The sequence below is a fragment of the Pipistrellus kuhlii genome, unplaced genomic scaffold (genome assembly GCF_014108245.1).
Source record: "Pipistrellus kuhlii isolate mPipKuh1 unplaced genomic scaffold, mPipKuh1.p scaffold_m20_p_11, whole genome shotgun sequence".
In the NCBI taxonomy this organism is placed as follows: Eukaryota; Metazoa; Chordata; class Mammalia; order Chiroptera; family Vespertilionidae; genus Pipistrellus; species Pipistrellus kuhlii.
In genome coordinates, this window is record NW_023425416.1 from 22,790,150 (window position 1) to 22,929,341 (window position 139,192).

General features: G+C 57.4%; 2 protein-coding genes across 12 annotated transcripts in view; one reads left to right on the forward strand and one right to left on the reverse strand.

Annotated features, from left to right (window-relative positions):
- Positions 1-783: 783 nt before the first annotated feature.
- On the forward strand, positions 784-74,413 carry GRIP2 (glutamate receptor interacting protein 2). Of its 4 annotated transcripts, XM_036431228.2 has the most exons (24): positions 40,773-40,838; positions 50,161-50,241; positions 50,520-50,655; positions 51,486-51,631; positions 52,583-52,669; positions 53,183-53,258; positions 54,971-55,116; positions 55,989-56,136; positions 56,239-56,408; positions 57,748-57,876; positions 58,138-58,287; positions 58,508-58,694; positions 59,478-59,623; positions 60,391-60,471; positions 62,567-62,633; positions 62,741-62,886; positions 64,050-64,194; positions 66,299-66,438; positions 67,094-67,273; positions 68,718-68,913; positions 70,463-70,568; positions 71,520-71,663; positions 72,596-72,742; positions 73,878-74,413. In XM_036431228.2, the coding sequence occupies exons 1-24, from the start codon at positions 40,799-40,801 to the stop codon at positions 74,010-74,012; spliced, it is 3,129 nt and encodes a 1,042-aa protein (XP_036287121.1). In that variant the 5' UTR covers positions 40,773-40,798; the 3' UTR covers positions 74,013-74,413. The 4 variants fall into 4 exon arrangements, with proteins under 4 accessions (XP_045435172.1, XP_045435173.1, XP_036287121.1 ...); XM_045579216.1 differs by lacking the exons at positions 40,773-40,838; positions 70,463-70,568; positions 71,520-71,663; positions 72,596-72,742; positions 73,878-74,413 and adding exons at positions 784-1,061; positions 70,187-70,374; XM_045579217.1 differs by lacking the exons at positions 40,773-40,838; positions 70,463-70,568; positions 71,520-71,663; positions 72,596-72,742; positions 73,878-74,413 and adding exons at positions 25,641-25,774; positions 70,187-70,374.
- Positions 74,414-82,330: 7,917 nt separating this feature from the next.
- SLC6A6 (solute carrier family 6 member 6) overlaps positions 82,331-139,192 on the reverse strand; it is a 76,979-nt gene continuing 20,117 nt past the window's right edge. For 2 of the 8 annotated variants that reach the window (XM_036431230.2, XM_045579219.1), the window contains exons 3-15: positions 118,721-118,963; positions 116,621-116,755; positions 115,374-115,608; positions 105,964-106,096; positions 99,830-99,964; positions 98,390-98,493; positions 98,133-98,257; positions 94,638-94,750; positions 89,439-89,576; positions 88,152-88,254; positions 87,486-87,586; positions 84,924-85,094; positions 82,331-82,669 (exon numbers count right to left, since the gene is read on the reverse strand). In XM_036431230.2, coding sequence (XP_036287123.1) covers positions 82,529-82,669; positions 84,924-85,094; positions 87,486-87,586; positions 88,152-88,254; positions 89,439-89,576; positions 94,638-94,750; positions 98,133-98,257; positions 98,390-98,493; positions 99,830-99,964; positions 105,964-106,096; positions 115,374-115,608; positions 116,621-116,755; positions 118,721-118,949 — 1,863 coding nt within the window. In that variant the 5' untranslated portion in view covers positions 118,950-118,963 and the 3' untranslated portion in view covers positions 82,331-82,528. Of the gene's footprint in view, positions 82,670-84,923; positions 85,095-87,485; positions 87,587-88,151; positions 88,255-89,438; positions 89,577-94,637; positions 94,751-98,132; positions 98,258-98,389; positions 98,494-99,829; positions 99,965-105,963; positions 106,097-115,369; positions 115,609-116,620; positions 116,756-118,720; positions 118,967-128,230; positions 128,249-139,192 lie in introns of those variants that run through there. The other 6 variants (XM_036431232.2, XM_036431231.2, XM_045579220.1 and 3 more) reach the window with 6 other exon arrangements.

Below are 139,192 nucleotides of genomic sequence, written 5' to 3' on the forward strand. Positions count from 1 at the left end.
ATTCCCACAAGGAAAAAGCAAGTCTGATTTCTGAGGATAGCACCCCCCACATCCTTCCCTTGCTGTTCTTCCTCAGCCTCTGAGATCCAGTGAGCTCAATGGCTGTCTATCAGGAGAGGAACAGGGATTGGGTGCAGAAGACAAAGCCTGCAGACAGACAGACAGACCTCCTCCTCACTATCCTTCACCTGTGCTGTGTGGGTAAGGACGGGGACCACCCTCTCTGAGTCACCTTTGCTTCCTCTTCAAGATGCAACCCAAGGCCTCCCTCCCAGGGAAGGGGTGAGGGCGCCTGTGGAGAGTCTTTTGCCTCTTGCAGGCCTGAGGCCAGGAGGCACTCACTCATTCATTGATTCACCAATTCATTAATGCATCAGTCACTTATTTACATATTTCTTCACCTTTCATTTACTCATTAATTTACTCACTCATCAACTCACTAATTCATTCATCCACTTAGTTATTAATTATCTTATCCTCATCATTCATTCATTCATTCATTTACTTACTTATTCACCCGTTATTCATGCATTCACTGACTCATTCATTCATTGACTAACTGGCGGTGATTAGCGTCACTTGAATGAGAATTGGAGGGCGGGGGTGGGGGAGACTGGCGATGTGGGGGCTGTTGGAGGTTACTGACTGATGGGGGGGGGGGGGGAAAGGGGTAGGGGGTGATACGCCTCTGGCCCAGTCGGGCCCCTCTCCAGCCTCTCTCTCCGCTCCCGCCCGAGTCCGCCGCCCCGCCCCCGCGCCGCCAAAGTGCGCGTTCTCGGAGAGCGGCGCTGCTCAGCCTCCGGTTCGGGAGCCGAGCGGAGCGCCCGGCGGCCGCCCCCACACTCCCCCGGCCCTCCCCGGCCGCCCATGCCCACCGCGCCCCGGGCCCGCGGCCCTGCCCAGCGCTGCTCTGCGCCTCCGGGCCCGGCGGGGGCGGGGGCGGGGCCGGGGCCGGGGCCGCGGCCGGGCTGGACAGACCCCGCCGGGCCGCAGGGCGGCCGCCGGGATGCGGAGCTGGCGGCGGAGCCTCGCGCTCTGCCTGCAGCGGCTGCCGGACGAAGGTAGGACGCGGCGGCGGTCCAGGCCGGGAGCGCGGGGCGGGGCGGGGCGGGCGGACCAGCGCGGAGCTGGCCAGAAGCGGGCACGCGGGGGGCGCCAGTTGAGGGTCCCCCGAGGAGGGTCCCCGGGGAGGGTCGCCGCAGGGGCCGCCTCTGAGCAGCGGGAGGGGAGCGCACCTGAAGCCGGCAGCCGGAAGGGGTCACCGCAGGACAGCCGGTGCGGAGCGCAGCCCGGCCCGCGGACAGCGTGCAGCGGGGAGCTCAGCGGGGCGTCCCGAGATGGGACCCGGAACCGGGCGACCCTCTCAGGGGCTGGCGCGCAGGCTCCGAGCCCTCGAGGGCGCATTTCCCGAGCGGCCCGCGAGGCCGGTTCCTGGAGCTGCCGGAGCCGGCGCGGCGGCCACGTGCCTCCGGGCTGCCCCGAGTTAGCAGGGATCGGGATGTGCGGGCGCGCGCGGGGGGGACGAGGGGCGGGGGCTCTGGGTCCCGGGGCTGCGGTCGCTGGGACCCAACTTTGCTTCAGGGGGTTCTCCCGGACCCAGACACTGCAGTTCCTCAAAGTTGCACCGAGGCCGAATGCGGGGAGTGGTTTGGGGGCCCCCTTCCCCGGGCCGCCGTGCCGCAGCGCTGCGGCGGGGCCCCCTGCTCCCCGGGACCTGTTGTCAGAACCGGATGCAGTGGAGGGAGGAGGGAGACGGACCCGCGTCTAGTGACTGTAACCCTGGAAAGTTGGGGTTCGGCGCTAACAGAGAATGGCCAGGCTGCGAGTTGGGGGCGGGGGGCGGCGGGAGGACGGCCGGCCGCCCACCTCCGCGCACTTAGGGGTCACCATGGTGGACTGGCAGGCCCCGCGTCCCGAGTCCCGGAGTCTCGCATCTGCCTCGGGGTTTAACCTTCACAGCCTCCCGCTCAGGGGGGGGCGCTATTCTTTTCTCCACTTCACAGGTGAGGACACTGAGCCTCCGCGAGAGCAAGCCTCTTGCCCAAGGTCACACGGCCAGTAGGGGGTAAAGCTGAGATGCAACTGCAAGATGTTGGGGGTGTCTAACCCCCCCACCCCTACCTCCTCCCTGGCTGCTCCCCCAAATGGGGCCTGGCGCCATGAGAAAGGGTGCCTTTGCAACGCAGACCAGAAATTCCTGTGTGGGGCTTGGGGGTGGGATGGATTGGGACTTGGTCCCTGCCCCTCCTGTCCTGTCAGGTCTGTCACCCCTGCCCCTCCTCCCCCCACACTGTGGCCCTAGGTTTGAGGGCATGAAGCAGAGCCTGAGGAGGGTCCTGCTTCCATCCCCATCAGCCTAAGCCCCTAGCAGGCCTGCAGCTCTGCCCAACCCAGGGGGCTGACTCTCATTTCTCCTCCCACCCGAGCTGGTGCTGCTGATGGCACAGCGCTAAGCGCCCAGGTTTTCTTCCCCGGGGTCAAGGGAGGAGGCAGACGAGTACGGTTGCTCATAAGGAGGGGATCGTGGAGGAGTGCCCCTCCTCAATGAAACTGCCCCCAAAGAGCGGAGTAAATTAGGAAGGAAACCTTACAGAGCCTGGTGCTCACCACCAACCTTCAATCTGAGCTCACTTCTTCAGAAATTGGGGCAGCTCAGCCACAAGCAGGCTCTGATCTTAGACAGTCATGCCCTCTCCCCCAGGCTCACTTTCTGTGACTCTAGCTTCTGTAAGAGGAGGGCCTCACCCCTGCCCTGCAGGGTTTCTGGGGAGTTGCTCTCTAGTTCCCAATCCTCCCCCTACTCTGTGCATGTGGGGGGGTGTGTGTACACAGTATATGCATATGTGTGTGTGTGTGTGTGGTGTGTGTGTATACACAGTATATGCATATATGTGTGTGGCATGGGTGAGGCATGTGGATGGTGTGCGTGTGAGTTGTGTGTGAAGGCATATGGGTGATGCATTTGAGATGTGTGCGTGAGGTTCACATGTCACATGTATGAGGCATGCAGTCTTGTGATACTGATGGCTATTTTGCCTGCCCACCGGCCACATCTCTTGAGAGGAGGCCACTTCTCCCTTCCTCAAGGCCAGAAGGTACCCAGCATTTGAGTTTTCCATGGAAAATCTTACTTGAGATCGATCCTTGGGCTCAGCACTAAATCAGAGGGCGGCCGCGCCAGCAGGAAATTACTCTTTTAAAGAGACAAGTCCCTGGCTGTCTCTGGGCCACAGGAAAATTGGTTCCTGCAGACTGGGTCTCAGATGAGAGGTTCAGGGGTGTGGTCCAGCTTGACGAGAGACTCGTGGTAGGTCAGCCAAGCCCAAGAGTAAGAGAGATGAAGAAATAGGCCCTTACACCTGGCATCTTCGGAGAAGAGCTTTAGCCAGCGGGAGGGACACTTTGAACAAGACCAGCGTATCTTCTTGTTCTGCGTTGTAATGGAAGGTTCTGGGGAAAGCAGAGTGGGCTTGGAGACCAGACTCATGTCCCAAACTTGGGCCCCTCCTCTGGCCAGCTCTGTGATCTTGGGGATGCTAATTAATTCTTCTGAGTGTCTGTTGTTTTGTGTGTGTTTTTGGGTTTTGTTTTGTTTTTCACCCATAAAGCAGAAAGGGTAACCTTGCAGGGTGCTCTTGAAGAGTCCGTGTTAGCATATCCTAGCTCAGAGCCTGGCGCATAGTAGGTGCTTTGATAAATACTAATCCTGCCCTTCCTTTCCTGATCTTTATACATCCATTGTAATTTCAGATTTAGGGAAATGATCGGGTGCATGGATCAGTGGAGAACAGGACTAGGTGGATTTCTGGGTTGTGAGCGGCCAGCTTGAGGCTCTCCACTCCTAGGGTTTGGGGGACCCATGGCTGCATCTACCAAGTGGCTATTTGAATGTATCACCTAGCCTTGCCCAATGAGGCTGACCCAAAGCTTGGGTCATGTGCATGGCACACTTACACAGCACATGTGCCAGGGTCACTCTGCAGCGTTTAGATCTTAAAGTAGTAGCCATATCCCTTGAAGAGAGACGCATGCAGCCAGCCACTGGGATTGGGAACTCTGTGACTCTAGCTTCATGATGCTTTTGAGACATGTGTGTGTGTGTGTGTGTTTGTGTTTGTGTGTGTGTGTGTGTGTGTGTGTGTGAGAGAGAGAGAGAGAGAGAGAGAGAGACTTGTGTTCTAATGAACTCCACCTTGACATTTACTGTCCTATAGACAACAACATTTTCTTCTATTCACCACAGTAATTGCTTCAGGAGAACCACTCTCCCTTCCCCTACTCCCCGGCATTTGATGATCTCTGTGCAGGAAGCCAGTCCTCAGCTTCCAGTTGTCCCCAGTCCCTCCGATAACAAAAGTTCAAGGTGCCCAGGGCTTGGGGAATGTGAAGTGGAAGCAGCAGCCAATTCCTTTCAGGGCGGCCGCTCAGAGGAGAAGAGCACTGTGACCCAGCCGAGGTCAGACTCCTACCCAGGAGCAGAGCTCTCACGTGGTGCAGCCTAGTTAATTTCCCTCCTGCTGCCAGTCTTCTCTGCTCTCTAATGGACACTTAGAATATTAGCCAGGAGGGTTAATAGAAGTCATCACGTCCAACCCTCTTATTAGAGAGAGATGGGGACACACAGAAGCCGTGAGGAGGAAGTGACTTTTTAGCCAGTCGATAAATATTTATTGAGCCCTGTGTTGGGGGCTGGGGATAGGGCCATGGACAAAGACAAAGGCCCTGCTGTAATGGAGTTTACATCCTGGGAGAAGGTAAGACAGAGACAAATAAACAGGGATGGGATAGTTTCAGAGTCATCAGTGAGATGGAGACCACACAGGAGCAGAGGGTGATGTCGTGGTGAGTTCCATGGGGGGGTGGTGTTAGGGTTAGGGTTGGTCTGGGGTGATCAGAGAAGGCCTCTCGAGAAAGTGACTGCTGAGCCGAGACTAAAGAACAAGTAGGTGCGGCCATGCTAAGAGCAGGAGGAAGAGCCATGAAGGCAGAGGGAGCAGCAAGTACCAAGAAAAGCTCTGGTCAGCTGAGGGTCATAGGGGGAGGACCAGTCTGACCTGTTGGAGGAGCCAAAAGAAGGAATGAGGAAGAGGGAGAGCGATAAGCAATGAGGTTGGAGGAGCTAGATCAGTGCACTGGGAGAAGTGCGGATTCTATTCCTAGGGGAGCCATCGGAAGTCTTGATCAAGGACTTGTGCTGGCTCTGAAGACAAGCAAGATTTTGATCAATAGAGATGGCAGTGGGGAGAGGCATGCCAGGCAGAGGAATGGCATGAGTAAGGGAGCAGAAGTGGGAAAGCTGTAGGAGATGAGGCTGCCAGACAGGCAGGAACCAAAGGCCCTGAATGCCACCCTGGAGAGCTGTCCAGGGTTCTGACAGGTGCATCCAGTGCCTGCAATTGATGGACTGTTAGGGGAGTGTGTGTGTGTGTGTGTGTGTGTGTGTGTGTGTGTGTGTGTGTGTGTATGTGTGTGGTAGTACCTAGCTAACTAATGTGTCCCTGTGTTGGTTACCTAGGAGACAATGGAAAGACGATGGGGCAGGATCTGATTGGCTATTCAGTCCCACTGCTCATCTCTCTGTCAGGACTGCAGGCAGAGGTTACAAATGGTCCATGTGGGCATGCCAAGTGCCGGAAGGGGAGCTGTGAATGCTCACTGCCCCAAGCCCTGTGTGTACGTATGTGTGGCTGCCAGTGCGTGCGTGGGCATGTCTTGAACAAAGTGGTGACATCTGGAGCTAATGCGCTTCCTGCTGTGAAACATCTGCTCGTTGCCTTAAATCAGGTAGTGGGGCCCAGATAAATTTCAGGAGAACTAGCCAGACCTTGGAAAGGATCTCATGTTTGCTTTTAATAACTGCAGTGTCAACATTGGAGCTGGTTTTAAATGTCGTCCTGTACCTTCAAAAATGCAAATAAACCTTTGAGTGATGGAAGTTATGTATGTTCCACAATGTGGACTGTGATGTTAGGATGTAAAATCACCCTCCCCTCCCACCAAACCCCAACTGAGAAGGATGGCATAAGACTGTAGATCTGCTTTTTTTCTCCTCTCTCCTTTAAAACCAATAGTGTTTCTTTTTATTTTCTACCTTGTGGGTAAATGGACAGGGAATCTACACTTTTTGGGATGGGGAAACAAACAAACAAAACCATCAAAGTGTTTCCTTTGTAGTTGACTTTCTAAAGCAGCAGCTCAGGTAGACTTGGAAAACAACAAAAACACAGCACCCCAACAGCTCCAGGCTGCAGAAGATTTAGCATTCTCACACTGCTCCCTCCTCCCTTCCTCCTCCCCTCCCCCTCCTCACTTCCCCTTGGCAGATGACACAGCTGGTGAGAAAGGAAACGGATTTCCCTGCTCCCACTCCTGGCTTCTCTGGCTTAAGTTTTAAGGTGCCACAGCAGTGTTCCCCAAACTTTTGACATATGTGTACCCCTTCTATAATTTTCGTAACGCTGAGTACCCCTCATACTCATGAGAACGTAGAATTAGGCACAGCTAAGCACGGTGCAGTGCATATCCCCACCAAACTCCAGTGCAACCCATACCCCCACCAAACCCTTCCCGTACCCCTGGGGGTACACGTACCACACTTTGGGAAACACTGTATTAGAGGAACCTTCTCTGCCTCTTCCCTGTCATCCTAATAAAGATTCCCCACCACCACCACCACCAGAGGGGAAAAATTATGGAATAATTTTATGAAATTTTTCCATCTTTCCAGCACTGGTCAGAGGTATTTTCTAAAACATACATCTGGGGGTGGTTTTCCCCCTGTTTATACATTACCCATTTGTGCACCATAACTTACAGTGGGGGAGGGGGAGAGGAAGGGAGGGAGAGGAGGCTGCACTTAAATGCCCAATAGGACAACCCAAGTGACCCAGAAGACGAATAAAGGAGGCCCAGGGCCTTTGCACTTGCTGTTCCCTCTGCTGGATCCATCTTCTGCCTTACATAGGGGCGGGCAAAAGTAGATTTACAGTTGTGAGTATGCAACGTGGAGTTTATTCTTGCATTATTTATTTATGTATTCTTGTGTTATTGTTTCATTTTCCACACAAACAACTGTAAACCTCCTTTTGCCCCAGACTGTGTGCATATGGACCGCTCTCTTGATTTAGATCCCTGCAAAATCCTCCTCAAAGAGGCCCCCCCCACCATCCTATCTAAAATAGCAGCCCTTAGCCCCATAACTTTCTTTTTCTTCCCAGCCTTTTGCACTGCCTGACTTTGTTATGTACTGTGTGTCACGTTTATTACCTTTCTCCTCCACTGGTACGTAAATGCCACGAGAGTCATGGCTGTGTCACTTTATTTTCCACGGCATTCCCAGTAACTAGCACATGGTCTGACACGCAGCAGTTGCTCAGTAAATATCTGTGAACTGAGGGAGTGAAATGCGCCGAGGGGATAATGCTGACCCAGAAAGTAGGCCTTGTGGGAGTCCTGGCTCAGCCTGCCAGATCTTCTTATTTTTCTAGGGAAGCTAAAAATCCAGAGTTTTACATACTGTCTCCCAACTCTAAAGGTTAAACACCAACTCAAACAAAGATTCCGAGGGCCAAGCCACACCCCCTTTGGAGGTGGAGGCCTCCGGTGCTGCAGGTCCTTCGCCATCTGGCGGCAGTAACCTTTCTTCCCTCCTTCCCACGCACAGATGACCCCCGAGCCTTTGCTCAGGCTGCCACCTCTGCCTGGAGTGCCTCTTCCCCAACCTCTTCCTCACCCAGCAAATTCCTTTTTCCTCTAGTCCCCACCCCAAGGCCAAGCCAAGGTGCAACTCCTGTTACCCCCACCCCCACCCCCAATAGGACAGAATGAGTCTCTCCCACCACATTTCTGTCCTGGCTCCTCTCGTTTAGGAGGGTAACTGTTTGCTCATCTGTCTCATCCACTGGACAGAGAGCTCCAGGGGCGGGAACCCCATCAGATCTGCAGGTCTGCAGTGCCAGCAACGAGACCGACAGACATCCTGCAGGTGCTCATTGAGGGAGTGGTGAACACAATGGAGGAAGGGAGCGGGGAGCCACCAGCCTTTGTTGGGCAGCTCCTGGGAGCCATGCCCTGGGTTGACCACATTCACATCCTTTCCTTCATGGCCTGGTGACCGGCGTGGGGAGGTGCAGAGGGGACCTGATTAGGTCTGAGCTCCTGGTGTCAAGGAGCTCCTCGTGGCGCTGAAAAGCCGCTCCCCGGCTGGTGTGCAGCTGCCATCCCATTACATTCATCAGACTAACCTCTGTCTCAGGTCACACAGGGCTGGCTTCCAGCCCAGCCCAGCTGCTCCCAAACCGTATGACCGTGTATGAGTCCCTTTGCCTTCCTGGGCCTCACTTTCTCTTCTCTGTAAAATAGAAGTGCTACCGCCACAGGAGTTATTGTGACGACAGGTGGAGAGGACTTGGCCAGCCATAGAGTGGGGTGCAACCATGGAATGCTGACTGGCCCCAAGACGGGAGTGCCCAGATACTGGGCGGCAGAACTGGGCCTCCGCCTCTGTGTTCAGCTTGCTTTGCGGATGTGACCCCCTCAGGGCCACGCAAAGTAGCCACCACACAGGGATGCCCGTGGCCGGATGGGTGTCGCAGGGTGCCCTGGGCTGGAAGCGGAAACCTGGGACCTGCCTTGATTCTGTGAACAATTCTCGTGGGACTTGCCTGATCTATCTGGGCCTCAGTTCCCTCCTCAGGAAAATCAGGAAACAATCCTGCTCCAAGGGGATGCAAAGAAATAAAATGGAAGAGAAAGTGTGCAGGCTGCTTTGTACAAGCGGAAGCCCCTGAGGAAATGGGGAGGGAGATGATGCAGGCTGATGATAACCACAGCGTGGAATTGCAGGAGGGGCTTTGGGCCCGGGCACAGGCACACTCACCCCTCTCGATAGAGGCCCCGATCCTACACCAGCAATGGGAGGAAAGGATGGTTAGCCCACTTCCCTACCAGGAGACTCAGGGGCTGAGAGAGAAGTGATTTGCCCCACTTCATGCCTGAGCTGGGACTGGTCTCTCAGCCTTCCTGTTGACCAGTGTCATGTTTTGAATTTTTAAAACTGTATAAAATGTTTGTTGGGCTTTTAAACTATTTTAAATAATTAAACATAGCAATATCAGTTTTTTTTTAAGATATTGCAATGTCCCACCTTCACACACAGCACTAATATGTACACATTTCCTGGCCTCTTGCTATTATTAAAAAAAAAAAAGTATCCTTTAAATAACATTCTCTCTGATTAAGCATGTAATTATTGTTAAATATAGGCCCTTTTGGAAAGAAAGACCAGGTGAAAATTAAAGTTGTCTTCCATCTACCCAACATCCAGGGCCTCTCTGGTAGGTTTCCTTCCAATATTTTTTCCACTATCTATTTCTGTTGAAATCATACTACATTTGCTGATTTGTGTTTTGCTTTTTCCTTCGCATAGACTTATGGGGTCAGCATTTTCCTGGCTTATTCTAGCTGCCGACTGCTTCATGGAGTGGCTGCTCCAGGCACAGTTGATTTCCCTACCCCAACGTCCCTGCCCCCCCACCCCCCACAGTTGGATAACAAGGTTGTTTCCAGCATTTAGCTGTTAATAACGAAGGCCGCAGTAAGAACCAGCTGTGCTGTGGTTATCATCAGCCTGTAATGCAACTCTGCATGGCCTTTCCTCCCTGCAGGTGTTATTTCTTACGCTTGTCCTTGTTAATGGCCACATAATCTCCCCGAGTGTTGCTATTCCTCATGGTCGAGGCCATATCTCCCTGCCCATATCCCATGAGGCCTCTCCACTCCCTCTAGAAAGCCAGTCCCTCCCTCCAGCACCTTGGACTTGGCGAACACACCTGCAGTGGGGAGGGAAGAGCTGTCATCATCTTGCCCAAACCCCAGGCATATGCTGTCTTCCTCCTGTCCGTGTCCTGGCCCGGGCTGAACTCAGACCCTGTGCAGGTTGGTTCTCTTGGTCCTCCTTTCATTCATTTTCCAGTTGTTGAACTATGATCTGCCATATGGCAGCCTCTGCTCTAAATTGCTGGCATAGAGTCGTAAACTAGACAGCCTTTGTACGTAGGCAGCATGGGAGACAGGGCACAAACAGGTGGAGCAATAAATAAGAATTCACAGGTGGAAGGTGCTGCTCCGAAGCCAAGGAAACGGGAGGATATAAAGGAGGGCGACGGAGCAGTCAGAGAGGGCTTTCTGGAGGAGGTGGCATCTGTGCTGCAGCCAGCCAAGGGAAGGTTCAGGGGAGGAGCGGTTCCAGGTGGAAGGGACAGCAGGGCAGAGACCCTGGGGCAAGAGTGGGTCTGGAGGAATTGGAGGAATGGAGGCCAGTGTGGCTGCAGGAGAGTTGAGCGGTGTGAAGCCAGCAGGGCCCCTGCAGGCCAGAGGGAGGAATTTAGGTGTCTTTGGAGATTCCTGGGAAACATTAGGTACCCGATTGGGACAGCTAGCTGCTGTTACTGTTAGGACAGTGATCGGCAAACTCATTAGTCAACAGAACCAAATATCAAAAGTACAACGGTTGAAATTTCTTTTGAGAGCCACATTTTTAAAACTTAAACTATATAGGTAGGTACATTGTTATTAGCTTAATGAGGGTACTCGGCCTTTGCTAAAAACTCAAGGGGCCAAAGAGCCGCATGTGGCTCTCAAGCCGCAGTTTGTCAACCACTGTGTTAGGAGATGAGACTTGCTTGCTGCGTAGAGTGCATTGGGGATGCTGTCTGGCCTCCTTGAAATCTGACCCGCCTCCTTGCTGCAGCTCCCACCTGTTCCCTCCCGGAGCTGCCTTGGGGCACGCTGGGTCTGCAGATCAGCAGTTCCCCTGACTCCCTTCCTCCAGAATGAGAGCCCAGGGGGCTGTGTTTGCCCTAAGCTGTCCCTCTGTGTGAAATGGGCCGATTCTGCCTCCTGGAGCTCCTGGGAGTCTGTGCTGGCACCTATGGGGGCTCACAAACAACAGTTCCAAAGATACTAAATCAAACATTTCTAAAACTAATATTTTACCTAGAAAAATCTTATCTAGAAATCTCTATAGTGTTCCTTTGAGGGCGTGTGTGAGTGCCCTGTAGGTACCCTGGAGGGAGGTGGCAGGTGGCCCTCAGGGAAAACCAAAAGCAATTACATTGGATTCCACACTTAATTTAACCTAAAGACCCTGCAGGGAGGCGAGGCAGGGAGGCAGGGCTTGAAGGCTGTGGGCAAAAGTGATTCGTGGGAGATGTATAGGACCTCGTGAAAGATTCGGGTCCAGGCCGAGCTTGGATGGGGCGGGGCTCGGTGCCTTGGGCTTTGCCTCCACAGCCCTGGAGGCAGGTGGTCTGAGACTCCTGATGGCCGTGACGGCTTTGTGACTCTGGGCGAGTCACAGCCCCTCTCCGGACTCTGTAGCACCATAAGGCATTCTGGGTTCTCCTCCTCCTCTGGGTCCTGGCCCCAGCCGGCCCCCCATCTCCCACCAGACCTGCGCTTCACAAACCTTTCCATACCTTTAAGGCCCTCTTCCTCCCAGCCCGAGCCCTCCCCTGTCCAGTTGCTTTTTCATTTTGTAGAGGAGAACACAGATTCCAAGAGGCTCATTGATAGGCTCAGAGTCCACAGTGAGGCTGGGCAGGGTGTGAAGCTGTCTTGGCCCACTTCAAGGAGGAGGAGTGATGGTGGCGGGAGGGAAGGGGCAGTGGCAGGAGCCTCTGGGGTTGTCTTGAAGGCCACTCAGGATTCAGACGGGTGGTGATTTGATTCTTCACCCAGCCCCCTACTGGATTATGTCCTGTGGCATTTTCTCTTCACATTGAACAAAGAAGGGCCGGGAGAGTTCAAGGACCAGACAGAAACCCAGAGCAACTAGTTCCGGAGCGGGAATGTGGTCCCTCCTGGTCCAGCCTTTCTCCCCAGCACATCGCCAAGTCTTTGGACCTCCCCTACCATGAGCCTAGCGTCTCCACTCACCTGACCTCCCTGAGCTTCCGTGTCTGAATCTATAAAACGAGAATGATGATATGCCCACCTCCCAGGCTTGCTAGGACGAACGGCTGTTGATGAATGGCCTAGAATCGTACCTGGTATCCATTTCCTCTCAGAAAAAAACCCCTGTAACTCTAGGGCCACTCAAACCCTGGGGAAAATCTTTCTAGGAAAGGAGCCCCTTCTTTCCCAGGACCCGAGCTTAGCTGGCACGGCCCCCCCTCCCATTAGGAGGAGGGAGGGAACTTGTCAAAGGCTGGTGGTTGCAGATGGCAGGCAGCTAATTTATTTACCTCCTCCTAATAAATATGTACGACGCATAAATAAAACATCTCACTTGTACCATTGCGGTCGGGTGCAGGCAGGCAGTGACAGTCAGCAGCATAGCTCTGAAGCAGACTCTCTGTGCATGTGGAGTCTGGCAAGGGGGTTAATGAGCTGATTATTCCTCCCTTAACCCAATTTCTTGTCACAAATCCAGCAGCGCGAAGAATTCCCAAGTCAGGAGGCACTGGGCTTTCTCTCCAGGCCTCCCAGCCAAGGCCAGGTTGAGGAAGGCCCCAGCACCCTTGGCTGGGCTCTGGGCAAGATGGAACTGGACGGCCCCGGGAGGTGGTGAGCTCCCATCAAGGCTGCAGCCAAAGGACTTCCTGTTCTGAATGGGGTTTGGACATCTTGGGCCATCTCCTGAGATGGTTTGACCACTGTGGTGAGCCTCGTTTTTGCAAACTTGACCTGTTTCAAGTTCATGCACAGGCCTCTTGGCAGGTTCCCAGCCTCCACACAATCCCCCCCTGCATTTGTTCTTCCCTGCTCCTCTCCCCCAGCTCATCAGGGAGCCAGGAAACCCAGTTATAAGGCAAGGTAACAACCCATGGGGCTGCTGGAAGAACCTTAGAGTGGGGAAAAGGAGCAGAGGCAAACAAAACAGGTCACGTTTGCAATGAATGGAGAGTCTGAGCTCTGATGTCATCCTTTGGGCCCCTGGATTCAGCCCTTCCTGAAGGGGATGTGAGCTTTTCAGGTCTCCTCCTCACATGGGCCAGTTGGGGTTGGGTTTATGTCATTGATCAGTAAGAGCTTCTTGCCTGGAATCACCTCCTCCGGGAAGTTTAAGAAAGGGCAGGTGGTCCTGGCTCAGCGGAGAGGGCCCGCATTCTGTTTTGGACACTGGCATGTGCAAGCATGGGAGCAGAGCTGACACACAGAGTGATGGAGGAAAGGCTGGGAAGGGAAGGAGAAGGGACCCAGCACCAGGACTGCCAGGAGGACAGGCTGGGGGAGAGGAGGCTGACCAGGTGAACTTGACTCTGTATAGCTTTGTTGGTGTGATATAAGCTATACTCTCACCCCCAGTGCATGGAAGTCCCAAACTCACAAATGTTTCAACTTCTTATGGATTTCCTAAGAAACACAGCCCATTGGGCTCCAACCCAGTCCATCCCAAACTGAAATAATCAACACAACATAAAACCGACATCGGCTGGAACTGTGCACGGTAAAAAATAGTTGTTGATCTACACATTGACAGAACAATCCCATTTCCACGCCAAATTAAGATCTGCACACATCCGACCCGAGAGAATGGCAGTTGACAGAAATCACGGCCAGAGTGGGGAGTCCCACGGAGGCAGAAGTTGCCTCCAATCGGTAGTCTGTGCTGTGGGCAGAGAAGCTGATTGATGAGCCAGGTCTTCGTTACAAATCTTAATTAGGAAAGGCTCCATCTCAGTGAGGCTGACCTCAATAAAGCAAAAAAAACGGCAACGGAGAAACGGGGAAGTGGCTTAACTGCGGCGTGTAGAGGATTCATCAAAGGTTTAGAGGGCTCTTTGGGGCTTGTGCCGGAAAGGGCTTCCTCCTGTTCGCCAAAGTTGGGGAAATCGGTTCCCTTGTATTTGAGATTTGTCCTTGTCTAGTGGGTGGGCGGGGGTGGGGCTGTCAGAACGGACGGCACCTTCCGGAGAGAAGGTTGTGCTGCCATGCGGGGCTCCGTCCGTGCGGAAGGAGGAGGTGTCTGTGGATGGTCCAGGGTGGCTATACCCAAACATCCAAATAAAACATGTATTTGATACCGTCCCGTCCCCCTCCCTTCCGTGGCTCCCCACCGCTGCCAAGATCAGGTGCGCGTCCTCCCGTGTGGCCCGGCGCTGCTGCCCTCCCCGCCCGCTCTCTCGAGGCTGTCCTCCGATGTCTTTGGGCTCCGGCCACACCAGCCTCTTTCCATGCTTGGGGGGAAAACAAGCCCAGTGAGAGGCAGGGTAGCACAGGGGTTTCAAATGTAGTCTCTGCTACTGATGGAGTTGTGTGGCCTTGTGCCGGTCACTTAACCTCTCTGGGACCCAGTTTCTTCATCTGTAAAATGGGAATACTAGCACCCACGTCAGAGTGTAGTCCTGAGGGTGAACTGAGTTAAGGCAGGAAAGCCCCGGAGCCGTGTCCGCTGTGTGAGAGCACTGATGTGTGTGTGTGTGTGTGTGTGTGTGTGTGTTCATTCTTACTCCCACCCTAAGGCCCTGGCCCATGCTGTTCTCCCTGCCTGGGGTGGGATGGGGGAGGGCTTGTTCTCTGGTCTCTAATCTTGCAGCACTCACCCCAAGCACCTCTTCTTTTTTCTTGTTTTTTTTTAATTTTTTAAAATTTTTATTTATTTTTATTTATATTTAATGAGAGAGGGGGGAGGGAGGGAAGGAAGGAGGGGGAGAGAGACAGACAGAGATAGAGAGACAGAAAGAGAAGCATCCATTTGTTGTTCCACTTATTTATTTATCCATTCATTGGTGGTTCCTTGTATGTGCCCTGACCAGAGATGAAACCCACAACCTTGATGTATCAGGATGATGCTCTTAACCAACAGGCTTCCTGGCCAGGGCCTACTCCCAGCACCTTTTCTGAAGAAAAGCCTCCTGGTGCTCCTTGTTATACCCTCTCCCAGCGCCATCCTGAGCTCTGCAACGCTCACCGCGTTTTATGACAGTTACCCATGAGCCCCGTGGCTGTGGGTCCCAGCTGCCCTCCTCCTCTCCTCAGCACTGCCCTGGGGCTCGGCTCTTACCAGGCGATCAACCAATCAGGGGCTGTTGGTGGGTAGCCCACTTCCTCCTGCGGGTTCAGGTTCGTCCTGGCTGATAAGACTCACACCTTCCATGGCTTCTCACACCTTCAGTGGGCCTGCAGGTTCCCCAGGCAGGTGCTTCCCCTCCCCACCTGGGCTCTGGGCAGATCACAGCCTCAGCAGATTCCCCAGCGGACAGCTGCCAGCTGCCTCCTAATGACAGCCCTTAATTGCTTCCTCCCCATCCATTTAGTTTTCCTTAAAGGGCTGTCAGCCCAGCCTGGCCACACCAGGCTGCCAGCACGGGTGGACTCCGTGCCACCCTCCCTTCCAGAATTCCTTGCATTCAGAGTGGCCCCCTAGAAATTCCCTCCTTAAGCCCAGGAGAGCAGCCCACGGGGCCATTCTGTTGGGCACTGCCTCGGCAGGACGTTCCGAGGGCTGGCCTCTGTGCTGGTGGACGCCTGGCTCTTACTTGGTCTACTCATCACTCAGAACTAGCGATGGCCCAGCTTGCTCTGGAGGCGGGACCTACCACCTGGGGGGCTGGCTTTCTGGGCTCCTCACATTGGCATGTGCTCAGCATATGTCTTAGACCCTGGCATGGCCCCAGGACCTTGGGAATCGGAATCTCCTGGGCGAGGAGCATGTTTAAAATGCTCCTCCTCGCCCTGACCAGTTTGGCTCAGTGGATAGAGCGTCGGTCTGCGGATTCAAGGGTCCCAGGTTCAATTCTGGTCAAGGGCATGTACCTTGGTTGTGGGCACATCCGCAGTAGGGGTGTGCAGGAGGCAGCTGATCGATGTTTCTAACTCTCTCTCTCCCTTCCTCCCTGTAAAAAAAAATCAATAAAATGTATTTTATAAATAAATAAATAAATAAATAAATAAATAAATAAATAAATAAATAAATAAAAAAATAAAATGTTCATCCTCTGACCCCAACCCAAACCTGAGGAATCAGCACTGCTTGGAGTCAGACAGAAAACACTTCTTCCACCTTTTATTTAAAATCATAAAATGTGCACATGGGTATAACAGAGAGGTGTGGTGGAAAGAATAATGACAACGAACACCGTTGTAACCACCCTGGTTAAGAAGTAGGACATTGCCAGCCCCATAGGAGTTCCCGTGGGTTCATCTCACAGTGCGTCCCCTCCGTCCTCCTACCCAGAGGTAGCCGCCTCCTTGATATCTTGAGTGATCACTCTTTTGGTTTTCTTTACGTTATTCCCACCTTCTATAGATAACTACACATTAAAGTTTGTTTTCACCTGTTCTTTCTCTATATATATTTTTTAATTGATTTTTTTACAGAGAGGAAGAGAAAGGGATAGAGAGTTAGAAACATTGATGAGAGAAAATCATTGATCAGCTGCCTCTTGCACACCCCCCACCGGGGATGTGCCCACAACCAAAGTACATGCCCTTGACTGGAATCGAACCTGGGACCTTTCAGCCCGCAGGCTGATGCTCTACCCACTGAGTCAAACCGGTTTCAGCTTCACCTGTTCTTGAACTTCACATAAATGGAATCTTACCGTGTGCACTCTTCTCTGTCTAGCTTTTCTCGCTCAAGGTCATACTTTTGAGGTCTATCCATGGTGTTGTGTGCAGCAGCAGTGCATTCTTTTTCGCTGCTGTGTAGAATTCAATTGCGTGAATACACCACCGTTTTCACGCACCTGTTCTACTCTTGGTGGGCTTCTAGGTCGTTTCCAGTTTTTACTCTTGGGAATAATACTGCCGCAAATATTCTTGGACATGCCTTCTGGTACCCATTTCTCTTGGGTACATTCCTTCAAGTGCAATGGCTGGGCTGTAGGATATGCATATTTTAACAGCTTTATTGAGGTATATTTTAGGATACGCATATTTTAAAATTTCAGCAGATACTGTCAAGTTCCTTTCCAAAGTAGTACCATTTTACATTGCCACTAGCAGTGTGTGAGAGCTCCAGTTACTCCACATCCTCACCAATACTCGGTATTGTCAGACCTTTCTTTTTCCCCTCCCCATGAGTCTATATTTTTATCAAGCTTCCCCGGGGACTCTGATGCACTCAGAGGAAGGTCTCTCCTCTTGCTGTGCATGGATAACACCGGGTGAGCTTTAAAAAGCCAGAGCCTGGGGCCCTGCCAGGTCGTTCTGAATCATCCCCCACGGTTGGAGGGCGGCTATCTGTGGTTTGAACAAACTGAGCACTTCCTGATGGCGCCCATTAGGAGCTTCTGCTCCACCAGCCCCACGGCCAGCTGGCCTTCCAGCTCCTCTCAACCACAACCTTTGTTCTTCAGGCACCACGTCCCTTGCCTCTGGCTGGGGTCCCTGGGTTCTGTCCAGCGGCTGATCTTGCCTACGGCTCTTCACTCTGGGAGTTGGGGTGGGAGGCATTGAAGGCAGTGTCACCTCTGTGTAGACTGGAGCTCTGAGGGTTCCTTGGTTCCCATGGTGACCTTCTTAGAATGGTCCTCAGTAGTGGTTGCACCTCTAACATGAGCCAACTTTAGAGATGGGAGACCTGACAGGCACCCCTTAAGAGTAACGGCTGACACCAGAGGTTGCAAAGTCAGATGCCCACAGGGGCCAGGCAGGCTGGCCATGTGAGTGAGGAAGATGGGCAGGGATGAAACACATATGCATGCACTCACACACCAATACACACACACACACACACACACATACACACACTCTGAACATCTAAGCCAGCACTGGGGGTGATTTTGCCCTCTATGAAAAACATTTGGCAATGTCTGGAGACATTCTTGGTTTTCACAGCTGGGGAGGGGTGTGCTGGCATCTAGTGGCAGAGGCCGTGGGTGCTGCTGAATATCCCAGGGTGTGCAGGATGGCCCTTCACAACTAAGAATTATCTGGTCTAAAATGCCACCAGTGCTGGAGGTTGAGAAACCCTGATCTTAAAACAAAACAAAACAAAAACCAACGTACTACCATTTCAGCACGCATAAAAGTTGCGTGTCATTTTGAAAGCTGAACTTTTATTTTACAGCTTTATTTTAAATTGAATCGGGCTGGGGGCCAGCTCGTCACTGGTTAGTTCCTCTAAAGCAGTGCTTCTCAGACTCTCGGGTGAAGGACTAGTATTTTCTTCTTATTTTCAATCTATCGGAGACCGATGCATGTGAAAAATACACTAGTAATGAATGATTGAGAAATGAAATAAAACAACAAAGGCCTGGCCCAACTGGCGTGGCTCAGTGGTTGAGCATCCAACCTGTGAACCGAAAGGTCACAGTTCGGTTCCTGTCAGGGCACAATGCCTGGATCGACGGGATTACACATAGGAAGGACAGCAGCACAGAGCCTGTCCCTGGGAAGGAGATCCAGGTGTGAAAATTCGAAAATTCTTCCCAGATTCTCCTCCCCGCCATGTCTCTCTGTGAGGACTCCCTCAGGACCCCCTGGGTCTCTCATGATCCAGCACCCAGAGGGTTTGTGTGGCTCCGCAGGCCCTTGGCCATACTTTCTGGTCCCCATGACTACCTTGCCTGGATCCCCTAAACCCCAGGCAACAGGATGGGGGTGGGGGGGTGGGGAGTGGGTAGCTAGGGATCTGGTGGCTCAGAAAGTGTCCACACACCAGGGTCTGCCTGAGGCTCAGGCAGCAGAAGCATTGAGAGCATGCCCCTCCCTCTGTGGCCTCAGTTTCCCCATCTGGTGAAATGGGAGGGGTGCAGTTGTGGACCAGAAGCTTTCTCTGGCACAGCATGGTGGCTGAGATCCCAGCTCTCAGCCACCGTGTCATTTGGTGAATCTCCTGGTTTCAGAAGGAATGTTAATCTTCTCCTTGCCCTGCAGTTGGACTTCCAGGCAAGCAGGCCCACATGGGTCACGGCTGTCACTCGGGAATTAATGGAGGGAGGCCCTGGGTCCGCAGCAGAAGATGGACGTAGAGTGTGAGGCAGCACCCTGCAGGCAGGGCGGCAGGGACAGAGTGAGGGGCCTTTGCTGCCTCCCCTGCCCATGCCCCTGGTGGCCCTGCTCCCTCCTATCACTAAATATACCACGGCCTGCCATCTGCTATGCCAGCCCGTGCTATTTGTTCACCCCCACAAATGCCCCGTTTGGCAGGTGAGGAAACCGAGGCACAGAGAGAGTGAATGAGGAGCCGAAGGTCATACCGCTAGTGCACCCGGCTCTCCACTGCCTCCTCACAGGGATGTTTGCCGATTGCTCCCTGTGTCCAACCCACTTCCCGAGCACCCAGGAAGCTGGGACTAGGTCCCCAGCCACCTCCTCTCTCACTCTCACCTGTCCCACCTCTCCCTGCCTCCTACACGAAGGTTCCTCTGGTCCCCTCTCCAGCTTCACTTTGTAGCTGAATCAAGGGCTAGTGGTGGGATGGGGAAGCGCCCTTTCTGACCTCATACCCTGAACCTCGTACGCCAGGAGACTCTCCTGACAAGAGAGCACAGGTTTTGGAGCCCGATGGTCTAGGTTCTGATCTCAGCTCTGATACTTCCTTATGCGTGGCCCTGGACAAGTGATGTAACCTCTCAGTTTTCTCTTCTGTGAAGTAGATGTACTTCTCCCAGCCTCCTAGGGCTGTGTGCCTCTGTAGAGTCACCACTTTTCTTCAAAACATGCCCTGAACTGCTCCTGGCCCAAGCCCCCAGCACCTCTTGCTTGTATGGTTTCAGTAGCCTCCTCACCGGTCCCCTCTCCTTCATCCTCACTCCCCACAGTCTGTTCTTCCCCAGAAGCCAGAGGGGTCCTGTCACATCCCTCCGACACATCCCATCTCCCTCAGCAGAAAAGCTAAAGCCCTCACTACAGCCAACTCAGCCCGCTGTGGTCTGCCCCTGTGACCTCCCTGACATCCTCTGAGATGTCTACCCTGCCACTCACTCAGCTCCAGCCACACTGGCTTCCTTGCAGATCCTCAGGCACAGTCCTGCCTCAGGGCCTTTGCACGGTTTGTGTCCTCTTCCTGGCTCAGAGATCTGCACGCTGGGTCCCCCACTTCCTTCATTTGTGTAAAGACTTGATCACAGGGATACCTCACACACACAGTCCTCTCACCTCTCTTTATCTTCCTTCAGCATGCTTATGTCAGCCTACCTTGTAGTGCACATGTGTCAAACACAAGGCCCGCGGGCCAAATCCGTCCCGCCAGGCCTTGCAATGTGGCCCGCACCGCGCTGTCATCACTGCACTCCGCTGCGTTTCCATCACAATGACAGTTTATGACTGTTCAGTAAACCATTCGGCCCGCGATTTAGGCTGGATTTTAGATTTTGGCCCCTTCTCTGATTGAGTTCGACACCCCTATTGTAGTGCATATTTGTTCTGTGTGTTGTCTGTCTTCCCTGCTGGAATGCAAGTGCTGCAGGTTGTATTCACCGCTGGAGCATAAAAGCTGCTCAGCAACTATTTCGTGAGTGAGTGAATAAACGATGGGGTGGGTAAGGATGAACGCACGGGGCTTGGAATAAATGGTACTGGATTGTCACTGTGGTCATCATCATCATTTTTCTCTCTCAACAAGGAGGATCTGACGGGTTTGCACATAGGAGGGACCCAGCCTCAGGCAGACCCCGGTTTGCAGACAAAAGAGCCCCCTGCGAATGGTGACCTCACTCTGACCCCAGGCTTTCCTTACCTCTGGAGTGGCATCAGCCTGGACTTCTTGCTGTCTCTCCTGATTCCTGGGATGTCATGTGACCCTGCAGCCCAGAGGCACGCAGGTCCCCGTGGAAGGCCCTGGCACTTAATAGCCTCATTAAGTTTAGCCTTGATGGATGGCTGGCCTCACTCCGCTGCTCCCCACAGGGTGGCAAAGAACTTTGAATGACTTGTGGCTGGGCTTCCTCTCAGGGGGCCTCTCCTCCTCCTCCTTCTCCTCTTCCTCCTCTTCAAGGGGCATGGGAGATGAATAGGATAAAGCAGTGATCAGACTTCAGGAGAGTTCCTCACTCATTCATTTCTTCCCCATTCACTCACTCATTCATTCAAGTGCTGTCCTTTGGGAGCCACAGGAGGTTGTAGAGAGGGAGAAAAGAGTGACGTAATCATTTCACAGGGTATTGGAGGCGAACTAACCCTCAGAAAGGGCCAACCCCCTACTTTTACAGTGGGGAAACTGAGGCCCAGAGCAGGCAGGGACTTGTCCCAGGTCCTGCGGTGGCCATGTGACTGCCTCTCTCGGCCAAGGCCTTGGGAAGGGGAGTTTGGCGGGATTGAGGGTCAGGGTGGAGGAGTCAGGGGCTGTGGAAAGGACTTTTGGGAGATCCCAAGCTGCATGGCAAGAACCAGCGACTTATACTGTCCCTTTGGACAAGGTCTTGGGTCCCTCAATGCCCATCCCCCTGCCCGGTCCTCACCCTGGATCTGATGGTTGTGGCTTGGGTCCACTCGCCACGGTGGTTTCCCATGCCTGTAATCCTGGCACGCTCCACGCTATTCTGATGGCCTGTGGTCGGAGCCCAGTGTGGTGTGGACACATCATGATGAATGCTCTGTGGTCTGGATCCATCACCCTGGGGCTGGAGAGGCTGCATGGTTTCAATCTTGTGTGCCCTGCAGGCTGTCCGCCAGTTCCCAGATGGGGGCCAAGGGAAGAGGGTGGGGTGGGCATGATGCCAACTCCCACCTTTGACCCTGGAGAACCTTCCCGGCCACCTGAAACACCAGCTGGCTGTCCCCGTGGTGCCGATGGGGAAGGGGTGGCCCCGCGGTCACACAGCCGGCCAGAGCCCAGGAGGGCCTCTCAGGACAGGGCGCCTTTGCTGTCCAGCCCGTGGGGAGGGCCCCGCAGCAGCACACCAGGTGGAGGGACCCGGAGACCAGCAGTGCTGGATGTGGAGCTGCTGTGCCTTCGCCGCTCATCCTGCCACGTTTGCTGTGTTTAATCACACCCGCCCACACTCTCCCGGGGAGACCACAACAGAGGCGTCTGTGTTCAGGAAGCACAGCAGAGTGGGTGCACAGCGGGGCTGGGAGCCAGCCGGCTGGGGTTCAGGCTCAGAGCCTGGGACCGTGGCCTTTGGCTTGTGCTCCTGGTTCCTTGGTCTCCACCTGGGGCTCATCGTAGACGTCCCCTCGGGGGGGGGGTGTGTGTGTGTGTGACAGAGAGGGTTCGTGTGTGCAAAGTCTGGGAATGTCTAGAGCAGAGTCATGCTTTTTAAAAAATATATATATATATTATTGATTTTTCACTGAGAGGAAAGGAGAGAGATAGAGAGCTAGAAGCATCAATGAGAGAGATACATCTACCAGCTGCCTCCTGCACACCCCCCACCAGGGATGTGCCCGCAACCAAGATACATGCCCTTGACTGGAATCGAACCTGAGACCTTTCAGTCCGCAGACTGACGCTCTATCTACTGAGCCAAACCGGTTTTGGCCAGAGTCGTGCTTGATAAAAGTTAGTTATATCGGAGGTGGATCAGCATTCTGGAATCACGTGCCTGGCACATGGTTAGAAGAGAGGTCCTTCTCACAGGGCCCTGCCTTGGTCCCCACCCCCTGCCGTCCCTTCTCCCTCCAGCAGCCAGAGGATGGTGGTAAGTCGCAGGTCAGACCATGTCTCTTCTCTGCTCAGATGCTGCACGTCTTCCCTCCTGTCTCAGGCGGAGTGCTCAGGAAGTCCTCTGTTACACCCCCACCTGCTCCCCTCACAGTCCCCCTCCTCGGACACCCAGACCTGCTCTGCCCCCTCCCTGCAGGACACCCCCCTCCCATGGCTCTCTCCCTCTTTTCAGCCTTTCTTCAAATGTCACCCTCTCAGTGAGTCCTTTCAGAACTCCCATGCTTCTTTTTATTTTATACTTCAAATTTTTATTTACTTCTAACTGGTACACACAACACAGGGTTACCCCTGAGGCGTTTTAAGGGCAAATCTTGAACTTTTTGTGTTTCATCTGTATCTCCAACAGATTTTTTTAAAAAAATATAATTACAATAGCATCAGCCCAAAGAATTAACCATAATTCCTTAATATCATCTGTAGTGGCAATCCTTGTGCCGTTTCTGAGTCTTATCTCCCCAATGTCTTCACACTTGGTTTATTCAAGTCAGGATCCAGCTAAGGTCCTCATATTGTATTGGGTTGATGGGTCTCTTAAGTCTCTTTTAATCTATAACCGTCCCTTCTTCCTCTTTTTTTCTTTTTTCTTTCTTTTTTTTTTTTTTCTTTTTCGCCCTCTAATTACTTGTTGGCGAAACCAGGTCATTTGTCCTGTGGAATGTCCTTGTGGTACCATGTAACACATTCTCTGTCCCTTGTACTTTCTGTCCACTGGTCTTTGGGTCTAAACCTGAATTTGGTTCAGGTTTACGTCTGTAGGCAAGAATACACCATGGATGGTACCATGGTCTTCCTTCCACATCCTACCAGAGGCACGTGTGCCAGAATGTTCCACTTTTGGTGATGCTTAGACGGGTCCGCAGACTCAAGGGCTACTTGCCTGGTGCCTCTGTCCCTCAGTCCCTTTCAGCCTGGCGTTGATGGCCAGAGCCTAAATTTCATTAGGGCTGCAAAAAGGTGGCTTTTCAATTCCACTCTTTTCTTTGCACTTACTTGCTGTGGTTCTTCTGTAGAGAATGACTTTCTCTTATTATGTTCTAAAATACTGTTCCTACAGGAAGACAGGATAAGTGTTTCATTCTTTGCCTTCATTTTCTGTTTACAGAATAATGAGGTTGTGCCTTCGCTACCTCCAAAGGGACCTGTGCGATTTTTTTTCTTCTTTTGAGAATCATGAACACATGGATTTTTACAGTTTTGCAGTCATTATTCTTTTTGATGCTCAAGTTGCCCCAGATATTGGCCAATGGGAGCCCCACAAGCTGGCCTCTGTGTCCTTTCGACTTCCTGGTGCCGCAAGATGTCCCAGGCTCTTGTCCTGGCATCAGCCGTTTCTCTGAGGAGCCCCGGGGGCCCCTTAGCGTGGGAAGAGGCCATAAGACCACAGTGTGGGTCCTGGGGAGACTACCCCCTTTATAAATCATCTCCCTCTGTGCTCCCAGCCCCTCTCCCTGCTCCGTTCAGTGCTCATGTGTTTCGCCTCTAACATACTGTAACCGTTATCCCGTCATTACAGCCGTCATTTCTTCTCTGTCTTCCCCGCTAGAAGGTCAGCTCTGTGAGGGCTTGGTTTTGTTCATGGCGGTGCCTCTCACACGGAAGGTGCTTAGTAAACATTTGTTGAGTACTGTGAATAGATGGGTGGATGGTCTTCCTCCTCTGCCTCCCCCAGCCTGGAGGAGGAGTTAAGAGGGGCCTGCCTCTCACCTCCCTTCTCTAAAGCTTAGAGGCCTCTGTCTCTTTTACATCAAAAGAGCTAGGAGGCAGCAATGTCACCACTTGGGCTGGGGGAAGAAAGGGCCTGGAGAAGATGAAAGGCATTTCTGATGAGATGTTAATTTGTTTCTAGAAGCCGGTGGGGGGTGTCAGCCACTGGGACCTCGGAGGCTCTGTGAGGCCCAGGCAGGAATGGGAAAAGCGGAATGGAGGGGTGGAGGCTGGCCTGGGTCCTTTGTGGGCCGACCCACATCTCTGCCCATGTGTGGAGCCAGCCCCGAGGGTGTCCTCACTTGCGGAGCTTGGCACATTTACCGAGCATCCTCCAGGGCAAAAGGGGACAGGAAACCCTCCGAGGCCAGGCCTCTGGGTCTCCCCCACCCCGGGTGCCTCAGCACCCATCTTCCCGTGCAGCCTTCTTTCTTGCTGCACGTCCCTCATGTCACTGGGCCCTGGGTCTTCTCGTCACAGACCGTGAACAAGAGCCTCCTCCGCCTTGCCACGTGGCCCAGTGGTTGAGCGTCGACCTGTGAACCAGGAGGTCACAGTTCGATTCCCAGTCAGGGCACCTGCCCAGGTTGCAGGCTCCATCCCAGTAGGGGGCGTGCAGAAGGCAGCCAAGCGGTGATTCTCTCTCATCGTGGATGTTTCTGTATCCCCCTCCCTCTCCCTTCCTCTCTGAAATCAATAAAAATACATTTAAAACGAAAGCAAGAAGAGGTGGCTCCCTCTGGGCCAGAGCTCCTGCTCTGGATTCAGACGGTCTGGGCTCCCTTCTCAGCCGTGAAGGGGTCTGTCTCTTCATTACGCCGATGACCCCATCACATGCCTGGGCTGACCACAGGGACAGACACAGGACCAGTGGGCCCGGTCCGGGTCATTGGGAACTTGTGGTCTTGGGGGTGAACAGATAATCCCAACCGCGTGTGGAAAGCATAGCTGAGACCAGCAGGCAAGGACGCCAGCAAACAGGGATCTCAGAACACTGAGCACACATTCCCAGGAGCTGAATGGAGCCAGAGAGGAGGGGATTCCAGCTGGAGGACCTGCAAGTGCAGAGCCTGGGGGCTCCCGACGGTCTAGCTTTGGGAAAGAGGGAGTGGGGCTGGCGGATTGGGGCCAGCCCAGGGGTGAGTGCTTTGGGAGGGAGAGGGCTTGCGGGGTGGGGCCTGGAAGTTTGCCGCAGGGTGCAGGTTCCGAAGCACCCCAGGCTGTCGTGGAGGAAGGGCCTTACAACCGCTGGCCCCAGGGAGGATTCTCTATTTTAGCAACTCGGGGAGGGCGGGGGCAGGGAGCTCCCAGCCTCTGCCGGGAGCGCAGGCAGCTGGGCGCGCGGAGGAGCGGAGGAGCGGAGAGCAGAGCGCGGGCTCCGGAGCGCGGACCGCGGGCAGGTCCGGTCCCGGCCCCGCGCCCCCAGCGCACCCCAGGGCCCCCCAGGCCGGAGGGCGATGCTGGCCGTGTCTCTCAGGTGGCGTCTGGGCGTGGTGAGGCGGCGGCCCAAAGGTACCGAGCGGAGCGGGAGGGAGGGGACCGGGACGGGGACGGATTGCGGGCAGATCCCGCTGCCTGCCCAGGGGCTGGGCGGCGGGACCCGGGTCTGGATGGAGGGCGAGGCTGAGCGGCCCCAGGGGGACCTCCGCCCGGGCTCCCCTCCCTGCCCTGTCTCCTCCTGCTTCACCTTGACCCGATGTCTTCTGGTGCTTTGGGGTTTCTCTTCCATACTCTTTGTGTCTGAGTCTCTCTAACTCTGTTTCTCTTTCTGCCTGTCTCTCCCTCTCTTACTGTCTCTCCTGTCTGTCCACCTCCCTCCCTTCACTCTCCCCCGGATCCCCACCCTCACCCACCCCGGTCTATCCCATGGCCTCTCTCCAGGTGTGCCTCCCTCCCTCCCTCTCTACTTTCCTGTGCACAGCCTCCTTCCTCGCCCCCTCACATGGCATGTCCCTGATGGTCTTTTCTTTCCTCCCTGTTGGGGGGTGAGGCTCTCTATGTCTGGGCTGGCAGGGTGGTGTGTGCGTGTGTGTGTGCGTGTGCGTGTGTGTGTGCGTGTGTGAGTGTGCGTGTGTGAGTGTGTGTGTGAGTGAGTGTGTGTGTGAGTGTGTGTGTGTGCGTGTGTGAGTGTGCGTGTGTGAGTGTGTGTGTGTGTGCGTGCGTGTGTGCGTGTGTGTCTGTGTGTGTGTGTGAGTGTGTGTGTGTGTGTGAGTGTGTGTGTGTGAGTGTGTGTGTGTGTGAGTGTGTGTGTGAGTGTGTGTGTGTGTGTGTGTGTGTGTGTGTGAGTGTGTGTGTGTGTGTGTGTGTGTGTGTGTGTGTAGGGGGGTTGCTTGGGGGGCATGGGGAGTGGGAGGAGACAGGGGCTCTGTGAGGGGAGTGTGGGGGGTGGGGGTGGAGTCAAAGGCAGGTCTTGGCCCGGAATGAAACTTGAGTCTGTGCTGAGTCCCAGCCTGTGCAGGGCCCCACCCTGGACAGGTGTCCAGCGCCTTAGTGAGTCCCAGGAGGGGCCCATGGTGGAGGATAGGCTGGGGTGGGAGTGGGGCTGGGAGAAGTGTCTGGAGCTGGAAGTCAGCTCCCCCTACCACCACTCCCCTCCCTGTGCTGCCATTTCTCCATCTACAGCTTGGAGGGGAGGGAGAGGAGGTGGGATCGCAGTCTCTGTCTCAGGCCTCGGAACTAAGAATAATCACACCGCTAAATGAGAACAACAGTGGCTGTCGTTAACTCAGTGCCATGTGCACCAGGCAATGCATTAACTCGTTAGCGCCTCTCCCAACAGCCCTGCAAGGCTGGCCCCCTCCTGATCCTCGCGGTGCAAAGGGAGAAGCTGAGGCACAGAGAGGGTCAGTAACTTGCCCAGGGCCACACAGCGGACACACAGAGGCCCTCTCGAGGCAGCTCTCATAACTGCCACGAGCATTTTCCAGGCTCAAGGGAGACCCACGTGGGGAGGGGCTGCCTCGGGAGTCATCACGGGTAGCAGGGGCCACGGGGGGGGAGGGGGGGGAGACATAGGACTCGAGGTTCTGCACTGGCCCCCAGCAGCCAGTGGTCTGATATCCTAGAGGTCCCTAAGCCCCATCCACAGGGACCGAACAGCCAAAGCCTGCAGCGCTTCAGGGACAGGGTTTCCCTCGGTTGGAACCTCCCCACGGGAGAAACCCTTCTCCCAATTCAGGGCCACAGACCCTGAGCACCCATTGCCCCTCTGACACGCCTGGGAGGTCTGGGGTAGGGCCCTGCCCAGAGCCCCCAGCCATAGGGGGGTCCCCCTAGGCTGGAGGGATAGACATACATCCAGGGCTGCTCTGGACTGGAAGCCCACTAACCGCTGTGGATCAGGGTCTGCCCCCTGCGGAGAAGCAGGAAGTGCTCCTGGCTCCCAGCAGACCTGGATTCAGTCTTACTTCCAGAGTGGCCCACTCACAACCCCAGTCAGTTTCCTCACCAGTGAAATGGACCCAAGGAGAGCCATCCTCCCCAGACTGCAGAGATGATTTGGGAAGATGGGAGCCGGGCCTGGCCCACAATAGACACCTGGTAACCTTTTTTTTAAAAATATATTTTTATTGATTTTTTACAGAGAGGAAGAGAGAGGGATAGAGAGTTAGAAACATCGATGAGAGAGAATCATCGATCAGCTGCCTCTTGCACACCCCCTACTGAGGATGTGCCCGCAACCAAGGTACATGTCCTTGACCGGAATCGAACCCGGGACCTTTCAGTCTGCAGGCTGACGCTCTATCCACTGAGCCAAACCGGTTTCGGTGACACCTGGTAACTTTTCATTCAATCTTCCCACCCGAGTCCAGCCAGGTTGCTTCCTCTTCCCCCTCACTGCTTGCCCCCACCCCTGCCCCATACAGACACCAGCAAACCCCTGACAAGGAGGGAGGGTGCCCTGCCTGACTGACTGTGTCTCCCTCATTCCTTTATGGGGGCCCTACAGGAGGCACTCACACTGGTTTGCCCAGACAGTAAACCCCGCCATCGTTTGTGAAGATGAAAGATCAAGGGAGAAGGATTTAAGAACACAGAGGTGTTTTCTCTTCCAAAATACTTTTTTAAAAATATATATTTTTATTGATTTTTCGCAGAGAGGAAGGGAGAGAGATAGAGAGCCAGAAACAATGATGAGAGAGAAACATTGACCAGCTGCCTCCTCCACACCTCCTACTGGGGATGTGCCTGCAACCAAGGTACATGCCCTTGACCGGAATCGAACCCGGGACCCTTCAGTCTGCAGGCTGACGCTCCATCCACTGAGCCAAACCGGTTTCGACCAAAATACTTTTTTAAATGTCTGAGAACATGCCTCCCCACATCTAGCATGTGTGTGTGTGTGTGTGTGTGTGTGTGTGTGTGTTTAATATTTTATTGATATTTAGATAGAAGGGAAGGGAGAGGGAGGAAGAAAGAGAAACATCAGTGTGAGAGCAAAACCTTGATCTGCTGCCTCCTACATGCCCCTACGAGGGATGGAACCTGCAGCCTGGCACGTGCCCCGCCTGGGAAAGGAACTGGCACCCTTTTGGTGCTCGGGACAGCGCCCAGCCAATTGAGGCACACTGACCAGGCCCAGCCCATATAGTTTTAAAAAATACATATTTTATTGATTTTTTTACAAAGAGGAAGGGAGAGGGATAGAGAGCTAGAAACATCGACCAGCTGCCTCCTGCACACTCCCCACTGGGGATGCGCCTACAACCAAGGTACATGCCTTGACCGGAATCGAACCTGGGACCCCTGAGTCCGCAGGCCGACGCTCTATGCACTGAGCCAAACTGGTTGGGACTCAGCCCATATGTTTCACAGGCCTTTCTGTTTCCCATCTTATGTGGTAGGACCCTGAAGTTCCTCTCCTTGTGATTGCTTGAGGTGGGGTCCCTGGGCCACATGGTCAGCTGAGCCCCATTTGGTGTCCCCCAGACTGGGATTGGAAGCTTTGCTTAAATTCAGAAGCAGCCCTTCCTGCCTGGGCGGGACTGGGGGGAGGAGGTGCTCGGTCCTGGCTCAGCTTCCCTGATTTCAGTCCCCGAGGGAGCACCCCTGGTGTCCATCCCGGGCTGACCTCAGATGGTCCCGGCAATGTCATTTGTCCTCTGCATCTGGACAGGGAGGAAATGGAGGCTGAGGAGGGGAGGGCCTGCTATGCTGGACCTCAGTGCCTGCAGAGGACACACTCTCCCGGGTCCCTCTTCCTCCACAGCTTAGACGTCATGACAGCGCCTCCCTAAAGGGTGGAATGGAGGATTCTGGGAGATCAGATCCATTCAGTGAGGTTTCCCATGGGGCTGTGCTTTGGCCTCTGAGGCCACAGAATGGTCACATTCAATTCAAAGAGAGAGGGATTTGCTTTCGTGTGTCAGGGGGACAAACACAGGAAGGCAGGCTCTGGGCAGGGGCCTACCCCAGACCTTCCGGCCAGGGTGGGCAGGCAGAGTGATGGATTAGAGGGCATAACAAGGTCATTAAGGATAGTAACCGCTTCTTCTGGCTGCACGGGGCCTCCTGGGCACAGGAAGTGCTGTGCTGTGCCCGCCCTCCCAGCTCTGTCCATCCACCCCCTCCATGGGCACGTCTGTGATGAATTATTCACTCCTTCCTCTCCTCCCTAATGAGGCTCCCCTCTGTCTCCAACACGCCTCCACATCCGGCTCCTGGCATTTTCCACACTGCAGCAGCCGCGAGGGAGTCTCAGATCTGACCCCCGAGGTGGGAGGCATCCCCTCCCCCGGTGCCAGAGCAGCACCCCGCTCCCAGGCCTCTGCCCCCTCGATGCGTGGGCCCCCGAAGTTCAGGTCAGCCGTGGTGTCTCAGACCATGGGGTTCCTGTCTTTACCAAGGAGCCCGGGATAGACTCATCCTCGGAAAATTGCTCCCGGAATGCAGGCAGCCTGGGGTGAGCCTCTGGACCGTGCTTTGTTCCTCGATCACCGACTGAGCACTCGCTGCACGCCGGGCCAGGCCCCGTGCTAAGTACTTGACACGGATGTTCTCACCCTCACAGTGGCCCTGCGAGCCGTGAGCTAAATTGCCCCGTGTTGCAGGGGAAGAAACTAAAAGGCGGAAGGGCCTTTCCAAGGTCAGCTGGGAGGGAGATGGCGCCGTCGGGGCCTCCGAGCCGAGCCTGCTGACTTCAGAGCCCAAATGGCTCCCCAGCAGGCATTGCTCAGTGGTCAGCTATCCTGTCTCCCCCACCGGGAGCAGGGGACCCCTCTGTTGCATTCCAAGTGTGTGGCTACTGGTTCGTCTTCTCCTGGGTCCCCCGAGGTTCTCTGTCCTCCCTCTGCCCCCTCTGCCCCAGGACAGCCCTGCAGAGAGGGATAGGGCCCGCTTCTCAGGATCTTACACCCTCCCCACCTGGTCACCACCTCTGTCCATGCCCCAGCCTGCCGGGGTCCTTCTTGGGCAGAGCCTAGAGTTGAGCCCAGGTCTGGGGAAGTCTGACAGGACAGAGCAGGCAGATAAGCCATCCTCTCCCCCTTCCCTCCCAACCCCCTCAGATCCCAGGCACACACTTTGGGTGCACATCCTGCTAGCACACGTGCCTTGTCTGTGTCACCCACCGCAACCAGCACTCATCTCGTCAGCTAAGGTCCCAGCATTGTTTCCGTGTGTCGGCTTGACTGTTCAGTCTTAATTGCCCCCTTAATTGTGAAGGCCACTGGCCCTGTCTTCCTCCGGGGGGATGGCCTGATGGAGCGGAAGACACGTCCATCAGACTGGAGACCAAGGCTGAGCCCACTCTCTGTGGTTCTTGAACAGCTCCCCGCTCCTCTGGCCTCGGTTTCCCTTCTGTGCCTCTGGCTCTGCTCTCTGGTGGCCGGAAGCCTCCTCTTGGCCCCTCCCCTTCTGCCCACGTGCTCTCCTTGAGCTGACCTTGTCTCTGCAGCCCTGCATTGTGCCGTCTTGGCCGAGGTGGCGGTGACTCATAAGCAGATGTGTGGGCAGGTGGGTGGGTGAGGGGGGTACATATCTGACAAATGCTCACAGCACGCAACTGGGGCACCTGGGGGCCCTGCAGACGACCTTGGGGAAGACCCTGCCCCCATCCCTCTTCCCCCGCCCCCCACCGAGTCTCAGTGCCCCCTTTGCAGAATGGGTCTACCGAGGACTGCTTGCTTGACGTTTGGAAACAGCAGGGGGTTATTTGGAGCCAAGCTGGGGACCGAGGAGAGGGCGTCTCAGACTGGCTGAGGGTGGAGCAGAAGCAGCCCCCAGAGAGCACAGGTCCTGCTCCTCCCCCAGCCCACGCGTGTACCCCCATTTTACACATGGGCATGTCAGGGCCAGTTTTGCTCAAGGTGGAGGCCCCTGTAAGGCCCTCTGTGGTGCTCCTGCTGGAGGAGCGGGTGCTAACAGACTGGCAGGGGGCAGCTAGAATGCTCATCACCACTCCAGTGTCAGCTTATCTGGGGGGAGATGGGCAAGAAAGAGGGGACATCTGGTCAGCTGATCAAAGTGGGACTGAGGGCCGCCTAAGGGCTTTGGAGACTCAGCTGGAGGATCAGGGAAGGTTCCCAGGGGAAGGGACATGGAGTGATGTGGGGGGACCTGCCGGGTTCGGGCAGGCAGGGGAGGGATTAGAGAGCACATTCCTGGGGGGCCGTGAGTGGAAAGTCGGGGCGGTGCGAGCGGGCTCAGGGAGCTCGGTGCGGAGAGGCGAGGCTGGAGAGGGGCAGGCTGGCCCCGGACACCAGCTGGCAACCACCCAGGGATTCTTCCTGAACAGCGTAGAGGATGCCATGGAACGTGGGAGCTTCAGCTGGCAGGCAGCAGGCGCTGGCCCAGAAACCTCAGGGTCAGGCCTCGTCCTCAAACACATGGCTTCTGCCAGAGCCCGCCTCTAACCCTGCAGAGCCCGCACCTTCCCCTCCCCTCGACCAGGGAGCACCTGCTGCTGGATCTCACCGGCACATTCTGAACTGGGCTGCTCGGGGTCCCCCCCAGATTAACACCTGCCTGAGCTTCCACCATCCGCCCGCGGTGCAGAGCTCTCTTTCAATAGCCAAGTCCACCAGGAGGGCACAGCGTCAGATAAAACGGCCACACAGCCTTTCTGAGCACACGGGTCTCCTGAACCGGGAGGAAATCCAGTGCCTCGGACTCCTGGCCTCCGAACCCCAGTTTCCTCGCCTATAAAAAGATATTCCAGCCTGAAGCAAGCACACCAAAGGTGAAAAGCACGCTGAAATCTTTAGGGGGTGAAAGACACACATATGTGTGAATTAAGGTGATCAGACATCCCGCTTTTGGCTGGACAGTACCGATTTTTAACCATTTGTCTCGCGTCCCTCGGTGTTTTAAAAAAGTCCCAATTTTTTCATCGGGACTTTTTAAAACACCACGGGACGCGGGACAAATGGTTAAAAATCGGGACGTCTGGTCACCTTAGTGTGAATGGGCACCCACGTTGTCCAGCCACACCCTGGGGGGAGGCCCACAGGATGGGAGGGGAGCTGATGAGTCCCCGCTGAAGCCATAGCCAGGGCTCAGAGGCCGTGACCTGGGACCAGACACAGCCCCTGAGACTGTGAAGGGTGGACCTGGGTCAGGAAGGCTTCTGCTCGTGATGTCAGAGTGGCTCTCAGCCCTCACCACTGTTTAGGAATGAAGTGGGCTTCTCCTGAGGTGGTGAGCTCCCCATCTGTGGAGCTGTGCACGCTGTCCCAGACAGCAGGAAGGATTTCCTACATCGCATTGAGGTGTTAGAGGGACCCATTATTGGTTTCTTTCCACTGTAGCCACCCAGAGGCTAGGTGTATTCGACATCGATTTCTCATTCACTCATTCAGCGAGCACTTAGCGTTCACTGTGTGTAAGGCCCTGTCCTGCTCAATGTCAAAGAGCTGGACATGCCGAAACCTGTTTGGCTCAGTGGATAGAGCGTCGGCCTGCGGACTGAAGGGTTCCAGATTCGATTCCGGTCAAGGGCATGTACCTTGGTTGCGGGCACAACCCCAGTAGGGACTGTGCAAGAGGCAGCTAATCGATGTTTCTCTCTCATTGATGTTTCTAGCTCTCTAACTCTCTCCCTTCCTCTCTGTAAAAAAAAACAAAACACCACAATTATTTGTGTGTGTGTGTGTGTGTGTGTGTGTGTGTGTGTGTATATATATATATTGGGTCGGCAAGTAAGTAATTGCGGGTTTCGCACATATATGGCTTCAGTTGAATTTTTAGGTTTGCAGACGTAGTACAAATGTAAAACACATTTTGTTATTTGATAGTTGGCTATTCAGCTGTTAATCAGTAAAAAAAGTTTTTTGATCTGTTTTGTAGTTTTCGTTTGGCGTTCGTTGAAAAATGGAAAATCAAAAGGAACATTTTTGTCATATTTTGCTTTTTTATTTCCACAAAGGGAAAAATGCATTGCAAGCTCATAAAAAGTTATGTGCTGTTTATGGTGACGAAGCCTTAAAAGAACGGCAGTGTCAAAATTGGTTTGCCAAATTTCGTTCTGGTGATTTTTCACTCAAAGATGAAAAACGCTCTGGTCGTCCAGTTGAAGTTGATGACGCCCTAATCAAAGCAATAATCAATTCGGACTGTCACAGTACAACACGTGAGATTGCAGAGAAGCTTCATGTATCACATACATGCATTGAAAATCACTTAAAACAACTTGGCTATGTTCAAAAACTCGATACATGGGTTCCTCACGAACTGAAAGAATCACAGTTAACGCAACGCATTAGCAGCTGCGATTTGCTAAAGAAACGTAATGAAAATGATCCATTTTTAAAACGACTGATAACTGGCGATGAAAAATGGGTTGTTTACAACAATATCAAGTGGAAAAGATCGTGGAGCAGGCCAGGTGAACCAACTCAAACAACATCAAAAGCTGATATTCATCAAAAGTAGGTTTTGTTATCAGTTTGGTGGGATTACAAAGGAATTGTCTACTTTGAACTCTTACCACCCAACCGAACGATCAATTCTGATGTCTACATTGAACAACTAACGAAATTAAACAATGCAGTTGAAGAAAAGCGGCCCGAATTGACAAATCGAAAAGGTGTTGTATTCCATCATGACAATGCAAGGCCACACACATCTTTGGTCACTCGGCAAAAATTAATGGAGCTTGGTTGGGATGTTTTGCCACATCCACCATATAGTCCTGACCTTGCACCATCTGATTACTTTTTGTTTCGATCTTTACAAAACTCCTTGAATGGTAAAAATTTCAATAATGATGATGATGTCAAATCGTACCTGATTCAGTTTTTTGCTAATAAAAACCAGAAGTTTTTTGAACGTGGGATTATGATGCTGCCTGAAAGATGGCAAAAGGTCATTGATCAAAATGGGCAATACATTACAGAATAAAGTTATTTAGTTCCATGAAAAAATTGTCTTTGATTTTCTTTAAAAAATCCGCAATTACTTACTTGCCGACCCAATATATATATATATATATATATATATATATTTGAGCTGGACAGCTGAGGATCTCCCATTTAGAGGAAAAGAGCAGGTGAGCAAATGCATCAGAGGAAAGGGTAAAGGGGACCCGCTTGATGCAGTCAGGGTGGGCTTCTCGGTAGAAGCAGCTTTTAAGCTGGGTTCGAAGGATGAGAGAGGGGCAGGGGGCCCCAGGCAGTGGGAAGAGCACAGGCCAAGGACCTGAGGTGGGAGCACCTGATTCTGATGATCTGACCCTTGGCCCATCCTCGCTGGAGTCCTGGGCCACATTCCTTCTCCTATGGGCCTCAGTTTCTCCTCTGTAAAATGGAGGACTTGGGAAAATTTCCGCAGGACTTTGGAAAAATTACGCAAGACCCTGATCTAACACGCTATGTACCCAGTAAGCGCTCTGTACATGTTAGCCTCCTCCCTCTTCTCCTGGGGCATCGCCACCTGTTCAGAAGGTGATGCTTGAAGGAGAGGGGAGAAGGTAGGATTCCAGGCACAGTCTTAGCCACCTCACTGGGCATGAGGGCACAGGAAAGGGCCTGTGCCTCCCAAGGTCTCGCTGATCACCAGCCACCAGAGGGCGTCGCTGTGATCAGACGCTGCGCGCTGAGGCTCCAGCACTCACTCCCCTGATGATTGGTTCCCCTGTGGCTGCCCTGGCCCTGAGTCCCACCCTCCCATCCTCCTCAAATGCCACCCACATGGCAGCCACGGTGCCAGGAACGCCCCGTTCAGCGCATTCCCTCCTCTAACACAGGCCTCTGTCCGTCAGGACCCAGCCCACCTTCGATTCTGGAGCCCTCTGACCTGCAGCGCCTGGTCAGTGCCTTTCCCTACACATCCTGGGCGCCTTCCCCCCTCCCACCCTTTGCCCGCTGTCCCCTCTGCCCGGAATGCCCTTCCTGCCTGATCTTCTCAAGGCTTCGCTCGAATGCTGCCTCCTCCAGGCAGCTTGCCTGGACTTCTCTCCCGAGCCACCTTGACTCTTGGCCCCTTTGTTGTCGGGCCTCCTATAACCCTCTCGGGGTATAATCCCTTCTGCGAGAGACGGGGCGTCCCCACGTCACGTGTGATGTTCTGACCGCAGAGCAGGTCCTGTGTGAACAGCAGTTCGGGAACCCGCACCCCACAGTCCCCCAGTGCTCCCTGCATCGCGGGCACAGGAGGGGCTGGCGGGAGCCCTCTGCGCGCGCGTGTGTTTCTCAGGAGGCTGTGCATGCGGTGCTTGCGTGGCTGGCAGCAGGAGGGCCCGGGTTCCCATCCCAGCTCACCCCTCACGCTCTGTGTGACAAAGAGCAAGGGGTTGTGCCCCTCTGGACCCCATTTCCGCACCTCTGAAGTGGGGATGTTGTGGGGATGAAATGAGAAAATAGGTGTGGAATGCTGAAAACAGAGGTTGGCACAGTTTCTGCCCCACCTGGTCCTGAAGGGCCATCTGCTGGGCTCCTCCCCGATCCGGACCTCCCTCTCCCCTGGTCCGTGCACACGGACTGCCAGGCTGGCTCTCGCAGTCACCTGTGACCCCTTGACACCTTGACCCTACATGCCCCTTGCCCCCCAGGGCTGGAGGAAGGCCGCGGTGTCAGGCTGGAAGCTGGCAGGTGTCAGTCCGCAGCCACAGCCTGGCAGGGGCCCATGAGTGGGCATGACCCCTGAGGCACAACCCAGCCTACCCTGAAGTCAGGTGTGTGTGGGGGGGTGGGCACTGGAGCTGGGGGGAGATGTCGGGCAACTTGGCCAAAGCTGGGCCCCAGCCAAACAGCACCCTCTATGAGAGAGTCACCCAGTGCCCCTCCCCTGCTGCTGGTGGGGCCACAGCCTGGGCCTCGGTTTCCCCATTGGTGAAATGAGGACGCTATGCCCACCTTGTAGGAAAGTTTAACCACCAGGCTGGGAAGCCATTGTCCTGGCCCAGCCTCCTGGGTGGTGTGAGGAGAGAGGGAGGAAGAAGCAACTGAACAGCAATAAAGGGTTTATCTCTCATCCTCACATCGCCATCTCTGCACCCAGACTTCATTTCCGGCTGCCACTCAGGGGCCCCGCTGGGCTCGGGGCACGGCTTGATTGTGATGGACTTGATTGTGTGGCTGTGATGGACCCGGTCCTGGGGCTGAGAGGAAGGAAAGGTGGGGTCCAGGCCCCCGCTCTGCACTGGGGGGGAAGGGGGTGGTGAACACTCCTTTCTGGGTCTCGGTTTTCCCATTCATGCAGCGTGGGGTAGGTTGGTTCCTAATTGCAGTGGTCACTGCCCAGGGGTGGGCAAGGGTCAGGGACGCCAGGGGTCCTTCAGTATGGAAACCGGCCCAGCTCAGCAGAGAATGTCCCAGCAGTGGTGCCCGTGAAGAGACACCAAGCAGGGCTGCGGGCCTGGCCCCACGCAGGAAAGAGGTCCTGAGTGTGTGTTGGTCAGTCACAGGCTGCAAAGCCCTCCCCAGGGCTCTGCCCTCATGCCTGGGGGGGGGGGGTGTAGAAGCCCAGACAGAGTGACTCCCCCAGAACCACACAGCTGGCAGGGCTGGGATGTGTACCTGGGCGCATCTGACCTTCGAGTGCTGCCTCTCTGGTCTCTTTCTCAGTGTCGGTGTGACATTCATGGCAGGGAAGTAGATGGGTGGACGTTTTCTGATTCATTAAGATGTGGTCTCCCCAACACAGGGCCTGGGTGCCTTTTTTAAAAAAAATATATATTTTATTGATTTTTTTTTACAGAGAGGAAGGGAGAGGGATAGAGAGCTAGAAACATCGATCAGCTGCCTCCTGCACACCTCCTACTGGGGATATGCCCGCAACCAAGGTACATGCCCTTGACTGGAATTGAACCTGGGACCCTTCAGTCCTCAGTCTGATGCTCTATCTACTGAGCCAAACTCATTAGGGCTGGGTGCTTTTATTATCCCATTCTACAGGCAAGGAAACGGATGACCAGAGAGGTTTAGACACGTGCCCCAGGTCACACAGCAATCCGTCCTCCTGCATCTAACAAAACCATGGGGCTGGTGCCCACCAGCTCAGTGGTCCTGCCAGTTCCCCTCGGGTTCCTAGTGCCCCTCACGGGCCATCCATCGCATCTGTGCTGGCCACCTGGGCATCAAGCAGACCTGGCGTTCAGCCGCTGCACAGGCCCAGCAATCGCCCCCTTCCCCTCCCCTTTCCTCAGCTTCCTGGAGATTTGGCAGCCTCAGAGGAGAAGGGTCATCTTTGGAACAGGGCAGCAGCTCCTCCTGCTCTTAGGCCAGCTCCCAGGGCAGATCTTCCTCTCGACCGTGGCTGAGTTCCATGTCTGAGGACCTTGCGGAGCCTTCTCACCCCCTTACCCTACAGCCATCTGTGGCTCCCACTGCCTGCAGGGGGAAAGCCAGATTCCCAGTGCTGTGTTTTGCAACTTCATCTGCGTCCCCCGGGACCTTGTTAAGCCCGGGTGGGGCCTGAGCGTTCCTTCCAGCTCTGCGATGCCCAGGCTGTCGGTCCCTGGACCACATGTGTAGGATGAGACCTCACGACCTGGCTCCATCTCCACATCCCTCCTGGTCTCCTCGTCTCCGTCACATGGGATTTCACTCGTGGACGCACGTCGGCAATGGCTTTTCCCTTTTCTGTCGGGTGCCTCCTCATCCTTCAAAGTCGGGCCCAAGAACAGCCCCTCAGTGACGGAGAGGGCTGGCTGCTCCTCCTCTGCTCTCTCGGACCTGGTCACAAGCTCCCTTGGAAGGAGCATCACCCCATACACCAAAGGGTCGCAGGTCTGGTCCCTGGTCATGGCACATGCCTAGGTTGTGCGTTAGATCCCTCCTTGAGGTGCATACGAGAGGCAGCCAATTGATGTTCCTATCTCCCTCCCTCCCTTCCTCTCTAAAAATCAATAAAATGTCCTCAGGTGAGGATTAAAACAACAACAACAACAACAACAACAGACCTCTTAGAGGTGAAGCTGGCTCCACCCTTACCGCTGGATGCCTTGGGCGAGTTACTTAGCCTTTCTGGACCGATGACTTATTGAAACCCTGCCTTGTCCCAAAATGGACCCGCCATTGCTTCCAAACACTCTCGTGGGTAAAACCAAAAGCCAGTGTGCTCGATGGGCCGAGGGGGACAGAGGGCCGAGGGAAGACCCTGGCTCCCACCGTCTCCGGGGGTGCCAGCCCCCATGGCGGGCAGGGGGGGCACCCAGAGAAACGCTGAAGGGACGCTCTCCCATAACCCACGGCCTGACCTTTCCCGGAGCGTCTCATCCACAAAAGTAAATTCCACAGGAGCGGCGAGAAAGACAAACACGGCGAGCTCTTTCCGACCGCCCGTCCTCCTAGCTCATTTAAATGCATCTGTACCGCGAGCAAATGTTTTCTTACTGGAGGGGGTGGATGTAGCTCTCAAGCCTGGTGTGCCATGGAGCCCCCCTCCCCTGAAGGCCTGTAGATGAGGGAGAGGGTGCGGGGTGCGGGGTGGGGGGTGGGGGTGGGGAGGGAGAGGCAGATGTCTGTTAGAGCCATTCACTTGCTGAGAAGGCTTCATTCCCTCCTGCTGGGCGTGGAGCTGGGACTGCCTCCCAGTGGCCCTTGGTCCCTGGGGGCGGTCAGGGTCTTTGTCGAGAGCCTTGTGCTGATCGTCGCCTGGCACCGTGACCCCCATCGAGGGCCTGCACCCCCTCCTCTGCCTGGGCCAGCTACCGGTCCTCCCTCTGACCCGCCCACACCTCCCATGGCTGAGATCTTGGGGTTTCTCTTTGACCTTCGGCCTCACTGCTGGCCCAAGGCAACCTCTCCTGGAACTTGGCCCCTGCCCCCTAGGACCTGCCTGCAGTCACCCAAAGAGGGGGTACCCCTAAGGCAGAAGGCAGCAATGGAGGACCACAAACCTATGGATACAGGGGTACAAGAGCCCAAACCGAGGCACAGACCTGGCCATCTTCCCTACAGCGGCCACACAGGGACTGGCTTGGGATTGGCATGCACATGAGTACCGCAGGGCTCCCCATCCATGAAGGCTTAGATGCTGGACTGTTTTGAAAATGTTGGGTTGGCAGGAGCCAGAGAGGGTGGCTCAGGAACTCTGCGTTGTGTGGTGGGAACCGCTGCTCAGGAGAGAACCCAGAAGAAACCGCCCGTCTCTAACCACTGGGCAGCACGCTCCCCTTTGCTGTGAGACCTGCTTGTTCCCATGTATCCAAGAGCCCCGCCGGGGGCCAGACCTCGTCTGCCTCATCCTGTGCTGCATTTCACGGGGTGCACCGTGTCGTCACAGGCTTGGATGCCTCGTGTCACCATCACTCACCCCTCTCCGAAGTACCTATGGGTCCCCTTGGTTGGTGCCAGCACCTGTGGGTGGGCTGGGAGCAGGAGCAGCTGAGAGCTGGGGCTGGGAGTCCCTCAGAGCCGTCAGGGTCCGTCCTGAGCTGGCGTGGAGGGAGCTAGGAGTGTGAGTGTCTGGAGCTGTGAGCAGCTGCTCCTGCCCATCAAGCCCAGAGACAGATCCTCAGCCTGGCTCGCTCAGTCCTCCCAGGAAGCAGGGCATCGGGGGTGCTCCATGGGGCAGGCGGCTGGGCTCGCCCTCCCCAAGCTCCACCTTACAGAAAGGGAAACTGAGGCGCGGGGAAAGTAGTCAGCTCTGCCCAGAATGTCAGTGGAAGGGCTCCAAGCACAAGAGTTTCTACCTTGAGACCCACAGACGTGCCCTGGCATTATCTGCTGGCCGCACTGGGCTCTGTCTTGGGGTTTCTGTGGGAAGTTGGAAGGGCACAGCTTCCCCTCTCTGGATGGGAAAACTGAGGCCTGGTAAGGGCAAATCACTTGCCAAAGTCCCAGGGCAAGTTCGGAGCTGATCTGGACCTGGGGTCCATCTGCCTGGGGCTCCGGGGGGAGACCCCATGCATGCCATCTTCAAAGGTCTCCAGCCCAGGCTACGGGAGTGAGGGTGTCGAACCCCACCCAGAAGCCAGGCGTGACGGCAGCATGTCCCCTTTAAGCAGAGAGCCGCCTGCTGCAGTGGGTGGACTCCGTGCCCAGCCAGTGGGAGCCGGGCGCTTCTCTCCCACAGCCCCTCCCTGGCGAGGGTGTGGGAGGGGCAGAGCAGCGTGGCTCCCCAGGGAGTCAGTGGGCAGCAGGGACAATAGCAGACATGCTGTGTGGGCTCCACCGGGAGACCCCTGAAGAGGCCGGTGAGTCACGGGGGGCCCGTCGGCAGAGGGGTGGGCTGGTTCCTCGCACTGCTGTCCGATGGGGGACTGGGATGGCTGAGCGAGGGACTGCCACTCCCCAGAGACCTGGGGCTTGGAGAGAGTGCAGGGGGCGGGACCCCTGGCCAGGGCGAGCAGGTGGCAGGGCTGTCTGTCCGACCCAGGCCACGACCAGGGGAATTCCAGAGGGCAGTGCTCAGCCCCTCAGGGGCGCCTCGGGGATGGCACCCACCTCGGCAGGAGCTGGCAGGAGGGAGCTCCCTGCCCAGAGTGTGGAGCAGAGGTGTGGTGTGGAGGGGGCTCCTGGGCCTTGTAGGGGAAGGGAGAAGCCCTGGCTGGGGTCTAGCTGCTGAGCCTGGGCTCTGGGGGTGCAGTCAGGAGGGAGGGGGGCTCACAGCTGCCTCATTCCTGGGTGGACGGGACTGGGACTCAGGGAGAGGCTCTGGGGCAGACATAATTGCTCCATCCATCTGTCCATCTGTCCCCTAGCCTGCCTGCCGGCTGGCCTTACTTCTCCCCATGCTCCCCAACGGAGAGCTTGGTCGGAGCCAGGACCCCGTCCTTCACTCTGCGCCCTGGGGCCGCCCTTGTCAGTCCCTCCCCACACTCCATATACACACTTTCCTGCCTGGCGACAACTCCTAAGGGAGGGACTGGGGACGGGTGAGGAAACCGAGGCACAGACCTGGCCATCTTCCCTACAGCGGCCACACAGGGACTGGCTTGGGATTGGCATGCACATGAGTACCGCAGGGCTCCCCACCCATGAACTTAGGCTCCCACCTCCCCACCCATGGACAGGGGAGAGGCAGGGTTACCCTCTGACCCCACATAAGAATAATGCAAACCATAGCTGGCAGCTGTTGAGATCTAACTCTGTGCCAGATCTTACTCTATCCTAAGTCTCTCTGTGCGTTTTCTCACTTAATCCTCACAACAACACTGAGTTCAGGACCATTCTCCCCACTGTATAGTTGGGAAAACTGAGGCACAGAGATGTTAAGTGACTTGTCCAAGACTACCCAGTCACAAGTGGCAAAGCTGGGATTCCATCTTTGGAATCCCTGCTCCTGCTCCCTCCTGCCCCCTCCTGGCGATGGCGCTATAAATGGAGACACTACTTTCCTGGCCCGGGCACCTGTGTCCTCTTGACCTAAGGCCCCCGTGAGTGGGGTCACCTCGTCCTGCAGGGGTCAGAGCCCCACGGGCAGGAGTGCCCCAGAGGCCTCACCTGGGGGTTGGCAGGGAGGTGTCTTCCCCTCCTATGGGGCCTCTGCCTCCATCCAGGCCTAGGCTTCAGCATCGCCTGCCTGGTCCTTTGCTCAGTCTCCTCCCTGGCCTCCTGGTTTCCCCCTCCCCCTCCTCCTCCCCCTCTTCCTTCTCCTCCTCCTCCTCCTCCTCCTCCTCCTCCTCCTCCTCCTCCTCTTCCCACGCTCCTTTTGGGAGCTCACTAAAATGTAAATCTGATTACAGCTCCCTATCCTGGCCTTCAAGGCCCTTCATGGTCTCCCTGACTTTCTCTCTGGTGACTTGCTTGACCCCGACCCTCCCACCGCAGCCCCCACCCACTTCCCTTCCCCGGTCACAGGACCTCTGGTCACAGCTGCCAAAGCTCTTTTTAAGAAAAATGCAAAGACGGAGCTTCAGGCAGAGCTGGATCCAGCTGCTCACTTAGCACTGCTGGGACTCGAACAGTGAACTCCGTGAGGTTTATGCTTCTTTTTAGGCCGTTTCCTTTCCGGGCAGACACTTTTCTTCTCCAGAGGCCCCAGGACTTTCAAGTTGAAGGTTACCTAGTTCAGTTCTCCCCAAGGAAGGGCCATTCCAGCAGTTTCAGCAAACGTCCCAGGGCTGCTCTGGTTGGCCCGGCGTGGGTCACATGCCCTCTCCTGGCCAATCACTGGGCCTCTGATTGGCCAGGCCTGGTTATGTGGGGAGCAGGGGGCCAGGGCAGCCAACGGGAGGCCACTCCATACGCACTCAGCATTCTCCAGGGGAGGCTGAGGCCCCACAGAGACAGGCCACTCGCAGCGCTTCTCCATGAGCACCAGGCCTGGGACACGCCGCCCAGGGCCCTTTCTCCGCCCCAAGGGACTCCGGCCTGCGCGAGCCCCATTCCGGCCCTATCCTCTGGCCATCCCGGGCCTGTCCTCTGGCCATCCCGGGCCTGTCCTCTGGCCATCCCGGGCCTGTCCTCTGGCCATCCCGGGCCTGTCCTCTGGCCATCCCGGGCCTGTCCTCTGGCCATCCCGGGCCTGTCCTCTGGCCATCCGGGCCTATCCTCTGGCCATCCCGGGCCTGTCCTCTGGCCATCCCGGGCCTGTCCTCTGGCCATTCTGGGCCTGTCCTCTGGCCATACTCGGTCTTGCTCCCGGGAGACTTGTTTACCCTCCACGAACCCGGGCCCCTTGAGGAAAGGCTGAGAGCAGGCCTGGGACGCCCCGTAAGCACGGACACAGACTTTGGCAGCAACTTCCTCCCTCACGCCCCACCCTGTTCCCAGTGCTCACTCTTTCCTGACTCCGGGCCACAAAGTGGTCTTTGTTCCTGAGCCCATGCCACTCAGGAAGGCTGGGGCAGTGTGTGTGTGTGTGTGTGTGTGTGTGTGTGTGTGTAGTCCCTCGTCTGCAGCCTGGGCTTCCCTCTCCTCTGAGGGGACTCTCACCAGACCACCTGGATCCCTGCACAGGCCCACCCTCCTGCGCCTCAGCAGGGGCTGTAGTCCTGGGGGACCCCAGGCTCCAGACTGTGGAGGCCTCAGAGGCCAGGGGGGCCACGGCAGCCATGGCCTAGAGTCCGGGAGGCCTGGGTTTGCGTCCTGGTTCTGCCTCTTCTTGGTGTCATGATCCTGAACTGCCCATTCTACCTCTTTGAGTCCCATTCTCCTAATCTGCAGGTGGAATCGAACATTATTTACTGAGCCCTTACGGTATGCAGGCTCCCTGTGCTGGACATAGACAGGCACAGGGAACAGGCAGACGATAGCCTAGCCCTCCGGAGCTGATGTCCTAGGGGGGAGAGGCAGATAGTTAATAAGATAACAAAGTTAAAAAAAAAAAAAAAAAGTCAGGTCGTTAGATGGTGTTGAATGCTCTGAGGAGAAATCAAGCAGAGAAGGAAGGTGATGGGAGGTGTGTGTGTGTGTGGGGGGGGTGCAGGTTAGACAGTCTGGCTGGGGAAGAACTCCCTGAGGTGACCGGTTCCTGAAGGAGGTAAGGGGGGCAGCTTTGGGGATGTCTGAGAAGAAACATCCCGAGCAGAGGGGAGCAGAGCAGAGGGACAGCCAGTGCAAAGGCCCTGGGGTGGGCACGCGTCCCGTACGGAGATAAGCGAGGAGCCCAGTGCGCTGGAGCAGACCTGGCCCAGGGGAGATCTTTAGGAGTCAGGGAGCCCAGGGGACTGTGATGGCAATTTTGCTTTTCCTCTCAACAGGGCGAATCGAGTCTTTTTACCGCTCCAGGCATCCACTGGTGGGAAATCAAATGGCTCCCGGGGTGGCTCGGTTTTGAGGCCCTGTTCCTTGGCGTTGCTGGTTTCAGAGTTAGACAGGAGAGCACGGACTCGGAAGGCAGAAGGCCAAGGCCTGCCTTGAGCCTGCACCCCATCCCACCTGATGTTGGGGCCACCGGGAGTGTGACTGCAGGCCCAGAGCCAGGCGCTTGCTTCCCTCCCTTCGCGGGAGCTGTCCCGGTCATGCCGATGGCTCCTGGGAGCCCTGGCGTGCCTCACCTGTGCGTGCCTGAGCTCTGCCCCCGGGTTGGAGGGAGGAGCAGTGGGGGCTCCTGGCGGCCAGCACTGCCTCTGGGGTGCCCCTGATTGAGAGAGGAAGGGAGCAGAGCCCAGGGTTAAGGATGTGGCCTGTTGAGGGCCAAGCAGGCCTGAATTCCAGTCCTTCCCTTAAAAACGTGCGTACAACAGAAAGATGGCAGCGTTGATCTTTCCATATTTCCCTTCGACACGTCCCGGAAGCTGGCTTCTAGGGAGGCTTGCCAGCTGTGAGGGTAAGGCTGTCCCTTCGAGCAGAATCAGCTTTGGTGCATCTCCATCCAGCTGTCCGCCCTGGTCCAGCTGTGATGGCCAGAGAGAGGGGTGTTACTTGTGAAGAGTTGCCCCAGGGGGGGGCATTGTCCCTGAGTCTGCCCAGGCGTGTCATGGGACGGGCGGTGGGGGCAGGAGGGGCCTCTGGCCCTGCCCCTTAGGAACTTAGGAGCCGTGTGACCCTGGGCATGTAAACCCGCCTGTGCCTCCATTTCCTCATCTCTAACAGCGGGACGATAACGGTACCTACCGCGTAAAGGGGTGATAATTTTAAAGTTCGTAGAACACTGGCCTCGGGTCAAATCTTGGCCCTGCTCCTTACGGCGGGAAGTTACTCAGCCTCTCTGTGGCTCAGGTTCCCCATCTTTCAAATGGGAATAGCACTCATGCCACCTCAGAGAGTGGGGAGGACTCAGTGGGATAGTGCTTATGAAGCACACAGCACAAGGCCGCGCGTTTCATCCATAGGAGCTGTTACCATCTCGAGCCGCGGTTTGCCGCCCTGTTGACTAATGAGTTTGCCGATTACTGCACTAGACTAAATGCTACCGGGTAGTTGGAAACTGTGAGGATTAGGCCAGTGGCCGGCAAACTCCTTAGCCAACAGGGCCAAATATCAACAGGACAACGACTGAAACTTCTTTGGAGAGCCGAAAACCGACTTCTTCCATGGGCCATGAAGTTTCCATCGCGCTGTACGTGTGTGCCCGCACGTGGTATTTTGTGGAAGAGCCACACTCAAGGGGCCAAAGAGCCGCCTGTGGCTCGCGAGCCACAGTTTGCCGACCATAGGATTGGGTGGCAATGGTGGCATATTGTGTGCAGAGAGGTAAAGGGAAGTGTGGAAAACCTTTCTAAAGAAGGAATTAAAGGGGGCAGTGGGAGAACTGTCATGTTTCTTTTTTTAAAATTTTATTTTATTTTTTAAAATATATTTTATTGATTTTTTACAGAGAGGAAGGGAGAGGGATAGAGAGCTAGAAACATCAACGAGAGAGAAACGTCGACTAGCCGCCTCCTGCACACCCCGGCCCACAGCCAGTGTACATGCCCTTGACCGGAATCGAACCTGGGACCTTTCAGTCCACAGACAGATGCTCTATCCACTGAGCCAAACCAGTTTCGGCAGAACTGCCGTCTTTCATGGTTTCTTGGTGCCCTGCAGTCTCGTTGATCCCTCCCACCAGCCCATGCGGTGGGCACTGCACCCCGACTGGGCAGAGGCGACGCCCCAACGGTCAGAGAGCAGGGCCCTGACCCAGAGCCGTGAGTTGGCAGCAGATTTGGAATCAGAATCTGAAGTTGCCTCCATCCAAGGTCCATCCTTTTTTTCCCACCAAACCAGCAACGCCCTCCCTCAAAGGCGAGAGTCAACCCAGCCAGGAGTAGCGGGGCACAGGAAATGCTGCAGCAGGTTCCCCCGGAGAGTCAGCAAGGGGCTGCCAGGCACAACGGATGGTTAGACCCTGGGGCGAGTGGGGGGGCCCTCTGCTCCCCATCAGCACATGAGGGCAGGCTGGCCTTGCAGCTGGCTCGGCGTGGCGTCCTGCTGTCATTTCCTATTCGCCCCACGTTGAGCCTCTCTGGGCCCTCATTCTCTCAGGGTCCCCCCTTTCAGACGGGAACGCTTCTTCCCGGAGGCCTGCAGAGTATGCATCTATCAAGGCTGAGTCGGTAGCCCCTCCTAGCAACCCCCTCCCACGCCCCTCTCTCCTGCTCAGGGGGTCCTGGCAAAGGCAGCCAGGCCAGGGGCTGACTTCCTTTCTCCTTTGTCGAAGCTCAATAGCTCTGCCAGGGGCTCCAGAGAGATGGAGATAATTAGGCAAATTAGCAACGCCCTCGAGAGAAATGAAATAAAAAGAAGCCCACCCACCCACCCACCCGAGCACAGCGGGGCTGGGGACCAGGTGTACGGGGCTGTTCGGGGTACAGCATCCCTCCCTTCTGCCCTCCCCTCTCCCCCAGCCCACACGAGCCCGGGCGGCTGGCATCGCCACGGAAATGAGTTTCCCTCCGAAGCGCCTTCTTACAGGATGGATGGACTGGAGTCAAAAGCTCATAATTGCCCATTGCTGGAAGGAGGAGACAGGAAAAAAGAAACTCGAGGATAAAAATATCTCTGTGTTTTTTTATGCACGCTTCCAGCTGAAAATTGGTGGGAAAGATGTTTTTGAAAAGCCTTCATCGCTAAGCATGTAATTACCAGGTCTCAGAACAAAACAAAAAAACCGAGGGAGTGGGAAAGCGTGAGCATGTTCTCCGAGGGCGGAGGACGGGGGCCTGACCCCCCTGGGTGGGCTTCTATAAATAAAATAATTTCTTCAAGTTCTCAAGCCTGGGCTGGCTAGAGCCAGGGATGGAGAGGCAGGGATCACCCCTCCTTCTCCCCATTTTACAGATGGAGAAACAGAGACTTAAGTCACACAGCCAGCCGTCATTCGGGCCCTGCTTGGATTCTTGGTTTGCATACTGCCTCCGTCCCTTTTCCAAAAGCTTGTGGCAGTGGAATGCTGTGCCCCCTCTGAACAGGGATCAGCAAACATGGTAGCATTCCTTATGCGCGTCCTTCTGAATGCGGCCAGACGCTTTGTCCGGCAGTTCACCTCTGTGACGTGGCCTCTACCTCCTCAGAGTCACAGCCTGAACTCCGGTGCCTTCTCTAGAGAAGAGCCCAGTCCTCCCTCATTGCCCACGGACTCTGTCTGCAAACGGTTGTCTGGATCCTGGGCTGCAGCACACTGTCAGGCCCGCTCGGCTGCGGGGGGAAGAGATGGCCTACAGCCTCAGCCCACGGCCAGCAAAAGGCTGCGGAAGGAAGGGGCTGGGGCCACTCCGTGTGGAGACGAGCAGCTGTCCCGGCCGCCCCAAGGACGTCCCTGCAGCTCAGTTCAGTGCTGAGTAGCTCCTTAGAGCAACGTCTGAATGTTGGGAGGCAGAGAGAAGGGAGAGGACACACTTGGAGGATTCGAATCCACAGAGACACCTCGGGAAAGGGGGTCCGGGCCTTCAGCAGCCAGCATCCTGCATCCTTTGCTTCAGAAAGAATCCTGCATTGTTCCTCAGTCTTAGTCTCTGAATCTTAAAAAAAAAAAAAAAAAAAAAAAAAAAAAAAAATATATATATATATATATATATATATATATATATATATATATATTGATTTCAGAGAGGAAGAGAGAGAGAGAAAGAGAGAGAGAGAGAGAGAAACATCAATGACCAGGGAATCATTGATCAGCTGCCTCCTGCAGGCCCACGTTGGAGATCGAGCCCACAACCCGGGCATCAGGGAATCGAACCGCGGCCTCCTGGTTCATAGGTTGGCGCTCAACCACTGAGCCATGCCAGCTGGGCAGACTCTGAATCTTTTGTTTTCACCATCAGGGTTCAAAACTCCACTTTTAACCCACTGTTGTTGCCCTCTACTCTTTGGGGATCCTACTGCTCAGAATTTGGCGAAATTTATCCTCAGCTTCCTCCTCCTGAAGAGATCACCTCCCCCTCCACCATCCCCCAGCTCCTAAGCCTGGGGCCAGCAAACTTATCTTTGGTCTGCCCCAGACTGTCCAGCGGCAGAATCTCCTTTGCACAGGATAAGACAGATTTCAATTCCAGCACGGCCCTCGCTGTCGCGCAGTTGATATAACCCAATCTTATTAATTTTATTAGCTCAGAAACATCTTGTTGAATCTAAATGAAGTGCGAGTTAGAGAACTGTAATGGGAGGCATTATACTTAATGGGGTGTTACCTAAATCGTTGCTGGCTGGTGTGAACAATCGTTGCTGGCCTGGGGGAAGAGGGGTGAGCAGAGCTGCTGGGGGCCCCCCCTCCGGAGGCCCCAGGAATGGTTCTGGGTTTAACTGCTGTTGGATGTGCTGTTTACCTCCTTCTGGCAAAGCCAAGGGAACTTAGCAGAGTGGAGTGAGGGAACTTGGGCTCTGTTAGACCCAGATTGGGCTGCGACCCTCACGCTCGAGCAGCGGTCACCGACAGTAGCTCATGAGGTCTGAAAGGTTGATGGCCGCTGCTCTAGAGCAGTGATTCTCAAGGTGTGTGTGTGGGGGAGGGGGGGGGGGGAGGAGGGAGATTGGAGGGGATGGAACAATATTGCTCCCCTAGTGGGCATTGGCAATGTTTGAAGTCATTTTGGGTTGTCACGACCGACCGGGGTGGGGTGCTGCTGGCACCTAGTGGTTAGGTCCTGCTGTGGCCAGGAGGCTGGGGGAGGGGAGAAGAGTGATCTCCCCCTAGCTGGTGAATGGCTGAGCCCTGAGCCCATGATCTTAACACTGGGCCAAGCGGGAGCTGCGGGGGTGAAGGTGGCAGGAAGGTTATTCTTCAAGGGCAAGCGAGCGGGCTGAGGCGGGGTGGGGCGGGGGAGGGGGGAGGTGGAGCATGTGCAGGCTCAGGTGAGACAGACTTACCTTGGGCTGCCTAGAATGTCTGAGAACAGGGCTCTCCCCTGTGAAGTGCAGTCCTCATGAAGAGTCACTCATTGGGCCCCTCCGGACGGAGTTTGCTCAGGGCCAGCACTGTCTCCCAGGGGCTGTGACGCCTACCTGCCTGCGAGGGAGCTCCGGGTCCCCCAGGTGTGCAAGCACAGCCTCAGGCGGTGGAGTCAGCAGACCCTGGTTCTGATCCACATTGCATAGCTCCCCAGCTGTGTGACCGTGGCCATGAGTTGTCCCTCTCTGGGCCTCAGCTTCCTTATGGGTACAATCCTATATAATAAAAGCCTAATAAACAAATCAATCATATGGCAGAACAACCAGTGGAACGACCAGTCGTTATGATATGCACTGACCACCAGGGGGCAGATGCTTAATGCAGGAGCTGCCTCCAGCCCACAGGCCCCAGGCTGGCTAAGGGGGCTTCCAGTACCCCCCCCCCCCCCCCAATCGCCCTGCCAGTTGCCTTACAGATCAGCCCTGATTGCAGGCCAGGCCTAGAAACCCTACCCGTGCACGAATTTCGTGCACAGGGCCTCTAATGGGGTAATATTACCCATAATGATAATACCAGCCCCACGGGGCTGTGCAGGTGGTTAACCACAGAGCAGTGGGAATGTTCAGAAGAATGTCAGCCCCAAGAGCAGAGACAGAGCCGCCCTTAGGAGGGAGGAAAAGCCACCAGGATCCCCCAGCAGAGACGCCGGAGGAGCTGGTGGCCGGAAGGAACCCCTCTTTCAAGCCACGTCCATGACAGGTTTGCCTCAACAGAAATGAAAGTGGAACTCTGAGCCTTCTCTCTCCTTCTCTTGCCTGCAGACGATGGGCCTTACTCCAAAGGAGGCAAAGATGCAGGAGGAGCCGACGTGGCCCTGGCTTGCCGCAGACAGAGCATCCCGGGTAACAGACCCCTCTCTGTCCGTCCCCTTCCTCCTTCTCTGTCCTGGAGGCACGGGGAGCTCTGGGTGGAGGTCAGACAGCGCTGGCCCTGCTGCTGCTCACTTGCTCTGTGACCTTAGACCTGACACACAACCTCTCCCATCTGTAAAAAGGAAATGCCTCACCCAGCGTAACGCAGCCACATGCGCTGCTTACCACACGAGTTCGCCTCACTTGCTTTGGAGCTGGGGGCCCCAAATTGCCCCATGCTGCCCCCCTCACCTTCCATGTGTCCGCAGAGGAGTTCCGAGGGGTCACCGTGGTGGAGCTGGTCAAGAAGGAAGGCAGCACGCTGGGCCTGACCGTCTCCGGTGGCACCGACAAGGACGGGAAGCCCCGGGTCTCCAACCTGAGGCCTGGGGGGCTGGCGGCCAGGTGAGAAGGGGGCCGGGTGGGGGCAGCAGGAGGGGGCTGGGGGCCCGTGGATAACGCACTGGGGCTTTGGGTACAGCGATCAGGCAGTTGTTTCCAGAAGCTCCCACGAGCTCGGTGCCTGCAGAAGGAAGCCCTCCGGTGGGGGCTGTCACTCCAGGCCCCGGCTGCTTCTTCTCTTTGCCTGTTCACCAGGTGCTTGCTTCCTGGGCCTCGGAGCCCCCTCTCGCCTGCAAGTCTCACTCCCCAGGACATCCTCCTGGCAGGCGCCTGTCCATCCCTCCCCAGGGCCGCTGGGAAGCCGCCAGCCCCAGGCTCTGCTCACACAGCCCCGAGTGCCCCTTCTGCACACATGGCCCTGGGTCCCGCCATTGTGTTGGCTCCCTTCGGACCCTGAGTCCCATGAAACCTGGGAGCTAGCCTCTCCATCGCTGCCTCTCTGGAAGGGGCAGGCACTGATCAGTGTTCCGTCGAACAGAGCAGATTAGTGGCGGAAAGCAGGAAGCGTGTGAGGACTAGCCAAGGAGGTGGTCTGGCCACTCCGCAGGCTGGTCTGGAGCCGGTGAGAGCTCTGAGGGTGACCCGCAGCAGGAGGGAAGGCGGGCAGTCCGGCCTTGGGGGCCAGTGCCAGGCCTGGGTGTCAGACAGGTCTAGGTTAGCACCCAGGCTCTCTCCTACTCACTCCCTGTGTGACCCCGGACGTGGTCTGACCTCTGAGCCTACATTCCCCACCTGTGCAGTGAGGGTCCGGGGGACATAGGGATTCCGGGGGAGGGTGGGCGTGAGGGCTGGCACCCGTCACCATGCCGCTGCCCTGGCCTCCTCGCTCCCAGGAGTGACCTGCTGAACGTGGGCGACTACATCCGGTCGGTGAACGGGATCCACCTGGCCAGGCTCCGCCATGACGAGATCATCACCCTGCTCAAGAACGTGGGCGAGCGCGTGGTGCTGGAGGTGGAGTATGAGCTGCCCCCGCCCGGTGGGTGCCCTTGGACCGGAACCTTCTCCCTGCTGTGGGTGTGGGTGGGCACCGCTGCCGCCCCGCCTGGGCCTGGGCGGGGGCGTGAAGGGGGCAGGCGGGGTGAGGTGGGACCTGGAGACTGACCACACACATCCATCCAGACCTCGCCCAGAAGCTTTGCCTTCCACCCCCAGTATGTCATCCCCAGGAGGCGGCAGGGCCCTGCTTATAACTCGTGGTCATATGACCTATTTGTAAAAAATATATTTTATTGATTTTTTTTTTTTTTTTTTTTTTTTTTTTACAGAGAGGAAGGGAGAGGGATAGAGAGCTAGAAACATCGATGAGAGAGAAACATCAACCAGCTGCCTCCTGCACACCCCCTACCGGGGATGTGCCCGAAACCAAGATACACATGCCCTTGACCGGAATCGAACCTGGGACCTTTCAGTCCGCAGGCCGATGCTCGACCCACTGAGTCAAACCGGTTTCGGCCATAGGCCATATTTATTTGCAGATTTTTTTTTTTTTTCCTTTAAGGGGGCAAGTTTGGGGAACGTTGGCTGAGAAAATTGTCCCCTGCCCTGCCCTCTCCCCACCGTACCACACTGCATTGACCACCGTGGCCTAGCTCTGAATTTTCAAAGTTGGCCTTGAAAATTGGGGTCACTGTTTGGATCCAGCCCTGGCCTGAGCCCACCAGCCATGGACCCAAGCCTGAGTCCCGCCATCGCCTCTGCGCGAGCGAGGGCAGGCCCTCCTCTCCTCTCTCCAAGCGATGGCCTACGTGGGCTTTGGGAAAAGGGCCCCTCTAGGCCCCCTTTGTCCTACCCGGTAAACGGGGAGGAATCTGCCCTTCCTTCGGTCTCTGTGACCGCTCCCCCAGCTCCCCGGGGGCGAGCGCTGGGGACAGCTGCCGGCTCAGGGATGCGACTGAGAGGCTCAAAGGAGCCCTCCGTGTCCCTCCAGCCCCCGAGAACAGCCCGGGGATCGTCTCGAAGACCGTGGACGTCTCTCTCTACAAGGAGGGCAGCAGCTTTGGCTTCGTCCTCAGAGGTCAGTGTCAGAGGCACCCTCGGGCACGGCGGGTGGGAACGTGGCTCATGCCAATTCTGCGTGTGTTCTGTGTTGCTTTAATGAGTCTGTGCGTAAATCGGATATGTCGTGTAGATCTTGCTTCTGAGTTTAAAGAACCCAGTGTTAAGTGAAAATGCTGCCGAGCAATGCCATGTAGGGGGTTGAGGGGAGCGTGAGGGGAACGCTGAGATGGAGAGCAGTGCGGGGGGGTGGGGGGGCTGTCTCGCAATCAGGGCCCAACGTGAAGCAGGATGAGGTTCGAGGAAGGGAGGCACGCCGTTTGGCAGGGAGAGGGCTTCTGGCATGTCCTCTCCTGGCCGGCGGGAGGCGGGATTTGCAGCCGGCCTCTCGTAAGAGGGTCTGTGAGTAGCGAGGACCAGGTCCTCGAACAGATTGAAGGAGGGGAGCCCGTGTCGGGCCTGGGTCCGGGTCTCTGGGCGTCAGGAGAGGCACGGATAGGTGACGTTCTGCCTCTCGCTGAACTCTGTCTAGGAGGGGCCCACGAAGACAGCCACAGGTGTCGCCCGCTCGTCCTGACCTACGTGCGCCCAGGGGGCCCTGCCGACAGGTGAGCCTGAGCCAGAGGGAGCCTCGCTGCCTCGCACCGCGCTGACCAGCCCCAGCTCCCTGGGGAAAGGCAGAGCTGGGGCCTCTGTGCCCATTCTCCAGATGAGCACATCGAGGTCCAGCGAGAGTCCACCCATGGCCCATAGTCACTCAGGGAGCATTGGGTGGAGCCAGGACGAAACCCCAAATGAGAGAGACCCCAAGCTCTTTCGTCCCCAACATTCTGCTGTTCCGGGGGGCCGTGGGAGACGAGCCTTAGTGTCACACTGATCTTCCCTTCCCTGGCCTTAGTTTTCCTCTCTGTGAAATGGGTCCAGTATTTTAGCTCCCAAGATTTGGGGCATGGTGATCGGCGTCGCCGTGGCCCTCTGTAACTCAGCCCCCGCCCCCACCCGCCAGCCTGGCTGCACTGCCCATCCAGCCCTGCCCGGACACGCAGGAGGAGGGACTGGAGGAGGAATGTGCCCCGTTCCCAGCGCCCGGGGTCCCAGTGGAGATGCCTGGCCATTTTAAGAGCAGCCTGGAGCGGCCTTGTCAGAAACCTAAATCTGTCCTGGAACAAGGCCCTGCAACAAGCTATTCATAGAGCCGCCCAGAATAGCCTGGGCCACCTGTTAGGGCAGGCGTTCCAGAGCGGGCATCTGACCCAGGCCGAGGCGAACCCCAGCTCAGGCCCCGCCTGAGAATTGGCTCCCAGGACAGAATCACGGCTGAGAAGCCCGGGGGACAGGGGGAGGGACTCTCTGTGATGGGCAGCAGGAGGCATCCAGATCGCCCACCGCTGATGCTGTGTGGCCCTGGCCGGGCCAACGACCTCTCTGGTCCCGGGTGCTCTCTTCTGTCCCCGGGGAGGAGCGGGGCGTGGTCCCGAGGGCCACCTCCAGCTCAGGCATCCTAGGGTTGGGCCAGGACTGAACTTCTTTTTTCTTTTTCTTTTTTTAAAAATATATTTTATTGATTTTGTACAGAGAGGAAGGGAGAGAGATAGAGAGCTAGAAACATCGATGAGAGAGAGTCATCGATCAGTTGCCTCTTGTACACCCCCCACTGGGGATGTGCCTGTAACCAAGGTACATGCCCTTGACCAGAATCGAACCCGGGTCCCTTCAGTCCCCAAGCCGACGCTCTATCCATTGAGCCAAACCAGTTTCGGCTCTTCTTTTTCTTTTCTTTTCTTTTCTTTTCTTTTCTTTTCTTTTCTTTTCTTTTCTTTCTTTTTTTTTAAAAATATATTTTATTGAATTTTTACAGAGAGGAAGAGAGAGGGATAGAGAGTTAGAAACACCGATGAGAGAGAATCATCGATCAGCTGCCTCTTGCACACCCCCTACTGGGGATGTGCCTGTAACCAGGGTACATGTCTTTGACCGGAATCAAACCTGGGACCTTTCAGTCCGCAGGCCGATGCTCTATCCGCTGAGCCAAACCAGTTTCAGCAGGACTGAATTTCTTAAGCACCAGGAGGGGTGGGAGATGTCAGAGCTGACCCCACTCCTGTCTTTCCCGCCCGTGTATTCACCTGCACGTTCCTAGTCGCTCATCCTGTCACTCCCTCATGCGTTCCTTCATCCACCTGTCCCTCGGCCGGCTTTCTCCTCACCCACTCCCTGCCCCTCCTCTGTCCTCGGTGCCCGCCTTCCCGATGCCCTCTCGGCAACGCTGTGCCCGGTGCTGGCGCCGGGCCAGGCCGGCTGACCGGGCCCTTCCCCGCAGGGAGGGCTCTCTGAAGGCGGGCGACAGGCTGCTCAGCGTGGACGGGATCCCGCTGCACGGGGCCAGCCTGGCCGTGGCCCTGGCCGCTCTGCGGCAGTGCAGCCACGAGGCCCTCTTCCAGGTGGAGTATGACGTGGCCGTACCAGGTGAGCAGGGGCCTGAGGGGAGGGGAGGGCTGGGCAGGAGGAGGCCCCGGGGCCGGGGAGCACGTAGTGGGCACAGGTCCTCACCGCTGCAGAGGCTGGGTGGTCCGGGCCAGTCACGAACGTAGCTTCCCTGGGCCTCGCTGGGCAATGAGCTCTATGCACCGGGCATTGTTCGGTGCAGCGGGCATTCTGCTGAGGACCACATGGAGGTCTCCGTTCTCAGGAAGCTGACGTCCTGGTGGGGAAGAGATGGGCCGTAACCAGAATGACATGTAGAGAGAGTTGCCAGATGTCAGTGAGTGCCGTGACAGAAGTCAGGGAGAGAGATGGGGAAGGCTGGGAGGGACGTTCTCATGTGCAGCCAACGACGGGGAGGGAGGCCGTGGTGGTGGCTGGACCAGGCTGGTGGCCGAGGAGCACACAGTGAGGGGTCAGATCCAGGGAAGGGGACGGAGGTCGAGCGGGCCCGATGTGCTGGCGCTTGGACTTGGCGGTGGGACCGAGAGCACAGGAGCTGGGTTTGGTTGGAGAGCCCCTGGGCGGGTCAGCGGGTGCCGTGTTCTGGGCTGGGGAGGGTTCGGGAGACACGACAGCTCGGGGCCAGCGTGCAGCAGGCTGTCCATTAATGTGAGCAAGGCAGCATCGCCCGGCAAGGCCCATGGCCAGAGCCCCTCAGACCCAAACCCCTGCCCCTCCTCTGCTGCACAGTGGCTGTGTGCACGTGGACAGAGACACCTCAGTCTTCTCGTCTGTCAAATGGGTGCAGCGATCCCAGCCTGGCAGTGAGGATTAAGCCGAGACAGCCGCGCGAGGCTAGGGACGAAAGCGCTCGGTATTTGCACTTGAAACTCTCCTCTTGTTCCGTGCGCCAGACACGGTGGCCAACGCTTCGGGGCCCTTGATCGTGGAAATAACCAAGACGCCGGGGTCCGCCCTGGGAATCTCGCTCACCACCGGCTCCCACCGGAACAAGCCGGTCATCACCATCGACCGCATCAAGCCGGCCAGCGTGGTGGACAGGTGAGGCGCAGGCTGGGCACTGCCATGGTGACGAAGGTGGGCAGGGAAGAGGCCACCCAGGCCAGCTTTCCTCCTCCCCCTGCCTCTCCCCCACTCTGGCAGGAGCGGGGCGCTGCATGCCGGAGACCACATCCTGTCCATCGACGGCACCAGCACGGAGCACTGCTCCCTGCTCGAGGCCACCAAGCTGCTGGCCAGCGTGCCCGAGAAAGTGCAGCTGGAGATCCTGCCCGCGCCCCACAGCCGGCGGCCCCCGAGGCCCTCGGAGGCAGGTGGGTCCCCGCAAGGCATGTCCCATGTGTCAACTCCTTCGGATCCTCCCCGCTGTCCTGGGACACGGGTCGGCAAACTCATGAGTCAGCAGAGCCAAATACCAACAGGACAACGACTGAAATGTCTTTTTTTTTTTTTTAATATATTTTATTGATTTTTTACAGAGAGGAAGAGAGAGGGATAGAGAGCTAGAGACATCGATGAGAATCACCGATCAGCTGCCGCTTGCACACCCCTATTGGGGATGTGCCGCAACCACAGTAAATGCCCTTGTCCGGAATCGAACCCGGGACCTTTCAGTTCACAGGCCGACGCTCTATCCACTGAGCCAAACCGGTTTAGGCTGAAATGTCTTTTGAGAGTAAAATTTTTTAAAAACTTAAACGTCTTCTAATGCCGCTTCTTCAACATAGACTCGCCCAGGCCGTGGTATTTTGTGGAAGAGCCACACTCCAGGGGCCAAAGAGCTGCATGTGGCTTGACAGCTGCAGTTTGCCGACCTCGGGCCTGGGAGGCGGCCACTGTCTTAGTCCCATTGTGCAGGTAGTGCTCAGGAGGCACAGTGGGGTTCGGTGACTTGTCCGAGCGACCTGGCAGCTGGCTCCAGAATCGCCAGGCCCCAGGCGAGGGCGGGGTGCAGTGCAGGGAGGCAGAATCAACGGGCTGAGGGAGTTGGGTCCTCACCCTTCTTTCGTGGACTGGGCCCCTCCAAGCCCGCAGCAGAAGGAAGAGCCCGAATACATAGCAGCCAGTTTGGGTGATCGGGTGGGGCAGGTGGGGAGGCAGTCGCCTGTTCCAATCTTCCTCCACCACCTCCTGCTGGGGCCTCGGCTGGGCCTGCTTCTCCCCCCTTGTGCCTGCTGCCCCCGGCTGAGCCCCCAGCACAGCGCCCAGCACATCACGAGCCGAACCCTGACTGCCTCCCGTGGCTCTGGAGACGCCCGGGATCTGGGTCCTGCTTTCCTCACTTCCCCTGCAGACGGGAGCCTGGCCTCAGGAGGGCGGGGCGGGGGCAGGGCAGGTGTGGTGAGTTCAGACTCCATCAAGCCCTGCACATATTTCTCTTCTCTTCTCTTCTCCTCTCCTCTCCTCTCCTCTCCTCTCCTCTCCTCTCCTCTCCTCTCCTCTCCTCTCCTCTCCTCTCCTCTCCCTCCCTCCCTCCCCTCCCCTCCCCTCCCCTCCCCTCCCCTCCCCTCCCCTCCCCTCCTCTTCTCTTCCCTCCCCTCCCTTCCCCTCCCCTCCCCTCCCCTCCCCTTCCCTTCCCTTCTCTTCTCCTCTTCTTCTTTTCTCCTCCTCCTCCTCCTCCTCCTCCTTCTTCTCTTCCTCCAATGTCCACAGTGAAGGTGCAGAGAAGTGAGCAGCCACATCGCTGGGCCCCCTGCGTGCCCTCCTGCCACAGCCCCCGGCCCGGCCACTACCGGACGGCACCCACCTGGTCCGCACCCGCCGGCCAAGACCAGAGCCGATGTAACGTGCCCCCCGCTGTGGCCTGAGCATGTTTCAGGGGGCGGAAACCTAGGGGCCTGCCCAGCGTCACCTCGCACGTTAGCGACGAGATGGGCCCTGTCCTGGCAGCTGGGTCTCCCTGGGCCTGTGGACGCCCTGCAGTGGCCGGGGGACGGGAAAGGCACCCCCGTGGCTCCCTGTGGGTGGGCGGCGTCCTGGCACCGCTGGGCAGGAAGGGGAGGGCCCTGCCCGGGTTCACGGGCTGTGTCTCATCTCCCCCAGCCGTATCCTCGACACCCTTCTCCTCGCCCGTCCTGAACCACACGGTGCCCTGCGCCCCCCCCAGCACCCTTCCCCGCGGAGCCCAGCCCATGAGCCCCCGGACCACCATGGGGCGGCGGAGGCAGCGAAGGCGGGAGCACAGGAGTTCATGTAAGCCCCAGCCCTGCCACGTGGGAATCACGGCTCCGTGGTGCAGAGGAGGAAACCGAGGCTCAGCATGGGCCGTGGCTTGGCCGGCACCAGAGCGAGTCAGAACTCCCGGGCCCCCCTGACTCCAGGCCCCTGGGCGCGGGGCTGGGCGGCCCCCGCGGGAAGGCCCGGCCGGGGCAACCCCGCTGAGCGCCCGCCCGCCCGCCCGCCCGCCCCGCAGTGTCCCTGGCCTCCAGCAGCGTGGGGCCCGGCGGGCAGGTCGTGCACACGGAGACCACGGAGGTCCTGCTCTGCGGCGACCCGCTCAGCGGCTTCGGCCTCCAGCTCCAGGGCGGCATCTTCGCCACCGAGACCCTGTCCTCGCCGCCCCTTGTGCGCTTCATCGAGCCGGACAGCCCGGCCGAGCGGTGAGCCTGCGCCCCTCCCGGCCCGCTGCCCGCGGGGCCTGCCGCTCTCCCGCGGGCGCTCGCGGGCAGCCGGGGAGACCGAGGCACACGCCAGGCCTGGTTCCCCCGGCTCGCACTTACCCACCACCCACCAGCCCTGTGACAGATGAGGAAACCCGGGCGCAGAGAAGCTGATCCACTTGCCCAGGGTCACAGGACTGGAGCCCCTGGCGGTCTGAGGTCAGAGTCAGGTGACCCGACGTCCCACTTTTGGCGGGACAGTCCCGATTTTTTTTAAAAAATATATATATTTTTTATTGATTTTTTTTTTTTTTTTTACAGAGAGGAAGAGAGAGGGACAGAGAGTTAGAAACGTCGAGAGAGAAACATCAACCAGCTGCCTCCTGCACACCGCCCATCGGGGATGTGCCCGCAACCAAGGTACATGCCCTTGACCGGAATCGAACCTGGGACCCTCCAGTCCGCAGACTGGCTCTCTCCACTGAGCCACATCGGTTTCGGCACAGTCCCGATTTTTAACCATGTGTCCCGAGTCCCGCGGCGTTTTAAAAAAAGTCCTGATCGGGACACATGGTTAAAAATCGGGACGTCTGGTCAGCTTAGGTCAGAGTCCTCTCTCCACGTACATGTACATCTGACGAGGCACGGCATGGTCCCCACTGGACAGGCAGAGACCCTGCGACTCCGGCGAAGGGTAGACCGCCGGGGGCTCTCTGGCCTCCCGCCCGCGCGGGGGGCGAGCCCGTGACGGAGCCTCTCCCCTCCGCGGGCGCCCGCGGCCAGGTGCGGGCTGCTGCAGGTGGGGGACCGCGTGCTGTCCATCAACGGCATCGCCACCGAGGACGGGACGATGGAGGAGGCCAACCAGCTGCTGCGGGACGCCGCGCTGGCCCGCAAGGTCGTGCTGGAGGTCGAGTTCGACGTGGCAGGTGCATGCGCGCGCGCGTTTGTGTGTGTGTGTGTGTGCGCGCGCGCACGTGCGTGTGTATGCGTGTGTGCCTGCGTGTGCGTGCGTGTGCGTGCGTGTGTATGCGTGTGCGTGTGCGTGTGTGCACACGTGTGTCTCTCTGTGTGTCTGTGTGTGCGTGTGCGCGTGTGCGTGTGCCTGTGCGTGTGTGTGTGTATGCGCACGTGTGCCCTCACTGCCGTGTCCTCATGCTTCGAAGCCCTCTGCTCACGCCACTCGGTGCTGCTCACGCCTGGGGCACGGGTGCGGGCCTGAGCCCTCGCCGCTGAAAGGCAGGCCTGGGCGGAGGAAGGAGCTCCCCACTCACCAGTGTCAGGGCTGACTTTGCACCAGGACTCGGGTTAGAATTCGGGCCCCTGTGATTTGGACCGTCTGTGACCTTGGGCAGAACAGTTTCCCCAGTTTCTGGCCGGCACAGTGACTGGAATCCTCTCCCTGCCGGGTATGTGGCTTGTGTTCGATGAGATAAGTCACGTGAACATGCCCAGCGGAGGCTCAGGAAATCACCCCTGGGTCCAGACGGGGCCGGGCCTGGCCCAGCCGGCAGGCGTGAGGTCGATTCCAGTCCCAGGCGCCACGCTGCCCGGGCGGATTGGTTGTCGTGAACCAGCCCGTCAGTTTTCGCCTCTCCGGCTGTAAGGAGCAGGATGGGGCCGGCCCCTCCCGGCTGGAATGGACGGGGGTGGATGTGGGCGAGGTCTCACCCGGGCCCCCTCTGTTTGCACCCAGAGTCCGTCATCCCGAGTAGCGGCACCTTCCACGTGAAGCTGCCTAAGAGGCGCGGCGTGGAGCTGGGCATCACCATCAGCTGTGAGTCCCCTTCCCGCCGTGCGGTCCTCTCCTGCCCGTCCCCGCCCGCCTGCCCCGGGAGCCGCGGGAGCCGGCCTGCTGGGAGCGAGATACCCCTCCTGGCCCCGGGGCGAGGCTCTGGCGGGGACGGCTGATGGGCCCTGCGCCCCGCACTGCCCGGCTCTCGCCACAAGCAAGACTGGAGCTTCTCAGAGCCTTAGGCTCCCGTTCTGCTCCAGGGGAGTCTGCAGCCCCTTTGGGTGTCCCCCCGGGGTGAAGCCCTCTGTGACCTGGTCTCCGTGACTTCTGACACTGCCTCCTGCCGTCCCCCTGGCCGCCCCGGCCACTGCCGGCCTCCGGGCCCCACAGGCTGCATTCCTCCTGGCCTCTGGTTCACACCGGCCGCTCCCTCTGCCTCTGCCCCGCCCCCTTCGGGCCTCTGCTCACTGCGGCTTTGCAGGGCCTTCCCCACCACCTGACGTTCCACGGCTCTGCCCTCTGCACGGCCCCTGTCCTCTATTTCCCTCCACAGCACGCTCCACCACCTGACACGCTCCCTTTAAATCGTGTTGACTATCTGTGATTGGCAGCTCCAGGAGGCCAGGATCTTTGTCTTTTTGTTCACTGCTGTTTTCCTTCCTGGCACACGGTCGCTACTCAGTGAATTTTTCATCAGATGAACGAACGAACAATTAAAAGGATGAATTGATGAGTGGAGAAAATGAGGCTGACTGGGGGGGCCAGGGAGTCAGAGCCTGGCTCAGCCCAGCTCTATCCTGGGGACCCGAAGGGGGGAAAAGTGAAGTTGAGGGGAGTGGAGACCCCACCCACCCGGCCACAGCACCACTGCCCGCTGCTGAGGTGGCCTCCTGGCCGGTGTCCACCCTGGTGAGGGCAGCACACACATTGGGCTGACCACAGGTCAGACACGAGGGACGCTGGGACACCATTTCCCAAGGGCTGCCTTCTGAGAACAGGGGGCCAGTACTGCACTCCTGTGTGGGATAATCCGCAGCCCCACCCCAGGGCTTGCTGGAGGGGCCGCTGTCCCAGAGGTGGGAGGGTAAGCAATCCAGCCCAGGCACCTCCAGCCCAGGCACCTTGGTGAAGTTGCACAGGTTGTGCTTGACACAAGGATGGCCATCCCAGGCAGACTTACAGTTTCCTTACGCCGTCTCAAGAGTGATGGGAAGGGGCCCTTTGGCCTCACGTGCAAAGAAGATGCCCCGCGGGCTGGGAGGCAGCCCTACCACCTGCTCACGAATGGGAAGACCCATTAGCTCAGATGGATTTCTTTCCTCAAGAAAACTGGCCCTTCCTGCCACACACACTGCCTCGGGTCCCATTCCCCAGGACACAGCTGCGCAGACGAGGAGTTCCATGCAGGGGGTTACCGAGGAGGCCTCCAGATCAGCACCTGTTGCAGTGAGGGGACAGGACTGGGCACTGGAGACGCTGAGCGGCAATGCAGCAGCAGCAGCAGCAGCAGCAGCAGCAGCAGCAGCAATCGAGGCTCAGCCAGCCCCATGGAGAGCTCTCGGGGGCCGGGGGGGGGGGGTAGGGGGCCATGCCAGCTGCCCGGAGCTGAGGCTGGACCCGGGGCTCAGCCTCCCCTCCTGGGCCAGCCTCTGGGCGTAGGCGGCGCCGGGAGCGGCATTACCTTGGGGTGGCTGCTCCCTTGGCCAAAGGCAAGCCGTCAGCAGCCAGCGCTCCCTGCAGGCCGTTGGGGAAGAATCACGCCGTCCTGGGCACCTGCCCTGTGCCAGGTGCCGAGAACACGGACACCAGCTACCCGCAAGGAGCTCACCGTTTGCTGGGGGATGGGCAAGAGGGGGAAAAATGGCTGCTGTGGATGGAGCCCCTTCTATGTGCCAGGAGCCTGCATTATCTATCAATAGTTTAATCTCAGGATGCCCCTAGGAGGTGTGTGGCATCACCCCCCATTTTGCAGAAGGGAAACCGAGGCACAGGGAGGTGAGCTGATCTGCTCACAGCCACCCAACCAGGCAGCAGTGGGAGCAGGGCTTGTGGCCCCAGGTCCATGCCCCAATCCTGGCGCTCCCCCCCCCCATCTCCCTTTACCCCCAAAGCTGAGTCGTGGCCTCTCTCCCCCCAGCGGCCAGCAGGAAGCGAGGGGAGCCCCTGACCATCTCTGACATCAAGAAAGGCAGTGTGGCACACAGGTAGGGGCGCCCCTGGGCCCGGGGTGGGGTGAGTGGGCAGTGGGAGGTAGGGAGGGCACTGGCGTATGCCAGGTTCCATCCTGCCACACACACCCCTGCTCGCGCAGGACCGGCACCCTCGAGCCGGGGGACAAGCTGCTGGCCATCGACAACGTCCGTCTGGACAACTGCGCCATGGAGGACGCGGTGCAGATCCTGCGGCAGTGCGAGGACCTGGTGAAGCTGAAGGTCCGGAAGGACGAGGACAACTCCGGTACACCCCCCCCAACCCCGGCCCTGCCCCGCCACCTCTCGGGGTCCCCCAGACCGCGGTTCCCAGCTTGCAATTCGGGGCTCCCTCTGGCCGAGGAGGGATGGTGGTGGTGCCATGAGAGCCGGCTGGTGGAGAGTCCTTGGCCAGACAGACAGCAGGGAGGGGCGGCACCACAGACCCTTCACCGTCCCTGGAGCCCTCCAGGGCCCTTTTGGTCCGTGGGGGTTTGAGTCACCACGTGGATCCCCCAGGCCACACACACAGCCTCGCAGGGGTGGCCCGAGGGAGCGGCTGTGAGAGAGGAGTGGGCGGGTGTGAGTGATGGAAGGGAGGCACCGCGATGTGGGTGGATGAGCGAGTGAATACGCAAACCCCGCAAACTCAGACACAGGGAGGCCGGATGGAAGGTAAGGGAAACCGTGCAGGTTGGCAGGTAAAAGGTGAGGTGGGGGTTGGGCCACCGAAGGGCAAATCCCTTATTCAGAGGGGCCGTCCCCCCCTGCTGCCTGGGGAAGAGGGTGTCTTGTGGGCCGGTGTTTTTGTGTGTGTGTGTGTGTGTTTTTGTTTTGTTTTGTTTTTTAAAGAAACGTTGGAAATCTGGTTCCTTCTTATCACAATTAGCATTACCACGATCGATAATTTTCTTTTTTCTTTCTTTTTAAAAAAATATATTTTATTGATTTTTTACAGAGAGGAAGGGAGAGGGATAGAGGGTTAGAAACATCGATGAGAGAGAAGCATCGATCAGCTGCCTCCTGCACACCTGCCACTGGGGATGTGCCCGCAACCAAGGTACATGCCCTTGACGGGGATCAAACCCAGGACCCTTGAGTCCGAAGGCCGACGCTCTATCCACTGAGCCAAACCGGTTTTGGCTCGTTATTTTTCTTTTGTGTGTCGTGTGAAATCTACATTTAGCATGTGTGTTCCATGCTCCGGTTCTTTCTTTTTCTAAATGGCGTTGGGGGGAAGGAAGCATTCTGGAGGCAGACGGGTGGCCGCCAGCTGCCCCGGCTGTGCCATCTGCAGACAGAGCGCGGGTGAATGTGTGAGTGAGTGGATGTGTGAGTGGGTGAGAATGAGTGAGTGCGTGCACCAAGGCTTTGGGGGCCGGGGGGGCCCCAGCCGCTGGGCCCTGTCCCTGATGGGCACCTCCCTTGCAGACGAGCAGGAGACCACGGGGGCCATCAGCTACACGGTGGAGCTGAAACGCTACGGCGGCCCCCTGGGCATCACCATCTCTGGCACGGAGGAGCCCTTTGACCCCATCGTCATCTCCGGCCTCACCAAGCGTGGGCTGGCTGAGCGGTGAGCGGGGCTCTGTAGGCACCTCCCACTTGTCAGACCGCCCAGCAGCAGGCTAAGGGGGCCTCAGTGCTTGTTGATTCTCAAACCAGACTCCAGGGGGGAAACTGAGGCTTTCTGAGCATCTCTGTATCTCCCAGGGGGCCAGGGGCAGGACTGGGCTTGGGGACGCCGAGCCAGACTGGATTCTGGCCTGAGTTCCAGCGCCTGTGCTCTGGGAGACATGGGGCCTGCCCCATTTCCACCACCGGGCCAGCGCCCTGCAGACCTCCCAGCTCCAGGTCAGTGCTGGACAATGTGCTGGTGCCTCGGCTCCCTCCCTTGCTGGGCGGTCAGCACGGTGAGCCTTCCTGGAGCACCTGTGTGCCTTCCCAGTCCAGGGGCCTTGCCCAGTACCCTGGGTCCTAGCACCCGGGTCCCAGCACAGCCTGGGACTCTTTCTGACACATTGGGGGTCTGCCCCTGCTACCCTCTCCCCCGGAAAGTGTCCCCAAAACTGTGGCAGCTGGAAGGGGGTGTGTCCCAGGTTCTTTGGTTGGTTGGGGGAGCAGATAGACCTGGGACCCAGAGGTGGAAGGGGCCCCACAGGATTCACAGGTCGGCCATGCCAGTGTGGGTGAGAAGGTGCATTCTCCCCTCAGCCACGCAGCGAGCTCCCAGCACTGAGAAGAGCTGGTGGTGAAGGGGGAGCCTGACCAGCTGGAAGGGCACGGTGGGTCCCCGGAGGACACAGTGCCGGAGGGGCCACACAAGGAGAGGGTGCAGCAGAAGGATGGAGGGATTCTGGAGCTGAGGCTCTGCAGGACAGCTCCCCGTGGTGTCCCCGCTCCTCGAGCGCCCCCTGCTGACCATCCGGTAGACTGCAGAGGCCAGTGTGGACCGTTCTGACATCCAATGTCCTCACTCCCAGGATTGCTGGGTGCCAGCCCGTTCTGGGTGCCTGGGGACTGGGGACAGGGACGCAACACACAGTTCCCTCTGCCTTCATTGGGCTGATCTAGCTTTCCATCTCACTGCAATATAATGCAAGCCACCAATGTATTTATAAGCTCTCTAGTAGCCACACTGGAAAAACAAAAAGGAACAAAATGAATCTTGAAATATCCCAACATGTCATCCACATAAAAATTATTAACAAAATATTTTACATTTGTTCACACCACACCTTCAGAGTCCAGTGCGTATTTTTACACTTTCAGCACTTCTCCTCTCAGGCCAGCCCCTTTCAGGGGTCTGGCAGCCGTCCATGGCTGGTGGTACAGCTCGGACCTCCCTCCCCGAACCTGCCGTTCCCTGCCTCACTCTCTCCCCAGGCCCCAGGGGAGCTTGGTGGGCAAAGCTGAAGAGAAGGGCCCTTTGGGATGGACCTGCTGTGAGCTCCCACCTGCGGCGAGGGAACAACTAAATTTGGGGTTTAAGGACCCCTCCCCTCCCCGCCCCAATCCTCTATCTCTTTTCCCCCCACCTGGGTCAAGTGCATCCTCAGCAGATGCTTAACTTCTCTCCCCACCCTCAGTCCTTGCTGCTCCTCAGAATCGCCTCGCCCCATCCCCTTCTCCCCACCCCAGTCCCATAGATCTAATTGTCTGGGGTGGGGCCAGATCTGCATTTTAAAACAGTTCCTCTGGTTATTCTAATAGCATCTGGGCAGAAACCCACTGGGCCCTGGGATTTTGCTCCTTCTCTAGGTGGGGAAACTGCTGGATGGAAACATTAACCAATTCTACTCCTCCATCCTTCAATATTAATTTGATAAAATATGTATTATCACCCCTATTTTTATCGAGGCGGGAACTGAGGGGAGTTAAGAAACTAGCCCAAGATCAGGTAGCTAGTATTTGGCAGCTGGTTTGTGGGGTTCAAACCATGCTCAAAACTCATGCTTTGACATGGGTTCTAGAAGCTAACTTTAGAGTTAGGTGGAATAATTCCTCACCAGACGTTAGACGTTATACTTCCCTTAATGCATCTCGCCATCACACCTGCTGGCTTTTTGGAGCTCCGTTTCCCTGAGGCCTGTTGCCTGGGGGCTCCTGGTTTCCCCAGGGCAGCCCCTCACTCTGTCTCACTCTCACCCTCTGACCTGTGCCTCCCCTCTCCCCCACAGGACCGGCGCGATCCACGTCGGGGACCGCATCTTGGCCATCAACAGCGTTAGCCTCAAGGGCCGGCCGCTGAGCGAGGCCATCCACCTGCTGCAGATGGCCGGGGAGACCGTCACCCTGAAGATCAAGAAGCAGCTGGACCGTGAGCCTCCCCTTGCTCCCTGGGACCGTCCGGCCCATTTGGGAAGGGAGGGCTCCGTACCCCTGGGCCCGGCTGTGTGTGCCCATCTCCCCAAATCCCTGTGGGCCCCCGTGGAGGTGGGGGGATGCCTGAGGCACCCAGGAGACAAGACTCAGAAAGGGGAGAAGTGGGCCCGAGGTCACACAGCTGGCGAGGGGCAGAGTCTGGGCCTGAACCCTGTTCTTCAGCACCTTCTGCCTCTTCAGACTGCTTATTGCACCTCGTGGTCAGAAAACCAGTGTGCATTCCTCAGCTTCCCCCTGTTTGTCCCGTGTGTCTTGGCGTTTGTCCCGTGTGTCTTGGCGGGCATGCAGTGGAAGGAGCCTGAGCTTTGGGGTCTTCCTTCTAACTGGGGCTCCGAGGTTGCTCCCTATGTGACCTTGAGCACATTGTTCAGCTTCCCTGAGCCTCAGTGTTCCCATCTGTGAAGTGGGTTTGCCCAAATCAGTGCAGCACCTCCCTCTTGTCAGACTGCCCAACAGCAGGCTTAGGGGAGCTCAGTGCCTGTGGATTCCCAAACCAGACTCCAGGCGGGAAACCGAGGCTTCCTGAGCATCTCGGTGTCTCCCAGGACGGAGGCCAGCGGCAGTGATCCCCTCCCCCCTGTTCCTCCCAGGCCCGCTCGCCCCTCACAAGTCAGGCAGCTTCAGTGAGCCCAGTGACGCGGACGAGGACCCGCCAGAGGCGCTCCGAGGAGGACCGCTGACGGCCCGGTTCTCGCCCGCCGTGCCGAGCGTGGACAGCGCCGTGGAGTCCTGGGACAGCTCGGCCACCGAGAGTGGCTTTGGGGGCCCAGGTAATGCCGCGGAGCCCCCGGACAGCACCGCGCCCTCCCTGGTCTGCCCGGCTGCCAGCCTCTGCAGCTCCTCCCGGGGCCAAGTCCTTCTCATCTCGCTCCTCGCCCCGTCCTCTAGGGCTGTGGTCAGCTAACTGCGGCTCGCGAGCCACATGCAGCTCTTTGGCCCCCTGAGTGTGGCTCTTCCACAAAATAGCCTGGGCGGGTCTGTTTTGAAGAAGCGGCGTTAGAAGAAGTTTAAGTTTTAAAAAATGTGGCTCTCAAAAGACATTTCAGTTGTCGTCGTCCTGTTGATATTTAGCTCTGTGGACTAATGATTCTAGGGGCACGTTCCCTGAAGGCAGATCTGATTGGGCCCCATTAGCCATTCTCAGGTCCCTCACTCCTCAGGTCATGGACACAGGCCTTCACACACCTTTTTTTTTTTTTTTTTTAATATATATATATATATATTTTTTATTGATTTTTTACAGAGAGGAAGAGAGAGGGCTAGAGAGTTAGAAACAACGATGAGAAAGAATCATCCATCAGCTGCCTCTTGCACACTCCCTACTGGGGATGTGGCCGCAACCAATGTACATGCCCTTGACCGGAATCGAACCCGGGACCTTTCAGTCTGCAGGCCGACGCCCTATCCACTGAGCCAAACCGGTTTCGGCTTCACACACACCTTTCGGTTAGCTTCCACAGCACCCTGCTGTGAGGTTCGAGACCACACGCGTCTTACTGCTCCGGTCTCTCTCCTCCCGGCCGGACGCCAGCACGGCAGGCGCTCAGTCCATGCTCATTGCACCCAGTGGGAGATGGGAAGGCAGGAAGCCCCTTCCACCCCATCCTACACCGCCCGGCCTGAGGAGGAGACCTCTGGGTGCCCCCCAGGACACAGAGGCCCCTGCCCATCTATGTTGAGGCCCAGGGGTGGCCTTGGGAGGGACAGGGAGCACTGGAGTCCGGTGGTGAGCCTTCTGGTCTCTGGGACCCAGAGCCACAGGGACTCCTTGACACCCAGCTCAGGGGACTCGTGGAGTGACGCCTTCGGGGGGGCCTCAAGGGGCCCCCAGCCCTGATCCTCACTCTCTGGGTCCCGGCTTTCTCATCTCGAGCCTTCGGTCAGCATCTGTCAGCTCACCCCCAGGCAGGCCCTTCAGAGCTCTTGCAGGCAGGGAGAGAGGAGGTCAAAACGCCGAGCCTCCTCTCAGCAGGGGTCAGCCCCGCCCGGTGGAGCTGGGGCAGGTGCTGGACCCCAGGCATTATGGGAAAAGTCACGGTTTCTCAGATGGGGGCCTGGGTGGCAGGAGCCCCCGGGGCACGCTGGGTACCATGCTGGCCCAGAGAGGGCACAGACACATTCAGGGTCACCTAGGGCTGCTAGCAGTGGGTGGAGAAGGCGGGCACACGAAGGCTGCAGAGAGGGTGCAGACATTCCCCCGGCTCCACCTGCCAGATTCCTACACGCTGCAGACGACAGCCCGGGGTGTGAACCCCCCGCCAGAGTGGCAGCCCAGCCGACTGAGGAGCAGCCCTCCGCCCACCGAGCCCCGGAGGACGAGCTACACGCCTGCCCCTGCCGACACGAGCTTCCCCGAGGAGGAGGAGGAGGAGGAGGAGGAGGAAGAGGAGGACTGGGAGCCACCTGCGAGGTCTGTGGTGGGAATGCCACCTCTGGGCCGGGGTGGTGAGGGCAGGGGTCCCTGGGCCGTCGGGTGGAGGAAGGGAAGAACCTGGTCTGCCCCCGAGGAGGGCTCCCCCCGCACCGGCAGAGGAGAAGCCACAGAGCGGACTGTCTCAGCCTGGCCGAGGGGGCGGGAGGCACATGCAGGGCAGAGGGCACGGCAGGGCAAAGGTGGGGAGGGGAGAAGCGGCCTGGTTTGCCCTCTCCAGGTCCGGGAGCCTCCAGCAGCAGGCTCAGAACTCAAACCCCGATCCTCCTCACGTAGCCCACCCGGATTGCTTAATGGCCTCCGGGTCATGGGCACCAGCCCTGGGGCGTGGACATGGTGGGTTTTATAATGTTGGCTTCAGAGGCCCCAGCCTCTCCCTCGAAGGAGGAGGCGCCTGCAGAGAGCTGGCCCTGGGGAGGACGGCCGGCCGCCCCCCGCCTGTGTGCATGCTGCCGCTTAGGCAGTTCCTTCTGCCCCAACCACCTCTCCCTCTCCTCTCCTGGGCAACACCTACGCATCCCACAGAACCCAGCTCACGCGTCCCCGCCTCCGGAGTGCGTGGCCTTCTTCCCTCCGCTGGTCCGCACAGCCGCCCTGAGCCGCCGGTGCCCACCCGGGCACTTTCCCGGCTCCCCGCGTCCCTTCCGCATGGCACCCCTCGCTCCGTGCCGAGCACCCAGGAGGTGCTCACACACACGTTGTGGCTGAACCCCCGGGTCCCCGAGAACAGGGGCCCCACCCCACAGGCCAGCTGTCTGCACAACGGACTTACACAGAGAGAATGGCCTCCAGCCGTGGTCTCCTCGCCTTCAGAGCCGGAAGGGAAGGAGGCAGCTGTTTGCTCGCTTGCCCCTGCGGCTCCCTGGAGGAGAGCCTGCGTGCCCTGGGGAGAGAGGAAGCGCTCTGAAGCCGCTGCGTGTCCTGTGAAAAGCCGGGACGGGGTGCCTGGCCGGCGGCCTTGCGAACTCTGGAGTGTGTGACTTACCGTCTTTCTAACGAGACTCGATTTTAGAGCTGATAATGGGCTTGTACGGCCAGGGATGGAAGTCCCGGGAAGGTCTCAGCCCCGCCCCCAGCACACTCACTCCATCCTCTCCATCCACCCGTGTCCCCGCTGGCTCAGCGCCGTCCCTGTCACTGTGCTGTGGTGCCGTGTGTCTGGGTGGGCCCGGAAGCCGTCCTGTGGGGCTACACCATGGATCTCCTCTCTGTCTGTCTGTCTGTCTGTCCTTCCGTCTGTCTCTCTCCCCAGGCATCCTGTGTCACTGCTCTCCACCCCGCCTCATCCGCCCCTGTTCTAAGAACCGCAGCCCTGGCTGCCTGCCCCTAGCTGCGTCTTCCCCCCATTTCCGTGTCACCTACCACTGCCCCAGGGCCCCGGCACTGCCTCCGAGGATGCCCTCCTGCCCACCCTCTGGCCCCGCGGGCCCAGCGCCGATGGCCGTTTAGAAGACTCCTCAGGCCCCCGCCTGCCTGCTGCCCGCCCACCCGCCCGCCGGGAGCTGACACTCTGGTTCCTACGTTACAGCCCGGCCCCCGGCCCCGCCCGCAAGGAGGGCTTCTGGCGTGTGTTCGGGGAGGCCCTCGAAGACCTGGAGTCGTGTGGTCAGTCCGAGCTGCTGAGGGAGCTGGAGGTAGGCCCCTGTCCCGCGGGCCTGCGTGGGGGCACCCACCTCTGGGCGCACGGGCGTGCGTGCCTTTGGGAGGCAAGCATGTTGGCGGGATTGTGCTCACGTGTAATGTGTATGTGTGCACTCACCCAGATGCCTCTGGGTAAAGGTATCTTCACACATGTGCAGACTGTGCATGGACATGTGCACCAGTGTGACTGAGAGCATCATGGTGGGCACAGCAGGGGGTGTGCATATGTGAGCATGCCTGGCATCATCACATGTGCACTGGGACCGTGTGTGTGTACGTACATGTGAGCATGCTCATGCATGCACAGGTGTTGAGTGTCTGTTCACACCTTTTGTGTCTGAGTGTGCACATTTGGATGCCTAGGATCTGTTTGGTGTTTGTGTGTGCATGTGCCACGTGTGGACGTGGTTGTGGGCATGCCCCGTGGAGGCGTGTGGGTGTCGACACTGTGTATGGCACCAGCACTGAGGAGCCCAAGGAGCTGAGAGGTGAAGGCAGCTCTGCCTGTGGTCAGCGTGGCCCGTGACGGAGCGGGCGGCCCGGGAGGACCTTGGGCGGACCTGACGGGGTCGCTCCTGATGCTCCGTCAGACGCGGAGTCGGTCCTTCCCCTCTCCTCTGTGCTGTGGATGTACTTCTCACCGTGATATTATAAAGTGGAGAAAAAAGAATGGCATTTGCTGGTCTTGTGATACCGTAGAGAATAAAACGAGGTCCATGGATAAGGTGCTTAGAACTGAGCCCAGCGCAGAGCTAGGGATAATGTGGTGCCAAGGCTGCTCATCCTGATGGCTGGTGTGCGTGGCCCATCCCGGGAGACCCCGGAGGGCAGCGCCCCGTCCACGCTCCTCACCTCTGTGGCCTTGGAGGCTGACACATTGTAGGTGTCCAGTGATGTGCCTGAGAGCAGAGCGAGTGTCTGAGCGAAGGGCTGTGTCCTCACAGGCGTCCATCATGACGGGCTCCGTGCCGAGCGCGGCCCTCGAGGGCAGGCCTGGCCGCCGGCCCTGGCGGAGGGGCCGGGAGGGGCGCCCTTCCCCGGAAGAGATGCGGGAGCTGCTGCTGCCCACACCCTTGGAGATGCACAAGGTGGGTTCTGGGGAGGGGAGCGCGGGGGGTGGCACAGGAGGCCTGGGCGTGTGCCTGGTGCCACGAGGGCTGGCCCTGGGCTCCAGATGGGCCTGCTTCTCTTCCGGCTTCATTCCTCCACCACGAAATGGGGATTTTTGTTCTGGTTTCTCAAAACCCCTGTCACACACACACACACACACACACACACACACCTGATGCACACTGGGCTATTCTTAACGTTTTCCTTTAAGTAGACTTTTCTCAACCTAAGTTACTGTGTGTATAGGCTTCTACGTATTGTGTATATATTTATTACTACCTTAAATAAAGAGCCAGCATTTGTACCATCTATAAGCTACTATATAGAAAAAATAACACAGAAGAGAAAGAAAACTTCTCCCTGGATCTTCCTCAGAAACCCCTGAGCCTGAAGCCAGCTCTTTGGTGAATGGGGAGATGAGCAAGAGTTAGGGGTGTGAAAACACGTGGGCACCCACTGAGACCTTCTCCGGGGGAGGCAAGAGATTGAGAGAACTGAAAAGGCTGAAACCAGTTTGGCTCAGTGGATAGAGCGTCGGCCTGTGGTCTGAAGGGTCCCAGGTTTGATTCTGGTTAAGGGCATGTACCTTGGTTGCGTGCATATCCCTGGTAGGGGGTGTGCAGGAGGCAGCTGGTCGATGTTTCTCTCATCGATGTTTCTAGTTCTCTATCCCTCTCCCTTCCTCTCTGTAAAAAATCAATAAAATATATATTAAAAAAAAAAAAAAAAAAAAAAAAAAGGAAAGAAAGAACCGAAAAGGAACTCCCTCCCTCAGGGCCTCTGTTGTGAGGGAGAGCTTCGGCCTGGGGCCTGGGTCTGCAGTCCGGAGACATGGAACCAGACCAAGGACTCCGGCCGCTGTTGGGGACGGAGCTCAACTCCAGGGACCTCCTCTCCCTTCCGCTCCCAGGTGACCCTGTACAAGGACCCCACGAGGAATGACTTCGGTTTCAGCGTGTCCGACGGCCTCCTGGAGAAGGGTGTCTATGTCCACACCGTGCGCCCCGAGGGGCCGGCCCAGCGCGGGGGCCTCCAGCCCTTCGACCGGGTCCTCCAGGTAATGCTGCAGCGGGGCCCCCAGGGGAGGGTTTCTCCTCGGCCTGGGCTGGGGGGAGAGTACCCCCTCTCTGAGCCCCAGCCCCTCCGTCTGTGAAAAGGGAATGAGGACGCCAGTCGTATTAGTCAGGTTAGGCTCAGTTATGTCGCAGTAACTAGCAGCCCTGTACCATAGGGGTTAACACACAAGAACAGTTACAGTTGCTTATGCTACGTGTCCACTGTGGACTGCCTTAGCCTTGCTCGGCCTGGGCTGGCGGAGACTCCACAGCAGAGGAAAACCGACTGGAAAATGGCATGTGGGATTTTTTTTCTGCCTTTACCTATCACTCCCCTTCACAGCCGATTGGCCAGAAATAGTCATGTGACCTCACCAACTGCAAGGGAGACTGGGAAATGTATTAATAGATGAGCAGATGGAAAGATAGGAGCATCCTGGCCCCACCACCTGGGCTGCCTTTCCCAGGCCCCAGATACTTTTTTAAAATATATTTTTATTGATTTTTTACAGAGAGGAAGGGAAGGGGATAGAAAGTTAGAAACATTGATGAGAGAGAAACACCAATCAGCTGCCTCCTGCACACCCCCTACGGGGGTTGTGCCCGCAACTAAGGTACATGCCCTTGACCGGAATCGAACCCGGGACCTTTCAGTCCGCAGGCCGATGCTCTATGCACTGAGTCAAACCGGTTTTGGCCCCCAGCTACTTTTGCTCCCTTGGTGTGACTTCTGCCACATTTGTGCTCAATTTATTGAATTTATGTTTTCTTTAAATTGATGACGTTTTTCCCAAGTTAAATTGATTTTAAAAGAAAACTTTTCAACTCAGTTAGGAATGCAAACCTGACGCTGTTTGCTGGAAATAGGCAGCCGGTGTGAAATACGAATGAACGAGAAGCATTGGCCACACCGTTGTAGGCAGGAGGCCCATGTGCTCTTTCACGTCACAACGGCCAGGAGGCGTCAGGGGTGCGAAGGGTGAGCCGGCACCTCCCTGGGACCTTCCCTTCGATTAAACCCACCACGAGGGTTGAGAGTTGAAAGAAGCGTGCTGCCCCCTCGTGAGTGTTCTAGACGTTTCCTTCAGCCCAGGCCAGGCTGATGCCCGTCTGCCCCCCGGGCTGTGCACCGTGCAGGTCAACCACGTCCGCACGCGGGACTTCGACTGCCGCCTGGCGGTGCCGCTGCTGGCGGAGGCGGGCGACGTGCTGCAGCTGCTCATCGGCCGCGCCCCGCGGGCCCCCGGCCCCAGCAGCCCCCGGATGCTCTGACGGCGGCCTGGCTGACACCCAAGGGGCACTCCGGCTGATCCTGGCTCCCACACCTGAAGCTGGCCGCCCACACGTCCATCTGTCCATCTGGCAGGCTCTGAGCCACGGACAGGACTTGTCTCTGTTCTCCGGTTCCGTGGAACTGGGCTGCCAGGCAGTGAGGTCCCGCCCCAGTTGGAGTGGCATCTAGGTCTTTCTCCATGTCGGGTCTCCAAGATGCCCAGAGGTGCCCGGCCTCACAGAGACAGGAAGAGGGGTCTGAAGGCGGCCTCAGGTCCCTACAGAGCTTCCCCAGACAGGCGTCTGAGGTGGGCACCGCCTCGCTCAGCATAGGGAGCACTTTCTCCCAGTGGAGTGACGGAGCTGGAATGAGCTCCATCGCAGGAGGTGAGCAAGCAGGGGCCGGACACCCCGGGGTGAGGCATCCAGTGATGCAGCCACATGCACTCAGGGGGAGCCATCGGGGAGAGGCTGGGGGGCCACTGCCGCTGGAGAGCTGGTCGCCAAGGATGCTGCTTGGACGGCAGCCCACCTCCTCCCCCAGGATCCTGGCTTTGGGGCTTGTGGGATCTGAGTCTCTGATTCTCAGTGTCCCCCACCTAGAAGGTTCTGAGCTGGGACGGCTGGAACCCAGGAAGCACCAGCCCTTGGACACGAAAGCTGGTGATTGTTTCATTTTGGCGTCTCTGGTCCAAAGCGTCTGAGATTCGAGGCTGGGGGACTGGACCTGCTGGGCAGCTCGGTGTCTAGCTTTGGGCTCTCAGCCCTCCTGCTGCTTTTGTCGGACACGTGGCCACTCACCCACCTGCACAGGCCCCTCGGAGCCCAGGCTCCTCCCTGTGGAGGCAGGCATTTGGGGATAAACCTGGGGCTCCATTCACCTGCCATTCAGTGAAGGTGGAAGCCATGGGAGCATGACACGGAAGCTGGTGCAGTGTCCAATGCAGGGGGGGAGGAGGAGGGAGCAGCACAGAGACCGAGAGACAGACAGACAGACAGACAGACAGGAGAGAGAGAGGCTGGAGAGGTGGCCGTTCTCTCTCACACTCGATGGTGACCGTGCCCAACGTGGTCATTCAAGGAAGTCTCTTCCCACTTGAAACCTGGAAGCACCAGCATCTCTTAGAACTGCTTTCCTCATCCACAGACCAGAACCCTTTGGGTTTTGAGAAGGGCCCAGAGCCCCCACCAGGTGGTCTGGATGTGGCCCCCAGGATGGAGGTGGGCAGGCAGGATGCAGCCAGGTCTGGGGCTTTGCTTTGTCCCCACCCAGCTCTTGATGAGGGTCTCAGAAAAACGGGGCACCCGCTCTCCCTGCACCCTCCTTCACCTCTGTCCCCCCATTGGCCCAAAAAATGTTCTTCTACTCAAGGGACCAGATCAGGAGTCAAAAGGCCTGTTCCTCCAACCCCCCCCCCCCCAATGCCACCCACCCCATCCCCCAACTGCTCATTTGCTGTGTGACCCCCTGTGAGGCTGATGCCCCCCTCTGGACAATCAAGGGGTGGACAGTCTCTGAGCAGGTTCAGGCCTCCCTGTCCACTGTGGCCCCCTCAGCACCCTGCACACATCCCCCTAAGGGCCTGCCTCCCTGGAGACCCCTTCATGCCCTGGCTGGACTGCCCAGGGCACCAAGCAAAAGCCAAGAACCCTCAGCTCGGGGTGAGGGTACCGCAGAGGCAAGGCCACTTGCAGCCTCACCTGTGTGACTTCGGGAAAGTGGCTCAGCCTCTCTGGGCCTCTGTCATTTGACAGGGTCGGACAGAACACACTCCCAAAGCCGTTGACTTGGGAACGCTGCCCTGGACTGCAGGCGAGGGAAGGTGCACCCTAACCCTGACCGCTGCTCCCCTTCCTCCCGGGGCTGGGGCCTCTGCCATCCCCTCCCCCACCCTCGTCTGCAACGAGACCCGAGGCTCGGCGGGCGGGTCCCTCGCAGTGGCCGGCCTTCTCACATGCAATATCTCCTCTGGCTTCTCGTGGGGGTGTCCATCCCAGAACTTGACGTTTGTTTCCTGACTCCCATCCGAGTGAGCGTCCCGCCTGCCTATGCATTTTGGGTACAGTCCTTGCAACCTGCCCCTCCCGAACCCCCAAAAGCTGTATTTTTCTCTGGCTGAGATGAGAGCACATTCCTTGTAAAGTATTTTTCTACACGGGGTTTCTTAGGGCTCTCGGGGAGCACTACACGCCGAGGGGCTGCACCGCAAAGGCCATTTGGGGTGACTGCACCCCGTGTCCATCTGCCTGTCCCGCCAGGGGCTGCAGTGACTTGGGAGTTGGGGACGTGGTGCTGTTGGGATGGTTTGCATTTTTTTAAATAAAATCATGTAAGTGCACCTGAAGTGGGTGTCTACTTTTTTTTTTTTTTTTAATCATAGGCTGGCAAGTCAGCTTCTGTTTGGATCTTGTGACAGCTCACCTGCTTTGGATGAACTCATTATCATCCACTCTAAACACCTTTGTGTGCTATGCATCCTTCTAGCGGCGCCCCCCCCCCCCGCCCGGGGGTGGGGTGGGAGAGAAGTGAGAGAGAGATGAGGTCCTGTCTGCACAGAACTTACATTCTAGCATAGGGGTGTCGAACTCAATCAGAGAAGGTGCCAAAATCTAAAATCCAGCCTAAATCGCGGGCCGAATGGTTTACTGAACAGTCATAAACTGTCATTGTGATGGAAACGCAGCGGAGTGCAGTAATGACAGCGCGGTGCGGGCCACATTGCAAGGCCTGGCGGGACGGATTTGGCCCGCGGGCCTTGTGTTTGACACATGTGCTCTAGCAAAAGGCAGACAATTGACAAGGGAAAATATTGTAATTTTTTTCAAGAATAAAAAGCAAATGAAATGGTAAGATATATACACATGTAATACCTTAAATATAAAATGGAAGGAAAAAAAAAAACAATGAAAACGAAACAGTAAAGGGGATAGTGACTGGGGTGGGGACCTCTAGCTCAGGGGACAGGGCTTTGGTGAAGAGGTGACTTTTGTGCCAAGGCTTGAAGGACATTGGTGGGAATATGGGGGCAGCATGCCCCAGGCAGAGGGCACAGCAGATGCAAGGCCCCGAGCTGGGAATGAGCTGGACGGTTCTAAGGAAGAGAAAGGAGACATGGAGGGACTGCGGTCAGAGACCCAGCTGGAGGCCGAGGAGCCCAATCGTGAAGGGACCAGGAGGAGGGACTATGGGTTTTATTTTCTTTGCGGGAGCCAGCCACGGAGGCAAGTGATGGACGGGCCTGTTGCCTGGGTCCGGGAGGGGCCCGGAGGGCAGCTCTGTGTGGACGGAGGAGGAGTGTCTTCCCATCAGCTATGCCCGATGGAGCTCCTCCCCTCAGGGGGGATATAGGCAGGGGCTGGACCACACCCACTGCATGTGTGTGGCTGGGCTAGGAAAACGGGGGGCCGCCATGCTGCACAAGCTCTGCTGGTCTTCCGGGAGAGGGAGCTCCAGCCCCGGCGCCTGGCTGTGTTCTGAGAGCTTTGCAAGAATCCCCGGGATCTTCCCAGCAGTTGTCAGAGGCGGCTCTGTTACCACGTCAACATCACAGATGAGGACATGAGGCACAGAGAGGTCCATTAACTTGCCCAAGGTCACACAGGTAAGAAGGAATGGAGTCAGGATTTGCACACAAGACATAGAGCCAAAGCACTCCGGGAGAGAGGGAGGAAGGAAGGAAGGGGGACAGGGGCCAGAAAAGGCAGATGGCCAGAAAAGAAAAATTGGGGAGAGGGAGGAGTATTTTATTGAGCGTTGTCTGTAAATAATGAAATGCTGAGGTTCCTTTGGTCTGGGAAGTTGGGGAAAGGACCCAGCAGGCTCCCTGACCTTCCCGCTCACAAAGGATGATGCGGCCAGGGGGCTGGAAGGCGGCCTCAAACAGGCCCACCTGGCCTGTTCCCCTCCTACAACCGTGCTGGGCTTACGGTCCCTGAGGCCGAGGACGTCTGTGCCAACACCGACCTTCAGGGGTCCCGCGGGCCTCCCCTCCGAGGTCCCAGGGTCCCTCTGTGCACGCCTCCAGGACTTGCCACTCACCCACCTTCCAGCAACCCCAGCCCCTCCTGCACTGGCAATCACAGCCCTGATGGGGTGGCATGGGGGCAGGCTTTAGTGACCGCACCATGGGGGGAGGGAGGGAGGCTGAATGGGCAGGGAGGGCACCAACCTCAAGTTAGTGGCCCCCTCCCAACACCCCATGGCTGAGCTCACAGCAGGATTACCCCGGGCCGGAAAGAAGGACATGGAGTCGGCACAGGCCTGATACGTCATGAACATCACCTCTAATCAGCCCTGAACACTTACGGGGGGGGGGGGGGGGGGGTGGAGGGAGGAGGTGGTTTATCCCAGATGGGGACACCGAGGCTCAGGAGACGGAGGGAGGCCTCCCAGCTGCACGGGGCTATGTGTGGAGCAGGCGAGCTTCACTCAGCAGGACGGGCAGACCCAGCCAGAGCCAGCCCAGGGGTCAGCGGACCCTGGTGCGAATGGCCCTTGCAGCCCAGCCTTGCCGTGTGCCCTTGAGCAAACCATGTCCCCTCTGGACGCTTTTCCCTCGGTGTCCCCGACCTTGAACACCTCTGAGGGGCCCCCAGGGCCTGCGAGCCCCTCGGGAACAGTGGGGCACCTGCCCCCAATGGGAGAAAGAACAGCCTCATCCGACTGGAACCCCACGTGGTGGGTTTAAAAAGGAAAATGTTTATTTTCATGTTATAAGGTGATTACAAACTCCTCTAAAAAAAAAAAAAAAAAAAAAGCCAAGATGGATTTAAAATATCGATATACATATGTATCTAGAAAGCAAAAGAGGAAACACCCTGCAGAACACAGGGAATTCATATCATAAAACATTTATACACCAAAGCTTGTCTATCGCAAGACGGAAGTACACACCCAGGGTCTTATTCAAATAATACAAATGTTCCTCCTCCGAAGAGTAGTCTCTTGTTGGTGGATTTTTTTTTTTCTTCTCTTTACAAAAGTTTAAAACATCTTTAAAATATTTTGATGTTAAAAAAAAAAAAAAGTAAGTCCTGATGAGCCAGACGTATTTCTGGAAGGAGGCGAAACCCAAGTCCCCTGCTTTCTCGTGTGCTAAATACAGAGTCACAGTTGGTAAGGGTTTGAAAATTAATTGGGGGGGGGGGGGAAGATGGAGCGAACGCCTCAGTGTGAAGCCACATGTATCCCAAGATGCTTCATCCTTGGGGACCTTGTCCCAGCACGTCTGTAGGGACACCCACCAGAGAACAACAAGGCGGCTGCCCAGTCCCGCAGGAGGCATTCCGAGATGGGGTTTTGTTTGGGCTTTGTGCTTGTTGCCTTTGTGCACAGTGGTATGTACAGCGTCCAGCGTCCGGGGGGGGGGGAAGGCCCAGCGTGGAGTGGCCCGGCGGGGGGTCTGAGGTCTGGCTGGGCCCTCTAGCTGCCCAGAGGGGCTTCCTCTCGGTCCTCCCGGGCTGGCCTGTCCCTTTGGGGGTCTGGAGGGCGGGAGGCACCTCTGCCTTCGGCGCTGGCTGCCCAGAGCCCTTCCCCATCCAGGGGGCAGTGTGAGTGAGATGTTGGCGGGGCCGCTGGCCACGGGGAGGCGGGATCTGGTGACGGGAGGATGCCCTGTGCGGGGCCGAGGAGGGCTGTCTTTCCCCCGATGCTTCACCGCCGTCTCCGGGGCTGTGCCGGGACCGGAGGCACAGGGAGGGAGGGATGTTCCACCGGAAATCAGAATCCAAGGCCACGGCCTGCTGCCTGGGAGCGGCCTCCTCTGAGTCCTGCCTGAGGGTCCTGCCTCTGCCGCGGACCGGTGCTGTGGCCTCTGTTGTTCCCCCGCTCGCAGAGGGCCCCTGGGTGCAGGGCCAGGGCGGCCGGGCGCACGGGCTGCCTCCCGCCCGGGGCCTGAGTCCCAGCGTGAGGGCCGGCTGGCCCAAGCATGGCCCGTGGGTAGAGGCGCCGCTCACCTCGTCTCTCAGCACCGGACGGAGCGTCTCCTTTTTCCTAACGGCTCCTCCGCCTTAGGCCTTGGGGAGAGCTCCGAGGAGCTGCACCTGCCACTCGCCGCACACTCCTCAGGGGACCCGCAGCCGGAACGGCCTGCGCGCGGCCTGGCTCCGTCCCCACCAGCTGGGCCCAAGTCCCTCCCCTCCAGGCCTCCGTTTCCCCCTTTTACAGGAGCGCTGACTGCCCCCCCCCCCCCCCCGCGCCCCCGCCTCTCCATCACGGACTGTGCGGCCCCCTGCGGGGCTGACATGGCCCAGGCCCCTGTGATGGCGCATCTCCCAGGCGAGTTGTTCCCGGACCCGGACCCATTTCCGAATCCTAAACGCTCTTCGAACACCCCCCGCGCCCCCCTCCCAGGCCCTGCGGGCAGCAGGACGGCTGACCCACGCCGGCACGCTGCCCCTCCCCAGAGACAGGCGGACAGAGGCGTGCGTGCCAACGGCGGTTTTCTTTATGTGGAGACAGAGAGGCGGGCATTGCCCACACGGCAGTCACAGAGCGGGTCTGGGGATACACCAGAGCCGGGGGCGGACGGGAGGGTGGCGATTGGGGACGGGTGCCCGGGGAGGTGGCGAGGCGTGGGCGTGGGGGACGCGGCTGGCCCTCCGACCAGCCGGGACCTGGGGCTTGGTCTGCGTGTGTCTTTGGTCTACAGTTTGGTCTGGGAGTCTGACGAGGAGGGGCCTTCCTCAGGCCCTTTTCCAGAATGTCGCCATCGGCCTGCCGCCCGGTGCCGTTCTCGGGGCCGGAGCCCGGAGGGGAGGAGTGAAATGACCACAGACGCCCAGGGAGCCGCCACCTGCCGTGCCGCCCTCACGCCGTCACCTGTCCCCAATCGCCGACAGTGGTTAGTTTACTAAAGTTCCATAAGACAGGAGAACAGGTCACATCGCTACTCGGTAAGATCTTGGGGGGAGGAGAAAAAACACACAACAAAATCCAATCAGACACAGCGGCAACCATAAATACACAGAGAAACAGGAACGCGTCGGAACCGAACGGTCTGGAATCGGTGTGGTTTGGCAGAGTAGATGCTTTGGAAACAGTGAAATGTGAAAGTTTACCAAGACCAGAGGCTCAGAACAGCCCCTGCCCCTCGGGGGGGGGGGGGGGGGGGGGGAGGCAGCAGAGCCTCCTCCCTCTCTCGGGCTTGGGGAGGGGGGAGGAGAGCCCCCTGCCCTGAATCTCCACCCCACACCCCCCACCCCGGCTAGGCAGTCACTGCTGTTGGTGACGTTTCGGTTTGGTGCAGCCTGAACTTGGAAGTGACTTTGAAATGGCACAGTTTAGGTCCAAATGGGGGCCAGGGTGGAGGTGGGATGTTCAAGGGGGAGTACCTTTCCTGCTGGCTCAGGGAGGACGCCATTCTCGGTGGAGCCAGTTCTGGGGTGCCAGCCCCCTGAAGAGCCCCAGCTTCCTAGAAAATGCCCCTCCCAGTCCCCAGGCAGTGCCTCTCGGACACCGGGAACTGTAGGGGTGGTGGAGGGAAGAGCTTATGGCGGCCCAGAGTCGTCCCTGTGACTAACGTGGGAAGAGGAGTGTTGAGGGCACTTGCCTGGATTCAAATACTCGCTCATAGGCCTCAGGATGCTCCCGGTGCCCCCTGTGAGGGGTCCCCCTGGCCCTGAGCTGGGTCTCAGCAAGTGGTGCCAGGAGTTTCTCCCGGGCTCTGGGCGACGAGGGGGGAAGCACCCCTCCCCAACACCGGGCCACTCGAACCCTGGGCCACTTCCTTTGGTCCCCTCGCTCACCCCACGCCCCTCACCAAATACACGGACCTCAGCATAGAAGGCGGGAGTTTGTTTTTTGCTGTCAGCGTTAAGTCAGCGCCTCTATTGGAGGGGCTGGTTCGGTACTTTGGCATCTCTCTTCCCGGCTCCTCACAGCCCTCCTTCCTCGGGCCCCTGTGGGCCGGCCAGCGGGCGGGCCCTCTCCCTCTTCGACGTGAACCAGGTCTGGGAGGGACTACCCTTCAAGCTGGGTTGGCTGTCCCAGGAAAACTTCACCCTGCCTTGTGGGGTTTTTTTTCTTTCTTTTGGGGGAGGGGGGGGGGGGGGGGCAGAACTCTCTGCCAGCTACACAAGCACCAAAGAATTGCTTTTGAAAATGAGATCTATTGCTGGCAAGATCAATTCAAGTGGTAAAAGTGTACGACGATCTCTAAGTGTACATATAATTGTATGTAGTAAAAAAAAAAAAAAAAATACAAAGAAAAATTTACCAGTTCCCATAAAATACATCTAATTCAGTATGAAAGCTCTGCCTTGCCCCGGGCTTCTGCCCACCGGGTGGTGGTGGTTGCTGTTGTTTTTTTGTTGTTTTCTTTTTGTACAAAATATCCCCAAATCAACACAAAATACACATACGCACGACACCACACACACACACACACACACACACACACAGTAATATTTCTGTGACAATTAAAAAAAAAATCCTAGTGCAAATATAAAGCTCTGTAAACCTGGTCCTATGAGAATCTAATGTTAGTAAACAGCAGGGGAGCAGCCGCGGCCGGAGCTCACATCATGGTCTCCACGATGATGTGGGTGGGCTTCATGAGGGAGCCGTTCATGCTCGCGTGGGGGCTGTACAGGGCGGCCCCGTCGCGGTCCACGGCCCAGCGGTTCGGCTCCCTCGGGGTCAGCAGGTACTTGAGTCTCTGGAGAAGGAAGAGGACAGGCATGGGCTGGGGGTCAGGCAGTCCCGTTCCCTTTCACATGGCCCTCTCCCCCCTCTGGGTCCCTTTCACAGGGCCCTCTCCCCCCTCTGGGTCCCTTTCACAGGGCCCTCTCCCCCACCTGGGTCCCTTTCACAGGGCCCTCTCCCCCCTCTGGGTCCCTGTCACAGGGCCCTCTCCCCCCTCTGGGTCCCTTTCACACAGCCCTCTCCCCCCTCTGGGTCCCTGTCACAGGGCCCTCTCCCCCCTCTGGGTCCCTTTCACACAGCCCTCTCCCCCCTCTGGGTCCCTTTCACAGGGCCCTCTCCCCCCTCTGGGTCCCTTTCACAGGGCCCTCTCCCCCCTCTGGGTCCCTTTCACACGGCCCTCTCCCCCCTCTGGGTCCCGCCTGCGTGCCCTTTGGCCTTTTCACTAACTACTATCCTCTCTGCACCTCCTGTCTCATCCACCGGCAAACAGAGACCTTGAACTAAGGTTCTCCTGAGGCCCCTTCATCCTCCCAGTTGGCAAATCTGTGAGGCAGAGAGCCCGCCCCCAAGAACCTGGAGAGAACCAATGGCAGAATGGGGACCCCGACTCAGGGCTCCTGCCTCCCCGCCCGCTCCATCCGTCAAGTGTCCGCTCAGAAATGTAAGCAGAGAGCGGCTGTGGACAAGAAGTTCTCTGTCCAGGCGTCCAGTCTCTAATGCTCCGAAGCAGCTGACTAAAAGCCAAGGAAGCACTGGCCGAGCTGTGGCTTTCCATCGCCCCCTCCAGCTTACCCTGGGCTGCCCCACTGGCTTCCTGCACGGGGCTGCCTGCCTGGTCCCTGAGGACTGGCTGGAGGCCACAGGTAAAGGGCGAGGGGTGGGATGCAGGAGACAACCAATTGATGCTCCTTTCTCTCTCTCTCTCTAAAAAAATTTAATAAATAAAATTCAACTTTGAAGGGACACGAATTAGTGACCTGTTGGGTGTCTTGGTGTCCCCTCCCCACCATGGCTGAACTGTGTAATTGCTCTGGATACTGACCAGTCAGAACAGACATCCAGCCCCTCTGCTAGGCTGCCAATTAAGCCTTCAATTTCAGGATGGTGAGGACATGGTGGGAATTCCCGGGGAGGGGCTGGGTGGATGTAGTGTATAATATATATATATATCTCCATCCATCCATCCATCCATATCTGGAGAGCTTGGGGCAGTAGCTATTGCCTGCATGTCCCCAGGCTCAGTATTTCAACATTTTAACAAATAAAAGGGCCAGTCTGGCGCAATATGGGGTCTTCCCCTGAGTCCTCTGAGGAAACACAATGAGCTGGAGCTGCAGGAATGCCCCAGGCCGGCCTCCGTGCTCTCTTCCCTGCCACGGGCCTGCTTGCTTCCTCTGTCTGGGGAAGGCTGGTCCCTGTCTGCCAGGCCTCCCCCCCCCCCCCCCAACAACCACCGTTCCCCTGCCCACAAGGAAACCCACCCAGTCCGAGGGGAGCCAGGGCCCCAGGACATCCTGGCTCCAGATTTTTTTTAAGAGAATAACAATAAAAACAGCCCAGAACAAAACAGTGCAATCTTGGAGCCCACCCAAGCCCAAAGGTTAAGGGAGATTCTAAGAAAAGGATTTCTTGGAAAGTGCCCTGGAATCCCAGTATTGTCTGAGGAATTTCTGGGAGGAGGCGGGAGACAGGGGGGGGGGGGGGGGGGTGCAGGGCAGGAGGAGACTGGCGGGCAAGGAGGCCTGAGAGCAGCAGGTTCTGCCTGGGACAGAGGTGGCCTCTGAGGTCAGGCGGGAGATAGGTGGGTGGCTTCTGGGATCAGGGTGGGCTGGGCTTTGCTGCAATTTGACTCCAGGGCTTAGAAATGCAGCCCCCACTGCTCCCAAGATAAAGTCAAAGCTCGGAGCTTGGCATCCAAAGATGCTGCCACCTCTCCAGCCCCCTCACCCACCCCCCAGAGCGGGCCACTGCCGCCCAGGGGCTGTCGTCTCCCTGCACCGTGTCTAGAATTCTCTGCGAGGCAAATGCCTCCTCCTGCTCCTGCCCTGCTCTGCACGTCCCCACAGAGCTCCTCCCTGTGAGCTGCACTCTGTTCCAGCCCCCGTCCCTGCCCCCTTCAATGCACGCTTCTGCCCACGCTCTCCACCTCTCCGTGGGGCAGGTAGGGGTGTAGGACTCGGGGGAAAAGGACGTGTTCACTGTACACAGCAAGTGAACAGCAGGCTGGCCCTCAGCCTCCCCCGGCCCGGCCCCCAGTGCTCACTCACCACCAGGAACGGCCCTTCCGTCTGGCAGAGGCGGATGACCATGACCAAGGGGACGCACACCATGGAGGACAGGGCCAGAGTCCAGCCCAGCCCGATGGACCAGGTGGGGTACACATACACTTTGTTGTAGGTCAGGGGTATGTACTTGACGAGAGAGAAGATGAAACATCCCTGTGGAAAGACAGGGGCAGTCAGGGGGGTCCTGGCCATCGGGAGGTGGGTGGCTTCTGGGACCAAGGCAGGTCCCACCCCAGGGGCCTCCCATCCTCCTCCAGGCTGCAGCCCAAGGCCTTCCCCCATTGCAAGCCGGGCCACGTCACACCTTACTGCCCTGGGCACCTCAAAACCCTCTGCGGCTCCCCTGTGCCTTCAGGATGCAGTCCTAGCTCCCGAGCCTGGCAGGAGCCACCAGGACCTGCACCCCTTCTCTCTGACCCTGATCCCCTACCTAACCTCCTGCCTTCACGTCTACAGTCCAGCCACCCTGGACCCCTTCCAGCTCCTCAGCCTCAGGCCCTGAGGCCAGGCTGTTTCCTCTGACTGGACCGCTTCTGCCCTCACCTCCTCCTCCTGCTCCTGATTCAGCTCCCAGGGTCCTGCCTCACTCGCCCAGGCCCTGCTCCGTCTCAGCCAGGCACCCGACGCTCTCTTCCCAGAGAGCACGTGGTGGCAATCATTTTGTGGGCACGCTCACCCAGCCTGAGTCAGGGAGGGCGGGAGGTATGTGTGCTGTCCCCCAGTTTCTCTAGCACGTGGTGAAGTCCCAGGTGCACACAGCAGGTGCACAATAAATGACAGCTGCTGGGTGAAAGTCTTCCCACTTCATCTCCATTTCTGAGACCCAGACCCCAGGACAAAGCACGGACCTGGGCCTTGCCCAGCCACGTGCCGACAGCCCAGCTTTCCGCCAAACAAATTGACTGGTGGCCTCAGGACCCATGAACAGTGGGAGGGATAAGGTGGGGTCAGCTCTGAGCCCGAAGCCTGTGCAGAGGCCCCCTTTCCCACGTAAGGCTGGGCTGGGAGGGCCCAGGCTCCTGCTCTGGTCAGAAGGGCAGCACCGGGGTCTGCCCCAGGTGGTCCTGATGACCCGCCATGTGAAAACGACTAACACCAGTGGGTGTGACGACGGGGGAGGGAGAAAGCATTAGGCAGCAGACACCTCCCATTGGGCACCGGCTGTGTGCCTGGCCTGCTGCTGTTCCTGTCCCTCTGTGTGGGGCTGGGTCAGACAGGGAGAGTGCCAGGAGGCGGCTGTCTGGGCTCTCCCACCGCGAGGAAGCTTTGTACCAGCCGGGGACTCACACCCGCCTGTCACATCCCTCTTCCTTCGAGGGTGACTTCATCCTACCGCCTGGGGATACCGCTCCCCGGGGACGGAGAGGGGAAGCCACGGACGGGCGGCGGGGGGAGAGGCGTGGTCCACACACACCCAGTCAGTATGAGAACATGGGCTCTGGCCATAACAAAATGTGTCTCCAAAAACAAACTTGCCAACTGTTGTGCTTACTGGCTGCTAATTGTCATGGGGAAAATAAGGACCTCAAATGGAAAGACTACAACCATATGAACAGTAACAGCAACCTAAGGTGGTCAGCGGCCGCTCACGTCCCACGTCCGAGTCCCCTCGCTTTACAAGCGGGGAAGACGGGGCCCGAGAGGGAAGGGGCACACGTGCAGTCACACGGTGGTGAGTTAATGACAATGTTGGCTTATCCTGGCCTCGGAGCAGAGGTCACTGAGGGGAGGGCTCCTTCCTTCCTCAACCCCTGGCCCCTAAACGCAAGGAACACGGTGGCCGTTGGCGCCTGCCGGGGCGTGGGCCGAGCTGGCAGAGCAGACGTGTGCTCCTGCGACCAGCTCCCGGAGCTCTGTCTGGCGTCAAACACCCCACGAAAGCAGCGTGCGCTCCAGAGGACTTCCCTCTGGCTGGAGCCGCTGAGCAGAGCGTGGAGGCCGGCAGGGTGCCTGGCTGTGCTCACTCCAGGCCACGTTCCAGGACGGGGGGGGGGGGACGAGGAATGGGCACGTTACTGTCCCAGGGTCTGGAGCTGGTCCGCAGCCTCCTTGTTCTTGGGAGAGCCCAGAGCATCTCTCTGCTGGGAAGTCCCTCTCCAGTCACAAGCCCCACCCTGCCACAGGAACACCCATTCCCCACATCTGTGCCCTCTCCCTTGGGCGTCCGACGGCTCCTTAACCAGCGGCCGGAAGCGGGCTCATGAGCTCTGGAAGGGTTCGGGAAAAGGTGATGCGTTCTACCGCGGGCCTCCGAATTCCTCGGCGCGCCCCGATATGTCTTCCTCTCTGAGGACCAGCATGGGCTGGTTCCTCTGCCAGGGACGCCCTTCTCTTTACCCATCTTTTTCTCTTCCTGACCAGCTCCTACTCATCCTTCAAAACTCATCTCAAGATAACCTTCCGGAGCAGCCTGCCCCCCCCCCCCTCCTTCCGGGTGGGGCTGTGCTAGGCTTGTTCCGGGACAGCGCTCAGCAGGCCTAAGCGCAAAACTGCTCAGCAGGTGAGAAAGGGCCACTCCCCACGGGCAGGCAAGAGGAAACTCACAACACAGAGAACTGGAGTGACCACGGCCCAGCTGTACTTCATCCATGGCCCAGGCCGGTAGCCGATCATGTCCTCAATGCCGTCATACAAGTTATCACTGCCTGCAAGAGACAGGCAGGCAGATGGTGACCTGGTGCCCAAGGCCAGGCCAGCACCCGCCCAGGGAGCAGCAAAGCCAGGGCTCAGTGCCATGAAGGGTCTCTGGAGCCTGACCCTGGTCCTTGCATCTAGCAGCCCATAGGCCCATGTATAGAAGATGTTTATCTGAAATTACTTCAGAAGTAACTGGGCATCCTGGATTGTGGGGGCTCATAGGCATATTCCACTCCAAACCCGATTTGACCAATCCCGGGTCTCAAGGAAGGTCTAGTGGGCCATTCCGGGCACCCAGAGTTACCACACAGAGACCCCTGCACAGCCAGGCACGTGTTTGTCATGACATACAGCCACACCTTGCACCTTCAGCACAGGGAGAACCTGTGGTGTGGCCACAGTAGTGTGTGTGTGTGTGGGGGGGGGGGGGGGGGGAATGAGAAGTCCAGGGCAGGAAAGGCCTTCATGTTCAACTCAGAATGGATTCCCCCTTAGAATTCTGTTTCTGAAGCTTCTAAATAGGGAGGCCCGAAGGAGAGACTCGAGAGAGGACGTGTAGAAACCGGTACTCACCATAAATCCAGGCAACAACAAAACATTCAAAGAATGCAACCCACAAGAGGCATACACCGCTAGCTGCATAGTAGTCAAAGAGTTGAAACACATACATGCCACCCTGTGAAGAAAAACAAAACAACAAAACAGAGAGGTTTGATTTGGTATCTAATTCCCTTAATATATAAAGAGCTCCGGCATATCAATAAGAAAATGTAAAAGAAAATATAATACCCAAAAGAAAAATTGGCAAAGACTATATGATAACAGAGAACCTGTGTATAAAGATACTCCACTTCATGTTTGAAAAATTTAATCTTTCTCACACACACACACACACACACACACACACACACGGAAAAAGTACAGCAAAGCAATGTCTTCCTTAGCAAAAAAAAAAAAAATAAATAAATAAAAATAATGAGTTCCCTGAAGCCTGCTCCCAAAGCAGGACCTTAAAACCAGCCACGGCCAACAGGAGACTTGAGGAACATCCAGCTGCTCAGTGTATGGACTTGTGATCTACCTTTTTTGGGGGGAGGGAGTTCTTACAGATACTTCTAGAAAAATGCATTCACTTTTGCTTCCAGTAAGGAAAAGTGGTGATGGGAAACCCTGAATTGGCATTGGGGGCCAATGCAACCCTTTGTAGAAGATGGGGAGTAGGGTGGGGAGGGGTACCGGGGAGAGCATGCCCCGGGCCTGTGCTGAGCTCCCACCCCTACGTTATTTAGTACGAGGATCTTTTCCTCTCTGGCCCACTTCTAGCTAGACGTGCGTGCGGATCCACTGCTGCCTCAGACACGCCTCTCCTTTCCTCTCCTGCCGCTTTGTCCTACTTTGTCCTCTGGCCCCGCCCACTCTCTGCACAGCGCACCCTGAGGCCTCTGTCAGCACCGCCTACAGCATTTACCCTGGAGCCACCTCCCCCAGGCCAGAGAAGGCCAGAGGAGGGCGCTGCAGTCAGGGTGAGCAGACCTGTTGTTAACGGGGATCTCAGCTGAGCCTCCCGCCCCCAGGCTCCCAGGATGAGGAAGACAGAGAACAGCAGTGTGGCCATGCTAACAGGAGAAGGTGGGGGAGGGGAGGTGGGGAGCTGGGTCAACTGCTGGATTCCCCACATGGAGGCCCCTGGGCAGGGCCGGACCCCTGCATTGGGTGGGGCTGGATTACCCATCCTGGTCCTCTCATCCAGCTGTTGGGGGGACCAGGGAGGTGGTACAGCCTCAAACTGCTCTGAGTTCTTGGGGGCACCAAGAGCCCTATCAGGGGAGGCCCTTCGGGCCAAGGGAGAGAGCCACCTACCTCCGTCACCATGGTCAGCCCCAGCAGGTAGCTGATGCTACATATCAAGGCGATGAAGATTTCCCGACGGAAACCCTTCCTTAGGAAGGATGGGTAAAGATCAACCAAGGATGTGATCTGTCCTTCAACTTCAACAAACTGCAGGGGAAAGAAAGAGAGAGGTTGAGTGGCAGGTGCCCAGCACCTCCCTCTGCTGAGAGAATTGCAGCACCCAGTCAGCCTGGGGGGGTCAAGTCCACGCATGGGAACCGGCCTTTGGGCGCGGCCGGCCCGTCCGGCCACGGTGGCCCACCACAGTCCTCCCCGCATTCCACAGCCCGCATCTCTGCTGAGCTCGCCCTGCCACCAGCACGCCCGGCCCTCAGCAGCCAGGCTCCGCTCGGGAAGCCAACGCTGGCTCCGCCCTGGCACGCGTGTGTCAACAAGACAACCTCCTCACACGTCGGTCTCAGTCCTCTCTGAAGCCACGGAAAGTGCCCCCTCACTTCCAGGCCTCGGGTGCCCAGCGGGGCCAGGCACCTGGGGTTGCTCAGATGGGTGGGTAACGCAGGGCAGGTCTGGGCCTCAGTTTCTCCACCAGATTCACATGGCGGCTTTTAACTCTTTGGGGATCGAAAGCCCAGAAGAGAATTTTGCACGTGTGCGTGCCCACCTACACGCCCACATGTGTGAGCTCAATGCAGCCACGACTCCAGGCTCATGGACTCTGGGACCCCATTCCTTGGGATCCCAAACGTGAGGTCATGTTCTAGACCACATGTGTCAAACACAAGGCCCGCGGGCCAAATCCGTCCCGCCAGGCCCTGCAATGTGGCCCGCACCGCGCTGTCATCACTGCACTCCGCTGCGTTTCCATCACAATGACAGTTTATGACTGTTCAGTAAACCATTCGGCCCGCGATTTAGGCTGGATTTTAGATTTTGGCCCCTTCTCTGATTGAGTTCGACACCCCTATTCTAGACCGAGTCTCAATCTTTCTAAAGCGTCCCATCTTTGCACCTAACCATGTATCTTGGCGACCCACAGGATTACATGGAGAGCTGCCTCGTTTTTTTTTTTTGTTGTTGTTGTTGTTGTTTTCTTTTGTTTGTTTTTTTAAAAATATATTTTATTGATTTTTTACAGAGAGGAAGGTAGAGGGATAGAGAGTTAGAAACGTCGATGAGAGAGAAACATCCATCAGCTGCCTCCCGCACACCCCACACTGGGGATATGCCCACAATCAAGGTATATGCCCTTGACCGGAATCGAACCTGGGACCTTTCAGTCCGAAGGCCGACGCTCTATCCACTGAGACAAACCGGTTTCGGCCTGCCTCGTTCTTAAAAAGGCAGCTTAAAACGCCATCCTGGGGACACGTGCCGTCAGAGGCCTAACCAGTGCCAACAGGTGGCTTCCAGCCTCTGCAGCTCCTGACCTGGGCAAGGACTCTTCCCTCCATCTTTCTCGAGGTTCGTAGGCACAAGTAACTCTTCAAGATTAGAGGGCTCCCAGCCCCATTTTACATTCCACGGCCACAGACAAACTGCCCTGCCCGCCGACACACCCTCTCTGTCCTTTAAGGCCTGTTCCTCCTCTGGGAGAGGCTGCAGGGCAGGCACGTTCCCTCAGCATTCCTACGGGCCCACGCCCACCACGTACTGCCCTGGGGGAGGCAGGAGGACCTTTCCGGGTGCTGAAGGGGAGGAGAAATGAATGACTCTTTGTTGCCAGGGACTCAGGGAAAAGAGGACCAAGAGGCTCTTGAAAGGAGCCCAAGTACAAGGCGCTGATGGTTTGACCTCTCATTGAAGTGTCCGCGGAAGGCGTTTTGAACCCAAATGACCACGTACTGAATAATTGCAGACCTGCAGCTCCAATGCCAGCCTCAGCGGGAGCTTAAAGACACAGGCTTGTTCTTTTTTTGAGACGGGAAACTACAGATGGGGAGAGCACGTGAGTCGGGGCCAGGACGTGCACGAACCCCTTTCCCAGGCGGCCTGCACTGCCGGGAACACTGTCCCTCCCTCTCCACCAGCCCCTTCGGACCTGCCTCACTCAATCGCTTGGTGACCCTGACTTCTCCCAGCCTCCGTTTCTCCCTCTGTAAAGTGGGAGGGCCTTGCCTGCTCAGCAGGGCTGCTGAGACGGATGTGAACGCATGGGAGTGAACTGGCAATAGGGTGACGAACTGGTTTTAACACATTATCAGGGGCTGACAGGGGGGACTCCTGCGGCAGGGGCTCCGTCCGGCCCTCATCTTGTGATGTTTGTTCACAAATGGTGTCCCCTCGGGCAGGCCAGACACCCACAGGCTCCTGCCTCCACATGGGCGATGGACCTACTCCCTCTCTCCAAGACCGCTCAGCGGTAAGATGGCTCCGAAGCCAGAGAGTGGCCCCCAGACGCCAGAGAGCGTGTCCTGGAGCAAGCGTCAGGCTCCTCCCTGAGGGGGGCTGATGGGTCTCTGTGCTCCCAGAGGTGGCAGCTGTCTGTGGAGAACTCAAAGGGAAGGCAAGAGGGACAAACTAGCAGGTCTGGGAACAGGCAGCCCAGGGTCAAGTTATGGCTCCACCCATCAGCCGGCTGAGCGTGTGGCCTCCGGGGGAGCCCTCATCTCTCCCTGCCTCAGCTTTCCTGGATTCGGACATTGTGCAAATCAAGGAGCTAACGCAGGAACAAAGAGCCAGCCTGGGGAGAGGGGGTCTGGGGAGCGAGTGTTTAATGGAAACAGAGGTTCAGTCAGGGAGACAGGAAGTTCTGGAGATGGGTAACGGTGATGGTTGCACAACCATGTGAATGTACCGAACGCCACTGAACTGCACACTTCATATGGTGAGGATGAGCAATGTACCGTATTTTTCGGACCATAAGACGCACTTTTCCCACCCCCAGAAGTGGGGGGGAAAAGTCCCTGCGTCTTATGGTCCAAATATAGCCTACACATATACTTTAAAAAAAAAGTTTTTTTACTTTCCCGGCTGTGTGGTCTCTGTGTGCTTGCCCGGCTCTAAAATGGTTCTAAATGCTGCTGTTTACTTTACAGGGTTGATTACATGTGTTTATGACTGTGATGTTGGGTTTTAATGCACATAAAATATTTTAGGACACTATTTGTTTCAGAATCTTTTTTTCTTCATTTCCCTTCTCTAAAAACTGGTGCGTCTTATGGTCCGGAGCGTCTTATGGTCCGAAAAATACGGTAATGTCCTGTGTATGTTACCTCACACACATGCACACGGAAAGCCCGGCGTGAAGCCTGGCCGTGTGAGCACCTCAAAGGGCAGGGCTCTGACCCTGTCTGCGCTGGTGGTGTGTGAGGCCGTCAGCGGCACTGACACCCCAGGTTCACAGAGTGCACAGGGGAGAGGAGGGATGCCAACCTATGCCCCTGGACGGGAGACACCAGGCCCCATCCAGATCCCCAGGCTTAAGCCCGCCACAGCCCTTGCTGGTACAGCTGGCAGGCCAGGTAAGGGCTCTGAGCAGAGCTCCACGCTGTGAAGTGGGGAGAGAACCATTCCCTCCGAGGCTGGCTGCGATGCTCACTTAGCTTCCCTGAGTGCCGAGCTCAGAGACGCCCCGCCCCGCCCCGCCCGCCTCCCCGGAGAAAACCTGGCGGATGAAACCACCTCCGCTTGCTCAGGAAGCCCTTTCCACAGCTCCAGGCCTATGTCCGGGCCATGGCGATGTCCGGCTTCGCCGTTTATTAACCTCTCTCCAGCTTTGTTTTTTTGCTTTCACTCAGAGGTCTGGAAAGAGTTATACAAGCCATTTGCTTGGGGCCTCCGAAGGCCAAACTCGTTAACGAGGAGTGATTAATGGCGCCCTCCCGCTGTTTACACAGCTCAAGCCCATCAACAACTGCGGGAGCATTCTGTTTCCAACACCCCCCCCCCCCCCCATGCTTTCATTCTGTCTTTCCTGCTAATCCCGCTTTCTTTTCTGCCAGATCCTCGGCTCCGCTCTTGACCTTGCTGGTGGCCCGCCTCCTCCGCTCTGCCTGACCTCCGAAGACTTTCCTCCGAGTTTCCGGGGACCCGCCCCGGGCACGGGCCTTGTGGCTGCTGCCCCCGGGGTGGGCGGCAGTGTCCTCTCCTGAGCTGGCCGCGCCCGCCTCTCACCGGGTCTCGGATGACCAACCGCCTTCATGAGGCAGCCGGACCCCAGGCCACACAGGAGGCTGCAGAAGGCCTGCCCTCGGGGACTGCCCTCGGGGGCTGGCCCCTGGGTGGCAGACCCCACCTGCGAGGTTCTCACTCGCCTGGGCACAGGACCAGCCTGCCCTGCACACACAGCTCCCCGCTCCCCGAGTCACACCTGTGCTCCTGCGAAGACCCCTGTGAAGGCACACGATCTTGGGGACAGGTGACCGGGCGCTCGTGCTACTCATCCCCCCGGCACCCCTGAGGCTCCGCACTAGGCCTCGTACCCCGTGCTGCAGACAAGGCGATGGAGAGCAATCACACCCATCTGCCAGAGGAGGGGCGTGAGGCTCCGCATCACCCAGCAGCGTGGGGAGCTTAGAACTGGGTGGCTCCCGAGGCAGGCGCCGCCCTGGTCGGTGCTCACTGAGCACCAGGCGGAGGCTGAGCCCTGAGGGGAGGGGCCGTGGGGGTTGGGAAGCAGCCTCAGTGGCAGGCGGGAGCCAGAACCGCCGAGGACAGGCTGGGTTTGAGGGGGGGCTCCGCGCTTGGCTGTTTGGGGAGCACTGGAGGACCAGGGTCTCCCTGGGGGGACAAGCCCCCCGACTCCTGTGCGCTAGGAAGCACAGAGGGAGAAAGGTGTGTGTAGGCTTCCCCGGCCCCACTCAGGGCCCGCCATGCTGGCCGGGCAGGGAGCCCCTTGTGCTTTAAGCAGAGACCTTTGTCCCTTCCCTTCATCGCCCTGGTGCCTGCCCACCTGGGCCCCGCCCCGCCCCGCCCCAGGAGGGCAGCACCTCGTGCCAGCCTCACCCTTTAGTGCCCACCTAGGGCTGTGTGGCACCACACCCCGGGCTGTCCATTTCCCCTTGCCGAGGTCAAAACCTGAGCTTTGGGGCAGACGTGCTGCTTCTGCCGCCCCGAGGGAGCCTTGCTGGCCGCAGCGGTGGCAGGTCTGACGTGAGGGTGGACCGGGTGGAGCCGCCTCACCCGTGGCCAGGGAGCCAGGGAGGCTTTCCCAGAACCGGTTCCCTCCCCCCGCCCCCCCTCGGGGCCAGCCCCGCCACCCGCACGTACCTGGCTATCCAGTCCAAGCAAGAGAAGCATAATAAAAAAGAGAATGGACCAAAACGTGGGCAGCGGCATCATGGTCACAGCTTTCGGGTAGGCGATGAAGGCCAGGCCGGGACCTAGCGGGAAGAGAAGACGGGGAGGGGCAGAGGGGGAGGCACGTCAGCAGGGAGCCGGGGGCACCAGGGCACATACAGAGACGCGGCGGTCAGTCTAAGGCGGGTCTCCCAAACCCAAACGCAGGGAGGAGCTGGGCCGAGCCCCCGCCGGGGAAGAGACCGGGCGCAGGCAGGGCCCCGTTTTAGCATCTGTCTCCTAAGCAGCAGCACCCGTGGCCTCCTCACACACCAGAATCCGGACGGACGGACGGACGGACGGGCAGACGGACACTAGTTATCTGGGCGGGAAATGGGACTGAGCCTGGCAGCACCCTGCCAGCTTGGAATAGGAGCACCCCTCCCCCAACCAGAGCAACCATGCCGTTTGCTGGAAGGAAGCAAAGGGGGAGACGTCCTGGTTACCTGACTCCTACATCCCCGTTTGCAAAGAAAAGGTTCCCAATCACCCAAACGCTGCATGAGTGGAAAGGAAAGAGGGCAGGGAACCATGCCCAGCAGGGCGAGGGTCTCTTCCGGGGTGCCTCTGTGCACCCCCCTGAGCAACGTCAGAGCCAAGGCCCAGGCCTTTATTCAAGTCCTCATCCCGCTTGCTCCTCCACCTGCTCGTTACATCACCACACGCCTCTCAGGGCCTCCGGTGAGGGCAAGGCGCCATTGACGGCTCCCAAGGAGCCCTCCCGGGTTCTGTTCCCCTAACAAAGGGTTTCCGGTTTCTAAAGAGGGGACCCCCACGGGATCTGGTGGCAGGGCTGGGGACGGGAGTCCCGTCCGCTCAGGGGGGGCCTGAGGACTGGACACATTGTGACGACATGAGAAAGGCCTCCCGCCTCCAGCCGGCCTGAGACAAGACGCATGGGTCAGGGCTGGGCTGTAACAGAGACCCGTGGGTCCAGGAGGCGGAGGAAAAGTAAAATCCAGAACTAAAAAAATAAAAAATAAAAAATAATGTCAAGAAAAGAGACGTGAGACAACAAAGAGGGCTGGAGGCGGGACACTGAAGAGGTATCAGAACCAAAGGAATGGTTTAAGAATGGGGGGGGGGGGGGATAAAAAAACAACAACAAACTTTGAAATAAACTGGAGCCAGAAACCACAGCCCACAGCATGACACACAGATGTGGCGGCGGTCAAGGGCAGGGCCTCTTACAATCCACAGTCCACTCAGCTTGAGGAAAACCCAACCCTGACCGAGCGTCCTCAGGCGGCGAGAAAGCTAGCACCTAAGAAACGGCGGGAAGGGCGCTGTACTAACCCCGAAGGCTGGACCGGGAAACCACACTCCCAGCCCCGGGCCCCCCAACATGTCAGCTCTGCCTGAGGAGTCCAGTCCAGCCCACTTTGAGACAGATGTGAAATGGGACCCCACCCCCGCCCTCCGGGGCCTGTGAAGGCTCCCATCCCACTCGTTTCTGTATTTCCGTTTTGCCTTTCTCCAGCCAGCCTCTGGGAGCGGCCAGGGTGAGCTCTGGGGAGAGGCGTCCCGGGGGGGGAGGGGGGGGGACGGCAGCCCAGGGCGCCCTGTGTGCCTGTGAGCCAGAAGGCGCCGCTCTGCGTTCCATTTGCACTCCGTTCAGCCAGGCAATGCACTCGGCTCAGTCTGGTGCTCACGCAGAGCTCCTTAGAGAAACAACCGCCCTGAGGTGTCGGCTGTTCAGACATCACCGTGAGGAATAAGGGCCAGCGCCTTGGCGGTGGGCACGGGAGGAAGCAACGACTTGGGTCGACAGCGTAGGCTCACACGGGAGAGGGAGAGCTATCGGAACGTCCCTCCCACCACCACGCTCACCCCGTGCTCCCGGCCACTCCCAATCCGTCGGAATCGGTTTTGCAAGCCCTCCACCGGGGAGAAAAGCCATCTATCCCTTCGCCGCAGTCAGCTCACAGGTGGTGTGGACATCTCTGGATTGTCTCAGGCCTGCCTTGGGGGGCTTCTCAGGGCGGGAAAAGGCTGGCTGGAGGTCTGATTGGAACTGGGGTCAGTGGAGAAATGCATTGGCCCAAAGCGTGGGCCTGCCACGTTGGCCTGCACGTGTGGGTGTGCGGATGGGGCATGGCAGCATCTGTGCAATGAGGAGGAAAGCAGGGCCAGGGGCTCAGAGAGGTCAGGGGAGATATTCTTATACGGGAAGGGCCAGAGGTGGTCACGGGGGGGGGGGGGGGGCGGGGGAGGGCAGAAGGGAGGACACCTCATATCAGAAGGGCCTGGAGACCCCGGCTCTAACCCTGACAGACCCACGGCTCTCAGCTATTGCTCTCCTCTGTGCAGCCGACATCTGAATGCACAATGCTGAGGTACCCTAACCCCCCAACTCCAGTCCTACGGGCTAGGGTGACACCTCAGCGGGGACTCCAGCTGTGCCCGCCCTGGTCTGGGGTGGTCCCTGTGCCAGAACCTTACACTCTCCTCAGCCCAGGGTCCCCCGCCAGCCTCCAAGAGGCCCACGGAGGTCATGAGAAATCAGGAGGTCGAGCGGGGCAGAGGGAGGTAAAATAACAAAACCTGGCAGGCCACGGATGGCACCTTTCCAGTAAAATGACTGGACAAAGGCAGAGAAGCCAGAGAGGTGGACCTGAGGATCCTGGGAGCCTAAGCCACCGCAGTTTTAGAGCTGCAGGTCCGGGACTTAGAGCACCCCGGCCAGGCCTGGAATTTAGGCACCTGAGAAACTGTGGCTCTGAGACTCTAGGATTCTAGCAACCGAAGACCTCAAGATTCTCAGATTCCCACACTGTCCTGCTGGAGCCCCAGGATCCCAGCTTAAGATCCCAGGCTGTGAAGTCTGTGTTTCTAGGGGACTGTCCTGGGGGTGACAGTGTCCCCCCCCCCCCCCCAAATCAGATCTGTCCTGTCCCAGAGGCGGCCTGCCATGCCCGGTGTCTCTCCCCACCCCACGCCTACGGTGGTGCCAGACACAGAGTAGAGACTCAATAAACCAATAAAAACATCAGTGGAATGAATGAATGGGTTTGCTTAGAGGGAGCGCGCTGGGAGCAAAGTGCAAAATACAGAAACCAAAGCTGAGAAGGCGGTGATGGAATGCCGATCGGTCGGTGGCTGACTTGGGCCTGAGGTTTCGGAAACCAGGGGTTAGCTGGGGAAGGAAGGGGAGGGGGGAAGAGCACACGGAAGTAGCTAAACATTCCCAGTCACCAAACCCATGTTTCTACCACCCCTTGGGCCAAATCGCAATGAACGTGTTTAAAATTTAGCTTTTTTACTCTTTGGTACTCGGGGGACATCTTGGTGGGGGGGGGGGTCCGTTTTGGAAACCAGGCTCGTCCCCCCCCTCCAAAGCCCCTGGGGTCTGGCTTCATGCCTGCAGTACTCAGCTTACACACTAGGTGGCAGTGCCCACCACCACTGCCACCGATACCACCATACCTGACTCAGCCACATCAGCAATGTCCACCCCTTGCTCTTGTGCCATGAAGCCCAGGATGGAAAAAATTGCGAAGCCAGACACAAAACTGGTACCACTGTTCAGGCATCCCAGCAGCATACAGTCCCTAAGTTACACATATGTCAGGGAGCAAGTTAATTCACAACACAAGGAAGCCACGCTCCCTACTTTGTCTTTTTTTTCTTTAAACATCATCATCATTTCTAAGGTCCACCAGGCCCGCTGGCACAACACTTGCCTGTACGAGTTGTACTTGTACTTGTTGTAGCTCCCCAGTGAGGTCATGGCTCCCAGGCAGATGGCATAGGAGAAGAATATCTGGGTCCCAGCATCAATCCATACCTACGGGGGTTCAGGGGGTGGGTGGCAAGGAGAGAGAGAAAGAGCCATTAGGCAGAAACCGGTTTGGCTCAGTGGATAGAGTGTTGGCCTGCGGACTGAAAGGTCCCAGGTTTGATTCCGGTCAAGGGCATGTACATTGGTTGAGGGCACATCCCCGGTAGGCAGCTGGAGGCAGCTGGTAGATGTTTCTCTCTCATCGACATTTCTAGCTCTCTATCCCTCTCCCTTCCTCTCTGTGGAAAATCAATAAAATATATTTAAAAAAAAAAAAAAAAAAAAAAAAAAGAGAGAGAGAGAAAGAGCCATGAGACCTGGCCTCCTGGAGGAGGCAGTGCAGGTCCCTGGCCACCTGGACACCGAGGGCTGCACCTGGAAATGGGCAGATTCTCAACTGCAATCGGAGTCTCTGTGTGGAAATCCAAGGCGCCTTCCAAGACAACACTGAGCTGCAAGGAACCCCAGACGCTGAAGAAACTGGGCTCGTAAAGCAGATGGATCTGGATTCCAACCATGGAATCGTTGTGGGCAAGTTGGTATGACTTGCCCGGGGCCTCAGTTTGCACATCTGTGAAATGGGTTCCCCGGCCCTCCCCACAGAGCTGTTTTGCAGGTTCGAAGAATAGTCCAGTACCAGCGGCCCCCTGGTTAAGTCAAGGCTAGGCTACTGTTGCTACTGTGATTGTTATTGTCGGGGGCCCCTGAGCTGGAATGGAGAGGGATCCCCTAACAGTGAATGCAGGCAAAGCTGCTCTCCAGAACCCTCATGAGGCAGTTTTCCTTACGACCTCAAAGCTGCCACCTCCCTCCCATCCACCTCCGGCCCAGGGCGAGAGGAGCGTGGGGAAGAGACCCAAAGCAGCAACCTGAAGGCTGAGGATCCTGGGGACAAAAAGATCCTTCCACAGGCCTGTAAACATCCCCTGGATTTTCTCCAACCCCCTGTGGCCACGTGGCTTAGTGCCAAGAGGTGAACATTCAGTACTGACCCCTCAGGTTTCTCAGAGGTCACCAGCTCCGGATTCCGTCCTTGGCCGAGGAAGCCAGCAGCCCTCCCACCCCCACGGTCAGCCCTCTTGGCGGGCGTAGGCAGAGGCCAGGTCCAAGGAGAGGCTAGCTCAGAAAGACTCCTCTCTCCGCCCTGGCGCAGTGCCTGAAGAAGACTCTATAATTGGCCTGCCTCAGGAGTCCTCGACAAAGATACACACACAGCTGGGAAAGCCCACGGGCGCTCTGAGCCACCTGCCCCCGCCCAGCGGAAAAGTACCAGGGGGTGACGGTTTGGCTGGATGTGTGCACCGGGCCCAGGAGGGAGGGAGGACGGGCTGCCCTGCGGTACCTGTGGGTCCTTGAGGCGGCTGATGTCAGGGTACAGGTAGAACTTGATGCCTGCGCCCGCCCCAGGCAGCGTCAGCCCACGAACCAGCAGCACCAGCAGCATCGCGAACGGGAAAGTGGCGGTGAAATAGACAACCTGCAGGGAGAGGAGGGACTCAGGGGGGGGCCAGGGCGCCTCCTGCTGCTGTTAAATGAGAGCATCTTTTCTGAGGCAGGGACTCTGTGGCCACGTTCGTCATTTCATTTGCTGTGTGATCTGGGGAATATTGCTTAACCTCTCTGAGCCACAGATGCCTCACCGGTCACCTGGGCATTAAGGACTTACCTCATAGATTTACTGAGAGTCTATGAAAAAAAAAAAAAATCCTATACATCTTTACTAAATCATATAGTTGGAAAAACAGTGGTGGACAAGTCAGAGAACAAATCCCTGTGCTCGCATGCTAAGTGGATAGAGATTTTTAAAAATAAGAGTCAACGATCATGTGCCCAGTGGCTGGCACATGGCAGTCAGTTCATGTTAGCTAAAACTCATGGGTAAGAATCAGAGAGGTGCAGGTTCCAATCCAGCCCTCTCCCCTCCCTGCAATGTGACCTTGGGTGTCAGGCTTAACCTCTCTGGGCCAGTTAGGTCACGTGCCAAATGGCAACAAGAGAAACAGCAGGTCGTTATCGGGAGGGGAGGCGAGGATTCAATAGGATGACGCTTCTGGCTTAACCGAGAGTGCCTGGCACTTGGGTCCTCAAGCAATGGGGCCTGCGACTCACGCTGTGATTTTGCAGGAAGCACAAGGGAAGCCCTGGGGAGGAAAGGCGGCCTCCGAGGCCCCTCAGCGAGGAGGCGGAGGGCCCTCCACTTCCCTGGAGATGCGGGAGGCCCACAGCCTGCCCTGAGTCACACTGCACACCCCACACAGGCCCAGTCAATGCAAGGTCCTCCAGAGAGGACCCAGGCTGGGCCTTCCCATCCCCAAGGGCCTGCCCTCTCTCTCCTTCTCCCATCCTGAGAGCACTGGTCTCCACACACCCCGAGGCCTCGGTTCTCGTGGACTTCCCCATCGTCTTCCTCACCAGGAGGGACTCCCGGCCGCGTCTCTGCCTGGAAGGAGCTCGAAGTGTGTGGCTGCATGGACAGTGAAAGCCTGGCACTTCCAGCAGGGCACTGGCTGGGCTGGGCCTCCCCAAGCACAGCCCGCAGCATGCTCACCATGCCCCCCAAACTGGCACACCAGCTACCTGTTGATGGAGGGGAACTAACTGAGGCTCAGCAGGTCATCTGCAGAGCTCAGGATCTGCACTCAGAGCCCGACGGTTGGGTCACGGAGCCCTCAGCTCCCTCCGAGGGCCTTGGGGACCAAGAGACAAGGCAGGAACCACCGCACAGCCAACGCACCCGTTGTACAGGTGAGGAAACCAAGACTGAGGTCAGAACAAATGTGCCCTGGTGCTGGGGCCAGAGGCAGTGCCGGGGTCCAGGAAGGTAACAGACACTGACAGAGGGTGACAGAGCCCCAGGCCTCACCCCCAGGGCTGGCACAGGAGCCCCCGAGGAAGCCGAATTCTCGGGCAGCCACCCTCCTTTTGTGTGAAAACAACCAGAAAGGGGCTTTGGAAACAGGCAAAAAGGAGGCTTGGGGATGTCTGACTCAGCTGTCCGGTCAGTGCCACCAGCCAGCATGTATGCAGTGCTTACTGTATGCCTGGCTTAACTATTCCGAGTGTGGCAACTCCTATGTGCAGCTGGTCCTGCGCGAACCCTTTGAGGTAGGTTTTGTCACGGGCCCCGCGCTGAAGGCAAGGAAGCTGAGGCCCCAAGAGAGTCCAGCGCTTGGCATGCGGCCACTTAAGTGGCCGAGCGGGACGCAGAGCAGAGCCTGCCTCTGGGTGACGACGCAGAACAGTGAGGAGCCTCCACGCCTGGCAGCTCAGTCCATTCTCCCGGAGGCCAGGGGGAGGGTTAGGATAGGGGCTGGCTCACTGCAGGACAAGTTACTGCCCCTCCCAGGCCTCATCGCCCCACCTGTGAAGCGGGGCACGCTCAGACCAGGTGAGCTCCGAGGTTCCCCCCTGGGGGCCGGGGGCGGTGGCCGAGAGTGTCAGCTTGGGATCCCCCAGACCGGGGTTGAGGGGCTGGTACCCCCTGGACCAGCGGGGCCGCTGGGCCTTACCCCCCACGTGTGAGAGGGAGACGGCGTGCTCACGGTGCCTCACGCGTGGCGTGCAGTCGGCCCTCGGGAAACCTGCGCTGGGGGCGCTCTCCTGGTGACCCCCGAGGGCGGGTGGGCATACTCCTGCCTCGGTTTCCCCAGCCGCCCGTTTCTCTTCTCCCGAGGCGGAGAACCCCGTGTCCCACGGACGAGGAGGCGGACACGGAGGGCGGGAGCCGGGCAGGAAGCCCCAGAAGGGGTGAAAGGAGAAAACTCCTCCCTTCCTGCCGACGGCCCCCGACCGGCTCCCGCCTGGGCCCCCGCGGGTGGCGGCCGCACCGAGAACAATAGCTGCTGACAGCACGCCCTCCGGGAGGGCGGCCGCTTCAAAGGCTGGACAGCCGGGCGCAGCCAGAGGGCTTTGTGTCAGGGGCACGGGCCTCCGCGGGGGCTGCGGGGGCTGCGGGGGCTTCCCTTGTTTTCCCTGTGTTTCATTTGTCTCACAAGCCCTTGGGCGGCGTTTGCTGTGTGCTGGGAGCCTGGTGCGTGTGAACGCGTGCCGCCCTCTCCGCTCGGAAAGGTGGGCGAGGAAACGGGAGCTCAGGGGCGGCAGCGCTGATGGGGGGCAGAGGCAGGGCCTGAGCCTGGTGTGTGTGTGTGTGTTAGCGTTTCCCCCGCAAATCCAGACCAGGACAGCTCCCCTGCTCCCGGCCGCCCCAGGCCGCCTCTCACAGCCGCCCTTGTTCTGCAGACTCTGCCCCTCTGAGGACAAGCCCCGGGGGGGGGGGGCCCTTCTCTCAGCGTTTCCGTGACTCCCCGGGGATCCTCGCGGGAGAGGCTGGTGCCAGCCGCAGCCAGTGGCCCTCTGGCGACGGCCCAGCAGGCCTTGCCACGGGACGTGGTAGTTTTCCACTCCCGCTGGCACACCGCGGCGGCTCCGCCGAGCCCTCGGCCCAAATGCCCTGTGGCCCCATCGTCCGGGAAACTTGCAAGGACAGCTCTTCCCCGTTCTCCCGGGACGGGGGGGGGGGGGGGGGGGGGGGGGGGTGGCCCTCGAGGCAGGAGCCAGATGGGCGAGTCTCCTGCGGCCCTGAGCGTCCTGTGGGCAGGTGGGGCCCTGGGCCTGAGGGTCCTCCCAGCACCCTGTGTGTTGGGGGCAGGGGGAGAGCAGCACGGCTAACTCATTTCACACAAGGGGGGAACGAAGTTCAGAGACGGGGAAACGGATTTGCCCGGGCAGGCAGCTCGTCGGGGGTGGGCAGAGCGGAGACCCAAAAGCAGGCCTGGCTCTGACGGGCACCCCTGCTTTACCCCTCGGCCCTGACGGAAGCGCTGCCCTGGAGGCAGCGATGGAGAGGCAGTGCACTGTCTCCGGGCCCACAGGACTGCACTTCCCGTGGGAGGGTCCGGACGCCGGGCACCTTCCTGGACCTGTCCGTGGCCGGGGCTGGGGCCAGGCTGGTGGTGTGTGAGCCTCCCTGTGCTTTGTCTCGGCTCCGTGGGGCTCGCCCAGGCCCTGCTATTGTTCTGGGAGCCACGCCTGCCCCTCAGGGGCCGTGGGCTGCTAAGGAGGAGGCCGTCTCTAGGGGCAGGCTACGGGGACCTTCCACAAGTCACGTCTTCAACTGGCCACAGAGCTATTTTTTTGCTTTGATTCTCTTCTCCTGCCTCCCTCCCCCTCCCCCTCCAACCCATTATGTCTCTAACATTGCCCACAGTTCTTGATAGACACCGGCCTCCGCCATCAGACTGGGGGCTCCTCCAGGGTCTGAGTCAGACACCCCTCAGGGCCTTTGCACCAGCTGCTGTCTCTCCCCAGAACGTGTTCTCCTCCCGATAGACACAGGGCTCCCTCCCTCCCTCCCTCCCTTCCCTCGGGTCTTTGCCCGAAGTCCCCTCCGCAGTGAGCCTGGCCTGGCCGCCCTGCCTCACATGGCACCCAGCACGCCCTGTTCTCCTTTCCCGCTTTATGCGTCCTCATAGGTCTCGTCACCCTCTTACTCCTCTACACAGGGTGGGACCAAGGCAGGACTGCAGTGATTCCTGCAGGAAATAATACGGTAAGTGGTAATACAAGAATCAACTCGCATACTTACAACTGCAAACCTACTTCTGCGCTACCCTGTGTTTTACACACTCCCCTCGTTACAATCAATGCGTCTGTCAGCTCTTGGGCCACGGGGGTTTCTGTCTGTTCTGTGGGCCCCTGCGTATCCCTCAGTCCCATTCCTACAGCAGTCCCAGGCCAGATGCAGAGGCTCAAAGCTTATGATCATGTCTCCAGCACTGCTCGGGGCCAGCGCTCCACAGAAACTTCCCGAAAGACTGTGACCTCTATGTGGGGAAATGGAGGCAGAGTGAGGAAGGGATTGGCGCTCACTGTGGTCTATGCCAAGCATGGTGCTGGTGCTGAATACACCTCACGTTAACCTTCTCCGCCACCCATTTTCTAGATGAGGAAACTGAGGTGCAGAGGTGACGAGTGACCTCGGACAAGTCCCTTCACCTCTCCAGCTCAGTTCCCTCACCGGGTAAGAAGAGGAGGTGACAAAACGGGCTCAACCCAGGGGGGTATAACTCCCGCTGCCCTCTTCCTGCCCGCCTGGGGGCGCTGCGAGCTGGGGGTGTGCTGGGGAGAGATTTATGAAGCTTGGCTGCTTCCTTTCCACACTGGGTTTTGGGATCCCAGGATGGCTCTCCCCTGAGACACAGGCAGAGAGCACTCCTCTGCAGCCACGGGCCCAGGTCCTGCCCTGCTGGAATCTGCAGATCCTCGACTCTGCCTAAGGGGCTCCTCAGCTGTGTGATTCCAAATCCCGGTGCAGCCAAGCCCCTCTCTGAACGACGTTACCACTGCCCACCGCTGTACCTCAGGGCCACTCGGACACACGCTTTGGGGACTGTTGGTCTTAGAGATGTTCTCCCTGTCAAGATGCAAACAATGGCGGGTGGGGGGGGGGTGACAATGGTAGATGACACTTAAAGGCAGATCAAGCCAACACCTTCGCTGCGGGCTCCATGCCTCTGCACTGCTGTTGCCACTGGAGTGGCCGTGACACCAGGCAGAGAGCCGGTGGTTGCTCAGCTCTGCTAACACAGAACATTCTAGTTACAGGCTAACGTGTTCGTGATTGCCAATACATATCTGTGCACACCTAACATCTTAATTATAAGCAGCCATGTGAACGATCCACCCTTGTCTCTGTGAACATCTGACATCCTGGTCATCACGTAATGTATCAATCTGCAGCTCAGTTACGGCTAATGTTCTGATAAACAACCACCGTCCTAATCGTCAGTGAAAGCGTTCCTTAAGGAACGCCCTACACTATCAGCTAACGTGTTCTGGGCGAGGTAATTCAGTTAATTTGACTAAGCAACTAAAAGCAGTGCTTCTCGAGCCTCAGGCTGCATTTGGGTTAAGTTGGCTACTGCCCCAAGGCAGGTTCTGAGTGTGCAGGCCCCGGGCAGGCCCACAGGGTCCTCATGTCTAATGAGCGAGCGCCCAGGGCGGTGCTGATGTGCTGGTCCGGGAACTTTGCAAAAAAAGAGTCCATGGAGAACTGGTTATTAACAGCAGAGCTGAGAGAACCTCATTGCCAGCTGACTTATCAATTACAACCTCAGCATCCGTTATCTGCTAACATCTGCTCCACCGCCAGCACCTTGACGGGGGAGCCAGCGGTGTGTTGGAGCTTGTGCAGGCTCCAGAGAGCGCTGATGGTTCAATTTGCAGGAACTGCATGAGCTGGATGTTTTAAACCACCAATAACTTGAAAGCAGACGTAGTGGGCGTCTTTGTACCGTCAAATGAGGGCAAACCAAGGCTTTACCTGTTTTTCGGGGGTTGGTTTATCAGCCCGCACCCCCTCCCAGGTCAGGGCCAGCTTCAGGCAGGAAGGACTGTGGGGCGGGAGGTGCTCTCTGGCGAGGGCCACGCTCCACGAGGCAGGGGAGGGAGAGGAGGAGGGACAGAAGCGCAACTCACTTTCCCCGTGGACTTGACGCCTTTCCAGATGCAGAAGAAGCAGACCAACCACACGAACAGAAGGCAGAGAGCAAGGTCCCACTTCAGCGAGCCGGGGCTGTTGATTCCAGAAGACAAGCTCAGCACGTTGCGCCTGGAAGCAAACAGAACAGCAGGTCAAGTCGGTCCAAGGTCCGGGGTTCAAATCCTAGATCATGTGCTGCTCTGCACAGGTCACGTGTCCTCCCCCGGGAAGTAGTTAACACCCTTGTCACAGGGTTGTGGGGAAGTCAACGAGGAGATGCATTCAGACCCCTCAGTCAGGTGAACCTGGGTTCAACCCGGCCTGACCTCGGGCAAGTTAAGCAAACCCCTAAGCCTCGGTTTCCTCATCTGTAAAATGGGTACTGATTCCTATGTGATTGGTTCTCAGCAGACCCTTCTGCACTGGGTCCAAAATTCCCAGCTCCACCGTATAATCACTGACGTTGGACTAATTACCCAACCTCCCAGGCCTCAGTCGCATCTATAAAAATGGGAGCAGCTGCCATCCCCCGGCAACTGCCCCAACCCTCTTTTATTTCATTCGCCTGTTTCTTATCCGGATCTCTCCCTAAAATGCAAGCCTCAGGGGCACAGAGGATTCCACCTCCTTGCATGGATTGTTGTCAGGAGAAACCCCCACCAAGTACCAACGCCAGGACCAGGGGCTGCAGCCGGCCCTTGGGAAACCTGAAGCTGTGGCTGTTGTGACACTGAGAGGCCCAGAGCAGCTCCTGGCATCTCAGCAGGTCCCCCCTTCCTTTCCAGGGCGGCGACGGTCTCGAAAGGAGGCAGGCAGACCATCTGGCCCATCAGCCACCAACCCTGCCGAGCACCGCACAGCACAGCCTGCACCTTTGCCATCCAAGAACCTCGCCCTGACGCACACAAGCAACCACTCACAGACACGCTCCTAAGGGGCAGGTTGCCGTGTGAAGGCAGGGCAGGCAGCACAGGGTGCTGGTGGCTGAGAAGACCCTGAAACTCAATGCCCAGTACTGACTGCCGCAGTACTGACCCAGGGCGGCCACACTGAGCACAGGGCCAGGGGCCCTGCCCACCAGCCCACTGGAGCCACCTGCCCACCCAATAAATCTCCAGGCCACCGAGCCTGGGAGTCAGAGCCCTCCCTTCCCTCTGGGAGAGGCTGGGTTCCTTCTAATCAAAGTCAGCTCCCTACTTGAAGGCTGCTCTAGAGCAGGAGAGGCAGAGAGAGGAGTGTAGGAGTGTGACTTCGTGCCTCCAACTCCTCGTTTGTAAAACATGAGTGGCACCTGCCCAGGGGTCCGCTGGGAAAGCCTTCCAGACCACCCGGCCTCAGCCAGGAGCAGGATGTCCCCATGGCCCTGGCTCTGCGACAGTTTCTTTCTTTCTTTCTTTCTTTCTTTCTTTCTTTCTTTCTTTCTTTCTTTCTTTCTCTTTTTAAATATATTTTATTGATTTTTTTTTTTACAGAGAGGAAGAGAGAGGGATGGAGAGTTAGAAACATCGATGAGAGAGAATCATCGATCAGCTGCCTCTTGCACAACCCCCTGCTGGGGATGTGCCCGCAACCAAGGTACATGCCCTTGACCGGGATCGAACCTGGGACCTCTCAGTCCGCAGGCCGACGCTCTATCCACTGAGCCAAACGGTGTCGGCTGAGACCGTTTCATTGCTTCTTTGATGTCCCCACAGAAGCTCCAACGTGAGGACCTCGGATAAATCCAGAATTCCCGCTCAACTGACATCCAAGCCAGACCTTTCCCGGCTGGGCCCCCAGCAGCTAGACCAGCACGTGGCACGGCCTCAATAAACACGTACGGAGTGAATGAAAGGACTTAACTGCGGTGAATGGGAAGTTTGCATGTCACTCTGGACTAATCCACCGAGTATTTCCACGAGCAAGTCTTAAGAAGGGGCAGCGTCCCTCTGTGTTTTCCTTGCTGGTCACCTGGACATCAGTGAACCTCCCAGTGGTAATACCAGCAAGGCCTTGCCTGTTTATCCCATCCTACCCAAGGCCTAGAGGTCATTTGCCCCCTTTGGCAGATGGAAAAACAAGGCTTGGAGGACCCCGCTGCCACCCCATATCCAGGCTCGTCTGACTCCCAAAGCCAGTGCTCTCTGGACTCCACCTCACCGTCCCTCCGATTCACAGAGAAAATAAGAGCCTACACTTCCAGAAGAACCTCTCCAGTCCCTGCCGCTGGCCGGGGTCACCTGGACCGCGGACATCTCCATACGGCAGGGCTGGCGGCCAACTGCATCCCAGCTGGGGCCCTGCCAAGCACGTGGGGCTGGCGGCCGCAGCAGCTTCAGAACAAAAAGCCGTTCCCCCGGCAGCCTCCAGCGCTCGGCCCTTCAATGAGGGCCCAGGGCATGCTGGGCAGTGGCCCAAGGCCGCCTTGTGAATGGGCAGTGCCGGGGAGGAGAGCACTTTCCATCTCCACACCGTGGCTCCCTCCCCAGGGCCGAGCACACCGTCCGCCCGTCTCCAGGGAGGCCCTCCCTTTGCGCCACAGACGACCACATGTCTGTCCTCTCACATGGGATGCCCTCTGGGTGACAGGTCTGGCCTGACTCTCAGGTTCTAGACGTCCCTCAGACAAGAACCTCACAGACGGGCACCCCGGAGGTGCTGGGCGAATGCCGAGGAGGTGCCCAGTCCGTGGGACATCGGCTTGCGCTGGGCAATGACCAGCGAGACAGACCACAACCCTGAGGCTGAGTCATCACTTGCTTTTGCCCTTCCTGGGAGGGGGCCTTCCTTGGAGGATCTCAGAGCCTCCCCCGTGACACCGTGAGGCACGTTCTCCCGGACCCGGCCATCCCATTCCCAGAGTCTCTCTCTAGTTTCACGTGCGTGTGTGTCCAAAGGCAGGTCCACCCCACAGCACCGTCTACGGAGATTTAAAAAAAAAATTGGAAACCACCCAAATGGCCACAATAGGGCCAGAGCAGGCTCAACGACCCTGGAATGCGGAGCAGCCCTGGGGACAGCGGGAAGATAAACAGCGAACAAAGCGAGGAATGCGCATTGTGCTTGAACACACAGGCCCTGGTGGTGTCGCTGCCGGTGGGGAGGGGCCCCGGGGGTGGGAAGGAGGTGGGGGGGGGCGAGAGCAGAGAGGACTCGCGTGGCATCAGGTGCATTTTTTCGTTGCCGGGATGTTTTCAATGTACACATTTCACCTTTATACAAGTTGTTCAATTCTAGAAAATGTTTGTAACGGGCTGTGCAGGCATTCTAGGAATGGAATAAATATGTCTCATCCGTCAGAGGCTGTCATAACAGAGCCCGGCGTGGGCTCGGGGCCAGAGGGACTAACATCCTGTCCGAGGATGGCTCCAGGGTAGCCGTGGAGGCCGGACGTGAGTGCGTCGGAGTCCCTTTTTGAGAGAACCCAGTTTAGAGGGTCCTCCACAAGCCCCGCCCCTGTCAGACCCCCATGACCTCAGCCACAAAGCAGACCAGGATCTGCTGGGCCTCCCCGTGCTGTGGGGCAGTGCCCCGCCCCCAAGGGACTGCCATGGTGCCCTGCCCCTCACAGGTGCCCCCTGCCCACGCCACACTGAACAGGTTACCCCAAATCTTGCCACAGCTCCCCAACACCGCCACTCCCCCGCACCCCGCCCCACTGCTACCCAGGCAGCCTTTCTGCCTCTGCGCTCAGGCCCCACTTTGTTCTCATCCATCCGACAACACCCGAGTCAGGCGACGCGTCCCCTGCTCTGCATCCTCCCAGGGCTCCTGCCCACCTGCCCAATGGCACCCTCCCAGCCTGCCCTCCTCCCGTTTGCCTCCCTGAACGAGACCAAATACTCTGTCATCTAGACCCAGGCACCTTAGAAAAGGAGGGTGGTGACTACTGAGGATACCGGGAGCACAGGTGTAAAGGGGACACATCCAGGACAAGCTGTGGGTGCTCCCATCTCGAACCCCCTCCCCAGATGGCCCCTTCACGTCCTCCTGAAGCCACACTGGCCTCTGGGGTGTTCCCAGGATAGTGAAGCAGGCTCTTGTCTCAGGGCCTTGGAACATAAGGCTGTTCCCCCGCCCCACCCCAGGGCAGTCTTAAATGCCAGGGCAGTCTTTCCTGGCAGCCTTATGTAAAAAACACCCCTGGCCACTCTCCTTCCCCTGCCCTGGCTTTGTTTCCCATCACTGATCATCGCTTTCCTATCATCATTTGATTCGTGGTATCTGTTTAATGTCTGTCTGTCCTACTAAAATGACACCTCCAGGGAGGCAGGGCCGGTTTCTGCCTGCCTGGATCACTGCTGGATCCAGAATAGTGCCTGGCACATAGTAGGTCCTCAAGAGATTAGTTGAGTAAATTAATTATTCCCATTTGAGTGAAGCAGAAACTGAGGCTCAGAGAGATCCAGGAATTCACTTGAAATTACCCAGATAACAATCAATCCTGGACCTACTTTTTGTTTTTTTTCTCCCCCCCCCCCTCCTGATGCCACCCTGGGGACCAGCCACCAGCGTGCTGGGTCCCACACTGCCCTTCACGAGGGTCCCCAGCACCCGAACCTTCCTTGCATCTCTCATACAAAGGGAGGAGGAGATGCAGAGGTGAGCTGCATTCTTGTCCAAGAATAGTAATGATTCATTCCAGGGTGGGATCCAAAAAAGAATTGCCTGGACGTCTGTTTTGAGCAGGCCAGCCTGCTGCCGTCCAGCCGGCACTCAGAGATGTAAATACGTCCTCCGAGTGGGCCAAATCGTTTCCTTTTGACTGCCGGCCAGCCATTTATTGGCGATGGCTCTTCCCTGGAGACTGATGGAAGCAACAATTATAAAAGGGCCCGTCCGCCCTGAGCACGGGGCCACACAAGGCTTTCTCCCCCGCCTCCCCCTCCCCACAGCTGCAGGGGAAGATTGGCCGAACAGGGCTTGTTTGCAAATATGACTCATTTCTTTGATTCTAATAAAGTCTAATGATACGTGCTGAGCTCCCAGAGGGCTCTGGAGGAGCCGGGAGGAAGGCATGGCTCCAGTCTGATGAAGGGCATTTGGCCAGACCTGGCCCCGCCTGTCCTGCAGGGCTGGGGGAAGCAGGACCCTGAGGTCAGAGGTGAGCCCAGAGCAGGGCTGAGCAGGGCAAAGCTGACCGGCGGGAGGAGCTGGCTCCCCAGCACACAGTGACTCGGGGCTCCGTGTCAACGCCGGAGGCAATGACTGTCTCGGGAGCCCAGGCGGCTTGCGCAGGGACCTGGTAAAGGGCACCCCACCGGCTCCTGCTGGGCATGGCGCTGTAGCATGGCAGATGGGGTGGGCCCGGGGCATCCCGGCCAACAGAAGACGCCGTGCCTAACCTCAGAGTGCGGACACACGCCCACACCCAGCTCAGAGCTACCTGTGACCGTGGACGCACGACATGGGAGGTGACATCCAGCGTCTGAGTTCAGAGCTAGGAACTCTAGCTGCCAGTTGCTCAACCTCCCTGGTCCTCAGGGTCCTACCTACTAAACCATGCCCAGAGGCCCTGTCGTAGCTTCTTTAACACTGCAGTCCGGCTGTGAGGTCTTGGGACAGGTGACTGAGGTTTGGACAGGTGACTGCCCCGAGGACATGCAGCTGGGACATGTGGGAGTCACAGCTCGTCTCCCCACTGCTCTCTCTTCTTGTAACACTGGTCCCTCTGTCCAGGCCCGGAGGAAGTGTCGGGCCCCAGGTGCCTTGTTATCTGGATCCCCGGGGAGCTCCTGAGCACCGGCAGGAATCGTCTGCCCAAGGAAGCAACAGCTCAGGGCCGCACACACGCAGCTGGGGCCGGTCAGAGAAATGAAGGGAAACATGGCTGGGGTTGGGCTTCAACTCAAGGGGCGTGGACCCCGGCCTCTGAGAGCCGCACTGCTCTGCCGCCCAGCGGCGATACCAGCCAGGGACACCTCGATAAAACCCAGCAGTCCTTTCTCAACGAAAACCCCGAGGCCAGTCACTATGCAGCTGGTGGCTATTTTCAGGGGAAGTCACATATGCTAAATGTCACCCCAAAGGAACCCAGACCCACTAATGGCTAAGCCCACTGAGACCCTGTACACAGTTGGTGCTTAATACATGTCTCAGCTTTTCTCCCCCACGGAGCGCTGCTTAAGCAATGTCTGGAAAACACAGATTCAGACTTAGTCTAACATTCAATCCTTCTCCCTGGCTCCATGTGTCCTATGCTCTGGCCCACACAATAGCTTGCTGTGCCCAAAACAGTCATGTGCTTTCCTTCTGCCCAAATGTCTTTTCTCCTCTTCAGCCTAGTGAGCTTCTACTCATCCCTCAAAGCCCAGCAGGGATGGCCCATTGGCAGGTGGGAAATGAGGCCGGGGACTGGGAGTGCCGTGCTGCTCCAGGCTACCATCAAGCGGATGCAGATGTGCAGTGAATACGAAGGATCCGCAGTCAGTGGGCACTTACTGCGTGGAAGCATTTAAAACCCTCTCCGGCAGGGGGAGAGCTCAGTGTGGGGGAGGCCGTGAGAGGACTCCGAGCTGGGAAAGGACATGTCTGGGTTCACAAGTGATTGCAGAGATGCAGAGGCAAGGCCGGGGCCGCAGTGAGAGGCCAGTGCCGGGGTGGGAGAGCGTGGTCGTGGGGAGGGAGAAGGGCTGCAGTGTATGTGCACAGGGTAGCCAGACTCTGAATATGCTTTAACGGAGACCCACGGGGGCCTGGGAATTAATGTGCGATTTGAGGTAGAAAGCGGTTTGCGAATTACCCCGTGTTCCGGGCATCATGCTCATGGGAGCCAATCATTCCGCACTAGTGCTCTCTCCCCTCTTTCGTGACCAAGAGAATGGAAGGCTCCGGAAGGCAGGCAGCCAGGCCCTTCTCATCCTCTGTGTCTGACTCAGGGCAGCACTGATGGAGCCCCCAGCCCAGCTCGCCTGCCTCGGCCTCTGCTCACACAGGCGCAGGCCGGCTCCTCACGCCTAGGCCTGCTTCCTAGGCTCCTCCCCTGTGGACCCCAGTCCTCCTGTGTTCTAGAAGAGGGCAGGTTATTTATGGACACTCGGGTGGGCTTACGGAGCTCTGCTAGAACCAGGAGGGGCAGGTGCAAAGGCTGGAGTGGCAAGGGAGCAACGAGCAGGCGGCCAGAACGGTCTGCACTGAGCAGGCCATCTGGGCCCTGTGAGTGCTTGGGCAGGGGCCTGCGGGACCAGGGTGTCTGCACAGATAAACACTGTCCGGAAGGGGAGCTGGGCGCTCAGAATGAAGACTCTGGGAGGCAAGAGACCTAGGAAACCCCCAGGAGGGCCCAGTCTGGGGGGCAGGCAGGGGAGAAGGCCTGGGTGAGGACTGAAAACTCTGAGGGTCTCATCGCCCACGTGAGCATCTTCGCAAGAACCCTCAGGCTTAAAGCGGCAGGGAGGTGAGCAAAGAGGAACCCCTTTGCAATGGGGGGGGGGGGGCAATATGGGCATTTGAGAGGGGCCATTCTTAGTCCTCCTGAAGGCTGTCTCACTTAAGAGCTCCCAATGCCCCCACGGAGCAGTTCTATCCCCTATAAGGACACTAAGTCAATACCATGGCCCCCATTTGTCACCCATGTTGTCACCATCTCAAGTTAGGGCGACCCACCATCCTTAGGAGGGCAGTGCTATCGTCTCTCCCGGTACAAGTGAGAGAACGTGAAGATCCGGAGAGGCGAAGGTGCCCGGCCAGGCTGGAAGCGGCAGAGCTGGGGCTGAAGCCCAGGCAGCCCATCCTTGCCTGAGGTCCCAGCAGGCGCCCGGCGGGCGGGTTGAGTGCCACGTCCTGGGCGGGGCAGGCCCTGGGTGATCGGCTCTGCCAGGAACTGCAGAGAGCGGACAGGGCTGTGGTCTCGGGCCCCATTCAAGTGAGAAGAATGAAGTGCAGCGTTTCTTTGTAAACTCAGCTCTCCCGGGGGTGGGAGCCGGGGGTGGAGAGGGTGATGAATGTGCCTGCAATGCCCTCTTTGTCTGCGAGTGGAAAACACGCACGCACAGAGAGCCCCAGGGACGGGGGCATATACGGAAAGGCCCACGTGCCATGACAGGGACGTGCGCCACCCGGGCGAGGACTGGCTGACCTTGCCTGTTCTTTCCCAGCCCCGGCGGCCCCAGAGGGTGCCTGGGCCCAACTCGCGGGCAACTCCCTCTTCTGTTCCCGGGCCAGGCCCTGGGAGGAGGGGAGCCGCACACACAGGAGAGGGATGATTGGGGCCCACCTGCTTCCTTCACGGCATTCCCGGCTCCGGGCTCTCACGCTTCCCGCGGGGCCTTATCTCAGCTATTTCCAGATAGAGGGGGGCCGCGCCCAAGTGCTGAGCCCCACAGTTAACTGCTAGCGAAGGGCAAGGAGAGCGGTGCATGGATATATTTTTAATTGGCCTCCAAGGAATGTCTTAAGGAGAACTCTCCTATGTATCGGAGAAGAGGTACCCAAACGTCAAGCCCCTTCACGGCCCTGCCTTTCTGGTGTCTGTCCTACGTGTGAGCTCTTATGGACAACAGTGTGGCAAACTGGAGAGGTGCCCGTAATTCTCCACTCCTCCCAAAGAGACAGGGCCCATTCCTCCACCTCTCGCTTGACTCTGTGGCTGTCTTTGGGACATTAACAAAAACGATACAAGCAGAAGCTTCAAGAGCCCTCTTGCGCTGCGACCTTCCCATTGGTTGCTTTGGAGTGTGTAGAGCAGCCTCTGAATATGCTCAGAGTAACCTGCTGGGGGATGAGACCATATGGACCCTGGCAGCCAATGCCCAGAAGAGCTACCCTGATGCTGATCTACCCGTGAGGGAGCCCAGCAAAGACCAGGGAAACCTCCCAGCCAAGCTCAGCCAAAACGGCTCAATCAGCACAACCCTGAGCCAAAGAGATGGCTGTGGTTTAAAGCCACTGCCTTGGGGATGCTTGTTACACAGCAAAAGCTAACTGACACATAATTTTTATTCTATCTACTCACACCTTTGAGCTTGACTAACTACTCCTTTAGCTTCATACATGAATTTTTCTCATGTTCAATCATAGTTTTGATATGAGAACTATGTTTCTTCTAAAATACATTAAGAAAACCATATCATTTTCACACAGTCTAAGTACAAATATCTGCCTTTGAAGGGAAAAAATCCTCAACAGAGATCCCATGGGTGTTGGGATGATTCATTCCCCTCATTTGACAGTTAAGGAAACGGAGGTTCAGAAAGGGGGCAGAGACTTGCGGAAGGTCAGCCAGCCAGTAAAATGGCAGAACCGGGACTCGATTCCAGGCCTGCCTGAGACCAGAGGCAGGGATTTATCTCCAAACCTGTACCCAGCTTCTCCCCGACCCCATCCCAAGATACTGACTCCCACATCGCTGGAGAGAAGCTGAGGGAGAGGGCTGTCCTCTCTGCCCCCACCCAGGCCCGCCCCCCTCCCTCAGTGAAGCTGGCCTTACTCCCAGAACTCGGTGACAGGGGAGGTGAAGTTGCTGGTGTTGAGAGTGATCCACAGGCTCTTGTTCTTGCGCATCGTGTCCTCCATGCAGTAGGGCGTGTTCCAGGTGTGGTTGCAGTGCGCCCAGGGCAGCTCCGACTGGAAGGACTGGAACAGGTAGTAGGTGGCCCAGGCCAGGATGACGATGTAGTATACATTCAGGAGGGACACGATCACGATGGAGGCGTAGCCGATGCCTGTGGGTGTGGACAAGCAAGGTACGCATCAGGGGGAAGGCCAGACCCACTGTGTCCACACACTCCAACGGAAGGCCTTGGCACCCCCGGGGGACCGTCAACGGGGACCAGCAAATATTTGTAGGACCGTTAGATAAATGGGATACTTGGACAGATCAACGAATGGATGGTTAGATGGATCAATGGTTAGATGGATGGTTAACTAGACTGATGGATAGCCGAATGGGGAGTAGTTGGTTTGATTGATGGAAATTTGATGTGTTGGATGGATGTATGGCCGGGGACTGGCTGGAAGGTTAGGTAGATGAGTAGATGGATGAATGAGTAGATGGGCAGGTAGGTGATGGGTAGACAAGTGGACGGATAATCTAACTAAATTGACTAGTTTAGTGAAGAAAGGTTTGATGGATAATATATGGATAGATTTATATGGATGACTAAGTTGCCATACATCCTCCCATCCTTGACAATTATAATCGTAACAAGTATTATCTTATGAATGCACACTAGGTACTAGACAAAGGACTAAATGCTATAACAATTAAGCTACCATTAATTTGGGGCTTACGATGTGGACAAAGCACTTTTACGTGTCTATTAGTGGTAGTAACCCTATGAAGTAGGCAAACTGTTCCCATTTTGCAGGTGAAGAAATTGAGACACAAAAAGATGAACTTTCCCAAAGCCACAAGAGTTGGCAAGAGGAAGTGGGACTTGAACCCAGACAGCAAGGCCCCTGCATACGGGTGCTTATCTTCCACACTATACTGCTGAGCAGCTCCTAGCTTCTCTATCCTTCCACAGCCCAGGGAGGTGGGGACAGCCAGCGCGTCCTGAGCAGTCACTGTGAGCAGCCTGGCCCGTATCATGTACTGGCTGCTGCCTTGTGTCAGGCACCGTGCCAAGGGCCTTGCATGAGGCTTCGATGTACCTGGCAAACAGCAGGTGCTCAATAATAAATTTGCCGAACCGATGAACACCAGGCCCCGGGTGGCCGCTGTCCCATACTCACCAGAGAACAAGGGGCAGATCTTTTCCCAGCAGGTGATGCCCCCTTCAGAGGTGTACTGGCCTATGATTACCTCCAGGAAAAACACAGGCAGGCCGCCCCCAAACAGGAAAATAAAATACGGTATGAGAAAAGCACCTGTGGAGAGAGCAGAGCGGGGCGAGGGTCAGGCGGGGCTGTCACAGGCGCAGGGCTGCAGGTGCTGGCGCCCAAGCCCTCCCCGCCAACGGATCCGGAGAGAACAAGTGAGGGGCACAGGGTACAGGCCGAACGCGTGGGCGTGGCTGAAAATCCTGCAGATCCTGCCCAGCAGGCATCACCTTTCCAGTGTGCCCTCTCACCTTCTTCAAATCTACCGGGCGCTGTCGGCTTCTGGGCCTCCAGTTAAGCTGTGCCGCCTGCCGCCTGCCTTCCCCGCATCATCCACCTGAATAAGCACTGCTCAGCCCTTAGGACCCATCTCAACTACACCTCCTCGTTGAAGCCTCCACCTGCCTGTTCCCAGGCCTGCCCGGGGCAGGAAGCTGAGACAGACGAGCTACGCTGGGTACAGTGATGAGAAGCAAGAGGTGGGTGCCTCCAGCTAGGGTGGGAGCCAGGGCAGGAGTGAGGGGCAAGGAGTCAGGGCGAGGGTTCCTACCTGGTGTCCACTAATGGCTTCAGCGGGTCCATAAACCCTTTGAAACTGTGGGCAACTTGGGTCTATGTGTATGCGCTTTGCTCTGGGGAGCGTCTAGGACACTCATCAGAGTCCCAAAGGCGCCTGAGACCTACAAAAAGGTTAAGAAACCAGACTCTAAGGCAGAATTTCCCAGAAGGCAGTTCTCCTAACGCGGGCTGTATGCAGCATGCCTATCTCTGCTGGCTGGGAAGCCCTCAATTACGGGCAGTTCTCCCTACCCAGTTCTCAACAGGCCCCTTTCTGCAGTCAGCAAGTCCCCAGTATGTCAGCACCTGCTGCTGACCTGGGCACCTCCGACAGGAGAGGACTCCAGCTCAGAGCCTTCAGGTTAAAAACAAAACAAAACAAAACCCCCAAACCATCCCTAGCCAGTTTTTCTGTGGTTAGAACATCAGCTCACAGGCTGAAAGGTCACAGGTTCGTTTCTGGTCAAGGGCACGTACCGAGATCGCAGGCTCGATCCCGGCCCTGGTCGGGGCACATGCCAGAGGCAACTAATTGATGTGCCTCTCTCACATCGCTGTTTCTCTCTCTGTCTCTTCCCCTCTCTTCCACTCAATGGAAAAAATATCCTCAAGTGAGAATTATAAAAAACAAACAAAAAACTGGAACCAACCAGAGACCTTACATTTAAGAAGTATCTCCCATGAGTAAGGGTGGTGAAAATGTACAAGTATCCAGTGTAAGGTAAGTAAGTTCAGGGGGTGACTACAGTTAATAATATTGGGCTACACTTGAAAGTTGCTAAGAGAGGAATTTCCAACGTTCCCATGACAAGAAAAAAAAATGTATAACTGAGGTGATATATGCTAACTAAACGTACGGTGGTGATCATTTAGCATTATATACGCACATCAAATCATTATGTTTACAGCTGAAACTAATACAAGGTTATGCATTAATTATATCTCAACACAACTGGGGGGCGGGGGGGAAACACCTTTTTAATTAAAAAAGAAAAGAAAAAATATCTTCACTGTATCTTTTTTTTTTCTTCTTCTTCCTGGATACCTTTCCATGATGGCAAATGATACTGCTTTTCCATGTATGGGGGAAACAAAGCTTGCTTTTGAACTATGTTTGGTTTTAAGTTGGAAAAGCCAAAGTAAATATTAGAGAAGATACAGCGTAAGGAGGAGCTGGGAGGCACGGAGATAAGGGGACGTCTGTGAAGGGAGCCTGTGAGGGCCGGGGGTTTGGGGAAAAGGGGCTTGGACTCATCACTCCTCCTCGGAGACGGCAAACCGAAGGATCGCCGCTGGCAAGGGATCTCCTCCAGGTAACACAGTGAGAACCTGACAGAACACTCGCTGACTCCCTGCCTCCGTCCGAGGTGGGGCGGGACGGGGCGAGGGTGCAGCAGGCCGACTGAGGGAGGCCCCCGGAGGCCGCCCCCTTCTCCCTGCCCGGCCCGGACTCACCTCCACCATTTTTGTAGCAGAGGTACGGAAAACGCCAGACGTTGCCCAAACCGACGAAGCCGCCAGCCACGGAGAGCACAAAGTCGATCTTGCTGGACCACTTCTCCCGCTGCGGGGGCTTCCCCTCAGCCTCGTCCTCCGGACGCGTGCCCGGGCTCTTTCCCGGAGACGGCTTCAGGATGTCCTTGTGGAAGTCCTTCAGACACTGCAGCTTCTCCTTGGTGGCCATCTCCTCCTCGCTCTCTGCGGGGACCAAACAGAGCCCGGAGGGCGGTTGGCAAACAGCCTGTGTGCCTTCGACACCAGCCCGCCCGTCTCACCCACGGGCCCTGCCAGCCCCTCGTCTGCCCACTGGTCTGACCATGTCCCGAGCGAGTCAGACCCCCTGGAGGCAAGCAGGGACCTAGTGATTCAGACACTGGCAGACGCCTTCCCTCAAGCGACTGCTGAGAGAAGCTCTGGGGACCCATGGCTGGCCGTCCTTGAATGCCATACCTCGTCCTGCACCGGCAGGCAGATAAGCACGAAGCCATCCCTGGCATGACATCACCTCCACCAACTATCACACACCCAGGCACTTCGAAGGCACCGCCAAATAAATAAACCTGCCTGGGTTTTCTGGAAATGGATACTATTTCTAAATTTCGGATTTGCGTAGAAAACGACAGCTCCCATTTCACTCACGAGCCAGCACAGTGCCTGGCGCCGGGGGGCCTGTGCCTCACTGTAAAGGAACAAACACCGAATGAACGAGGAACGGGGTGTCAGCCTGGGATGGAAACAGTATTTGAAAACGGGGTTTCCATCCAAGTACGGGAAATGGATGTGTAGGAAAGATAATTTGCAATGAACCAGCCACATCCCTGCAGCATTAAAAAGCAGGGATTGGCCCAGGTGAGGATTATGTAAGAAAGCCAGTTAATCTCCTTTGTTCACCATTCTCCATCCCTTCTCTGGCTTGCTCCGACCCCTGTGTCATCCAGGTCCCCTGTCCTCGGACTCCTGATGGATTTGGCAATGGCAGGCCCCAAGGAGGTCAAATCCCTAAGCCTCCAGGAGCTGTCTGTGATCATTCTCAGCCCACCCCTGCCTGGACCCCGTTCTAGAAGACATCTGCCCCCAGCCAGGGTGGAGCCTCTTCTTTCTGGGCCTCCTCCTCTGGAGTTCTCACTCTCCCTGGTAGCTCAGCCTTGAGGACAAGAGGATCATGAGTCCCAGCCTGCAGGGAGAGGGTACCTTCAAAGGTTTACCCCTCTGTGCCAGAGCGCCTCAGAGGACATGCACTGGAGGACCAGCGCTCATGGGCCTGCCCACCCCTCCCTGAGCCTGTTTCTCCACCTGCAGAAGGAAAGGAACAATGGCAAAGGCGGCCGGCTCAGAGCCAAGAAGCCTGGGCCACAACTTGTCTTCGTGATCCAAACTGGTGGCCAACACCGAAAATATCAGATTTCAGAGAAAAGTCAAGATTTCTAGGTTCTCGTGAAAAACCTGGAAGCTCGGACCACGTTTCGCTCACACTCCTTTTGGCCGCCATCGGCGGGACCAGAGGCGGCCCCTCACGTGGGCACAGCTGGGCCAGCTCACCCAGCTCACAGGACATCTTCAGTGGGCATCCCAGTCTGTCTTGTCAAACTGAGTGGCACTACCTGAAAATGTCTTGATTCACGTCCTTGCTTCCTTGTTAACTGCCTCCACCTCGACTACAGTTGTGTCTCCACAGGGACAAGGGCCCATCTGCCCAGAGCCTGATGCACAGCAGGTCGTCAAGCAAGGACCGTTGGGTAGATGGTTCCCAGAGCGGGATCTGCAAGCAGCTGGTGCTAAGTGTGAATCCCAGCTCGGCCGCTTCCCAAGCACTGGTCTCGACAAGTCACTGGGCCTCAGACAGAGCCTTGCACTCCATGCTGCGCGGCCCAGAAAGCCATCCGAGGCCGAGCGAGGTGGAGGCGGGGGCTGCCCGCGGACCTGGGTGTGGAGACGGGACGTGGTGGCCTGGCACCAGAAGCTGGGCCCACAGGGGCCGTGCTCTGAGGAGCAGAGGCACAGAAGCATAACAGAACCCCCCCATTTCCCTCACACCTCCTTCCTCTCCCTGGCTCGGGGTGGGGGACCCCAATTGTTTTGCTATCTGGTGGTGAGCAGACCGAGAAAAGGCTTCCTGGAGCCGCCGGGCGGCTCGCTGAGCCCTTCCTCTGTCTCCCCAGCACAGACTGGCGGCGGCATCCGCATGGCCTTTCTTTGCCCTGCTCCCTCGGGGCGACGCGGGGGTTCGGCCGGGCGTATGGCTACTGTAAAAATAGCCCGGGCGGCCAGCATTGTTCCAGTGTTAATTTGTGCAACCCCCGATGGCTATCTGAGCGGCCCATTGTGGGCTGGCTGGATGGGAGCACAATTAGAGGATGTGGGACACAGCTCCCTCCTAGTGAAGATGTTTTTCAAGGAATGACCCCTGAGCCTCCAAGAAAGGTTGGTTCCGCCCTCTTGGGCTCTCCTTGGATCTCAGAGCTGGAAGGCACTCCACAAGGTCAGCCAGATGGAGGGGGCAGTGGCCAGCTTCTGCTCACAGAGGCCGCTGAGACTGACAAAGCTCTTTCCTACTGGGAGCTGGGGTCGGCTTCCCATGGCTACCCTGAGGGTCCCGGCTCTGTCCTCGGGGCCCAGACCCACGTGCCACCCTGGCACTCAGAGAACCCTCTAGAAACATGGGGTAGCACCACGTTCCCTGAGATCCCCTCTGCTCCAGGCTCCGGTTTCCTACAAGGCCAGGCCTCCAGGCCCCTCTCCACACTCAGGACCGCATCTTTCCGACCCCCTGGGCGAGCCTGGATCGGGGCAGGGCCCGAATGGGGCAGAGCTGAGGCCTGAAAGGTGCCCGGGGTGGTGGCGGCTTCCCCGATGCTCATTCCTCCTTCACCATCGCCTGTCCCACCTGTGGCAGCTGCAATCACCTGCCCTTTGAGAACACCCGGCCTGCAGCCCTGCCTCTGGCTCCCTCCATGACATCCTCCACGACCTCATTCATTGCGGCAGGACACACCCAGGTGCAGACAGCCAAACCCCCTTCATGGGGCTCATTCCAAGCCCCTCTGGGGCGCCTGACCAGCCTGGCGCCTATAGAATGCCACACAGCAGCAAGATGGCAGATTCTGCCTCTCATACATTCTTGGCTTCCACCTACGTCTCTCCATCACCATGGCAACCACCATGCTCCAGACCCCAAGAGTCCTTGTAGGGCATGGAAGTCGGCCTCCTCACAGGCCTGCCTGCTGATAATCTGCCCCCCCCCCCCCCCCCCCCCCACCCCCCAATCTATTCTCAACACGGCAGCTCAAGGCAACTTGTGAAGCTCACTCAGATCACCGTGCCCTCCCACCCAGCCCTCCACCATTCCCCGCAGGAAACACCAGCTCCTCCCCCAAGGCCTCCCGGGGCTCGCAATGCAGACACTGGCCCCACAGAACATCTTTAGTTCGTCCCCCTCAGGCTGACGCCTTGCACGGATGCTCCGGGCCCTCTGGTGATACAGCCTGGGCCCCGCAGGAATCAAAGCGTGAGCTCTGGCCTGGAAGCTGGCAGCCGCTTCTTGTCTGGGTGACCTCAGGCACGTGTTCAACCTCCCTGGTCCTCAGTGTCCCCATCTGCAAAGTGGGGACAGCTACTCACCTCCCAGGGGTGTCCTGAGGACTGGACAAGAGAGGTGCACGGAAAGTGCTTACAGCGGCCCGTGGCATGTGGCAAGCACTCCTTAAATAGTAGCTGCTAGGATTACTGTTGTTAGTACTGCTATAATTATTATCAGGTCCCGCCTGACCTTGGGGTCAGCCCTCCTCAGGGTGAAATCAACAACGCTCCGAGGGGGCCAAGCGACACTCCCAAGGTCATAAAACTGCTGGTGACAGTGACCGTGACGTGCCCAGATTCCTGGCTCTGCTCCTGCTGGCCCCCGGCCGGCCCAGCCCGATCTCAGCGGACACTCGGCGAGGCCCCCTCGTTCTCCACCGCCCCCCGGCCCACCCCGAGACCCAGCGCGCAGGAGCGGCTCCCTCCAAGGCATCCCGGCAGGCGCGGCCGTGCCGGCCGGTGCTGGGAGCTGTTTTCCTTGGCGCCCGGCCCGTGGCTATTCTGTAGCTAAGGCGATACATAATTCCCCATTTCAAGAGCTTCCTCTTTGATTATTACAACAGCTATCGGCGATTAGAACGGACTCTGATACGGAGGCTCCGAGAGGAAGAAGGCGCCCTCCTCGCCCGGCCGGCCGGCCGAGAGCGCCTTGTCTCTGTTCCAGGGGCCAAAGCCAGAACTGGCTGTGCCCTCAGGCTGATATGAGGATCACCTGGCCGGCTCCGGCACGTACTTGGGACAGATTCAAGCTGGTGGCGGCGACGCTGGATTTAAAAGAGGTTCCTTTGCTCCCCCTGATGGAAAACGGCAAGGACTTATTCTGGGCTGAGCTGACGGGAAACAGCTTTCTGTGCTCTCTTCCAAGACCCTTAGTGAAGAGGGGCTTTCGATCTCCTAGAGCACATGTGTCAAACACAAGGCCCGCGGGCCAAATCCGTCCCGCCAGGCCTTGCAATGTGGCCCGCACCGCGCTGTCATCACTGCACTCTGCTGCGTTTCCATCACAATGACAGTTTATGACTGTTCAGTAAACCATTCAGCCCGCGATTTAGGCTGGATTTTAGATTTTGGCCCCTTCTCTGATTGAGTTTGACACCCCTATCCTAGATGGAGGAGAAGCTGTGGCTCAAGCAGGAAAGGGGGTTTGAGCCAGAATTTCCCACCTGGGTCTGGAGCAAAGCTCAGCGAGGAGGAGGCCTCTGCACTGTTTGCAGATGGGGACACTGAGGCAGAGGTCCAGAGGGAGGGCAGAGCAGGGCTGGGGACTGGGTGTCCTGCCTGCTCCAGTGCCCTCCCACCCCCTCCCGCCCCAGGTGCCCCCGGGCCAGCCAGCTGGGCCTTGAATTGAGTTGCAGATGCTGCTGTGGCCGTCTCCTCAGGCATCTGGTCCCCAAATCCATGAATTGAGAAAAGTCCACCTGCAGAACCAAACTCTCCAGTGAATAGCTCCCCAGAACAATGACTTAAATCTCTCAACATAGACTGATGAACAAGAACAGACCCAGAGATAAGGAGCCATGGGTCAGACTGTTAGACCTCAAAGGGAGGGCGGGGATAAAAGAGAGAGATCAACCAAAGGACTTATGTGTACACACATGAGCCTAACCAGTGGTCAAGGACAATAGGGGGGTGGGGACATGAGTGGGGATGGTGGATGGGAGATTGGAATGGGGGGTTGAGGACAAATATGTGATACCTTAATCCATAAAGAAGTTAGTTTTTAAAAAATCTCTCACTGTCACTGACTTAACCACTCAGGAGCTTCTGCCATGGGTTTTAAATAAGAGGACAGGTGCTTTTTCTCTTTCTTCTTTGGATTGCTCCCTTCCCTGTCTACCCTCCTCCTATGAGGGGGGCAGGAAGTGGAGGCTCCCCCCATTCCTGCTCCCCCCACCCCTCCTCAGACCCCCCCTCTCCCCCCACACACACACTCCAAAAGGACCTACCACGCGGCTGGCCTCTAAGACCGACTGGACAGTTGCTATTTCTCAGCAAACCTCTGGGGGTTAGGCAAGCAGCTCCCAGCACCCAGGCCTGGGGAAGGAGGAGACCTGGATGACAGACCCACTTTACAAGCGGGGAAACACAAGGCCCGAGTGGCCCCCTGCCTGTTGGGCTGTAGAATGAAGCACACTGCTTCTCTGTCCCCTTCTCTGCCCTCCTTTTCCGTCTCCCTATCCACTCCAGAGCCGGTGTTCTGGGCTCACCGAGGTCATGACTATGCTGTGTGCCCCGGGGCAAGTGGCAACCTTCTCTGTGCCTCAGTTTCCTCCCTGATTTAAAAAAAAAAATGAGGATGAAAATAAAACTCACCTCTCAGGGATTAAATAGGATGGTGCCTATAAAATTTTCAGCATAGGTATTGGTACATATTAAGTGATGGATAAATATTAGCTATTATTGAAGAAAGCAGCTGACCACATTGGGACTTGATTTTACCATGTGGCAGGCATGGTATCCCAAGTGCTTAAAAAAAAAAAAAAGGAACAGAAAGAGTCTGCGTTTATTGGCTGCTGACCGCACACATTTACTCAGCACTGTGCCGAAGCTTTGCAAGCATTTTCTTAGCCCCTCAATGGGGCCGTTCCCCTCTCTGTTTTGAAGACGAGGTGCAGAGAGGTGAAGTCACCTGCCCAGGGTCATGCAGCAAGTACAAGGCCCGGGAGCTCAAATGGCTCCCAGGTCTATTTTGGCTTCTAGGGTCCATGCAACCCGTTGGCTTTAGCAAAATCAAAAAGTGAAATCAGGCCCTGCGCCTTTAAGCCAACGTCAAGCCACTGGACTGGGCTGACAAGTTAGGGAAGTAGGCAAGGGCAAACATGGAAATGAGCCGACACATGGCAGAGTCGGGGCAGGGTCTGGGGACCTGGGGGGCAGTCAGTGCCCAGGGCCACAGGGATGAGGAGCCGGGAGGGCTGATGAAACCCATGGACTAAGGCAGAACGGACAGTGCAGTGGCCCGATGCTTCCTCTAGTGAACAGGGTCTCCTGAATGGATTCCAAAGGGCTCCTATGAGCCCTGGCTCCACAGACTCCAGGCAATGGACAGGAGGGCTGCGGTCAATGAGTAATACCATCTACCACATACCATCCCGGCCAAGAAAACATTTAACAATTAAGCACCCTCCCTCCAAACAGTGAGTTGGGCTAAGAGCACAATTTCACCTTCTACCGAGGACAGCTGATTTTTAAAAGTAGAAATTAAAGTGTGTGTGTTTTGTTATAAAGGTACATCTTTAAACAATCTAATCATTTGATCGAGCCACGTGATCTGTATCCTTCTACCTACCTTGTATTATTTATTCTTAACTCAGGCTAACTCAGGTGTGACAAGCTCAAGACCTCTAAGCTCAGAGACCTCCAGGGGCCTGGCAGGCAAAGGACAGGAGTCCGGTGGGGAGGCCACAGGGAAGAGTAGGGATTGCAGCAAAAGGGAACCAGCCACAGGTGGCTCTTCTCAGCCCAGCTCCTGGGATTGGGGCCCCCCACACCCCCAGGGAGGCCAGTATGCCCATTACACCTCAGATTTCTGCCACTTTCTCAAGAGAGGCAGAAATCTGAGGTGTAATGGGCATACACACTTCCCCAATTCCTAAGACACCGTGTGGGCCAAACACAAACACCGTTTGCTCCCTTTGGTCCTATCACTGCCCCAGGTCACCCAAGGCGGCCACAGCAAAGGACAATCGGACCAGCCCAGCCTCATAGGCCCAAGGCTCACCCCAGTGAGGTCATCCAGGAAGCCTGGCATTGTTTCGCCCGGAACAAAGCCGAAACAATGAGCGACAATGCTCTGGTCCTAGTGAAAGTGAATTGTTTGGGGCACTGTTTTCAGCATGACATCCCTGGGGACAGTGTCTGTGAGCAAGGTCCTCCCTTCCCTAATCCAACTGCAACCTGTCCCACCCCACAAAAGTCCAGGTCACCCTCATGACCCCCTCCCCCACCTCCGCTGAGAGCACCTGCTGGCTCAGGCTCAGCCTTCAGAAACGTGTGCGTCCCCCCAGGCCACGCGAAGCCTCCCTTTCCCAGATCAGGAAGTAGAAGCTCCGAGAAGGGGAGGGTCTGGCCAGGCCACCAGCCCCGAGGCGGTGGGCCAGGATTTGCACCCGAATTCTGACTCCACACCGTCCTTGGGGCAAGGGCGAGCTCTACACAGGGACCCACCAGAGCAGGTGACACTTCTGGGTCTGAGGTTTGCAAAGGAAAATGTGGGCAGACGGACACAAATTTTGCGAAGAACTGGCCTCTGGGACAACACCGGCAGGGAGCAGGGCAGGCCGTGGGCCTGGTGTACAGCCACCGTGTCCTCATCCCCGCACAAAATCGTCTGCAGGTAAAAGGTCTCAGGACTGGGTTTCCAAATATCTTTCTTATCTTCTTGCAGAGGGCAGGCCTTGACCCAAAGCCCAGAGACCACAGGCAGACCGCAGAGAAGAAACAAAGAGGAGGACGTGCAAACTGCAAGGGAGGGGGGTGGGTGGGGGAGGGGTGACCTGAGAAGGTTCCCCCTCCCCCCCAGGGCTGGGCCTAGAGAAGGGTAGAGGGGCGGGAGCAGTGTGGTTGGGCACCTCCCCGCTACCCCAGGTGAAGGTGAGGTGGGCACAATCATGCCCAAAACAGAGGTGGCCCAGGCACCAGCCAAGCGAGTCGTGGGCTCAGGACAGGAAAGTGGGCTCGGAGTCAGAGAGCTGGGCCTATTTCAGTTCCACTGGGTCACTCTGGGCAGGTACTTCCCCTTTTCATCCCGGATATCCAGGGGGGCGGGGAAACAGAGCGAGGGGGCTTCGGCAAGCCGTGCATGCTGGATAAATAAACATTTTCTGACCGCCTACCCTAGGTGCCAGGCACGGCTCCAGGAGCTGGGGGCGTGGACACCAGCCCTGAGGAGCTGACATTCCAGGAGGAGGGGATGGACACTAACACAAACATGCCTTACGCCCGGGCCCGCACGTAGACGACAACCAAGCGGGATGAGGTGTAGGTGATGGGGTAAGGGGGTGGGGGGCGGGGGGTGGGACAGGGTGTGTCAGAGAGGCCCCTGTGAGGGGGTGACATTTCATAACGGCAGCCGCTCCCCGAGGACTGGCTCTGGGCAGGCACCATGGCTTAGCCCGTTCAGGCGCCAGCTCATGTATTCCTCTTAGAAGCCCGGACGGAAGGAGGAGGCCCAGAGAGGCGAGCCACCTGCCCACAAGCCACACACTGGGATCCATTCGCACCCAGGCGAGACCGGCTCCAGGGTCTGTGCTTTTAGCCATAGAGATCTGCAAACATCAGAGGGGATGATGTCCTCAGCGCAGGGAGCAGCGTGGGCAGAGAGGGACACACTGGGCTTCATAAGGGAACAGAGAAGGCCGGTGTGGGAAGAGAGAAAAGAGGGGACAGGGCCTGGAGGCCAGGGTTAGGACCTAGGTTTGTACGAAGGGTGGACAGCCCCTGAGAGCCTTGCCCTGCCTCACGAAAGGCTCAGCACATTCAGCTAAAAGCTCCCACCTGTGCCCGACCACCTGGCCAACCAGAGTGAGAGGAAGGGGATCCGAGAGCTCCTACGGGCTTCTCCCTGTGAGCAGCTGCTCCCGGGGGGCTTGATAGTCCCGGGTACCCCAGAGCCGTCAGGCTCTCCCTCCGGAGCCACGTTCGCCCTTGGGATGGGCTGAAGGTGGCTGCCCAGAGGCACCAGCCAAGGATGGGCGGTGGCACGCCTTCCCCTTGGCCGAGGGCCACCACGCCGGGGACACAGAGAAGAAAATGTTCTTGTGCTCGGCGTCCAGACCCCCGCACCCCTCCGCGGGTGAGGCCCGTGGCTTTGGAAAGGACAGGGTCAGCCGTTGATGCTGCTGGACCTCAGACAAGCCCGTTCCCTGCACGGAGCAGGCCCTTACTCACCGGAGCTGGTCAGGAGGAAACGCCCGGCTGTCCCACGCGGACCGAGCACCTACTCACTGCACCGCCGGCCCCTGCAGGGGGCACAGGGGCACCTGCGTGCCCTCGGGTGCTCGTGTCCAGAGACAGGGGAGGGACTTGGAAAAGTTACGGAAATTATTCTGCCAGTGCATAAGGACCGGAGCACGCGTCTGAGTCAAGAGGGGATGAGAGAGGCTTCAAGGAGGAAGTGTCATGACACGGCCTGGCTGGGCCCCTCGGCCGGCCCTGCGCCCGGGGAAGCCAGGGGTCCGGGAACAGGCAGGCCTCTCGGATCCTGTCTGACGGGGTTCAGGCCCCAAACGCCACTTAGGTTTCCAGCACACGCCAGGCGCCGCCGCCATCGCCAAAGCTTAGCCAGAGGAGAGGATTAGGCGGGCGAGAAGGGCCGCCATGATGTCTGCCGGGCGCTCGAGGGCCTGTGTTCAGGCACCAGGCGGTGAGTCAGCAGGCAACAGCCTCTGGGCGCTGACTCACCAGCCACAGGCCTGCCACTCTCCTCCCGTCAGCCTCCCCACCACCCCGGGCCTCAGCCTGGCTTTGCCGGAAGTGGGGGTGAGCGTGAGGGTGGGGGTGGGGGGGTCAGCCATGATCCTGAAGCAGGCTTTGCAGAACAGAACCCAGGATTATTTCTGGAGGCCACAAAAAGAGACTCGAGAGAGAAAAAAAGAAAAGGCTCGGTTTTCATTTCCTCAAACTTCCCCTTTTGAGCTGCAAGAACCCGAAAACCGCCCTCCTCTCACTGGCTGTGAAAAGCAAACAAAGAGCAGCCCCTCCCTTGCTGGATGGAAACCGGAGAGAGACAGGCCGGGTGGCAGGGCCCGAGAGAGGCCCGCCTGTGGCCCAGGGCCCGCTCCCTGCCCGGCGCCCTGCGGACTCGGCTCCCTGGAAACCGGCCAGGGCACCTGTGCCGTAGGGCCTTGGGCGAGTCACCTCTCGGGCTCAGCGGGACCCGCTGTCAGGTGGGCGTGATATCTCCTCTGTGGCCATGACCTGTGCAAACTCCCAGCTCAGGACGTGTTGGTAAACAAGCTCCCCTTCTCGTTCTTGTGGTTCCTCTTTTAAACAGGTCTCTCCTCGGGGGAGAAGGAACTTGTCTAACTTCCTACCTCACCCTAACCTAGACATTTAGCTCCAGGGCAGTGTGGTGCCTGCAGAAGGAAGCAGCCTGGGAGTCAGCAGGACGGAGGGTGAAGGGCCCACAACGACGTCTGCGGCCGGTGCCCCTGTGTCAGAGCGAAGGCGCTTTAGTCCGGACGACGGGTCCCTTATCTGGAAGTCAAGTTTCAAGGGTCCTCCGCCATCTGGAGCCCACCCAAGACCCCAGGGAGTACTAAACCACACCTGGGCTCATGCCGCTCCCTGAGCCGGGCACGCCGTTCCCCCAGCAACTCACGGCGATAGACCCCAGGGCAGAGGCCAGGCCACACTCACCGGCCCATCATGTCACCATCTGTCTGCTCTTCTGCTGCCCAGAGCCTGGTTCTGTGACTATTGGTCCAACAGAACACCCCGGGCTCAGGACTCTGGGGACACTCAATATGGGAGTAAATACCTTCTACCTTTTAGCCTGTGAGGGCTCCTGGACCGGGACTACAGCAATGGCGGCCGCTGAGCACACGACAGGGAGGTCCACAGGGGAAGGATGGGCCCCAAGCGCTCTCTGCTAGCGAGTGGGATGGGTTCCGGCATCTTCCGAATGGTGTAAAACTCACAGTCCAGCCCACACCAGCGTCGGGGTGAGCTCGACGGAGGACAGACATGCCTCTGCTGTGGTTTTCCCATGTGTGCAGCCCAGACAGGGCCATCCCCCTCAGGTTTTCACGTGCCATTGGTTCTCCTCTGCCCTATGGCCACTGCTGGGCTCTCGCTGAGAACTGTATGACAAACAGAGAGTTCTCCTGGGGAGACCTCCGCTTCTTCATCTGTAAAACCGTCCCTTGCTGAAGCTCCTGGGCTCTCGGGCAAAGCAGGTGAACGACCAAAATCCTCACCTGTGCCCGAACACTGGCCTCGCCCGGGACTCTGGCCAAAATGACAGGTGCCCAGCCCACCCCAAACCTACGAAATCTGAATCTCACTGAAAGGCTGGAAAACCAGCCCGCAGACTCCCCGGGTGAGGTTGGGAACGGGGATGCTGATGAACTGGGCGACACTTGGTAAAACATAAAACAAAAGCAACCTATACAGAGGACTTGGTGACGGATAATGCGCACGTGTGTGTGTGTGTGTGTGTGTGTGTGCGCGCGCGCACGCACGCGCGCAGGTGTTACACGTGGACAGTCTCCCCCGCCGGGCTCTGAGCAGCGGGGGGCTGGGCCCAGCTCAGTTTCACTTCCCCAGCCCCAGCAGGTCCGGGGCCTTCCCCAGGAACCATTTGCTCAGTAGTTCTCCTATTGCCACAGCTCCGTACAGTTCCCTTGGGTGGGCGCTTCTGTGCCCAGTTTACCAACAAGGGAACTGAGGCTCAGAGAGGTGAGAGGACCTGGCCCAAGGTTACCCAGGGAGGGGCAGAGCCAGAATATGAACCCAGGACAAGGCCAACACTGCTTGGTCAAGTGAAAAGGAGCTTAGAAATACAGGTGAGAGCTGTCAGGTGGACGACCTGGGGCTCCGGGGCAGAGAGCCGAGTGGAGTATGTGGGATCCGTGCATCACAGACCCCCAACCCAGGGGGAGTGAAGGAGGCTGGGCCTGGCCCCTCAGTCTGGCGAGGCCTGGGGTCTCGCTGGCTCAGGCAGCTTCTCCAAAGACAGGAACGAGGCACGGGTTACATCGCCTGGGACTTGGGCCCCCGCTCCCCGGCTGTCACCCCTACAGAGGGGGGTTCCTTTTTCCCTAAAGTAGAGGCAGCAGGTAGGGTCTTCCCAAAAGGAGAAACACCTGTTCCTAAAATGCCGGCTACCCAAGCACAGGGAACCCCTGGCAAGGCCCCAGGAGGCCCCAGTGAGGCCCAGCTCTGCCAGTGACCACTGCCTGACCAAGGCCAGGCCTGCCCCGAGGGCTGTGCTTTAGGCCAGGCGACCAGGAGATCCAGCGCGTGTGCGCACACACACACACACACACACACACAGCCTTCTCTCGCAGAAGTAAATGTACTGCTTACATAAATCTGTGCCTCAGTTTCCTCGAATACAGAATGGGAATAGCAATACCTCTGAGGGTCATGGGAGTTAAATGAGCTAGTATGTGTAGACCGCTTAGAACAGCACCTGGATAAAGTGTCCGATGTCAAGCTGATGGCCAGATTCACACACTCTCCCCAGAGCAGTGACAGCCTGGACTCATCGCCAAGGCTCTGCCAGGCACCACCAGGCCCACTGGGCACTTACTTCCCAGGCCATCTCACACGGCCAGGACCAGGGCTCCCCTGCCGGTCAGCCATCTCTGCAACGTGGCCGTCACCCTCACAGTCACCCCAGTCTCCGCCCCATCCCCCTTTCCCTTCTGTTCCAACTTCCTCTCCCTTTCCTCAGTGGTGAGGATTGGGAAACCCTGGGGTTCCTCCCCCCACTCCCAGTATTTTGCTGACTGAGGGCAATGGGGGTGCCATGGGCTAGTGGCTTCCCGGAGATCTGAGCATAAGTGTGGGAAGCTCCTGTCACCTCCTCTTCCTAGCCTTGGGGTGCAGCTGGGAGAGCATCTCAGGTAGCGGCCCATGCAGGACAGAGGGCAGGAGGAGGGGCTGGCAGCTAGACCAGGCCTGCAGCCCCCACACAAGGTATTGGGACCGTTCTAGCCCTCAGGGCTGTGGCGCCTGCCAAGCCGGGGAGGTGGAAGTCTCCGGGGCTGGGGCCTGGACGGAGAGCGGACAAAGGCTTTGCTGTGAGCACTGCTGGGAAAGAGGACTGCACAGCGGCCTCGCCAACCACGGGGGCGACGGAAGACAAGCTCCTTGGAGTAGAGCGGCCAATGAGCCTCCCATCTTCCCTCCTTCCTTCCCGCCGGTCACTCTGGGCGGCTGTGAGAGGAAGGTGTCCCCCAGGATGGCTGCAGCTGCAGAAACCAGATACTGTGACCCCGCGACTCCTCCTGGCAGCCTCAGAACCTCAGAGGTCCCTGAGCGCCGAGACCCCTCACCGAGCCATCCCTGAGTGACACAGCAGCCCAGGCCCCCGGGCCCAGAGTTCACAGATGAGGATTCCGAAGCCTGCGAGGGGAAGGGGCTTGCCACGGAAGCTCTAGTCAGGCTGCCAGGGATCAAATCCTGGCTCTGCTGTGTGACCTGGGCAGCCTGCTTACTGTGCCTCAGTTTCCTCAGCAGAACATGCAGCTGAGAGTAGATCAACCTCCCAGGGCAGAGGGGTGACCTCATGAACGGACACAAGCAAACCACTCAGCACACAGCCAGGCACAGCCAGCTGCATACCGAGATGTGATGCATGAGGGTGACCACTATTCGCACTGCAGCAGATCTCAGATGGAAGTGCCTACTAGTAGGAAGGCAAGGCAGCAGCAGCCATTGTGGTTGCTCTCAGAACATTCCAGAGCTTCATCCCAAGGCTGTCCAGTGTGCCAGGCCTCTGCCAACCTGGGTGAGCCTCCGCCAGCTGCAAGTGCAAGGAGAAAGCCAAGGCATTGAGTCAAGGCCTGGGGGGGGGGGCGGGGAGGGGGAGAAGGGGAAATGAGACTGCCTGGGCACCTTTCTTAAACCCGATTAACCCTACTTGCTAACATTGCAGCCTTCCTACTTTTTTTTTTTTTTTTGGGGGGGGGGGTAATGGGGAGGAGAGGTGGTACTAAAGATGTCATTTCTTTCACAACATCATAGTGAGAGCAGATGGTATCTTTTTAAAAATTGGTAAAATAAAAAAGTTTACGCCGAAACCGGTTTGGCTCGGTGGATAGACCATCGGCCTACGGACTGAAAGATCCCAGGTTCGAGTCCGGTCAAGGGCATGTACCTTGGTTTTGGGCACATCACCAGTGGGGGGGTGTGCAAGAGGCAGCTGATCGATGATTATCTCTCATCAGTGTTTCTAACTCTCTATCCCTCTCTCTTCCTCTCTGTAAAAAAATCAATAAAATCAATATATTTTTTAAAAAGTTTACCAGCCCCAGGGTAGGCCATTCCACTCCTCAACCCAGATTTGTCTCTTGAATGTGTACTAGTTCGTGAAATTCAATGCCAATAATGTGCCCATTTTGCAGGTGGGGGAACTGAGGCCTAGGTATAAAAGTTTCTGTCTCCAATGTCTCAACTCTGGACCCTGCACGGCCGGTTCCCTTCCCAGCCTGCTCTGACTTTGGATGCTTAGGACCAGCTCTACTCCTTACTTATTTGGGGAGCTCTTTTCCAGGCCCGGGGAAATCAGAGCCCCAAATCCCATGGGAGACCTAGTCCCTAAGGGCCCTTCCTGGCCGCCCAGGGACCCATCTTCAGTCGATGCAGAGGCCGAGAGGCTCCATCAAAGGATTTGAACAAACAGAGGGTCGGTCCCACTGGTGGTCTGGGGTGAGAAATCTGGGCAAGCCCTTTCCAGCAGGGGGCGCCAGGCCCTGCTCTGAGGTGGACGCCTCTGAGAAAGGCCTGTTCCCACCAGGCCCCAGCAGGACCACTGGGGTCAGAACTCAGAAGCACCTGGGCTCCCCCGTGTGTCCCCTGCTCCCTCTCCCACCCAGGCAGACTCCCTGAACACCGTTTCCTAGGTAACCAGATCTGCTGGAGGCCTCCCACCTCGAAGCCTGAATTATAGAAGTAAGCCCAAGGTGGTTCTCTCAGGGGACAGAGGACCTGTGAGCAGCCAGGACCAGGTGGACTAGCAAAAGTGACTTGCCCCTGGGGAAGTCCAATGGGGTGCATCAGAGGCCTGGCAGGGTGCCGGCGATGCCCAGCACCTGGGCTCTGGGCCTCAGCATATCTGCTCAGGAAGTCCCAATGCCCCTTCCATCAAAGCCCAGGTGCCCAGAGACTGCCTTCTCCGAAAACGTGCTGCTGACCGGGAATGTCCCTAAGCAGAACCAAAGCCAGAGAGAGGGTTCCTAACCACAGAACTCACTGTCTCCGTACACCAACCATCGCCCGGGAGGTGCTGGGCTTTCACGGCTCAGTGCATTTTCCCAGGCGGTTCCCGGCAGGCCCAGGAATGCACATCCCTGCTCTTCTCATCTTCAAATGCCAGCTTCTCCAGGAAGCCATTCCCTAACCATTCCCTGCCCCTCTCCCAGCTGAGCGAGTAGCTTGTTCCTCAGCTGCAGTCCTCAAACCTTCCTCCTGTGGTCACCTCTGCATCCCAGGGTGCTCTAGGGCAGGGGGTGGTGGCAACTGAGGAGGACCTGGGCTGATATGTTATAGCAACCCTTGGTTCTTTTCCAGCTGTTCTTAAATCCTGGAAACAATAATTGCAGCTAACCTGGTGTACCTGGCACTTCGATGGGCACCCGGTATAATTCTAGCAAGCAGTAATTTTTTTTTAATCATGCTAAATATTTTTATTTCTTTAAATTACTGATTATGGCTGCTCACTTTTCTCCTATAATTAGTCCAAGGTAATGAGACTTCATAGCATTTTCCAGAGTCGGATAGGATATAAAGCACACTTGAAATGCCTAGATGAATGGAAAAATCTTCCAAATACAAGTCACAGAGGGAAATGCCAGTTCTCTGGTTTAAGCACACATGTGTGCCAGGCTCAATGTCTGGCATTTGGGTGCAGGCGTTTACCCAGTCCTTACCAATGACTCTATGAGATGACAGATCTTACCCCGTGAGGTTCAAAGAGGCTGAGTGACTTGACCAAAGCTGTACAGCCCGGAAGAGACGGGGGCCCCAGAGTCCCGGTTTCTCAGCCACCGGGCGCTGGGACAACTCCTATTCCCCCGAGGCCGGCAGGAGGCAGGGGGTGTCATGGTGCAAATCAACCAGCTGGGTTAGAATTCACGTCTCCCGGCGGGCCCAGATCACAGGTACTCCCCCGTCTTCAAGGACCGGGCTGCAGCCAGTCTCCGCCACAGAACGCAGCCACCCAAACATCCACTTAGCGCAGGCTTTGTCCTAAGTGCCCCACAAAGATCTCCCCATTTAATTATGTATACCTGCTGGGATGACTAACACTGGCCTCGCAGGCCAGGAAGAGCTTTTAACTATTAAGTCCAGCCTGCCCAGAGCAATTAAGCAGCTATGTGGCTAATCTCAAATAATTGATGCCGGGAGGGGTGGAATCCAGCGGTTCTGTCTCCAAGCCCGGGCCATGTTTGGAAATGTAACTGCCCGGGTCCACCTCACTCCCTCCCGCTCAGCCCCGAGAACATCCCCTACCTCCACACCTCCCCCAAGCTCTCCCTCACCCTGACCCTCTCGCTGGCAAAGCGGCCGACCGGGACTTAATCAGCTTCCTCCTCCCATAGATAGCCAGCGATCTGGCAGTCTCCTTTGGCTGCTTGTGGGCAAGGATACCTGGAATTTAGGCCACACAACTATAATTAGTTGAGAAATCAGTCCTTTTTAATTGACTCGTCTATTTATCTGTTCAATCAGTTCCTGCTGACCCCCAGATGGCTGCGTTCTAAATAATTCCTGCCCGACACTGACCCTGGAGAGGAGGGATCCTACTGGCCGCTCCAGCTTTGTTCTCCGAATTCCTCAACAGGCGCCCCCCCCCTCCCCCACAGACTCTGTTCCCCAAATGCTCTTTGCCTAGTTCCACTTTTGCCTCTGCTGTGTCACCAGAAAAGCCTGTAGCTGGAACCTCCTAGCACTGCCACTTGCCTGCTTAAGCAGTAGTGACCTCAGGAATGCCATTCCCCTCGGGGGCCTCAGTTGCATCATCACTGAAATGGGGCACCTCGCAGGGCCCACGGGAAGGTACAAGGAAGTGCCTCAATACGGGAATTAGGTTTGCTCTCCGGAGAAACGGTCCGGCCCTGAGGAAAAGATCAGCCGCCTTTCTTGTCCCGCAGTTGGTAAACACTGACTGTACCCCTTTTCTCAGCATCTCCTCCCAGTGCCGAGAAAGGCGGACACACACTGTTCGGGACAGCGGGGACACACACACACACACACACACACACACACACACACCAAATAAACAGCTCCGTTGGCTGTTTTGTGTCAAACAGGCAGCCAGTGCGCTGGCACGGCGGTCCCCTCCCGAGGTACTTTCTATGCTTCTAAAAACCACGTGAGTCAGCAAAACTGGGTTAGACACCTCATTAGAGGGGGTTTCCTCCTGGGACCTCTGGCCGGGCCTGCGATTCTCCTACCAGCGTGTCTGAGTGAGGGCTGGGCTTTGTTTTTCTTCCTGAGCCAAGTCGTCAAAACAACTAAAACAGTCCTTACCTTTTAGGGGCACCTGGGAGGATGAAATAAGAACGTCTGGTGTTAGGCTGGTTCCCCAAACCGAACCAACAACAACCACTCAGCAGCAGGGCAGCTGGGTCAGCGGGCTAGACTACCCCATCCAGCCCCTCTCTCCCTTCCCGGAAGGGAACACCCAGCCACGCCGCCCCCTTATGCACGGGGAGCGCCCACTTCACACTTTCACTCTGCCCTGCCTTCCCCCCCTCCTCCCCCCCCCATGGGTGGTTTCTGTACCAGGAAGGCCCTTCCGGTCTGGTGCTCACCTGGCAGGAGCCTGTGAGAGGCCCCTCAGAGAGTTTCTAAGCTTTGTGTCCCCAAAGCATCTTCAAGAGGCCCTGCCGAGGGACCCCTGACCTATCTCCCCGCTTGCCTGGGCATTCCCAGCCTGGACAGAGTGAGGCTCGTTCACCTCTGGGTCCCCAGGCCCCGGCCAGAACCTGAGCCACAGAACGAACAGACTTTCAGTTCTCAGTTTTCAGATGTTTAGAGGGTTTCTCCAAACTTCTCCTGATGTTGAGTCGTTTTCACTAGGTCTTTGCCCCACTCAGCAGGGCTGGACAGGGGGTGTGCAAACGTGGGAAGGTCTCAGTGGACAGGGAAAACAAAAAGTCTGCAACCTCACCAGGACTGGTTTGGCTCAGTGGATAGAGCGTCGGCCTGTGGACTAAAAGGCCCCGGGTTCGATTCCAGTCCAGGGCATGTACCTTGGTTGCGGGCACATCCCCGGTAGGGGGTGTGCAAGAGGCAGCCGATCGATGATTCTCTCTCATCGATGTTTCTAACTCTCTATTCCTCTCTCTTCCTCTCTGTGAAAAATCAATAAAATATATTTTTTTAAAAAAAGTCTGCAACCTGTAACCTTAAAAAACAGGGGCTGTGTGTCTATGGGAGATGATGGATGCCAGCTGAGCCCATGTGGTAATCACCTCACAATCTGTAAGCCAAACATGCTGTCCATCTACCTCAAACTTACACAGGGATGTATGTCAATTATTTCTCAATAAAACGCCAAATAAAAACTCACCGAATTTTAATGTAATTTGTATGTTCACATATTAGTCTCCCCCATTAGACTGTATAATTCTTTAATTTATCTTTTTTAAGAAGTTGGGGGAAGCCCTTCTCCCCAGAAGCCCCCGGCAGGCCCAGTGCTCGGCCATGACACTTTCAGGCCTGGCCACACAGAGGTCAGCTGGCCCAGGGAAGGTCTCAGATGTGGAGGAATCAGTGCCTAGAAGCAGCCCCCTCCCCCACCCACCTCCAGCAGGGGACCTCCCACAGCGTCAGCCTTCCTAATTTTGTCTTTTAGGGTGAGAGGCTTCACTGAGTATCTCGACTGTTTAACCCTAAATTAGGGGTGTCGAACTCAATCAGAGAAGGGGCCAAAATCTAAAATCCAGCCTAAATCGCGGGCCGAATGGTTTACTGAACAGTCATAAACTGTCATTGTGATGGAAACGCAGCGGAGTGCAGTGATGACAGCGCAGTGCGGGCCACATTGCAAGGCCTGGCGGGACGGATTTGGCCCGTGGGCCTTGTGTTTGACACATGTGCCCTAAATTATCCCTGAAAGCACTTTATTACAGGTATTAAGACACATTAATATGAAATATTTGCACCCTAGCCAGTTTGGCACAGTGGTTAGAGCATCAGCCTACAGGCTGAAGGGTCCTGGGTTCGATTCTGGTCAAGGGCAGAGGCTCGGTTGTAGGCTCGATCCCCAGCCCTGGTTAGGGTGCATGTGGGAGGCAACCTACTCGGTGTGCCCCAGTGGCACCACCAGACACCTCTCTGAGCCCAGCTGCTTCAGCCATAACGCAGGGAACGCTGTAACCTTCTCACAGGCTGCCTCGGCCCCGATGAGCTAAGTTCTGGGGCATGTTAGGTGCTCCGGAAGCGTCTCTGTGTCAGAACTGGACTTCGTAAATCAACCAGGCTGACACGCTGGTGCCCGGACGCGGAGACAGAGGCCCAAGGCAGCAGCGCCTTAGAGTCTCAGAGCAAAGAGGGCCGGGGCCGTGGCAACAGCCACTGTAACCAGCTTCATGGGGACAGTCTGAAACTTCAAGCAGTAGCTCGTCACAGTTCCTGGGAATGGCCTCCCTGGGCTGCTGGGGTAAATGAGGCTGCAGAGGTAAACTTGTCAGATTCCGCAAGCACTGCACGGGACACGCTTAAGACTGAAAACATGACTCACTGTTTATCTGAAATTCGAATTTAACTGGGCGCCCTGCATTTTATCTGGCAACCTAATCCACAATATCTGGATGTGTTTCCACCATTCCCCCCAAACAAACACAAATGAGGAGGCCCAGGGAAATAAGAGGAAATGAATACCTAGCCGCCTGGTCCAAAACCTCCACCCGAGGAAAATGAAGACAGCGGGGACCGAAGATCGCACACTCTCCGGGCGTGGAGGCATGCTCCTTTCCTCCTTCCCACCCAGGAAGCCTCGTCCTGGTGCCTGCACGGGCATTTCACCATCCTCTTGGCTCCTCCGCCTGCACATTTTTTCCAAAGCAGGTGTCCACGCCAAAGACGTCATGTCACGTTGCCGTCACATTCCACGTTCTCCTATGCTGACCCTGGACAGGCACTGCCAATGGAGCTTGCCATCCTTCCCCACTG

Excerpts from the sequence above, each read along its gene's own strand:
- GRIP2 (XM_036431228.2), top strand. The coding sequence starts at position 40,799 with ATGCTGTGTGGGCTCCACCGGGAGACCCCTGAAGAGGCCG. Across the intron at positions 40,839-50,160 it reads GGAGACCCCTGAAGAGGCCG|ACGATGGGCCTTACTCCAAA; the intron begins GTGAGTCACGGG and ends TCTTGCCTGCAG. Across the intron at positions 66,439-67,093 it reads GATCAAGAAGCAGCTGGACC|GCCCGCTCGCCCCTCACAAG; the intron begins GTGAGCCTCCCC and ends TGTTCCTCCCAG.